General features: G+C 37.5%; 1 protein-coding gene across 1 annotated transcript; it reads left to right on the top strand.

The window, feature by feature from the left end:
• The first annotated feature begins 23,424 nt into the window (after positions 1-23,424).
• Positions 23,425-104,728, top strand: SH3BGRL (SH3 domain binding glutamate rich protein like). Its single transcript, XM_052663638.1, has 4 exons — positions 23,425-23,543; positions 94,553-94,738; positions 97,747-97,827; positions 104,591-104,728. The coding sequence occupies exons 1-4, from the start codon at positions 23,499-23,501 to the stop codon at positions 104,621-104,623; spliced, it is 345 nt and encodes a 114-aa protein (XP_052519598.1). The 5' UTR covers positions 23,425-23,498; the 3' UTR covers positions 104,624-104,728.
• Positions 104,729-144,179: the final 39,451 nt, after the last annotated feature.

The following is a 144,179-nucleotide window of genomic DNA, read 5'->3' as shown; positions in this document are numbered from 1 at the left end:
TAGTTTATGTTTCTTTTTGTTATTGATTTCTAGTTTAATATATTCTGTATAACTTGAATCCTTGGAAATTGATTGAGACTTAGTTCAGTTCAGTTCAGTCACTCAGTCGTGTCTGACTCTTTGCTACCCCATGAATTACAGCACGCCAAGCCTCCCTGTTCATCACCAACTCCTGGAGTTCACCCAAACTCATGTGCATTGAGTCAGTGATGCCATCCAGCCATCTCATCCTCTGTCGTCTCCTTCTCCTCTTGCCCCCAATCCCTCCCAGCATCAGAGTCTTTTCCAATGAGTCAACTCTTCACATGAGGTGGCCAAAGTATTGGAGTTTCAGCCTCAGCATCAGTCCTTCCAATGGACACCCAGGACTGGTCTCCTTGCAGTCCTGGATCTCCTTGCAGTCCAAGGGACTTGCAAGAGTCTTCTCCAACATCACAGTTCAAAAGCATCAATTCTTCGGCGCTCAGCTTTGTTCACAGTCCAACTCTCACATCCATATATGACCACTGGAAAAACCCTAGCCGTGACTAGACAGACATTTGTTGGCAAAGTAGTATCTCTACTTTTTAATGTGCTATCTGCATCAGTCATAACTTTCCTTCCATGGAGTAAGCGTCTTTTAGTTTCATGGCTTCAATCGCCATCTTCAGTGATTTTAGAGCCCCCCAAATAGTCTGACACTGTTTATACTGTTTTCTCGTCTATTTCCTATGAAGTGATGGGACCAAGTGCCATGATCTTAGTTTTCTGAATATTGAGCTTTAAGCCAACTTGTTCACTCTCCTCTTTCACTTTCATCAAGAGGCTTTTTAGTTTCTCTTCACTTTCTGCCATAAGGGTGGTGTCATCCACATATCTGAGGTTATTGATGGTAAAATATATGTAAATTTTTGTAACACCACATGTGCACTTGAAAAGAACATATATTTTGCAGCAGTTGGGTACAATGTTTTATTTATGGCTATTAGGTCAAGTTTCTAGATTATATTTTTCAAATCATTTATATCTTTATACTGATTTGTTCTACTTTATCAGTTATCACAATGTCTATGAAAATATTTCACTATAATTGAGGATTTGTCCATTTCTTCTTATAATTTTTGTTTTGCATATTTTTAGTGCTATTGACTAGGTACATACAAATTTAGAATAGTTCTATCTTCATTGGTGAATTAAGGCTTATCATGAAATATTGTTTTAACTCTAGCAAATTTTTCCTTAAATCCTACTTTGCCTGATGTTAATATAGCTATGCCAACTTTCTTGTGGCAGCTTTTGCATCATATATTTTTCCATCTTTATTTTCAATCTTCCAGTATTTTTTGACTTAATTTCTGTATCTTTTAACTTTATTCCTATAGGAAGAATACAGTTGAGTTTTATGCTTATCTAGTCAGATAGTTTTTATCATTTAATTAGATCAGTTACTTTACCTGTAATGTATTTAATATTTGTTATATATATATATATATATATATATATATATATGTGTGTGTGTGTGTGTGTGTGTGTGTGTGTGTGTGTGTGCGTGCGCTTGCGTGCGCATGCATGCTTAATCATTCAGTCATGTTCAATGCTTTGCAACTCCATGGACTATAGCCCTCCAATTTTCTCTGTCCATGGGGATTCTCCAGGCAAGAATACTGAAATGGGTTGCCATGCCCTCCTCCAGGGGATCTTCCTAACTCAGGGATCAAACCCAGATCTCCCACATTTCAGACAGATTCTTTACCATTGGAGCCACCAGGGAAGCCCATGAATACTGGAGTGAATAGCCTGTCTCTTCTCCGGGGGATCTTCCTGACCCAGGAATCGAACCAGAGTGTCCTGCATTGCAGGCAGATTCTTTACCAGCTGAGTTACCAGGGAAGCCCACATATGTATGTGTATATACACATATTTTTTACATATAGAGCTTAAATCACTGCTAGCTGTGCCACCTGTTTTTGTTCTGTTTTTCTCTCCAGTCTTTCCTACTTTTAAATTGATTTTACTTATTCTATTTTAATCCTCTATTAGCTTGTTAAGCTTGTGTGCTGTGCTAATTTGCTTCATGTGTGTCCAACTCTGAAAGTCAGGTGTGTGACCTTATGGACTGTAGACTGTCAGGATCCTCTGACCATGGGATTCTCCAGGCAAGAATACTGGAGGGGGTTGCCATGTCCTTCTCCAGGGGATCTTTATTACCCAGGAATAGAACCCACATCTCTTATGTTTCTTGAATCAGAAGGCAAGTTCTTTACCACTAGTGCCACCAGTGAAGCCCTTGTTAAACTTATTATAATGTATTCTGTTACTTTTATTGCCTATCCTAGAGATTACTACAGTGTCCTTGGCTTATCTATGTATGTATATATCTATATAAAACACCTTTCTGGATAATATAACTACCTTTGAATCTTTGAACTACATTTATCCAGTTTATATTCAAATTTTCTCACATTTTTAAGTTCTTCAATTATTTTAAACTCTACAAATAATTTATACTCCATAGTCATTATTCATTTCAGACCTACTCAGATATTTACCAGTCTCCATAGCTAGTCATTCCATGCTGCATCTCTCAGCTTCCAAGCACAATGTTTTTATTTTTCCTGAAATACATCCATTAGTATTTCATTTAGTATGGGACTCTTGGTGAAAAATTCTGTTTTGTTTATCTGAATATATATTTCAAAATATTTATGTTGACTGTGGCTTCTATGTTTATAGTGCATTCTTTCAGCACATTGGAGATATATTTCCACTACCTTTGGTCTCTCCCGCCCCCCCCCCCACCCCCACGATGAGCAATTAGCAATAGATACTATAGTGTTTCTTCAATGATAATATGTCTCTTTATTCTTTGGTTACTTTAACGATTTTCTCTTTGTCTTTGGTTTTCAGTTGAATCTTTTCCCTTTTAAACAGGATTGTTTTTGAATGCTAGACATTATAGATGAAAAAAGTGTAGTAATAATGAGGCTCTCAATGATATTGTCTTATCCCAAAGAGGAGTTACTTCTGCTTTTGGAGAAATTTCAGATTACCTTAACATAATAGAGGTCCCTTTAGGGTCCAGTCAAGCTTTGTTTCCCCTATTTCTATTGTATAACTCTTTGAAGAAGTAATGACTTCTGAATTAAGGTCATGAAAGGTAGTATAGATTCTACCTTATTTTCTGGAGCTCTGAGTTGCACTGTAAGAAGATTCACTACCTGAAGCTGTCATGTCATGAAGAAACATTATCAAATGTTGAAACCATATGGAAATACTGTAGTCAACATTTGCAGCTGAGCTTAAGGTTTGAATCATCTCAACATAGGAAGTGGATACATTAATAGAGAAATCTCTAGATGATTTCAGCCTCCAACCAATAAGTGACTCTCACCCTTCAAGATTTCCCAGCTGAGGCCTGAGGTACAGTAGAAAAAAGGCAAATAGTAAATTTTATGCCTTGGCTGAATTCCTGAGCCGTGGAAACTTTGAGCAAAATAAAACTGTTGTTTCATATTTTGGAGTTGTTTATTACACAATAGTAATAAAGTAATAGTAATAAGTAATAGTAAAAGAATGAGTATTTTGCAGGTTTCAGTGCAATGAGAAAATGAAAATAAGTTTTTTAAAGTAGAAGATTGGAATCTTTAATCCAGTTTTCTGCCGATGAAGGACTGATGCTGAACCTGACGCTCCAATACTTTGGCCACTGATGTGAAGAGCCAGCTCATTGGAAAAGACCCTGATGCTGGAAAAGATTGAAGGCAGGAGGAGAAGGGGATAACAGAAGATGAGATGGACATGAGTTTGAGCAAGCTCTGGGAATTATGAAAGATAGGGAAGCCTGGCATGCTGCAGTCTATGGCGTTACTGAGTCGGACACGACTGAGTGACTAAGTAACAATAACATATAAGATTGGAAAGAAAAAAGAGATGTCATTTTTCCTGGGTGATATAACTGTGTAAATAGAAAATACAGATAATTATTAATGTTAACATTTGAGTTTAACAAAGTTTCTATATACAAAGCCAGTATACAAAAATCTGTTGTGTTTTTATATTGCAGTTACAAGCATTCTAACTTTTTAAAAGGAAATAGAAAGGGCCACAAATAGGACACAATGAAGAAGAACAAAGTAGCAGAACTTGCAGTACAAGTTTTCAAGATATTAAAATTGATAGTAATTTAGATGGCGTGGTATTGGCACAAGATAGACAAATAGACAAGTGGAACAGAGTAGAGATACCAGAAAGAGACCCATGCGTGTAGGATCATTTCATCTTTGACAAAAGTGGCATTATGAAGTAGTGGAAAAAATGTTTTTCTTAATTTCTAGTGCCAGAATCATTTGATATCTATTTGGAAAAAAATTAAATTAGATCTATATCTCAAACCTTACCTGCAAATTAATTCCAGGTGGATTGTAAATCTAAAAGTAAAAAAGAAAAGAAAAAAAAAAAGCCAAGTAAAGCCTTTACAAATGAATAGGAGAACATCTTCATGCCCTCAGGGTTTGGAAAGACTTTTAAAATTAATGGCATAAAGCCAGCTAACTAGAAAGGAAAATATTGATATATTTAAATAACTCAAATTTAAGAGACATTGTTTGTAAAATGACACTGTTAAATCAGGCTGGAAAACATTATTCCTAACATAGATAAGGGACACAAGGCTGTTTGTTGGGATAGAGACAAAGGAAACACAAATTTTAAAAAAGGGCAAAAGTTTTGAACAGATACTATACAAAATAAAGTATCACAATGGTGCCAAATATATGAAAAGGGATGTAACTTCTTAGTAATTAGGAAAATGCACAATTAAATAAACATTCCCCACTAATAGGGCTAAAAGAGAAATAGAAGGTTCAGAATGAGAACCCCATACTACTCTACATGATGCTAGTCATATCATACTTGGAGCATGCTATTCAATTCTGGGGACCATGCTATGCAGAAAAAAGTTGACAAACCAAAGCATATTTAGAGGAGAGACCTCTAGAAATCTATCACAGCATATGAAGAATGATTAGAAAAAGTGGAAATATTAACTTGGAGGGGAGAAGTCCTCCTGTTACAAAGGAGTTCACAAGAATAGAGATAAGTTTATATCTGGAAGTTATTTGTATCAAAGAGACATAAAAGGAAACGATTCTCATCTCAACCTCATAAATTTTTTTCTAGAGTTTGAGCTGACCCAAAAACCAGGAATGCCTCAGGAATTGCGAGTTCACTGCAACAAGAGGTATTCACAAGCAATGCCTGGGCAACCATTTGATGGGGTTATTAATATTAGGGTGTGGAGGGAGCTAGGGGTTAAGACTGAATTCGGAAGACCTTTTCAGATTTGTAATTCCAAAACTCTTGGTTTGTTTGTGTGTGTGCGAGAGAGAGAGAGAAAGAGAGAGAGAGGGAGAGAGACAGAGAATAGGGCCTAAGCGCAGATCTCACTTTGGAAGAAATAATATCTGGGAAATCACCTTGCACCATAACCTCATTGTTGTTCTTTGTTCAGTTGTGTCTGACTCTTTGTGACCCCATGGAATGCAGTAAGCCAGGCTTCCCTGTCCTTTACAATGTCTTGGAGTTTGCTCAAACTCATGTCCATTGAGTCAATGATGCCATCCAACCATCTCACCCTCTGTCATCCCCTTTTCCTTCTGCCCTCAATCTTTCCCAACATCACGGTCTTTTCCAATCAGTTGACTGTTCACATCAGGTGGAGCTTCAGCTTCAGCATTAGTCCTTCCAATGAATATTCAAGGTTGATTTCCTTTAGGACTGGCTAATTTGATCCCCTTGCATTACATTTCTTCTAATGATAAACGAGTTTTCTTCAAGGTTGACTCCCTACTCTTCTGGAATCAGAGATAATAGTGAAGAATAAGAGGCCAGTGGCACTTACTGCAGGTATCAAAAAATTTTTAGAAAGTTCTTTTTCATGAAGTCCCATTGTAACCTGAGACATTTTCTTGTAAATGCTCAGGGACAATTATTCTAGCCGTCTGCTGGAATTCTGTACAGTGCTGATAAAATTTTGTTTTGCTTTTCCAAGCACGAACATTTTTTTCCCATGGATATGTGGCACCCTCTAGCGGCTACAATAGACATAATGTCTGGTGAAATAAGAACTCTAGACCCAACCGAGACAACTTCTGGCTCCAATTCTAAAGCTGTGTCCTCTAGTTTCATTCTTTTACAAGTGGTTGATCAGTTTTCCTGTTTTTTTTTTTTTTTCCTCCATTGTATATTCTTGCCTCTTTTGTCAAAGATATGGCATCCATAGGTGCACGGATTTATCTCTGGGCTTTCTATTTTGTTCCATTGATCTATATTTCTGTCTTTGTGCTAGTACCATACTGTCTTGATGACTGTGGCTTTGTAGTAGAGCCCAAAGTCAGGCAGGTTGATTCCTCCAGTTTCATTCTTCTTTCTCAAGATTGCTTTGGCTATTCGAGGTTTTTTGTATTTCCATACAAATTGTGAAATTATTTCTTCTAGCTCTGTGAAAAATACCATTCATAGCTTGATAAGGATTGTATTGAATCTATAGATTGCTTGGGTAGTATACTCATTTCCACTCTATTGATTCTTCTGATTCATGAACACGGTATATTTCTCCATCTATTAGTGTCCTCTTTGATTTATTTCACCAGTGTTTTACAGTTTTCTATATATAGGTCTTATGATTCTTTAGGTAGATATATTCCTAAGTATTTTATTCTTTTCATTGCAATGGTGAATGGAACTGTCTCCTTAATTTCTCTTTCTATTTTCTCATTATTACTGTATAGGAATGCAAGGGATTTCTGTGTGTTGATTTTATATCCTACAACTTTACTATATTCATTGATTACCTCTAATAATTTTCTGGTGGAGTCTTAAGGGCTTTCTATGTAGAGGATCATGTCATCTGCAAACAATGAGAGTTTTACTTCCTCTTTTCGAATTTGGATTCTTTTTTTTCTTTTTCTGCTCTGATTGCTGTGGCCAAAACTTCCAAAACAATGTTGAATAGCAGTGGTGAAAGTGGGCACCCTGGTCTTGTTCCTGATTTTAGGAGAAATGCTTTCAATTTTTCACCATTGAGAATAATGTTTGCTGTGGGTTTGTCATATATAGCTTTTATTATGTTGAGGTATGTTCCTTCTATGGCTGCTTTCTGGAAGATTTATCATAAACGGATGTTGAATTTTGTCAAAGGCTTTCTCTGCATCTATTGAGATAATCATATGGCTTTTATTTTTCAATTTGTTAATGTGGTGGATTACATTGATTGATTTGCAGATATTGAAGAATCCTTGCATCCCTGGAACACTTTCTAACACCATACACAAAAATAAACTCAAAATGGATTAAAGATCTAAATGTAAGACCAGAAAATATAAAACTCCTAGAGGAGAACATAGACAAAATATGATCCGACATAAATCACAGCAGGATCCTCTATGACCCACCTCCCAGAATATTGGAAATAAAAGCAAAAATAAACAAATGGGACCTAAAAATTAAAAGCTTCTACACAACAAAAGAAACTATAAGCAAGGTGAAAAGACAGCCTTCAGAAAGGGAGAAAATAATAGCAAATGAAGCAACTGACAAAGAATTAATCTCAAAAATATTTAAGCAACTCCTGCAACTCAATTCCAGAAAAATAAACGACACCATCAAAAAACGAGCCAAAGACCTAAACAGACATTTCTCCAATGAAGACATACAGATGGCTAACAAACACATGAAAAGATGCTCAACATCACTCATTATCAGAGAAATGCAAATCAAAACCACAATGAGGTACTGTTTCATGCCAGCCAGAATGGCTGCTATCCAAAAGTCTACAAGCAATAAATGCCGGAAAAGATGTGGAGAAAAGGGAACCCTCTTACACTGTTGGTGGGAATGAAAACTAGTATAGCCACTATGGAGAACAGTGTGGCTGCTGCTAAGTCACTTCAGTAGTGTCTGACTCTGTGCGGCCCCATAGACATCAGCCCACCAGGCTCCTCCATCCCTGGGATTCTCCAGGCAAGAACACTGGAGTGGGTTGCCATTTCCTTCTCCAATGCATGAAAGTGAACAGCAAAAGTGAAGTCGCTCAGTCTTGTTCGACTCTGAGTGGCCCCATGGACTGCAGCCTACCAGGCTCTTCCATCCATGGGATTTTCCAGGCAAGAGTACTGGAGTGGGGTGCCATTGCCTTCTCCAAGAACAGTGTGGAGCTTCCTTAAAAGGCGGGAAATAGAATTACCATACGACCCAACAATCCCACTGCTGGGCATATACACAGAGGAAACCAGAAATGAAAGAGACACGTGTACCCCAATGTTCATCGCAGCACTGTTTATAATAGCCAGGACATGGAAGCAACCTACATGTCCATCAGCAGACAAATAAATAAGAAAGCTGTGGTACATATACACAATGGTGTATTACTCAGCCATTAAAAAGAATACATTTGAATCTGTTCTAATGAGGTGGATGAAACTGGAGGCTATTATACAAAGTGAAGTAAGCCAGAAAGAAAAACAGCAATACAGTATACTAACACATATATATGGAATTTAGAAAGATGGTGCCAATAGCCCTGTATTCGAGGCAGCAAAAGAGACACAGATGTATAGAATAGTCTTTGGACTCTGGGAGAGGGCGAGGGTGGGATGATTTGGGAGAATGTCATTGAAACAAGTATAATATCATATGTGAAATGAATTGCCAGTCCAGGTTCAATGCATGATACTGGATGCTCGGGTCTGGTGCACTGGGATGACGCAGCGGGATGGTGTGGGGAGGGAGGTGGGATGGAGTTCAGGATGGAGAACACGTGTCCACCCATGGCAGATTCATGTTGATGTGTGGCAAAACCAATACAATACTGTAAAGTAATTAGCTTCCAATTAAAATAAATTTATATTAAAAATAAAAAAAATAAAATTGTCTCCTCATGTACCACAGTATTCATTGCAGCACTATTTACAACAGCTAGAATATGGAAGCAACTTAAACATCCATCAGCAAATGAATGGACAAGGAAGCTGTGGTACATATACACAATGGACCATTACTTAACTATAAAAAGGAATGTATTTGAGTCAGTTCTAATGAGGTACATGAAACTGGAGCCCATTATACAGAGTGAAGTAAGTCAGAAAGAGAAAGAGAACTACTATACATTCAGTTCAGTTCAGTTGCTCAGTTGTGTCCTTCTCTTTGTGACCCCATGAATCACAGCACGCCAGGCCTCCCTGTCCATCACCGACTCCTGGAGTTCACTCAGAGTCACGTCCATCAAGTTGGTGATACCATCCAGCCATCTCATTCTCTGTCTTCCCTTTCACCTCCTGCCCCCAATCCCTCCCAGAATCAGAGTCTTTTCCAGTGAGTCAACTCTTCGCATCAGGTGGCCAAAGTACTGGAGTTTCAGCTTCAGCATCATTCCTTCCAAAGAAATCCAGGGCTGATCTCCTTTAGAATGGACTGGTTGGATCTCCTTGCAGTCCAAGGGACTCCCAAGAGTCTTCTCCAACATCACAGTTCAAAAGCATCAATTCTTTGGTGCTCAGCTTTCTTCACAGTCCAACTCTCACATCCATACATGACCACAGGAAAAACCATAGCCTTGACTAGACAGACCTTTGTTGGCAAAATAATGTCTCTGCCTTTCAATATGCTATCTAGGTTGGTCATAACTTTTCTTCCAAGGAGTAAGCGTCTTTTAATTTCATGGCTGCAGTCACCATCTGCAGTGATTTTGGAGCCCCCCAAGATAAAGTTTGACAGTTTCCACTGTTTCCCCATCTATTTCCTATGAAGTGATAGGACCAGATGCCATGATCTTCGTTTTCTGAATGTTGAACTTTAAGCCAACATTTTCACTCTCTTCTTTCACTTTCATCAAGAGGCTCTTTAGTTCCTCTTCACTTTCTGCCATAATGGTGGTGTCATCTGCATATCTGAGGTTATTGATATTTCTCCCAGCAATCTTGATTCCAGCTTGTGCTTCTTCCAGTCCAGCGTTTTTCATGATGTACTTTGCCTATATGTCAAATAAGTATAGTGAAAATATACAGCCATGGCGTACTCCTTTTCCTATTTGGAACCAGTCTGTTGTTCCATGTCCATTTCTAACTGTTGCTTCCTGACCTTCACACAGATTTCTCAAGAGGCAGGTCAGGTGGTCTGGTATTCCCATCTCTTTCAGAATGTTCCACAGTTTATTGTGTTCCACACAGTCAAAGGCTTTGGCATAGTCAATAAAGCAGAAATAGATGCTTTTCTGGAACTCTCTTGCTTTTTCGATGATCTTGCAGATGTTGTCAATTTGATCTCTGGTTCCTCTGCCTTTTCTAAAACCAGATTGAACATCTGGAAGTTCACGGTTCATATACTGCTGAAGTCTGGCTTGGAGAATTTTGAGCATTACTTTACTAGCATGTGAGATGAGTGCAACTGTGCAGTAGTTTGAGCATTCTTTGGCATTGCCTTTCTTTGGGATTGTAATGGAAACGGACCTTTTCCAGTCCTGTGGCCACTGCTGAGGTTTCCAAATTTGCTGGCATATTGAGTGCAGCACTTTCACAGAATCATCTTTCAGGATTTGAAATAGCTCAACTAGAATGCCATCACCTCCAGTAGTTTTGTTCGTAGTGATGCTTTCTAAGGCCCACTTCACATTCCAGGCTGTCTGGCTCTAGGTGAGTGATCATACCATCATGATTATCTAGGTCATGAAGATCTTTTTTGTACAGTTCTTCTGTGTACTCTTGCCACCCCTTCTTAATATTTTCTGATTCTGTTAGATCCATACCATCTTTGTCCTTTATCGAACCCATCTTTCCATGAAATGTTCCCATGGTATCTCTAATTTTCTTGAGGAGATCTCTAGTCTTTCCCATTATGTTGTTTTCCTCTATTTCTTTGCATTGATCGGTGAAGAAGGCTTTTTTATCTCTTCTTGCTATTCTTTGGAACTCTGCATTTAGATGCTTATATCTTTCCTTTTGTCCTTTGCTTTTCACTTTTCTTCTTTTCACAGCTATTTGTAAGGCCTCCCCAGACAACCATACTCTATATTAACGCATATAATATAGTGCAGGGTATTCTCTAGTTGCAATGAGCAAGGACTACTCTCCAGTTGTGTGCAGGCTTCTTATCGTGGTGACTTCTCTTGTTGAGGAGCATGGTCTCTAGAGCACAGGCTCAGTAGTTGTGGTGCACAGACTTAGTTGCTCCGTAGAATGTGAGATCTTCCTAGATCAGCATCAAACCTGTGTCTCCTGCACTGGCAGGAGGTTTCTTTACCACTGAGCCACCAAGGAAACCCCCAGAGAGGCCCTTTTTCTGCCAAACTCTGCCAAAATTGCAAAATACACATCATCATTTTTTTGAGCACTACCTCTTACGGTGATTTGTTGAGCAGTAAAAGGTAACTGCAACACAAATCAATGTTGTATTTCTGAAATCTGCATGGGGTGGCAAAAAGAGGAAATCTGTCAGGTCAGTACTTTGAAACTGGAAGATTGTTTTGTCATTGAAGCAGACTTCATCCCAAATTGTTCTTGATCCATGGGAAAAGAAGGAATTTTACTCAGATACTCTCATCTGGGAAGATTTCCTACTTCATTGCATTCTGTTACCTAGTCTCTCCTCTCAGCATTCCATCCTACAAGTGACCCTGTTTCCTTTACCTTAGGGATTAAAAAAAAAATGGTACTGATAATCTTACATGCGGGGCAGCAAAGGAGGAACAGATATAAAGAACAGATTTTTGGACTCAGTGGGAAAGGCGAGGATGGGATGATTTGAGGGAATAGCATTGAAACATGTACGTTACCATACATAAAATAGATGACCAGGGAAAGTTAAATACCTGAAGCAGGGTACCCATAGCCAGTGATCTCAGACAGCCCAGAGGGATAGGGTGGGGAGGGAGGTGAGGGGGGGTTTCAGGATGGGGAGACACATGTATACCTGTGGCTGATTCATGTCAACGTATGGCAGAAAACTATCACAATATTGTAAAGTAATTATCCTCCAATTTAAATAAATAAATTAAAAAAAAAAAGCAAAGTTGTGTCCTGCTGATGCACATCACCATGTAGTGACTGAGACAGACTTAGAAATCCTAAACACAACAATCTGCTATTAACCTATCTTATTTCCACTGAAGATATTGCCCTTGCTGCTAACACTTGGAAAGAACAACAGTCCTTCAAAGTGCAGGTGTTTTTTTTTCTTTCTTTTGTTTGCTTGTTTGTTTTTGGATTTAGATATTTTTGTATTAATGTGTTGTCTCTTAATAGAAGAAAATGTTATAGTCCTAGTATCTCATCTGCCAGAGCAGGCAGAAAGATGGTGACCAGGGCATCACTAAATAACATTGTTGGTGAGTCCACCTAACAATCAGTGCTCTTTGAATACCATCAAGAGCCCAGGCACTCTTATTTTGGAAACGTTGCTCCACAGTGTATCAAGTTATAAAAGTTCATATGTACGTACCTCCTACCTAAAGATAAATAATAAGCAAATAAGATTTTTGACTTTGTTTTAAATTTAAAATTATTCACACCAAGCAATTGGTTAAATTACACTCAAAAGTTATTTCTCTGAAACCATTATACATACTTGGGAATTCTGCTGATGTAGGAACAAAATCTAAACTCCAAATTATTTTCAAATGAAATGAAAATTTTATGAATACTAAATTTAATATTTAAATAAGTCAACATGGTAATATTTTGCAGCTATTTCATGAAACATTTCCTAACTCTGATTTTCTAATCTTCTTTCTGTGTTATAGGTTAAATAATAATTTTATCTCCTCAAATGTTTAAAAATAGGGAAAATTTCTGCTCTGGCAGTGGTGAAATGGGTGATCTGAACAACTATTAATGAAGGCAATTTAAAATGCTATAAGATACTTCAGTGAACTATTACTCAGACATAAAAAAGAACATAGTGCCATTTGCAGCAACATGGATGAACCTATAGATTGTCACATTGAGTGAAATCATATATTTGTCTACAGAAATAGACACTCATATGTGGACTCTAAAAAAAGAGGGTACAAATGAACTTTTTACAAAACAGAAGTAGAGTCACAAATGTAGAAACAAAAATATTACCAGGGAATAAGGTGGGGGAGGAATAAATTGGGAGATTGGGACTGACATATACACTCTACTAAATATATAAAATAGATAACTAAGTAGAACCTGCCATATAGCACAGGGAACTCTACCCAATACTCTGTAACAGCCTATATAGGAAAATAATATGATAAAAAGTGGGTATATGTATATGTATAACCAATTCACTTTGCTGTAAACTTAAAACTAAGATAACATTGTAAACAAATAAATGAATAAATAAAGCACAACATAACACTGTAAATCAACTATACCCCAAAACAAGTTTGTTAAAAATAAATTAATGAAATTAAATGTTAGAAGACACAACAAAAACTTAAAATCATCAAAGACCTAGACAAGAAAATGATGAACTATCAGAGTAAGAAAAGGGGAGAATTAAATTTAAAGAGCTCAGTGATGCATTAGCACTGCTTTTGCCCAGGGAGGCCATTTCCTGAATAAGATAATGAAACTTCGAGATAGATAGACTTTCTCATTTGGCATGGAGAATGAAGGTAAGTCATCTGGAGACTCCTGACCCTAAGTAGGGTGTGAGAGCATAAGTAGTCTCTACTTGAGAAAAGGAAAAGAAAACTGTCCTGAAGAAGTAAGTGTCAGTTAAAGCATAGAAGAGGGCGACAGAGGATAAAATGGTTGGACAGCACCACTGGCTCAATGGATATGAGTCTGAGCAAACTTGGGGAGACAGTGAAAGACAAGGAAGTCTGGTGTGCTGCAGTCCATGGGGTCGCAAAGTGTCAGAAACAACTTAGTGACTGAACAACAAAAAGCAAAGGAAGAACTTTCAGAGAAAAGGTTGAAGATGTGGGAGTTTTCTCATCATAAAGCAGAACCTCCAGTGAATACACCAGAAAGGTTTTGGAAGAGGAAAGCATGGAGACTGAAACCTGAAGTAGAATTTCCGAATGAGAGACATATTTTAGTTCTTATCCTATGTCATATGCATGACCCATATCTACCAGAATTTATTCAATCCCTGTTTGGAACCCTTGCATGTGACAGATATCCTTAATTCCATAGCTTTCGTATTCTGTCTGTTCACAAATGCCCATGTCATACACCCAATTCTACCACTCACTATGTACACTATGTACAGCTCACTGAAACTGCCCTATGCCCTCTAACTCAGCAGTTGGCCCAAAAATTCAGGACAGGGAATCAAAATGTTTATTTTTGAGTAGTGTTACACTCATTCTGATGCCACTACCAGTGTATCAAAGGAGCTATGGGACAGGGAAGTATTTATAGGAATTTACCTGCCCTCTCCAGGGCTTCCCTTGTGGCTAAGCTGGTAAAGAATCCGCCTGCAATACGGGAGACCTGGGTTCGATCCCTGGGTTGGGAAGATCCTCTGGAGAAGGGAAAAGGCTACCTACTCCAGTATTCTGGCCTGGATAATTCTATGGACTATATGGGGTCGCAAAGAGTTAGATACAACTGAGCAACTTTCACTTTCACCTGCCCCCTCAGAAAATTTCCAAACATTAAGGATTTATATCAAGAAAATCAGAGAGAAAAGAAGAAAGTAAAACCTGCTAAGAACTATTCTTAGACTCCATTCTTTACAACGATGGTATAAGGCCTCTGCTTACAACCTCTTCCACCCCAACCAAATTCTTGTGATTAGGAAAATATAAGCTAGTTCTTCAATAAAATCAACATTCTGTACCACTTTAGATCAGAGCAACATTGAGCCCAAATTATAATAGACTGGAGTAACTATTCAGTTTGCCAGCAATTCCATCTCTAGGAACTCATTTGAAAAAGGAGTACTAGAGATGTGGTGACAGATCTGTTGATAAATGTATACTGCAGCCTTAATTACTTAGAATAATTGAAAACAAGCAATATGTTCAGTAACACAAAAATGTTTAAAGATATTTTGTTATATCTATTAAATGGAATCATGTAAACCATTAAAAATCATGTAGAATAATATTTTCTGACATGTGCTAAGTTTAAAATATATGTTCTCAGTGATATAAAGCTATTTATGAAATAGCATGTATCTTGTAATAAATTTGAAAAATATATTCTCTCTATCTTCCTCCTCATTATTTTCCTCAACCCCTTACACCCACCCTCATCTGTCTATCTCTGACTAGGTCTAGAAGGGCTTACACCACCATTTTGAAAATAGTTATCTCCAGAAACTGGGGTTGTGTGTCTTTTTTTTTTTTTTTCAAAATTTGTTAAGTTTTCTGCACATAGTGTACATTCATTTTATAACTTTTAAAAGTTATTATTTCATTAAAACTTTCCTATGGCAATTGATCACAAACACTGTGTGAAAACTCGAGTTCATTATTGCTTTAATCAGATCTTAAGTTTTCCAGTTCAAGCTACTGCACAGTTGCACTCATTTCACATGCTAGCAAGGTAATGCTCAAAATCCTTCAAGCTACATTTCAACAGTATGTGAACTGAGAACTTCCTGATGTACAAGCTGGATTTAGAAGGCAGAGGAATTCTTAAAGAGATGGGAATACCAGACCACTTTTCCTGCCTCCTTCAAAACCTGCATGCAGGACAAGAAGTAACAGTGAGAACCGAACATTTAACGTCAGACTAGTTCCAAATTGGTAAAGACTACATCAAGGCTGTATATAATCACTTTGCTTATTTAACTTATATGCAGAGTACATCATGTGAAATGCCAGACTGGAAAAACACAAGCTAGAATCAAGATTGCCGGGAGAAATATCAATAACCTCAGATATGCATATGAAATCACCCTCATGGCAGGAAGGGTAGAGGAATTAAAGAGCCTCATGATTAAGGTGAAAGAGAAGATTGAAAAAGCTGGCTTAAAACTCAACATTCAAAAATAAAAGATCATGGCATCTGGTCCCATCACTTCATAGCAAATAAATGGAGAAACAATGAAAACAGTGACAGACTTTATTTTCTTGAGCTCCAAAATCACTCTGAATGGTGACTGCAGCCATGAAATTAAAAGATGTTTAGTCCTTGGAAGAAAAACCTGGACAGCATATTAAAAAGCAGAGACATTAGTTTGACGGCAAAGGTCTGTATAGTCAAAGCTGTGGTTTTCCCAGGAGTCATGTATGGATGTGAGTGTTGAACCATAAAGAAAGCTGAGAACCAAAGAACTGATGCTTTTGAATTGTGCTGTTGGAAAAGACTCTTTTGTGTCCCTTGGACTGCAAGGAGATCAAACTAGTCAATCCTAAAGAAAATTTGAATATTTATTGAAAAAATTGCTGAAGTTGAAGTTCCAATACTTTGACCACCTGATGTGAAGAGCTGACTCATTAGAAAGACCCTCATGCTGGGAAAGATTGTAGGCAGGAGGAGAAGGAGATAACAGAGGGTGAGATGGTTGCATAGCATCAGTGGGCATGAGTTTGAGCAAACTTCGGGAGATGGTGAATGACAGGGAGGCCTGATGTGATGCAGTACATGGGATCACAGGGGTCAGAAAGGACTGAGTGACTGAACAGACAAATGAACCTTTCCAGTCAAATTACATGAACAGATGGTTTGGGACTGCTCTACAAAGGATTTAAGAAATCTGTGTGCAGGTTACAAAGCAACAGTTAGAACTGGACATGGAACAACAGACTGGTTCCAAATCAGGAAAAGAATACGTCAAGGCTGTATATTGTCACCCTGCTTATTTAAATTATTTGCAGAGTACATCATGAGAAACGTTGGGCTGGATGAAGCATAAGGCAGAATCAGGATTGCTGGGGGAAGTATCAATAACCTCAGATATGTAGATGACATCACCCTTATTGCAGAAAGCAAAGAAGAGATAAAGAGCCTCTTGATGAAAGTGAAAGAGGAGAGTGAAAAAGCTGGCTTAAAACACAACAGTCAGGAAACTAAGATCATGGTCTCTGGTCCCATCACTACATGGCAAATAGATGGGGAAACAATGGAAACAGCGACACACGTTATTATTTTTTTGGGGGGGGAGGGTGCTCCAAAATCACTGCAGATGGTGACTGCAGCCATGAAATTAAAAGACACTTGCTCCTTGGAAGAAAAGTTATGATTAGCCTAGACAGTTTATTAAAAAGCAGAGACATTACTTTGCCAACAAATGTCTGTCTAGTCAAAGCTATGGTTTTTCCAGTAGTCATGTATGGATGGGAGAGTTGGACTATAGAAAGCTGAGTGCCGAAGAATTCATGTTTTTGAACTGTGGTGTTGGAGAAGACTCTTGAGAGTCCCTCAGACAGCAGGAAGATCCAACCAGTCAATCTTAAAGGACATCAGTCCTGAATATTCATTGGATGGACTGATGCTGAAGCTGAAACTCCAATACTTTGGCCACCTGATGCGAAGAACTGGCTCATTTGAAAAGAACCTGATGCTGGGAAAGATTGAAGGAGGGAGGAGAAAGGGAGATAGATGATGAGATTGTTGTATGGCATCACCAACTCAAAGGATATGAGTTTGAGTAAACTCTGGGAGTTGGTGATGGACAGGGAGTCCTTGTATGCTGCAGTCTATGGGGATGCAAAGAGTGAGACATGACTGAATGACTGAACTGGCTGACCTGAAAATGTAGCAAAAATGATCATTCTAGAATATGCAGTCAAGAGATGGTTGAATATAGGAATGATCACTTCAGTTTAGTCACTCAGTCTTGTCTGACACTTTGTAGCCCCATGAACCACAGCATGCCAGGCCTCCCTGCCCATCACCAACTCCTAGAGTTTACCATACTCATGTCCATTGAGTCGGTGATGCCATCTGACCATCTCATCCTTTGTCGTCCCTTTCTCCTCCAGCCCTCAATCTTTCCAAGCATCAGGGTCTTTTCAAATGAGTAGGCCCTTTGCATCAGGTGGCCAAAGTATTGGTGTTTCAGCTTCAACATCAGTCTTTCTAATGAATACCCAGGACTGATTACCTTTAGGATGGACTGGTTGGATCTCCTTGTAGTCCAACAGACTCTCAAGAGTCTTCTCCAACACCACAGTTCAAAAGCATTAATTCTTCAGTGCTCAGCATTCTTTATAGTCCAACTCTCACATCCATACATGACTACTGGAAAAATCATAGCCTTGATTAGACGGACCTTTATTAGCATAGTAATGTCTATGATTTTTAATATGCTATCTAGGTTGGTCATATCTTTCCTTCCAAGGAGTAAGCGTCTTTTAATATCATAGCTGCAGTCACCATCGGCAGTGATTTTGCAGCCCCAAAAAACAAACTTAGCCACTGTTTCCACTGTTTCCCCATCTATTTCCCATGAAGTGACGGGATGGGTTGCCATGATCTTCGTTTTCTGAATGTTGAGCTTTAAGCCAGCTTTTTCACTCTCCTCTTTCACTTTCATCAAGAGGTCTTTAGTTCTTCTTCACTTTCTGCCATAAGGGTGGTGTCATCTGCATATCTAAGGTTATTGATATTTCACATGGCAATCTTGATTCCAGCTTATGCTTCTTCCAGCTCAGTGTTTCTCATGATGTACTCTGCATATAAGTCAAATAAGCAGGGTGACAATATACAGCATTGATGTACTCCTTTTCCTATTTGGAACCAGACTGTTGTTCCATGTCTAGTTATAACTGTTTTTTTCTGACCTGGACACCAGATTTCTCAGGAGGCAGGTCAGGTGGTCTGGTATTCCCATCTCTTTCAGAATTTTCCACAGTTTATTATGATCCACACAGTCAAAGGCTTTGGCATAGTCAATAAAGCAGAAATAGATGTTTTTCTGGAACTCTCTTGCTTTTTTGATGATCCAGCAGATGTTTGCAATTTGATCTCTGGGTCCTCTGCCTTTTCTAAAACCAGCTTGAACGTTTGGAAGTTCACAGCTCATGTATTGCTGAAGCCTGGCTTGGAGAATTTTGAGCATTACTTTACTAGCATGTGAGATGAGTGCAATTGTGCGGTAGTTTGATCATTCTTTGGCATTGCCTTTCTTTGGGATTGCAATGAAAACTGACCTTTTCCAGTCCTGTGGCCACTGATGAGTTTTCCAAATTTGCTGGCATATTGAGTGCAGTACTTTCACAGCATCATCTTTTAGATTTGAAATAGCTCAACTGGAATTCCATCACCACCTCGAGCTTTGTTCATAGTGATGGTTCTTAAGGCCCACTTGACTTCACATTCCAGGATGTCTGGCTCCAGGTGAGTGATCACACCGTCGTGATTATCTGGGTCATGAAGATCTTTTTTGTACAGTTCTTCTGTGTATTCTTGCCACCTCTTCTTAATATCTTCTGCTTCTGTTAGATCCATAACATTTCTGTTCTTTATTGAGCCCATCTTTGCATGAAATGTTCCCTTGGTATCTCTAATTTTCTTGAAGAGATCTCTAGTCTTTCCCATTCTATTGTTTTCCTCTATTTCTTTGCATTGATTGCTGAGACAAGCTTTCTTATCTCTCCTTGGTATTCTTGGAACTCTGCATTAAAATGGATATATCTTTCCTTTTCTCCTTTGGTTCTTGCTTCTCTTCTTGTCACTGCTATTTGTAAGGCCTCCTCAGACAGCCATTTTTCTTTGCTGCATTCCTTTTTCTTGGAGATGGTCTTGATCCCTGTCTCTTGTACAATATCATGAACCTACATCCCTAGTTCTTCAGGCACTGTCTATCAGATCTAGTCCCTTAAATCTATTCCTCACTTCCACTATATAATCATAAGGCATTTGGTTTAGGTCATACCTGAATTGTCTTGTGGTTTTCCCCACTTTCTTCAGTTTAAGTCTCAATTTGACAATACAGAGTTCATCATCTGAGCCACAGTTCACTCCCTTGTTTTTACTGACTGTATAGAGCTTCTCCATCTTTTGCTGCAGAGAATATACTCAATCTGATTTCGGTGTTGACCATCTGGTTAGGTCCATGTATAGATCCTTCTCTTGTGTTGCTGGAAGAGGGTGTTTTCTATGACCAATGCATTCTGTTTTCAAAATTCTATTAGCTTTTGCCCTGCTTCAGTCTGTACTCCAAGGCCAAATTTGCCTGTTAGTGCAGGTGTTTCTTGACCTCCTACTTTTGCATTCCAGTCGCCTATACTGAAAAGGACATCTTTTTTTGAGTGTTAGTTATTAAAAGGTCTTGTGGGTATTCATAGAACTGTTCAACTTCAGCTTCTTCAGCGTTACTATTTGGGGCATAGACTTGGATTACCGTGATATTGAATGGTTTGCCTTGGAAATGAACAAAGATCATCATTCTGTCATTTTTGAGATTGCATCCAAGTACTGCATTTTGGACTCTTTTGTTGACTGAGATCTTCTAAGGAATTCCTGCCTGCAGTAGTAGATATAATTGTCATCTGAGTTAAATTCACCCATTCCAGTCCATTTTAGTTCACTGATTTCTAGAATGTTGACGTTCACTCTTGCCATCTCCTGTTTGAACACTTCCAATTTGCCTTGATTCATGGACCTAAAGTTCCAGGTTCTTATGCAGTATTGCTCTTTACTGGTGATCCTGCTTCTATCACCAGTCCCATCCACAACTGGGTGTTGCTTTTGCTTTGGCTCCAACCCTTCATTCTTTCTAGAGTTATTTCTCCACTGATCTCTAGTAGCATATTGGGCACCTACCGACCTGTGGAGTTCACCTTTTGGTGTCCTATCTTTTTGCCTTTTCATACTGTTCATGGGGTTCTCAAGGCAAGAATAGTGAAATGGTTTGCCATTCCCTTCTCAAGTGGACCACATTCTATCAGACCTCTTCACCATAACCTGTACGTCTTGGGTGGCCCCACATGGCATGGCTTAGTTTCATTGTATCTTAGAAAGGATCAAGTATAATATAATCTATAATATTATTCTAGGATAAAATCACTGGTTACCCGGCTCCCCCACATATCCCAAGTACTGTTAATAAGGACCTGCAGATTTTGTTTATATACCAATTTATTTGGAAAGTTTTCACTTAGGTTAGTATATCTGTATTTAAAAGAAATTAAATACTAGCAACTGTCTTCCCATTTCTCAAAGTTCCTGATAAGACTAACTGGTCTTTGCTAATATTGTCTACCATTCAGTTCTCCGGAGTTACCAATTTTGTTATATGGGTATGTAGAATCATTAGAAGAGTTTTTTTTTTTCTTTCTACTTTTTCATTGGTTCAAAACAGATTATAGGTTCAAATAGAGTATATGTTGACCACTAAGAGTTGAGGGGTTGATTATGTTATTATATTGCAAATTACGTCCATCATGCCAAATCAAAACTTGAAGGAAGATGTTCCTGTCCTGTGGGTGGGAAGCACAGTCACAGTCACCCTGATGTTAACCATGATGAGGGTGGCTAGGTCACCATTACTTACTTCAGCCTGTTCATGTGTATAGAGATTTTTATTTGTATTTATTAAAGATCAGAGTGGGCCAGATGGAGAGCACAGAAAAGACAGACTATGTGGGGGAAAGGTGAAGAAAGGGACAAGAGCTAAGGGATGGAAATAGGAATATTGCTACTGCTACTGCTAAGTCACTTCAGTTGTGTCTGACTCTGTATGACCCCATAGATGGCAGCCCACCAGGCTCCCCCATCCCCTGGGATTCTCCAGGCAAGAACACTGGAGTGGGTTGCCATTTCCTTCTTCAATGCATGAAAGTGAAAAGTGAAAGTGAAGTCGCTCAGTTGTGTCCAACTCTTAGCGACCCCATGGATTGCAGCCTACCAGATTCCCTCCATCCATGGGATTTTCCAGGCAAGAGTACTGGAGTGGGGTGCCATTGCCTTCTCCAGGAAATAGGAATAAGTATGTTTCTTGTAGTGGGGATTAAACAATGCTTATTCAAGGAAGTTAGTTTGGGAAGCAATGGATGAGACTATGGATTTTGTAGGGCCAGATAATGGTGGGAGCTCCTTAGAAACAAACACACTTCATGTTTGTTTTCATAGTCAGTGAAAACCTGTCTTAAGTATTTCAGGCCACACTGTTATTAGTGACACATGAAAATTATGTTTTAGGAAGAAAAATAGCTAACAGTTATTGATTACTTTCCCTGTTCCACACAATGTATTAAAAATGATATTTAAGAAGGCAAGCATTGGAGTTGGTTAACTTGAAGTCTGATCTTAACTCTGGAATTTATTAAGTAAATGACTTTAGGAAAATTACTCATTTTCCTGATTTTCCTTGAGTCTTTATCTGAAAAACTGACGTGATTATATCTACCTCTCAAGGTTGTTGTACGGATCACATAGATTAGAGAAGGGAGACTCTATTAGGATGCTATTACAGTTATTCAACCTAGGCAAATATGATAAAGCATTAGAATGGAGAGGGAGGACAAAGTAAAAGTAAACAAGTAGGACAGGTGACTGACTCTCTCCACTCTCATTCATGTTGCAAGTTCCTTATTTCTGTTCATTTGACATAATCCGGGAAGTATAATTATTGCGGTGGGAGATCCTTAGAAACACACTTTACATTTGTTTTGATAGTCAATGCCCACTCTGGGCATTATCAATTGTTTGCTCATTTCCCTAGAGTGACAAATAACCGTTTGCTCTCTCTGGTCACCATTTCCACATCTCCTGAAAGGTATGATCCAAATTCCCTTTCCATAACCAGTTACAAAGCAAACAAAACAAAAATCATCCACTTTCTTACACTGCATTTTCAATTTTTTATTTGCAATTTCTTCCTCCATTCTTGAGTTTGCCAGTCAATCAGGCTTCCTGAGAATTCTCACGGAAGCAGGATTCCCTAATTTAACAAAAAGCGAAACTCAAAAAGAAAACCAATCCTGCTCTTTCTGAACTTATGGAAACCTGATACTTTTCCTAAGCCACAGCACTCAGTCCTTCAGGGTCCAATTCCTGCCGTCAGCTAACACCAAAACAATCACTACAAAATAGCAGTCTTAAAATGCACAAGGCTTTGAGAACTTGGGCTTTCTTACTAATGTCTGGTTTCAACGTAGAACTTCCTCTTCCAAAGGAGAACTTCCTCTTTCAAAGAAAATATCTTATTTGTATACATTTCCGAGCCGGAAGGCGCAGGACTTTGACTCTCCGTGAGGAAAGGTCCTTCGCTGCAATCAAATTTAACTCAACGCTCCTTTCTTTTTCTTTCTCCTTTCCTGATTTTCCGGGAGTGAACAGTCAAAAATAAATGTTTCAACAGATCTCGCGGTGCTATTCGAGATTCCACGCCCCCCGCCCCCCCCCCCCAAAAAAAAAAGAAAAAAAGAAATGATGCAAACGAGCCTGTGCCTTCTGGATTTTGGGGCTGGGATTGCAGCGGTCGGAGCACAGTGAAAGCAGCCAAGGGCGGGGCTCTGGCAAGTTCCCCTTCCACCTTCCCCCACCCTTCTTTTCCAACCTCTGTACGGCTCTTAGCTTGATTCCAGCCTTTGCTGCAGCTGCTCTCCAGCCGTTTGCAGGATTCAAAGAACTACAGAAGCTGTTCCCAAGATGGTGATCCGTGTGTACATTGCATCTTCCTCTGGCTCCATGGCGGTAAGGAAGGTGGGAAGCCCACCTTTGTTATTTTTCTACGCACCAGTCTCCTGCTGCCCCAGAACACTTGAATTGCATAAGTTAGTCTGGCAGCTTCTCCTTCGGTAGACACAGGCACTTCCACCCAATCCCCCCGCCGTCCCGCCCCCCCGCCCCCCCGCGTCTTTCCTTTGCTTCTCTTTGTTGCATCGATTTCATTTTTCCATGGAGTTTAGCTTTCTTTGCCTTACGATGTTAGGGTCACATTTCTTCTTTGAAGGAAAAAGAAAGCTTCAGAGTTTTGAGAGATGGTGGTATAGGGTTTTTAGGGTTAGGTGAAGAAAATAAGTCACACACTGGTAAGAATGGAACATTTCACATATGTGTTCTAAGTATGGAGGCAAGGGACAGGGGTGCACATCTGTAAGGGATGTAAAACATGGTCTTACTGATGATGATGGAGTGGAGGCCTACTAAAGCACTGTGATTATATTTCACAGAGACCCCTATAATCAAAGAGTTATATTTTGCCAATGTGTAAGAGAGAGTTATTTAACTTTGGCCTAAAGAGTCTGATAGAACTAGGAAGAATGGGAGACATCAGGAACAATGATAAATATTTTTTTTTAAAAACAATGTGATAAGGGATCTGTTTTTTTTTTTCTTCCATATCTTACCTTATTTTTTTTCTTTTCTTTAAAAAAATATTACTTCGAGCAGTTTCTAACTGCTTCAAATATATTGAGAACTGGAAAGGGAACTAAAAAGTGGCTTCTTGTGTAGTTGCAGACCCCAGTGACTGTTTCTTCAATTGGTAGGACATCCCCCTCTCATTCATGTGCTCTTAATTTAGAATAACAATTTTCAAAAGTTGTGGGGAGCAATAGGCTAAACTAGGGGAAAGCTGAGTGTATATGCATGGTAAATAAAAGTGTCTCTTTCACAATTCGCAAAAAGCAGATATTTTTTTGCTTTTTGGGCTCAGGATGTGGGTTCGGGATGTAGAATGTATGAACCCCCTCTCTCTTCTGAGCTTTAGAGCAGCAGCAACAACAACAACAAAAAAAAAATCCATGTTTTTTGTTGTTATGTATTTTTTTTTGTTTACCCCCAAGAGGATTTGGAATAGCACTGAAAGTTGTGCGAAATCACAAGAACTTTGAACCTTCAACTTGTCCGGCAATTATATGTGGCTGTATTTAGACAGTTTTGAAATAGAATACTTAAGCTTATATTTTGGAGTAAGTTTAGGTTGAGAACAGAAAACTTCTTATATTGTCTTTGAACTTATTTTATGAGCTTCTTGCCTTATTATTTTCCATATATATTAATTATGATATTTGAAATAATGTTTGAGCTGCTCAGAGTCTCAAGTCCAATACAATAATTGCAAAATTTAGAAGATCAGCTTAATACCATTTGTTAAATCCCAAATTAGGTTGAGCAGATCAGGAAGTTAGTTTTGATGATTTCACTGGATAACATGCAGTTTCAATACTGCTTATTTATTCTTTGCTTTCTTGCCCTTCTGCCCCTTCTTAAAAAGCAGATTCAACAAGAAACTCTTTTCAGAATTTCTGTTCAAGCAGAAACAACTATACCTCTTTCTTTGTTAAGACTTTAGTTTCTTAGGGCCTTAAAAATTACTACTATCTCCTACTATGTCCTTTACCAGATTCCATTGTTGAAGACTATACAAATAAGAAATATTTATGCTTTTTGTGTTTTGTTTCAGTTATTTTTCTTATAGGTGATTATAGATTTGTCTGTTGTTGCAGTAATTATAGTTCTTGTAAACCTGTTATCAAAATTCTACTGCATATTGCCAAAACAAATTTTTGTTTTATTATAATCTTACAGTACTTTTAAATAATATTAAAACAGTGTAAAATTAGTAAGCTTCAGAAGAGTTATAACATACATGGGGACTCTTCAGTTTGAAATACTAAGGTCTTTCCTTAAAAAAAAAAAAAAAAAAAAAAAAAAGAATGCTGTCATGTTGTATTTTAACATATGATTTAGAAATTTTGAGGCAAACATCCTAACAGGAAACCAGCAATAATTGCACAAAGTGAGATGCTTCTGTAAGTGACTAAGTATAGTTCTCTGAAGAGCGTTTAAAGGAAAGCTTTTGGTTTTGGATTGTGAAATCTTTGTTTTCTTACTCCTGTTAGTGATTTCAATAAAATTACCAACATTAGATGTTTTATCAGGCAAGGGAGGATCTATGATAATTACAACTTAGTATGACCTTAACTCAAGAGTACCTATCCTTCACAGTACAATTAAAAAAAAGTTTTCAAACTTGTATTCAACTCTGCCCTGATTACAAAGGTGTAGCACTTGCTTCTCTAAAGTTTAGAAATGAAAGTGAGTATGTTGGTTTTTATACCATTATAAAATGGTATAAAATTTCTTGATAATAGCCATAATAGTGATAGTAAGTAGGAACACTTAAGTGTGCCAGATACTATCTCATTTTTTCTTTGCAATTTCTAGTCTTATTAATTACATCCTACGATTTTCTTTATTTTTAGGGTAAGGAAATACAGGTTCAGAGAGGTTAAATAACTTTCTCAAGGTCATAGAATTAGTAAGCCACAGAGCTTGAATCCAGTATGAGCTGTTTGAATCCAAATGATATATGTTTAAAGAAATACATCCTCCCAGTAATGCATGACAGCTAGGAGACATGCAGATATAAATGTGAACAGAAGGGAGTAAGTCCTGTAAGTGGAATTGCTTGGGTATATGCAATCAGGGAGATAGAAAAATGAGGATCTAGTATAAAGGAGGGATAGTATGTCTAAAGGCGAATGTCAATAAGTGTGCTAAATTCACTTAAGGCCAGGGATATAGAGAAGATGCACATTTGGAATTGGTTTCATATAGGAAAAGGATGAAATTCCGGTCTTAATACTGTTTTTTAATTTTTTTAGGTAAAAATCATTTAGTAAGAATACAACTCCCAAGTTGCCTGTCTATAGGAAGTGATTTCTGCTTGTTTAGAACTGCTCATGCATGTTTTGACTTACTGTAACACAATAGTATATGCCATGCCATTTTTTTCCCTTGAAATTGTAATGTCCTATAAATTTGCATTTAATGGAAGAGGAATAGTAAGCATAGAGCCTGTAATAAACTTAATGAATTTCAATGACAACAAAAATCAACCTTGGCCTTTGATCAGGATCTCTAGAGTGATAATAGCATGGAGAATTATAACTGACTTAGAGTTTCCTTCCCATACTTTTCCTCAAGTCCATAATTATCTCCATTTCAGGGTCTCTATGCATTTTAGATGTACTTAGTATAGAAATTTTAAGATTGAGTAGATAGATTGTGATAAATTTCTGAGGTTATTGTTTATGGACTAACTTCTGTAAAATGATCTCTTTTGTTTTACTGTTAAAACAAACTAGTTGTAGCTTAGATTGTCCATATAGTAAATGAAATCTACATAATTTTCCTCTGTGGCATTATTCTGTGTATGAGTTATAAAAGCTAGTGATTGCCAAAGCATTAGTCACTAGTCACTATTTTCTTCATTTGGATAATATGGACATAAAACAACAAGCCACAGTTCTTCATCTGTATGATTCTCAAGTATTCTCAATAATAATTGCATTATGTGAAAGAGTATCTGCTGCTCTTTTTTTTATGGAAAGGCATTTTAAATATAGCAGAGTGTGTATTTCAATCCTAAACTTCCAGTTTACCCCCCACGACACAAACTTCCTCACTGTAACCATAAGTTCATTCTCTAAGTCTGTTTCTATTTTGTGAATAAGTTCATTTGTATCAATTGTTTTAAGATTCCATGTATAAGTGATGATATTTATCTTTCTCTGTCTGACTTACTTCACTTAGTATAATCTCCAAGTCCATCCATATTGCTGCAAGTGGCATTATTTCATTCTCTTTAATGGCTGAGTGATATTTAATCATATATATGTACCACATCTTCTTTATCCATTCATCTTTTGATGAATATTTAGGTTGCCTCCATTTCTTGGCTATTGTAAACAGTGTTGCAAAGAACACTGGGGTGCATGTATCCTTTTGAGCTATGGTTTTCTCTGGATATATGCCCAAGAGTAGGATTGCTGTATCATATAGTAGCTCTATTTTTAGTTTTTTAAGGAACTGCTGTGCTGTTCTCCATACTGACTGTATCAATTTACATTCCCACCACCAGTGTAGGAGGCTTCCCTTCTCTCCACAGCCTCTCCAGCATTTATTATTTGTAGACTTTTAAATGATGGCCATTCTGATGGGTGTGAGGTGATACCTCATTGTAGTTTTGATTTGCATTTCACTGTAGATGGTGATTGCAGCCATGAAATTAAAAGATGCTTACTCCTTGGAAGGAAAGTTATGACCAACCTAGACAGCATATTGAAAAGCAGAGACATTACTTTGCCAACAAAGGTCCATCTAGTCAAGGCTATGGTTTTTCCAGTAGTCATGTATGGATGTGAGAGTTGTACTGTGAAGAAACCTGAGTGCTGAAGAATTGATGCTTTTGAACTGTGGTATTGGAGAAGACTCTTGCAAGTCCCTTGGACTGAAAGGAGATCCAACCAGTCCATCCTAAAGGAGACCAGTCCTGGATGTTCATTGGAAGGACTGATGCTAAGGCTGAAACTCCAATACTTTGGCCAACTCATGCGAAGAATTGACTCATTGGAAAAGACCCTGATGCTGGGAGGGATTGGAGGCAGGAGGAGAAGGGGATAACAGAGGATGAGATGGCTGGATGGCATCACTGACTCGATGGACATGAGTTTCAGTGAACTCCGGGAGATGGTGATGGACAGGGAGGCCTGGTGTGCTGCAGTTCGTGGGGTCGCAAAGAGTCAGACACGACTGAGTGACTGAACTGAACTGAATAGTTAGTGATGTTGAGTATCTTTTCATGTGACTCTTGGCCATCTGTGTCTTCTTTGGAGAAATGTCTCTTTAGGTCTTCTGCCAATTTTTGATTGGGTTGTTTGTTTTTTTGATACTGAGAGCTGCATGAACTGTTTGTAAATTTTGGAGACTAATCCTTGTCAGTTGCATTGTTTGCAAATATTTTCTACCATTCTGAAGGTTGTCTTTTCATTTTGTTTATGGTTTACTTTGCTGTGAAAATCTTAATTAGGTCCCATCTGTTTATTTTTGTTTTTATTTCCATTACTCTGGAAGAGAGATCAAAAAATGATCTTGCTGTGATTTGTCAAAGAGTGTTCTGCCTATGTTTTCCTCTAAGAATTTTATAGTATCTGGTCTTATATTCAGGTCTTTAATTCATTTTGAGTTTATTTTTGTTTATGGTATTAAAGAATGTTCTAATTTCATTTTTTTGTCATGTAGCTTTCAGTTTTCATAGCACTATTTATTGAAGAAACCATCTTCTCTCCATTTTATAGTCTTGTCTTCTTTGTCATAGAAACATTGGGCATAGGTTCATGAGTTTATTTCTGGGCTTTCTGTTTTGTTCCATTGATGTACATTTCTGCTTTATGACAGTACCATAATGTTCTGATGACTTTAGCTTTCTAGTATATCCTAAAGTTAGGAAACCTGATTCTCCAGCTCTGTTGTCTTTTTCAAGATTTTTTTTTTTTGATCTTCTGTCTCTTCATACAAGTTTTAAGATTTTCTGTTCTAGTTCTGTGAAAGATGTCATTCATATTTTGATAGGGATTGCATTGAATCTGTAGATCACCTTGGGTAGTATAGTCATTTTGGAAATATGATCCTTCCAGTAAAAAAACATGATATATCTTTCCATCTTTCTGTATTGTCTTTAATTTCTTTCATCTTATAGTTTTCAGTGATCAGGTCTTTCATCTCTTTAGGTGGGTATCAATTCAGTTCAGTCACTCTGTTGTATTAGTATATTCCTGATATATTATTCTTTTGATGCAATGTTAAATAGGATTGTTTGTTTAATTTCTCTTTCTGATCTTTCGTTGTTAGTGTGTAGAAATGCAACAGATTTCTGTGTATTAATTTTGTATACTGCAACTTTACTGGATTCATTTATGAGCTCTAGTAGTTTTCTGGTAGCATCTTTAGAATTTTCTACATATAGTATCATGTCATATTCAAGCAGTGACAGCTTTATTTATGCTTTTCCAATTTGGATTCCCTTTATTTCTTTTTCTCCTCTGATAACCATGGGTAGGACTTCCAAAACTCTGTTGAATAAAAATGACAAGAGTGGGCATCCTTGTCTTGTTTTTGATCTTAGAGGAAATGCTTTCAGCTTTTCACTATTGAGTCTTATGGTAGTTGTGGATTTGTCATTTATTGCCACTGCTCTTTGTATTTATAAATAGAATATTAATTTGAAATATGCTGTGGTCTTTGTCATAGCTGCCAACGTTTGTTTGAATGCTGTGTAAAGATATTCATAAGCTATTTAGAAGAGCAAAATTAGAAATTTCATGAGATGGCCATTTGGACATGCTTTTTGGATGCCCTGAACCGTGGGAAATGGTAGCTCTCATGAAGCAAATGGAGGAACAATCTAAAGACCGGTGCCTGTAGATTGATGTCCTATATTTAGTGGCTGCTTTCCTTAACGTCACAGCAGCAATGGCAAAACTTTTGGAATAAGTTTGCCCAATTTAAAGAGGCTCAGGAGACACACTTACCAATGATCATGACTCTTGGGTTCTTGAAATTCGATTGGTTGTAGGAAAGAATGCATTGCAGAAGTTTAGTAAAAGTTTCATAATATGGTAGGAGAAAAGCATAAAATAAATTTATTTTTAGCTCAAAGACTATTCTGTCAGGGAAAGGGCTTTGATTAATAAACCTTAAGGTCAACCATCCCCCCAGTGGCTCAGTGGTAAAGAATCCACCTGCAATGCAAGAGATGCAGGCAACATGGGTTTGATCGCTGGGTCAAGAGAGATCCCCTGGAGGAGGGCATAGTAGCCCACTCCATTATTCTTGCCTGAAAAATTCCATGGACAGAGGAGCTTGGCAGGCTACAGTCCATGAGGTCTTTAAGAGTCAGACAGGACCAAAGTGAACACAGCATGGCACCCCTTGGGTTGTGCTGGAAGAGAAAAATAAATTGAAGCCCTAGACATAGTCAAGTCAAATGTTCTAATTTTCTGTAGTTAATCTTTAAATTATTTCCCAAAATATATATTGTGCTGTGAAGCATATATTTTACAGGAATATTTTCTACTTTAGGTGAATTATCAAGGGTAAATGTGTTTCATTTCCTACTGATAAAATTAAACAGATTGGGAATCTGTTGATGACTATATGATCATTTGTTTGTTTTCAATTCTGTTGTACTTTGCAGCCTACCAGGAAGCCTTCTAAACCCAGTATTTAATTATTTCTTCCCATGCAGACCAAGATTAAACAAACATACATTTAGAAAGAAGACACAGCTAATTTATGATGACTATTTTTATTAATATGAGAGCAAAGCTGACTTTTCACACTTGGCCAATAGAGAATAATTCTAAGCAAAGGGATTGTTTTCTGGCTCAGTCCCTCACATTTTAGCTTTATTGGTTTGTTGGAAGTGTTTCCGATTGCCAGAACATCAGGCAAAAGTTAAATATAAATTTAAAAATATCACCACAAATTTATAAACTGTATGTTTAAAAGTATTCAGTAGTGCTGCTAGATTTTTGTTTCATTACTTTTCATTAACCTGGCTAATCAGGATTTGATTCTAGTAATGATAAAGCCTAACATTTATTTATGCATTGTGTATATCAAGCACAGTGCCCAGTGTTTCACATACTTCATTTCAAATAAGTTTAATTGTTGTGATAACTTTGTGAGGTAAGTACTAGTATTAGATTTATTTCATATGACTGAAGGGGATATTGCTAAGACCCAGAAACTAGGTACATTGCTCAAAATCAAAGAGTTACAAATGGTAGAACTAGGATTAGAACTCAGGTTGTTCTGACTAAACACTTCTAAGCATTGTGTTATTTGTACTCTGTCTTACTGGATAGATACTGAACAGAAATTATGTCAATAGTACATTAAAATCTTGTCATGTGATTGGGAACATATAACTGCCATTTAATAAATATAAGATGCCTGAAAAGAAGGAAAAAGACTGGATGATGCCTAACTAGGCAAATATATCATCTATAATCTGCATATGAGAGTTAGGTGCGAGTGGGAAAGATACGTTAGTAGCAACGTTTTCATATATAATTTAGTTTTTTTTCTTGAATAAAATTGCTTAACCAAGGACATATTTTTTAAATAGCATTTGTGACATGTATTGAATTTTTATGATTTTCTTTTTAACATAATTATAATGTGGCCTGTAATGATTCTATAAATGTAAATTAAGAAAGCAGTACTTCTGTGATTTGTAAACTCTGGTTCTGAACTCTAGTCTTCGAGTTCTGTCCCTTTGGCTTAGTCCTTTCTGGAAATGAGACCCTGCCACAGAGTTGGAGTACAGCCAAACATTTTTGCTGAGGGGATTTCCAGCAGTGACTCAAGACAAAAAGAACATCACCTTTTTAAAACTGGAGAATAGTCTTCTTAGTTGAGCTACAACATGAGAAAATTTTGTTTGTTTTACTAGCACTCAGCCAATTGTTTCACCATAAGTGCAGCATATTTCTCAACACTGAAATTATAACAGTATATATATATATATATATATTGAATGGTGGCTTTATTATTTAACAAATCATTCTATCCAGTGTGATTTAGAAGGAAGATGAGCATAGACAAGTACTGAATATGTTAAAAATATGATAAAGCATCTCATTTTTAATTTTAATTCATCATGTAAATAATTTATCAGCTTTAGTTGATAATAGTAAGAACTATCACTCATTGGACACTTAAAATATGCCAGGCATAGTGGCAAGAACTTTCGATGCATTGTGTCATTTAATTCTTATGGCAATTCAGTGGAGTCAGTGCTCCCATTGTGCTCATTTTTTTCCTTCCCTTTTCCCCTTTTTTAATTGAGATATAGTAGATTTTCAATATTTTATATATATATATATATATATATATATCAGATATACAACTAGTGATTCACATTTTTTAAAGGTTGTGCTCCATTTATATTTAATACAAAATATGGTATATATTCCTTGTGCTGTACAATGTATACTTGTAGCTTATATATTTTTTATGTAGTAGTAGTTGGTACCTGTTATTCCTCTATTATTATGACTCTTTTAAGAAGAGGAAACAGACTGAGAGAGCTAGCAATGTTAGAGAGCTAACAAACACCCTTCAGATCTGTCTGATTCCAGAGCTCATAATCTTAATGGTTATGTTATTCTGCCTAATGATTGTTATTTATTAATTATCCAGTATGAATGTAGCTCTGAAATTAGTTTAAAAGTCATTGTAAAATTGCTTTTCTTCTGAACTTGGAAAATCAAGAAAAGTACTTCTTAATTAATTGGTCTATAGCAGTACCAAGAATAATTCTAGCTGCCTGTTCATGTAAACATCTTAGAATTCTTTAGAGTAGAAATTTAAAGTCATAAAAGCTTATGTGTGTATGATTAGTTAGAATGCAGAACAAACTTGGAAAATCACAAAAAGTACTTCTTAATTAATTGGTCTATAACAGTACCAAGAATAATTCAGTTGCCTGTTCATGTAAAGAACTTAGAATTCTTTAGAGTAGAAATTTAAAGTCACAAAAGCTTATGTGTGTATGATTAGTTAGAATGCAGAACATGTGCTTTTATCCCAATATAGGAAAATTACCTTGTGTAAGACAGTTTAACTAAAAGTAGATTAAAACATATTGTTTTGGGGAAAGAATTTTAAACTTTTAGCTAGGAAATGTAGTTTTAGGGTGAAGTATGCCTGATGCCTGGGTAATCTGATTAGGTCACTAAACCTTCCTTTGCTTCTCATCACCCTCACAAGTGGAATATAAATAACATAAAATTATTAGTATTATGGAAGAAAACTTCTGCAAGTAATTGTCATTGGAAATCTGTTACTAAATAATGTGTAATCTGATCTCACACTTTCAGAATCTTAAGCATAATTGGTCTTGCTCATCAACTAAATATTTTGAACTCAAAAAGATGTGGTTGTGGTGAAACTTTTTCAATGAGTTTCTACTTAAAATTTTTAGAAATAAAGGTCTTTAATTTAAATATTCTGAGCAATATTGAGAGGACACTCAAGTTGGTGGTGGTGATATAGCAAATTGGCCAGGCAACGAGACAAATATCTGGTGAGATTTAAAGGGAATATGTAGAAAGTGTGGCAAGATCCATAATAAGGCTGATTGTGTACCAGACCCTGGAATTTGTGTGCTTTAAAAAAAAAAAAAAGTTGTTGAAAGGAAAATCTAAAAATATTTTAGGAAAATGTGACTAAACATTTTTTGTCCAGTTGCATTAAGACTTATTATTAAATTCTGAAGTTGAAATTGAAGAATAAATTTGTTTGGTATATGTTTGTATCCCTTTTATTTTATGATTATGATCAGTCTCTGTGTGGAGTCTTAAGAGAGGAGTATGTATATATCTCCCTTGATATTTAGTCTGACTCTACCAAAAAGATGACCTTAGAACTAAAACTATACATTCCAGAGAATCCTTACACTATCAAAATATCAGGGTCTGTATAGGGGAAGTCCCATCAGTCACATAGCACGTATATACTTTTAAAATTCAGTGACTCTAGATTTCATGAAAGGGTGATGCTTTGAAATACAAAATATCTAGCACAGTATTATTTAAATAATTTATGTCTGGATACCTAAGTAGATTAACTATAAATCAATATATAATTACTTTTTGAAAATGATTTGCTACAGAGATATATTTTATTTTTTCACTGTATAATGTAGTGGGATAGAGGAATATTGGAGTTGTACTTTCAGTTGTACTTCAATATATAAGTCTAGGCATACAGTGCATAAACATCTTATTTCTTGGAATATATAGAGAACATCTAAAAAGGGCTACTGCTACAACAATTAGATGCCACATTGTGCAACAGCTCATGTTAAGAGATTCTGGGGGAAGAAAAGTGGAAAACCTGAACTTTTGGGTTGTCCACATATTTTTCCAATAAAGTTATAAGGAAAAGTACACAATCTCCTAATGAGTGAGATAATGTGTTAGTCGCCAACTCATTTCTGACTTTTTGTGACCCCATGGACTGTAGCCCAACAGGCTCCTCTGTCCATGGAATTCTGCAGGTAAGAATAATGGAGTGGGTAGACATTCCATTTTCCAGGAGATCTTCCAAATCCAGGGATTGAACCCGGGTTTCCTGCATTGCAGGTAGATTCTTTACTGTCTGTGACAGCAGGGAAGCCCAATGAGTGAGATAATTATGACGTAATTCCATACCCACATTTGCAAAAAGGACCACCTTTTAATGTCCTTATAAGACTTCATGAAAATATTTGAAGTTGGAATGGTAGACATTAATTTATATGTCTGTTTTGTTTTAATAAAAATATATAGCAAGGAGAAGGCAATGGCACCACACTCCAGTACTCTTGCCTGGAAAATCCATGGATGGAGGAGCCTGGTAGGCTGCAGTCCATGGGGTCACTAAGAGTCGGACATGACTGAGCGACTTCACTTTCACTTTTCACTTTCATGCATTGGAGAAGGAAATGGCAACCCACTCCAGTGTTCTTGCCTGGAGAATCCCAGGGACAGGGAAACATGGTGGGCTGCTGTCTGTGTGGTCGCACAGAGTTCGATACGACTGAAGTGACTTAGCAGCAGCAGCATAGCAATTTTCATTTCATATGATTAGCCATGAGCTCTTATTATATGTAAAAGCATATAATAAAAAAGACAAATGCTTGTTGTTGTATATAACAGCATTAAACTTTTTAAAAACATCTTCTCAAACTACATAGAGATTGTATCTACCATAGTAATTGTTTTAAAGTCACATGAACCAAAATAAGTGAGGCAGTCTGGAGATGTGTTTTTGAGACTATGTATTATGGTGGCTACGCGGGTGTAGGAGGGTTGGGAGGAGCCATCCCACGTTGGTCAGGAAGGGTGGCGGTGAGGAGATACCCCTCATCCAAGGTAAAGAGCAGCAGCTGCACCTTGCTGGAACAGCCGTGAAGAGATACCCCATGCCCAAGATAAGAGAAACCCAAGTAAGATGGTAGGTGTTGCAAGAGGGCATCAGAGGGCAGACACACTGAAACCATACTCACAGAAAACGAGTCAATCTAATCACACTAGGACCACAGCCTTGTCTAACTCAATGAAACTAAGCCATGCCTGAGGGGCAATCCAAGATGGGAGGGTCATGGTGGAGAGGTCTGACAGAATGTGGTCCACTGGGGAAGGGAATGGCAAACCACTTCAGTATTCTTGCCTTGAGAACCCCATGAACAGTATGAAAAGGCAAAATGATAGGGTACTGAAAGAGGAACTCCCCAGGTCATTAGGTGCCCAACATGCTACTGGAGATCAGTGGAGAAATAACTTCACAAAGAAGGAAGGGATAGAGCCAAAGCAAAAACAATACCCAGCTGTGGATGTGACTGGTGATAGAAGGAAGGTCCGATGCAGTAAAGAGCAATATTGCATAGGAACCTGGAATGTCAGGTCCATGAATCAAGGGAATTTGGAAGTGGTCAAACGAGCTGGCAAGCGTGAACGTCAACATTCTAGGAATCAGTGAACTAAAATGGACTGGAATAGGTGAATTTAACTCAGATGACCATTATATCTACTACTGCGGGCAGGAATCCCTCAGAAGAAATGGAGTAGCCATCATGGTCAAAAAAAGAGTCCAAAATGCAGTACTTGGGTGCAATCTCAAAAATGACAGAATGATCTCTTTTCGTCTCCAAGGCAAACCATTCAATATCACGGTAATCCAAGTCTATGCCCTAACCAGTAATGCTGAAGAAGCTGAAGTTGAACGTTTCTATGAAGAACTACAAGACCTTTTAGAATTAACACCCAAAAAAGATGTCCTTTTCATTATAGGGGCCTGGAATGCAAAAGTAGGAAGTCAAGAAACACCTGGAATAACAGGCAAATTTGGCCTTGGAATGCGGAATGAAGCAGGGCAAAGGCTAATAGAGCTTTGCCAAGAGAATGCACTGGTCATAGCAAACACCCTCTTCCAACAACACAAGAGAAGACTCTACACATGGCCATCACCAGATGATCAACACCGAAATCAGACTGATTATATTCTTTGCAGCCAAAGATTGAGAAGCTCTATACAGTCAACAAAAACAAAACCGGGAGCTGACTGTGGTTCAGATCATGAACTCCTTATTACCAAATTCAGACTTAAATTGAAGAAAGAAGGGAAAACCGCTAGGCCATTCAGGTATGACCTAAATCAAATCCATTATGATTATACAATGGAAGTGAGAAATAGATTTAAGGGCCTAGATCTGATAGATAGAGTGCCTGATGAACTATGGAAAGAAGTTCATGGCATTGTACAGGAGACAGGGATCAAGACCATCCCCATGGAAAAGATATGCAAAAGAGCAAAATAGCTGTGTGGGGAGGCCTTACAAATAGCTGTGAAAAGAAGAGAAGCAAAAAGCAAAGGAGAAAAGGAAAGATATAAGCATCTGAATGCAGCATTCCAAAGAATAGCAAGAAGAGATAAAGAAAGCCTTCTTCAGCAATCAATGCAAAGAAATAGAGGAAAAGAACAGAATGGGAAAGACTATAGAGATCTCTTGAGAAAATTAGAGATACCAATGGAATATTTCATGCAAAGATGGGTTCGATGAAGGACAGAAATTGTACGGACCGAATAGAAGCAGAAGATATTAAGAAAAGGTGGCAAGAATACACAGAAGAACTGTACAAAAAAGATCTTCATGACCTGGATAATCATGATGGTGTGATCACTCATCTAGAGCCAGACAGCCTGGAATGTGAAGTCGAGTGAGCCTTAGAATGCATCACTATGAACAAAGCTAGTGGAGGTGATGGAATTCCAGTTGAGCTGTTTCAAATCCTGAAAGATGATGCTGTGAAAGTGCTGCACTCAATATGCCAGCAAATTTGGAAAACTCAGCAGTGGCCACAGGACTGGAAAAGGTCAGTGTTCATTCCAGTTCCAAAGAAAGGCAATGCCAAAGAATGCTCAAACTACCACACAATTGCACTCATCTCACATGCTAGTAAAGGAATGCTCAAAATTCTCCAAGTCAGGCTTCAGCAATACGTGAACCGTGAACTTCTTGATGTTCAAGCTGGTTTTAGAAAAGGCAGAGGAACCAGAAATCAAATTGCCAACATCTGCTGGATCATGGAAAAAGCCAGAGAGTTCCAGAAAAACATCTATTTCTGCTTTCTTGACTATGCCAAAGCCTTTGACTGTGTGGATCACCAGAAACTGTGGAAAATTCTGAAAGAGATGGGAATACCAGACCACCTCACCTGCCTCTTGAGAAATCTGTATGCAGGTCAGGAAGCATCAGTTAGAACTGGACATGGAACAACAGACTGGTTCCAAATAGGAAAAGGAGTACGTCAAGGCTGTATATTGTCACCCTGCTTATTTAACTTCTATGCAGAGTACATCAGGAAAAATGCTGGACTGGAAGAAACACAAGCTGGAATCAAGATTGCTGGGAGAAATATCAATAACCTCAGATATGTAGATGACACCACCCTTAGGGCAGAAAGCGAGGAGGAACTAAAAAGCCTCTTGATGAAAATGAAAGAGGAGAGTGCAAAAGTTGGCTTAAAGCTCAACATTCAGAAAACGAAGATCATGGCATCTGGTTGCATCACTTCATGGGAAATAGGTGGGGAAACAATGGAAACAGTGTCAGACTTTATTTTTGGGGGCTCCAAAATCACTGCAGATGGTGACTGCAGCCATGAAATTAAAGGACACTTACTCCTTGGAAGAAAAGCTGTGACCAATCTAGACAGTATATTGAAAAGCAGAGACATTACTTTGGCGACTAAGGTCCATCTAGTCAAGGTTATGGTTTTTCCAGTAGTCATGTATGGATGTGAGAGTTGGACTGTGAAGAAGGCTGAGCACCGAAGAATTGATACTTTTGAAGTGTAGTGTTGGAGAAGATTCTTGAGAGTCCCTTGGACTGCAAGGAGATCCAACTAGTCCATTCTGGAGATCAGCCCTGGGATTTCTTTGGAAGGAATGATGCTAAAGCTGAAGCTCCAGTACTTTGGACACCTCATGCGAAGAGTTGGCTCATTGGAAAAGACTCTGATGCTGGGAGGGATTGGGGGCAGGAGGAGAAGGGGACAACAGAGGATGAGATGGCTGGATGGCATCACTGACTCGATGGACATGATTTTAGTGAACTCCGGGAGTTGGTGATAGACATGGAGGCCTGGCGTGCTGCAATTCATGGGGTAGCAAAGAGTCGGACACGACTGAGTGACTGAACTGAACTGAACTGAATATAGCTTGCAAATAAGGAGTTGTATGTGATGTGAGGGCTCAAAGGCAGAAGTCCTTGCCTGAAATTTGGCATGCTATCTCACAGTAATCAACATTCTACTTCCCAACGAATGTACCAAAGTACTTTGTCTACCCGTTTTAGTCACCCTGTCAATGATCTCCTTGAATAACTTCTGAAAACAACAATAGTTTATTAGTTCAGTTCAAGCTTTACTCAGTTTTCCTGTCATCACATTTGAGAAGGGTGTGAAGTAGATCTTAGGTATAGTTTGCACTTCTTATATTTGAACATTTTTTCACAGGCATGGTTTTCGTGATTATTATACAGTTCTGTTTAAAGCCAGATGTAGCAGTGTTGAAAAGTTAAAGATTTGTGGTAGAACTGCTTATCTGTTACCTTGGAATACTGAAACAAATCATGCTAAGCCTCCTTTTCATTATCTGAAAAATACCTTTTAGTCTTCTTAATAATCCCTTCACTTTGGGATCCTGGCCTTGATCTTTTGTGTAAACAATTATTTCTTACAAAAATCTGAGGTGTATTTATATTTATTTATAAATCCTCAATCATCTTATATTTATTTGCTCTCCCTTCCTGTTCTCCTTGGCCCTTTCTTTTTCCTTTCTAAAGGATTATAGGACTTCCAGTAGTAAGGTTTATTTTTTATTTTTTTAAATTTTTTTTTAATTTTTTTTTAATTTTAAAATCTTTAATTCTTACATGTGTTCCCAAACATGAACCCCCCTCCCACCTCCCTCCCCATAACATCTCTGTGGGTCATCCCCATGCACCAGCCCCAAGCATGCTGTATCCTGCGTCAGACATAGACTAGCAATTCAATTCTTACATGATAGTATACATGATAGAATGCCATTCTCCCATATCATCCCACCCTCTCCCTCTCCCTCTGAGTCCAAAAGTCCGTTATAGAGAGCTGCGTCTTTTTTCCTGTCTTGCATACAGGGTCGTCATTGCCATCTTTCTAAATTCCATATATATGTGTTAGTATACTGTATTGGTGTTTTTCTTTCTGGCTTACTTCACTCTGTATAATTGGCTCCAGTTTCGTCCATCTCATCAGAACTGATTCAAATGAATTCTTTTTAACGGCTGAGTAATACTCCATTGTGTATATGTACCACAGCTTTCTTATCCATTCATCTGCTGATGGACATCTAGGTTGTTTCCATGTCCTGGCTATTATAATCAGTGCTGCGATGAACATTGGGGTACATGTGTCTCTTTCAATTCTGGTTTCCTCGGTGTGTATGCCCAGCAGTGGGATTGCTGGGTCATAAGGGAGTTCTATTTGCAATTTTTTAAGGAATCTCCACACTGTTCTCCATAGTGGCTGTACTAGTTTGCATTCCCACCAACAGTGTAGGAGGGTTCCCTTTTCTCCACACCCTCTCCAGCATTTATTGCTTGCAGATTTTTGGATCGCAGCCATTCTGACTGGTGTGAAGTGGTACCTCATTGTGGTTTTGATTTGCATTTCTCTGATAATGAGTGATGTTGAGCATCTTTTCATGTGTTTGTTAGCCATCCGTATGTCTTCTTTGGAGAAATGTCTATTTAGTTCTTTGGCCCATTTTTTGATTGGGTCGTTTATTTTTCTGGAATTGAGCTGCATAAGTTGCTTGTATATTTTTGAGATTAGTTGTTTGTCAGTTGCTTCATTTGCTCTTATTTTCTCCCATTCAGAAGGCTGTCTTTTCACCTTGCTGATATTTTCCTTTGTTGTGCAGAAGCTTTTAATTTTAATTAGATCCCATTTGTTTATTTTTGCTTTTATTTCCAGAATTCTGGGAGGTGGATCATAGAGGATCCTGCTGTGATTTATGTCTGAGAGTGTTTTGCCTATGTTCTCCTCTAGGAGTTTTATAGTTTCTGGTCTTACATTTAGATCTTTAATCCATTTTGAGTTTATTTTTGTGTGCGGTGTTAGAAAGTGATCTAGTTTCATTCTTTTACAAGTGGTTGACCAGTTTTCCCAGCACCACTTGTTAAAGAGATTGTCTTTACTCCATTGTATATTCTTGCCTCCTTTGTCAAAGATAAGGTGTCCATATGTGTGTGGATTTATCTCTGGGCTTTCTATTTTGTTCCATTGATCTATATGTCTGTCTTTGTGCCAGTACCATAATGTTTTGATGACTGTGGCTTTGTAGTAGAGCCTGAAGTCAGGCAAGTTGATTCCTCCAGTTCCATTCTTCTTTCTCAAGATTGCTTTGGCTATTCGAGGTTTTTTGTATTTCCATACAAATCTTGAAATTATTTGTTCTAGTTCTGTGAAAAATATGGCTGGTAGCTTGATAGGGATTGCATTGAATTTGTAAATTGCTTTGGGTAGTATACTCATTTTCACTATATTGATTCTTCCGATCCATGAACATGGTATATTTCTCCATCTATTAGTGTCCTCTTTGATTTCTTTCATCAGTGTTTTATAGTTTTCTGTATATAGGTCTTTAGTTTCTTTGGGTAGATATATTCCTAAGTATTTTATTCTTTTCGTTGCAATGGTGAATGGAATTGTTTCCTTAATTGCTTTTTCTACTTTCTCATTATTGGTGTATAGGAATGCAAGGGATTTCTGTGTGTTGATTTTATATCCTGCAACTTTACTATATTCATTGATGAGCTCTAGTAATTTTCTGGTGGAGTCTTTAGGGTTTTCTATGTAGAGGATCATGTCATCTGCAAACAGTGAGAGTTTTACTTCTTCTTTTCCAATTTGGATTCCTTTTATTTCTTTTTCTGCTCTGATTGCTGTGGCCAAAACTTCCAGAACTATGTTGAATAGTAGCGGTGAAAGTGGACACCCTTGTCTTGTTCCTGACTTTAGGGGAAATGCTTTCAATTTTTCACCATTGAGGATAATGTTTGCTGTGGGTTTGTCATATATAGCTTTTATTATGTTGAGGTATGTTCCTTCTATTCCTGCTTTCTGGAGAGTTTTTATCATAAATGGATGTTGAATTTTGTCAAAGGCCTTCTCTGCATCTATTGAGATAATCATATGGTTTTTATTTTTCAATTTGTTAATGTGGTGAATTACATTGATTGATTTGCGGATATTGAAGAATCCTTGCATCCCTGGGATAAAGCCCACTTGGTCATGGTGTATGATCTTTTTAATGTGTTGTTGGATTCTGATTGCTAGAATTTTGTTGAGGATTTTTGCATCTATATTCATCAGTGATATTGGCCTGTAGTTTTCTTTTTTTTGTGACATCTTTGTCAGGTTTTGGTATTAGAGTGATGGTGGCCTCATAGAATGAGTTTGGAAGTTTACCTTCCTCTGCAATTTTCTGGAAGAGTTTGAGTAGGATAGGTGTTAGCTCTTCTCGAAATTTTTGGTAGAATTCAGCTGTGAATCCGTCTGGACCTGGGCTTTTGTTTGCTGGAATATTTCTGATTACAGTTTCAATTTCCGTGCTTGTGATGGGTCTGTTAAGATTTTCTATTTCTTCCTGGTTCAGTTTTGGAAAATTGTACTTTTCTAAGAATTTGTCCATTACTTCCACGTTGTCCATTTTATTGGCATACAACTGCTGATAGTAGTCTCTTAGGATCCTTTGTATTTCTGTGTTGTCTGTTGTGATCTCTCCATTTTCATTTCTAATTTTATTGATTTGATTTTTCTCTCTTTGCTTCTTGATGAGTCTGGCTAATGGTTTGTCAATTTTATTTATCCTTTCAAAGAACCAGCTTTTGGCTTTGTTGATTTTTGCTATGGTCTCTTTTGTTTCTTTTGCATTTATTTCTGCCCTAATTTTTAAGATTTCTTTCCTTCTACTAACTCTGGGGTTCTCCAATTCTTCCTTTTCTAGTTGCTTTAGTTGTAGAGTTAGGTTATTTATTTGACTTTTTTCTTGTTTCTTGAGGTATGCCTGTATTGCTATGAACTTTCCTCTTAGCACTGCTTTTATAGTGTCCCACAGGTTTTGGGTTGTTGTGTTTTCATTTTCATTAGTTTCTATGCATATTTTGATTTCTTTTTTGATTTCTTCTGTGATTTGTTGGTTATTAAGAAGTGTGTTGTTCAACCTCCATATGTTGGAATTTTTAGTAGTTTTTCTCCTGTAATTGAGATCTAATCTTAATGCATTATGGTCAGAAAAGATGCTTGGAATGATTTCGATTTTTTTGAATTTATCAAGTTTAGATTTATGGCCCAGGATGTGATCTATCCTGGAGAAGGTTCCATGAGCACTTGAGAAAAAGGTGAAATTCATTGTTTTGTGGTGAAATGTCCTATAGATATCAATTAGGTCTAATTGATCTAATGTATCATTTAAAGTTTGCGTTTCTTTGTTAATTTTCTGTTTAGTTGATCTGTCCATAGGTGTGAGTGGGGTATTAAAGTCTCCCACAATTATTGTGTTATTGTTGATTTCCCCTTTCATACTTGTTAGCATTTGTCTTACATATTGCAGTGCTCCTATGTTGGGTGCATATATATTTATAATTGTTATATCTTCTTCTTGGATTGATCCTTTGATCATTATGTAGTGGCCTTCTTTGTCTCTTTTCACAGCCTTTGTTTTAAAGTCTATTTTATCGGATATGAGTATTGCCACTCCTGCTTTCTTTTGGTCTCTATTTGCGTGGTATATCTTTTTCCAGCCCTTCACTTTCACTCTGTATGTGTCCCTTGTTTTGAAGTGGGTCTCTTGTAAGCAGCATATAGAGGGGTCTTGTTTTTGTATCCATTCGGCCAGTCTTTGCCTTTTGGTTAGGGCGTTCAACCCATTTACGTTTAAGGTAATTATTGATAAGTATGATCCCGTTATCATTTACTTTATTGTTTTGGGTTCGGGTTTATACACCCTTTTCGTGTTTCCTGTCTAGAGAATATCCTTTAGAATTTGTTGGAGAGCTGGTTTGGTGGTGCTGAATTCTCTCAGCTTTTGCTTCTCTGTAAAGCTTTTGATTTCTCCTTCGTATTTGAATGAGATCCTTGCTGGGTACAGTAATCTGGGATGTAGGTTATTGTCTTTCATCACTTTAAGTATGTCTTGCCATTCCCTCCTGGCCTGAAGAGTTTCTATTGAAAGATCAGCTGTTATCCTTATGGGAATCCCCTTGTGTGTTATTTGTTGTTTTTCCCTTGCTGCTTTTAATATTTGTTCTTTGTGTTTGATCTTTGTTAATTTGATTAATATGTGTCTTGGGGTGTTTCGCCTTGGGTTTATCCTATTTGGAACTCTCTGTGTTTCTTGGACTTGGGTGATTATTTCCTTCCCCATTTTAGGGAAGTTTTCAACTATTATCTCCTCAAGGATTTTCTCATGATCTTTCTTTCTGTCTTCTTCTTCTGGGACTCCTATAATTCGAATGTTGGAGCGTTTCATATTGTCCTGGAGGTCTCTGAGATTGTCCTCGTTTCTTTTAATTCGTTTTTCTTGTTTCCTCTCTGATTCATTTATTTCTACCATTCTATCTTCTATTTCACTAATCCTATCTTCTGCCTCCGTTATTCTACTATTTGTTGCCTCCAGAGTGTTTCTGATCTCATTTATTGCGTTATTCATTATATTTTGACTCTTTTTTATTTCTTCTAGGTCCTTGTTAAACCTTTCTTGCATCTTCTCAATCCTTGTCTCTAGACTATTTATCTGTGATTCTATTTTGATTTCAAGATTTTGGATCATTTTCACTATCAATATTCGGAATTCCTTCTCAGGTAGATTCCCTACTTCTTCCTCTTTTGTTTGGTTTGGTGGGCAACTCTCCTGTTCCTTTACCTGCTGAGTATTCCTCTGTCTCTTCATCTTGGTTATATTGCTGGGTTTGGGGTGGCCTTTTTATATTCTGGTAGTTTGTGGAGTTTTCTTTATTATGGAGCTTCCTCACTGTGGGTGGGGTTCTATCAGTGGCTTGTCAAGGTTTCCTGGTTAGGGAGGCTTGTGTTGGAGTTCTGGTGGGTGGAGCTGGGTTTCTTCTCTCTGGAGTGCAGTGGAGTGACCAGTAATGGGTTATGAGACATCAAGAGTTTTGGAATAATTTTGAGCTGCCTGTATATTGAAGCTCAGGGGAGTGTTCCTGTGTTGCTGGAGAATTTGAGTGGTATGTCTTGTTTTGGAACTTGTTGGCCCTTGGGTGGAGCTTGGTTTCAGTGTAGGTATGAAGGCATTTGATGAGCTCCTATTGCTTAATGTTCCCTGAATTCAAGAGTTCTCTAATGTTTTCAGGCTTTGGATTTAAGCCTCCTGCTTCTGGTTTTCAGTTTTATTTTTACAGTAGCCTCTAGACTTCTCCATCTATACAGCACCGATGACAAAACATCTAGGTTAAAGATGAAAAGTTTCTCCACATTGAGGGACACTCAGAGAGGTTCACTGAGTTACAAGGAGAAGAGAAGATGGAGGGGGTAGTTAGAGGTAACTGGAATTAGATGTGGTGAGATCAAAAGAGGAGAGAGCAAGCTAGCCAGTAGTCACTTCCTTATGTGTGTTCTATAGTCTGGACCGCTCAGAGGTATTTACGGAGTTATACAGGGAAGAGGAGAGGGAGGAAGTAGACAGAGGTGACCAGGAGGATAAGAGAGAGGAATGAGAAGGAGAGAGACAAATCCTGCCAGTAACCAGTTCCTTAGGTGTTCTCCACCGTCTGGAACACACAGAGATTCACAGAGTTGGATAGAGAAGAGATGGGGGAGAAAAGAGACAGAGGCCACCTGGTGGAGAAAAAGGAGAGTCCAAAGGAGGAGAGAGTGGTCAAGCCAGTAATCTCGCTCTCAGGTAAACTTGGGTAGTGAAGTTTGGGTTTTTAAATGTACAAAATTGACAACAGAAACCTAAGAGCAAAGATTAAAAATCTAGAGTAGAGGTTGGATTTTAAAAAAATACAATATTAAAGAAGAGAAGCAGAAGGAAAAAGGAAGAAAGAAAAAAAACACACAAGAATTATTTAAAAAACAAACAAACAAAAAAACAAAACAAACCAAAAAAAACAAAAAACCACCAACAACCATCCAAAGGCTATATATGGTGTTTGCCTTAAAAAAAAAAAAAAAAAGTCTTTTTTTTTTTTAAATAGTAATAGTAGGTTATAGAAATAAAAATTAGAGGATAAATAGAAGACTTAACAATTAAAAAAATAGTTAGAAAAAAAAAGAAGAAAAAAAGGAAAAAAAAAAGGAATGATTTTAAAATTATTAAAAATATATTCGGCCGTTCTCTGATGTTTTGGGCCGTGTGGGATCACTTCCAGGGTGGTTCCCTCTGTTTAACTTCTTCTGTTTGCTGGTTTTTAGGCTCACTAGTTCAGTCGCGCTGTGGGGAGGGGGGATGCTGCAAACAAATAGCACTGTCGTGTGCACAGTGTCTCAGCCCCGCCTGACTTGTCCCTTCTTGCGGCGTACAAACCGCTCCGGCTCTACGATGCTCAGCCGGGAACCGTCTGGGGCCGGCCCTAGGCTGCGTGCACTTCCCCGGTCCAAGCCGCTCAGGCCGCCCTCAGAGGCACAGATTTGGCTGGGACTGCGTTTTGTGCCCTTCCCAGGTCCGAGTAGCTCAGGAGTTTGGCGAGCGCGATCGCCGCGGCGTGTCACCTTTTTTGCCCCTGCTGCTCAGCTTTCTGGGTGGACCGCTGGTGTCCCCCGTGAGGCAGATTGTGAGTGTCCAGCACCCCCAGAAGTCTTAGCAAAGAGGCCTGCTTGCAGTTAGGTAAGTAAAGTCTCTCCGGGTCTGCAATTGCCCCTTTCCAGTCCTTACGGCTCTGGCTGCCTGTCCCCGGCGGGGGATGGTCTGCAGCCGGCTTTTTCCGCTCCGTCCTTTGTTCTGTGCTCGGTCCTGGCGGTGTCTTATGTTCGAGCTTTTCGGGCGGTAGCTATCCCACAGTCTGGTTTGCTAGCGCAAGTTAGATCGTTCTGGTTGCGTGTGGGGCGTTCCTGCCCGATTCTTACAAAGCACTGCAGCCCGCGCCTCCCGCGCGTCCCTGCCCTGCCCCCACTTCCCAATGGCGGATGCAGGCGACTGTGCCGCTTTTCTGCTGGGGGAGTTACTGTTGGGCTTGTAATCTCTTGGTCTTAATTATTTCTTTATTTTTCCTTCCTGTTATGTTGCCCTCTGTGTTTCCAAGATTCGCCACCGACTCAGCAGGGAGAGTGTTTCCTGGTGTTTGGAAACCTCTCTTCTTAAAATTCCCTTCCCGGGACGGGCTTCCCTTCCCGGGACGGGCTTCCCTTCCCGGGACGGAGCTCCCTCCCCACCTCCTTTGTCTCCTTTTTCGTCTTTTATATTTTTTCCTACCTGTTTTTGAAGACAATGGTCTGCTTTTCTGGATGCCTGATGACCTCTGCCAGCCTACAGAAGTTGTTTTGTGGAGTTTGCTCGGAGTTGAAATGTTCTTTTGAGGAATTTGTGAGGGAGAAAGTGGTCTTCCCGTCCTATTCCTCCGCCATCTTTCTCCAGTATCCCAGTAGTAAGGTTTAATGTTTGGTTCAGGATTCTATGCATCAATGTCCTGTATTTAGGTAGGATTTAGTTCATGCCAATTGCTATGTTAAATTTGATAAGGATCATCTCTTGAGCCAGACTGCCTAGGGAGGGGGCTATTCAGTGTTTGCCATTGGTCAATCTTATAGCAAAAAGACTCAATGCTGAAATAATCAATATTTCTCTTTTGCTTCCACCAACTCATTAGATAAAGATAATTTTAGCTCCTCCTTCCCCCTTACAACATATTTTTAACTCTTCCCACCACAAACGTTTGAACCCCATCAAAAATGGTTGCACTAATTACCAAAATTAATAAGCATCAAAATCCAGTTGGGCCTTGTTCTTGTGGATAAATTTTCTCCTAGTACCAAATTGGTCTTAAAATAGCATTATGGGGAATTCCCTGGTTGCCCAGTGGTTAGGACTTCACGCTTCAACCACAGGCTGCATGGGTTTGGTCCCTGGTCGGGGAACAAGGATCCTGCATGCCATATGTCATATAAAAAATAGTATTATGGCTTTCAAATTTTTGTAACAATGCTTTAGTGTACTAGAACAGCTATATCTCGATAGAAAGGGCATGATAAAAGTTAATTTGTTTTTTTGGACTGTTGTCACTTGTTATAAAGAAACCTAGAGTAGAACACTGAAAATTCCTTCTTCCTTGTGGAAATAAATGGCTTTCAGTCTTTCCCATTTTTCTCAGCATCAAACACACTAAAAATAAAATATTAAAAGCATCTGCATAGAAGGGATCATAAGAAGTCATCCAGTCCATACACATAAGGACTGCCTGTGAATTGTCCCAGAAGCATCATATCAATTTTCTCTTAGTGAAGTCTCCAAACAAGGAATATATAACCTCCCTTGATAATATGCTATTTCTTATTGTCCTAGATTTTGGGACTAAGATTGTGGAAATCTGGGTAACTGATGGTTATTTTTTACCTCTTTTTGTGCAGTGAAGAGAAAGATTAGTTTATTGAAGTAGTGGAAGCAAAAAAAGAATAGCTCTGTACAATACATAGAGATCCACTTGTTATCAATTCAACACATATTTCTACCTGCTGATGAAACTTTCAGCTCTGTGAGGGAAAAGGTGTTTGTTCTGAAAGAATTTACAGCCTGCCTTGTTTTGGAAGACTTAAAATAGGTCTAGTGGCTTTTCTTCCCCCTCTTCTCTTCTGCCTCTCTTTTTTAAGAAGCCCTCTGGGCATTGTTCATGCCTATAGATTAGTACACTCTTAAGATCATGCCATAAAATAATATTCCCATATATTGGTTATTTTGTGAGACTTGCGATTTATTGAATTTATGCTAATCTCAAAACAGCATCAGAGTAAAAAATTTCATGAAAAAATAAACATATTAAAGTGAATAATTCCTAAAGTCCAAGTATTGGGCATTGTTCATTTATAAAAGTTTATGGTGTTACTAATGAAAAAAATATGGCATGGCTAATGTAAGACAGTTGCTCATAGTAGACTCTTATGATCCTTGGTATTTCTGTGGTATCAATTTTGTTTATTTTTCCAAAGAACTAGCTTTTAATTTCATTGATCTTTGCAACTGTTTTCTTTGTCTCTATTTCATTTATTTCTGCTCTGATCTTTATGATTTTTTTTCCTTCTACTAACTTTAGGTTTCATTTGTTCTTCTTTCTCTAGTTGTTTTAGATGTAAGTTAGGTTATTTGAGGTTTCTCTTGTTTCTTCTTTTTTTAAAAAAAAATTAATTTAGTTTTTATAATTGCTTTACAATATTGTTTTGGTTTCTGCCATACCTCAAGATGAATCAGCCATAGGTATATATATGGCCACTCCCTCTTGGACCTCCCATTCACCTCTCTCCCCATCCCACTCCTCTGGTTTGTTACAGAGCCCTGGTTTGAGTTCCCTGAGTCATACAGCAAATTCCCATTGGCTATCTATTTTACATATGGTAGTGTATATATTCCCATGTTACTGTCTGAATTTGTCCCACCTTCTCCTTCCTCCCCCACCCCCATGACTATAAGTCTGTTCTCTATGTCTGTGTCTTCAGTGCTGCCCTACAAATAGGTTCATCAGTACCATCTATCTAGAGTCCACATATACATATAAATTTATGATACTTGTTTTCCTCTTTCTGACTTACTTCACTCTGTATAATAGGCTCTAGGTTCATCCACTTTGTTAGAACTGACTCAAATATGTTCCCTTTTATGGCTGAGGGGCATATATTCCATTGTATATATATACTGCAGCATCTTTACCCATTCATCTGTTGATGGACATCTAAGTTACTTCATGTCTAACTATTGTAAATAGTGCTTCATGTCCTAACTATTGTAAATGGTGCTGCAGTGAACATTGGGATACATGTGCCTTTTTCAATTTTGGTTTCCTCAGGGTATATGCCTAGTAGGGGAATTGCTGGGTCATTTGGTAGTTTTAGTTTTTTGTTTTTTTTTTTTTCCTATCAAATCTCCATTCTATTTTCTATGGTAGCTATATCAGTTCACATTCCCACCAACAATGCACGAAGTTCCCTTTTCTCCACACCCTCTAGCATTTATTTTTTGTTGATTTTTTCATGATGGCATTCTGACCATTGTGTGCTGATATCTTATTGTAGTTTTCATTTGCATTTATCTAATAATGAGTGACCTTGAGCATCTTTTCATGTGTTTATTAACCATCTCTACGTCTTAGGTCTTTTGCCCACTTTTTGATTGAGTTCTTTGTTTTTCTGGTATTGAGTTGTAAGAGTGGCTTTTATATTTTGGAAATAAATCCTTTGTCAGTTGTTTCATTTGCTCTTATTTTCTCACATTCTGAGAGTTGTCTTTTCTTTTCACCTTGTTTATACTTTTCTTTACTGTACAAGAGCTTTTGAATTTAATTAGGTATCACTTGTTTATTTTTATCTTTATTTCCATTATTCTCAGAGGTGAGTCATAAAGAATCTTGCTGTGATTTATGTCACACAGTGTTCCGCCTTTGTTTTCCTCTACTAGTTTTATAGTTTTTGGTCTTACATTTAGGTCTCTAATCCATTTTGAGTTTGTCTTTGTGTATACTGTTAGGAAGTGTTCTAATTTCACTCTTTTGCACATAGCTGTCCAGTTTTCCCACTGCCACTTACTGAAGAGACTGTCTTTTCCCTATTGTATATTCTTGCCTCTTTTGTCATATAGGTGCCCATAGGCGTGTGGATAGAAATCTCTGGGCTTTCTATCTTGTTCCGTTGGTCTATATTTCTGTTTTTGTCCCAGTATCGTACTGTCTTGATAATTGTAGCTTTGTAGTATAGTCTGAAATCAGGAAGGTGGATTCTTCCAGCTCCATTCTTCCTTCTCAAGATTGTTTGGGTATTTGGGGTCTTTTGTGTTTCCATTCGAATTGATAAATTTTTTGTTCTAGTTCTGTGAAAAATGCCATTGGTTATTTGAAAGGCATTGCCTTGAATCTGTAGTTTATATTTGGTAGTAGTCATTTTCACAATATTAATTCTTCCAACCCAGAAACATTGATTATCTCTCCATCTGTTTATGTTGTCTTTGACTGCTTTCATGAGTGTCTTATAGTTTTCTGTATACAACTCTTTTGTCTCCTTAGGTAGGTTTATTCCTAGGTATTTTATTCTTTTTGTTTCAGTAGTATTGATTCCTTAATTTCTCTTTATGATTTCTTTTGTTAGTATGTAAGAAAGGAAGTGATTTCTGTGTATTTATTTTGTATCCTGTGACTTTACTAAATTCACTGATTAGCTCTGAATTCTCTGATAGTATCATTAAGGTTTTTTTATGAATTGTTTCATGTCATCTGCAAACAACTGAGAGCTTTATTTCTTCTTTTCCAATCTAAAATCCTTTCATTACTTTTTCTTCTTTGATTGCCATAGCTAGCCCCTCCAAAACTATGGTGAATAATAGTAGGAAGAGTGGGTGCCTTTATCTTCTTCCTGATTTTAGAGGGAATGCTTTCACTTTTTCACCATTGGGAAAAATGTTTGCTCTGGGTTTGTTATATAGGGCCTTTATTATGTTGAGGTAGGTTCTTTCTGTGGCAAATTTTTGAGGAGTTTTCATCACAAATGGGTGCTTAATTTTGTCAAAAGCTTTTTCTGCATCTGTTGAGATGATCGTATGGTTTTTATCTTTTAATTTGTTAATATGGTGTATCACATTGATTCAGTTTAGTCACTCAGTCGTGTCCAACTCTTTGAGACTCCATGGACTGCAGCACACCAGGCTTCCCTGTCCATTACCAACTCCCGGAGTCTACTCAAACTCACGTCCGTCACATCGGTAATGCCATCTAACCATCACATCCTCTGTCATCCCCTTCTCCTTCTGCCTTCAATCTTTCCCAGTATCAGGTCTTTTCCAATGAGTCGGTTCTTCGCACCAGGTGGCCAAAGTGTTGGAGTTTCAGCTTCACCATCAGTCCTTCCAATGAATATTCAGGACTGATGTCCCTTAGGATTGACTGGCTGAATTTTCTTGCAGTCCAAGGGACTCTGAAGAGTCTCCTCCAACACCACAGTTCAAAAGCATCAATTCTTTGGCACTCAGCTTTCTTTATAGTCCAACTCTCACATCCATATATGACTATTGGAAAAACCATAGCTTTGACTAGATGGACCTTTGTTGGTAAAGTAATGTCTGCTTTTAAATATGCTGTCTAGGTTGGTCATAGCTTTTCTTCCAAGGAAACATTGATTGATTTGTGTATATTGCAGAGTCCTTTTATCCCAGGGATAAACTTGACTTGATCATGATATATGGTCTTTTTAATGTGCTGTTGGATTTTGTTGGCTAGAATTTTGTTGAGGATTATTGTATATGTGTTCATCAGAGATATTGGCTTGTAATTTTCCTTTTTGTGTGATGTCTTTGGTTTTGGTATCAGGGTGACAGTGGCCTTGTAGAATGAGTTTGAAAATATTTCTTCATCTGCAATTTTTTGAAAGAGTTTCAGAAGAATAGGCTTTAGCTCTTCTCTAAAATTCAGCTGTGAAGCCATCTGGCCGTGGGCTTTTGTATTTTGGGAGATTTTTCATCACAATTTTTATTCCATTGCTTATATTTGGCTTGTTCACGATTTCTATTTCTTCCTGGTTCAGTCATGGAAGGTTGAATTTTTCTAGGAATCTGTCCATTTTTTCCAGGTTGTCTATTTTGCATTTAGTTGCTCATGATAGTCTTTTATGATTCTTTGTATTTCCACATTGTCTGTTGTACCTCTCCATTTTCATTTCTTTAAAAAATTTTTTTTTTGTTCATTTGATTCTTCTCCCATTTTTTCTTGATGAATCTGGCTAATGGTTTGTCAATTTTATCTTCTCAAAGAATCAGCTTTTAGTTTTATTAATCTTTACTATTGTTTCCTTCATTTCTTTTTCATTTATTACTGATCTGATCTTCATAATTTCTTTCTTCCTACAAACTTCGGACTTTTTTTTGTTTGTTTGTTTTTTCCAGTTGTTTTAAATGTAAAGGTAGGTTGTCTATTCGATGTTATTCTTGTTTCTTGAGGTAGGATTATCTTGCTATAAATGTCCCTCTTAGAACTGCTTCTGTTGCATCCTAAAGGTTTTGGGTCATCGTGTTTTTGTTGTCATTTGTTTCTAGGAATGTTTTCCAATTCCTTTTTTATTTCTTCAGTGTCGTGTTTATTATTTAGAAACATATTGTTTAATCTCCATGTGACTATTTTTAAGAGTTTTTTTTTTTTTTTTCCCCTGTACTTGATACCTAGTCTCAGCATCATGGTCAGAAAAGATGCTTGATATGATTTCAATTTTCTTAAATTTACTGAGGCTTAATTTGTGGCCCCAAATCTGGTCTGTCTTGGAGAATGCTCCATGTACACTTGTAAAGAAGGCATATTCATCTGCATTTGGATGGAATGTCATGAAGATATCAATTAGATCCATCTGCTCTAATGTGTTAATCTGCATTTGGATGGAATGTCATGAAGATATCAATTAGATCCATCTGCTCTAATGTGTCACTTAAGGCTTATGCTTCCTTATTAATTTTGTTTTCATGATCTGTCCATTGGTGTAAGTGAGGTGTTAAAATCCCCTAATATTATTGTGTTGCTCTCAATTTTCCCTTTTATGTCTGTTAATTTTTGCTTTATGTATTGAGGTGCTTGTATATAGGATACATGAATAATTAAATAAAAAAATAAACAATTGTTATGTCTTCTTCTTGGATCTCTTGATCATTGTGTACCATCTTTGTTTCTTACAATATTCTTTATTTTAAGATCTACTTTATCTGATATGAGAATTTTCACTCTGGCTTCTTTTTGATTTCCATTTGGATGGAATTTATTTTTTCATCCTTTTACTTTCACATATGTGTCTCTAGGTCTGAGGTGGGTTTCTTGTAGACAGCATATATATGAGTCTTGTTTTTGTATCCATTCAACCAGTCTGTGTTTTTTGGTAAGACTGTGTAATCCATTTACATTTAAAGTAATTATATATATATATATATATATATATATATATATATATATACACACACACACACATATATTCGTATTGGCATCTTCTTAATTATTTTGTTTTTGTAGGTCTTTTCCTTCTCTTGTCCCTTTCACATTTGTTGCAAAGCTCATTTGTTGTTGCTAAATACTCTTAATTTTTGCTTGTCTATAAAGCTTTTGATTTCTCCATTGATTTTGAATAAGATAACTGGTGAGTAACCTTGGTTGTAGATTTTCCCCTTTCAGTACATTAAATATATCCTGCCATTCCCTACTGGCCTGCAGAGTTTCTGCTGAAAGATCAGCTGTTAAGCATATGGGGTTTCCCTTGTATGTTATTTGTTGCTTTTCCCTTGCTGCATTTGATATTCTCACTTTGTATTTCATCTTTTTAGTTTTATTAGCGTGTGTCTCAGCATGTTTCTCTTTAGGTTTATCCTGTATGGGATACTCTGTGCTTCTTGGACTTGATTGACTCTTTCCTTTCCCATGTTGGGGAAATTTTCAAAGATAATCTCTTCAAAAATTTTCTTTCTTTTTCTTTTCTTCTTCTGGGATCTCTATATTTCAAATATTGGTGTGTTTAGTATTGTTCCATAGATCTCTGAGACTATCTTTAAGTCTTTTCATTAGTTTTCCTTTATTTGCTCTTCAGCAATTATTTCCACCATTCTATCTTCTAGTTCACTTATCTGTTCTTCTGTATCAGTTATTCTGCTGTTGATTCCTTCTAGAGTATTTTTAATTTTTAGTAATGGTGTTGTTTGTCTCTTTTCTTTCTTTTTTTTTTCTAGATTCTTGTTAAACATCTTAAATGATTCTTATATTTCCTCCATTCTATTTTCAAAGTTTTGGATCATTTTTTACTATCATTATTCTGAATTATTTTTCACATAGTTTGCCTATTTCCTCTTCATAAGATCTTGTGAATTTCTACCTTGTTTAATTTTTCTTTTGTGTAATATTTGTTTAATATTTCTCTGTCTTTTCATTTTTTTCCAACTAACTGTGTTTGAGGCCTTTTTCTAGCCTTTATGGTCATATGGCTTCCTCTTTTCAGTTTCTGCTCTCAGTGGGTAAAGTTGGTCCAGTGGTTTGTGTAGGCTTCTTGTTGGGAGTGATTTGTGCCTGCATTCTGGTGGGAGGAGGTTTTTTTTTTCTTTTTCTTTTTTCTCTCTGTTGGGCAGGGTTCTATCAGGTGGTTGATTTGGGGGTGTTTGTTAGTATACTGTCTGCTGATGATTATGTTTATGTTTTTGTTTTGCTTGTTGTTTGGGTGAGGTGTCCTGCACTGGATGCTGCTGGAAATTGGTGATGCCAGGTCTTGTATATAGGTGGAGACCTTTGTGGGAGTACTCACTAATTAATACTCCCTGGGGTTAGAAGTTCTCTGGCAGTCTAGGGCCCTGAACTCAATGCTCCCACTTCAAAGGCTCAGGTCATATCTCTTTCAGGGGACTGAGATTCCACAAATTGTTACAGAATTAAAGTGGATTAAACAGACACACAACACACATAAACAAAATGAGAAGAAGCAAAAGATGAACCGAAGCAAATGGTAAATTTAAAATTAAATACTAACAAAAACAGTGGAATACACTAACACACATGTTGTGTTGCACTTAGTTTCTCAGTTGTGTCTGATACTTTGTGACCCCCATGGCGTGTAGCCTGCCAGGCTCCTTTGTCCATGGGGATTCTTCAGGCCAGAATACTGGAGTGGGTAGCCTTTCTCTTCTCTAGGGGATCTTCCCAAACCAGGGAGCAAACTGAGGCCTCCCACATTGTAGGTGGATTCTTTACCTTTTGAGCCACCAAGGAAGCCAAAGAATACAGGAGTGGGTAGCCTATCCCTTCTCCAGGGATCTTTACTGACCCTGGAATTGAACCGGGGTCTCGTGCATTACAGGCAGATTCTGTGCCAGCTGACACACACATACACACAAACAAATAAAAGCACAGCATTCCAAAGAAAAGAAAGTACAAGAATGTGACTTGAGAAGCAAAGGAAACCAAAAATTATATCAACCAATTAAAAATAGAACTAACTAAAATGCAAACCAGGAAACAAAAATGGAGTGCCAACTGGGGAATTAAGCAAAGAAAACAAACTAACACGTTGAAAAAGAGAAATAGAAGAAAAGAAAAGTAAAAGAATCTAGAAAAGCAAAGTTAAATAGAAGTGTATAAAAAAGATTTATATATATTAAACAATAACTATAGCAGGAAAAGAATAACAAGAAAAACAATAAAAAAACAAAACAAAGGAAAACCCCCACAGAACTGCAAAAGGCCAACATAGAGGCAGCAGTATATAAAGGAAGTAAAAAGATTCGTTAAAAAAATAAAATTCCAAAAGATTAAATAATTAATAGTAATAATGAAATTAACAACCTCAACAACAGAGGAAAAAATAATAATAACACAGAGCCAACTACAGAACAAGTCAAAAAATAATGATAATATATGTTTTTCTCAGATTTCAGCTGTCAACATCGTTTCCCTCATTGTGAGTCACAGTCCATCTTTGCCTCCCTAGGATGCCCTCCAATACTGGGCTGGTCTCCTGACCTGCTATGCGGATAGCTTAGACTCTAATCTGGCCCTTCTCCTGCATATTGTTGCCTCCAATGTCCACAGCTGCCAGAGCTAGTGTGTTTTCTTTTGTGGGAGCTCTCATTGTCCTTTTATATATTCCATAGACACAGAGTCTGCCTAGTTTCTCGTGTGGATTTAACCTGTAGCTGGTACCACTTGTGGGAAGGTTTTCGATCCTCTTCCTCAGCTACACTGCCCCTGGGGTTCAAATGTGGTTTTATTTCCACCTCTCCATGTGGATCGTCCACAGGAGTTTGCTCTTGAGGCTGCCCTGGAGGACTTGGTCTGCCCTGATGAGGACTGCATGTGGAGATGGTGCAGCTGCTTAGATCACAGGGACTCTGGTAATACCAGATATACAGGCGATATGGTGCTCTTAGAGTTTTTTCCCTAGCCTCTGGCAAGTCTCGCCCAGTGAAGATTAAGCATGGAAGTGGTGTATTTGCTTCTTCTATTGCAGGGACCCTGGGTGGCACCAAGTGTGTAGGGATGCTGGCCGTCTCAGCCACAAAAGCTGTGGTGCTATTACAGTCTTTTTCTAGCCTCTGGCAGTTGGTATTCAAAAGGCCTTTGTGGCTGGTCCTTTTCTGTTACCTGGCATGTCAGGCACTTAAAGGGCCCACCTGGCTCAGGTCCTTTTCTGTTCCTTGGAGCATCAGGCAATTAATGCCCCCTTCCCCGGCTTGGGAACTTCTCTATTGCTTGGCATGTTAGACACTTGAAGGGCCACCCTCTTTGGGGTCTTTCTCTATTGGTCAGTGCTGGCATGTGGGGTGATAGAGGTTACAGTGATGGCTCCATCCCCTGTGCATGATTCAGCATTATTGCCTTATGTCTATGGCTGCTCTGATTTCTTCCAACTCATTCCCCACCATGATCTCCTCCCTCACGTTCCCTAGGGCCTTCTTCCCAATGTCAACAGCAGACCTCACCCTGGGATTGCTCTCCAATTCCTATGCCCAAGCTCCCAGCCTCCACACATTCCAGGGTATTTAGAGCTGTGGCAAGGATTGTCTGTGTGGTTCTCATTCCATTCAGACTGTCACAGATCAGCTGATGCACTCTTCAGCAGCTTCAAATGCTTCTCCAGGTTCCCAGACAATTGGCCAAATGTAGGGATCTGACCCCTGATTCAATTTCCCCACCCCCTGGGTGCAGGTTTAGTCCTGATTAGCTCACTCTCCTCTTTTTCATCTGCTTCCTTTGTCCTACTGAATTTTTCGTGGATCTATATACTCCTTTCAAGTGGTCAGGGACTGCTGCCCACTCGCAGCTGGTATTCTATGAGATCTTCTGTGTCTGAAGATGTATTCCTAATGCATATGTGGAGAGAGATCCACATACACCTACTCTTCCACCATCTTGTCCTCTCTCCTTTTCTTGTTTTGTGAGGTAAGATTGTAGTGTTATAAACTTCCCTCTTAGAAGTGGTTTTTGTAGATTACCATGTCCATGGATTGGAAGAACCAATATTGTCAAAATGACTATACTACCCAAGGCAACCTACAGAGACAATGAAATCCATATCAAATTACCAATGGCATTTTTCATAGAGCTAGAACAAAACACCTAAAAATTTGTGTGGAGACACAAATGACCTGGTATAGCCAAAGCAATCTTGAGAAAGAAAACAGAGCTGGAGGAATCAGGTCCCTGACTTCACACTGTACTACAGATCTACAGTCATCAAAACAATGTAGTACTGGAAAAAAATAGAAATATAGATCAATGGAACAAGACAGAAAACTCAGAAATAAGCCCATGTACCTATGATCAAATCATCTATGACAAAGAAGGTATGACTATACAATGTTGAAAGATTGTTTTAACAAATGGTGCTTGGAAAACTGGACAAAAAAAATTAGATTATTGTTTAATTCCATACACACAAAAAAGCTTGAAATAGATTAAAGACCTCAATATGAGCCCAGACACTGTAAAACTCCTAGAGGAAAACAAGCAGAATACTCTGTGACATGAATCACAGCAATATATTTTTCAATCCATTTCGCAGAGAATGGGAATAAAAACCAAACAAATGGGACCTACTTAATCTCAAAAGCTTTCGCACAGCAAAAGAAACAATAAACAAAACAAAAAGACAACCCATAGATTGGGAGAGAATATTTGCAAATGATGTAAGTGACCAATAAAGGATTGGTCTCCAAAATTTACAGACATCTTATAATGCTTAACAGCATCAAAACAAACAACCCACTTAAAAAATGGGCAGAAGACCTAAATAGACATTTCTCTAAAGAAGACCTCCAGATGGCCAGTAGGCACATGAAAAGATGTTCAACATTGCTAATCATTAGAGAAATGCAAATCAGAACTACAATGGGCTGTCACTTCACAGCAGGCAGAATGGCTATCATCAGAAAATCTACAATAAATGCTGGAAAGGGTGTGGAGAGAAGGCGACCCTTTTATTTGTTGGTGGGAATGTGAATTGGTATAGCCACTCCAAAGAACAGATTGGAAATTCCGTAAAAACCTAAAAATAGAGCTACCATATGACCCTGAAACCCCACTCCTGAGTATATATCTGGAAAATAACATGATACAAACAGATAAATGCACCCCCAGTGTTCATTGCAACACTGTTTACAGTCACCATGACATAGTAGCAACCTAAATGTCCATTGACAGAGGAATGGATAAAGAAGATGTGGTGCATCCAGTTCAGTTCAGTCTCTCAGTCGTGTCCGACACTCTGCAACCCCATGAATCGCAGCATGCCAGGCCTCCCTGTCTGTTACCAACTCCCAGAGTTCACTCAAACTCATGTCCATCGAGTCAGTGATGTCATCCAGAAATCTCATCCTCTGTTGTCCCCTTCTCCTCCTGCCCCCAATCCCTCCAGCATCAGAGTATTTTCTAATGAGTCAACTCTTCGCATGAGGTGTCCTTTGTTGTGCAGAAGCTCTTAATTAGCTTACATGCAGAGTACATCACATGAAATGCCAGCCTGGATGAAGCCCAAGTTGGAATCAAGATTGCCGGGAGAAATATCAATAACTTCAGATATGCAGATGACAACAAACCTATGGCAGAAAGCGAAGAACTAAAGAGCTTCTTGATGAAAGTGAAAGAGGAGAGTGAAAAAGTTGGCTTAAAACTTAACATTCAGAAAACTAAGATCATGGCAACTGATCCCATCACTTCATGGCAAATAGATGGGGAAACAATGGGAACAGTGACAGATGTTTTTTTTTTTTTTTTTTTTTTTTGGGGGGGGGCTCCAAAATTACTGCAAATGGTGACTGCAGCCATGAAATTAGAGGACGCTTGCTCATTGGAAGAAAAGCTAAGACAAACCTAGACAGCATATTAAAAAACAGAGACATTACTTTGCCAAAAATGTCCATTTAGTCAAATCTGTAGTTTTTCCAGTAGTCATGTATGGATGTGAGAGTTAAACTGTAAAGAAAGCTGAGCACTGAAAAATTGTTGCCTTTGAACTGTGGTGTTGGAGAAGACTCTTGAGAGTCCCTTGGGCAGCAAGAAGATCCAACCAGTTCATACTAAAGGAAATCAGTCCTGAATATTTATTGGAAGGACTGATGCTGAAGCTGAAACTCCAATATTTTGTCCACCTGATGCAAAGAACTGACTTGTTAGAAAAGACCCTGATGTTGTGAAAGATTGAAGTTAGAAGGAGAAGGGGGCCACAGAGGATGCAATAGTGGATCATTGACTCAATGGACAGGAATTTGAGCAAGCTCCAGGAGTGGGTGAGGGTCAGGGAAGCCTGGCATGCTGAAGTCCATGGGGTCTCAAAGAGTCAGACAGGATTGAGCAACTTAATTGAACTGATTACAACAATAAGTTTAGTGAATATCCATAATCTCATATGGAATCAAAATTAATGAAATAGAAAAAAAAATGATTTCTCTGAGAAGAGAACTCTTAGCGTTTAATGTCTTAACAACTTTCATATATAATATATAGCTGTGTTATTCATACTTTTAGTTGTATTCCATTATGTTCCTAGTACTCATTTATCTTACAACTGAGTTTCTGCTTTTTGACTGCTGCTGCTGCTAAGTCACTTCAGTCGTGTCTGATTCTGTGCCACCCCATAGACGGCAGCCCACCAGGCTCCCCTGTCCCTGGGATTCTCAAGGCAAGAACACTGGAGTGGGTTGCCATTTCCTTCTCCAATGCATGAAAGTGAAAAGTTAAAGTCGCCCAGTTGTGTCCGACCCTCAGTGACCCCCCATGGACTGCAGCCTTTAGGCTCCTCCATCCATGGGATATTTCCAGGCAAGAGTACTGGAGGGGGGTGCCATTGCCTTCTCCGACTTTTTGACTACCTTTATCCATTTCTTCCTCCTTCCAACCTCTGCCTCTGGTAAACACAGATCTGATCTCATTTTCAGTGTTAGTTTGTTTAGTTTTGAAGTATAATTGACCTATGACACTATGCTAGTTCCTGGTATGCAGCACAGTAATTCAGTATTTCTATATGTTTCAAAATGATCACCATGATGATAAGTCTAGATACCCTCTATCAAAATACAAAGATATTACATAGTCATGTCCAATTTTTTTGCAACCCCATGGACTGTAGCCTACCAGGCTCTTCCGTCCATGGGATTCTCCAGGCAAGAGTACTGGAGTGGGTTGCCACTTCCTTCTCCAGGGGATCTTCCCAACCCAGGGATCGAAACAGGGTCTCCTGCATTCCACGCAGACACTTTAACCTCTGAGCCACCAGGGAAGCCCAGATATTAATTACATAATAATTGACTATATTCCCCACACTGTACTTTTCATACCCTTAATTCATTTATTTTGTAATTGAATTTTCCTACCTCTTAATCTCCCACACCTATTTCTCTCCTCCCTAGCTTTCCCTCCTCTCTGCCTCTTTGTTTTCTTTTTCTGTGACTTTATTTCTCTTTCATTATGTTTGTTCATTTGTTTTTTCGATTGATATTTAGATGAAATCATATATTATTTGAGTTTTTCTGTCTGACATTTCATTTAGCACAATACCTGCTAGGTTCATTCATGTTGTTACATATGGCAAGATTGCATTTTTTCTTATGTCTGAGTACTAGTCCAGTGTGTATATATGTCACATCATTTTTATCCATTCATCTATTGATGGACATTTAGGTTGTTTCCATCTCCTGACAATTATAAATAATGCTTCAGTGAGTATGGGGGGGTGTATATCTTTTCAAATTAGTGTCTTCATTTTCTTTGGCTAAGTATCCAAGATTGCAATTTCTGGATTATATGTGTTGTGCTGTGCTGTGCTTAGTCTCTTAGTTGTGTCCAACTCTTTGTGCTTCCATGGAGTCATGCCAGGCTCCTCTGTCCATGTAATTCTCCAGGCAAGAATACCAGAGTGGATTGCCATGCCTTCCTCCAGAGGATCTTCCCAACTCAGGGATCGAACCCAGGTCTCTTGCATTGCAGGTGAATTCTTTACTGTCTGAGTTACCAGGGAAGTCATGGTAGTTCTATTTTTAATATTTTAAGAAAACTCACAATTATTTTGAGTAGTGACAGCACCAATTTATATTCCCAAAGTTATTTGCATGAGATTTTCCTTTCTGCACATCCTTGCCAATACTTGTTATTTGTGGTCTTTTGGATAAAAACCATTCTAACAGGTGTGAGGTGATATTGGTTTTGATTTCCCTGATGGTTAGTGATGTTGAGCGTCTTTTCATGTGCCTGTCTATGTGTATGTTTCTTCTTGGGAAAAATTGTCTACTCCGGTCATCTGCTGATTTGTAATCAGCTTTTCTTTTTTTTTTTGATGTTGAGGTGTTTCAGTTTATTGTGTATTTTATATATTAACACTTTACTGGCTATACTGTTTGTAATCTCTCATTAAGTAGGCAGATTTTCATTTTGTTTAGTTTCCTTCACTGTGCAAGAAGCTTTTTAGTTTAACTTAGTTCCATTTGTTTATTTTTGCTTTTCTTTCCCTTGCCTGAAGAGACATATCTAAAAAATTCTGCTAAGACTGATGTCAAAGAGCATATTGCCTATACTTTTCTCATAGAAATTTTATGGTTTCAAGTCTTACATTTAAGCCTTTAATCCATTTTGAGTTTATTTTTGTATATGATGTGAGAAAATAGTTTGATTTCCTTCTTTTGCATGTAGCTATACAGTTTTACCAGCACCATTTATTGAAGAGGCTTTCTTTTCCCCCATTGTATATTATTGCCTTTTTATCATAGGTTAATAGACCATTTAATGTGCTCCTTTCTGGTCTCTCAGTTTGGTTCCAAAAATCAATTTGTCTGCTTTTGTACTGGTACCATACTGTTTTGAATACTGTAGCTTTATAGTGTAGTTTGAAATCAGAGGTTTTGGTACCTCCAGCTTTGTTTTTCTTTCTCAATATTGTTTTGGCTATTTGGGTTCTTTTGTTTCCATAGAAATTATAGAATTATTTGTTTCAGTTCTGTGAAAAATAACATTAGTATTTTGGTAGGGACTGTACTGAGTATGTAGATCACCTTAGATAGTATCTTCATTTTAACAATACTAATTTTTCCAATTTGTGGACACAGTGTATCTTTCCATCTGTTTTGTCATCTTCAATTTCTTTTATCAGTGTCATAGTTTTCTGAGCACAGGTCTTTTATCTTACTTAGGTTTATTAGATATTTTATTTTATTTTTTGATGTGATGGTAAATGGGATTGCTTTCCTAATTTTTCAGACATTTGGTTTTTAATGTATAAAAATATAATAGATTTCTATATATTAATTTTATGTTCTGCAACTTTAACATCTTCATTGATGAGTTCTAGTAGTTCTATGGTGACATCTGTAGAATTTTCTATATGTAGTATCATGCCATCTGTAAACAGTGACAATTTTGCTACTTTCTTACCAATGTGGATTCTCATTTCTTTTAATTAATTCACTTTAATTAAAGGATAATTATTTTACAATATTGTGGTGGTTTCTGCCATACATTGAAATGAATCAGCCGTGGATGCATATGTGTCCCCCCATCCTGAAACCCCTCCCACCTCCCTCCTTATCCCATCACTCAGGGTTGTCTCAGAGCAGGGCTTTGAGTACCCTGCTTCATGGATTGAACTTCCACTGGTCATCTATTTTACATATGATAATATACATGATTCAGTGCTATTCTCTCAAATCATCCCACCCTCATCTTCTCCCACATAGTCCAAAAGTCTGGTTCTTTTCATCTGTATCTCTTTTGCTGCCTTGCATATAGGATCATCGTAACTGTCTTTCTAAATTCTATATATGTGTTAATATTCTGTATTGGTGTTTCTCTTTCTGACTTACTTCACTCTGTATAATAGGCTCCAATTTGATACACCACATCAGAACTGACTCAAATGCATTCTTTTTTTATAGCTGAGTAATACTACATTGTGTACACGTACCATACTTCCTTATCCATTTGTCTGTCGATGGACATCTAGGTTGCTTCCATGTCCGGGCTATTGTAAACAGTGCTGCAATGAACCTTGGGGTACATGTGTCTCTTTCAGTTCTGCTTTCCTTGGTCTGTATGTCCAGCAGTGGGATTGCTAGGTTGTATAGCAGTTCTGTTTCCAGTTTTTTAAGGAATGTTTTCCATAGATAATGTACAAGTTTGCATTCCCACTAACAGTGTAAGAGGGTTCCCTTTTCTCTACACCGTCTCCAGCATTTATTGTATGTTGAATTTTTGATGGCGGCCATTCTGACTGATGTGAGATGATATCCCATTGCGGTTTTGATTTGCATTTCTCTAATAATGAGTGATGATGAGCATCTTTTCATGTGTTTGCTAGCCATCTGTATGTCTTCTTTGGAGAAATGTCTGTTTAGTTCTTTGGCCCATTTTTGATTGGGTTGTTTGTTTTTTCTGGTATTGAGCTGCATGAGCTTCTTGTATATATTGGAGATTCTTTCGTGTTTCATTTGCTATTATTTCTCCCATTTCTCCTGTTTCTGCTATTATTTTCACCTTGCTTATAGTTTCCTTCATTGTGCAAAAGCTTTTAAGTTTAATTAATTCCCATTTGTTTATGTTATTTCCATTGCTCTGAAAGGTGGGTATTAGAGGATCTTGCTGTGACTTATGTCAGAGAGTGTTCTGCCTATGTTTCCCTCTAAGAGGTTAATAGTTTCTGGTTTTACATTTAAATCTTTAATCCATTTGAATTTGTTTTTGTGTATGGTGTTAGAAAGTGCTCCAGTTTCATTCTTCTATAGATGGTTGACCCGTTTTCCCAGCACCACTTGTTAAAGAGATTGTCTTTTCTCCATTATATATTTTTGCCTCCTTTGTCAAAAATAAGGTATTCATAGGTGTGTGGGTTTATCTCTGGGCTTTCCATTTTGCTTCATTGATCTATAATTCTGTCTTTCTTCCAGTACCATACTGTCTTGATGACTGTAGACTTGTCATATAGTCTGAAGTCAGGCAGGTGGATTCCTCCAGTTCCATTATTCTTTCTCAAGACTGATTTGGCTATTTGAGTTTTCTTTTTTTTTTCCAAACAAATTGTGAAATTTGTTGTTCTAGTTCTCTGGAAAATTGTTAGCTTGATAGGAATTTCATCGAATCTATCTTTTGCTTTGGGTAGTATACTCATTTTCACTGTATTGATTCTTCTTCTAATCCATGAACATGATGTATTTTTCTCCATCTATTTGGGTCATCTTTGATTCTTACATCAGTGTTGTATAGTTTTCTATATACCAGTCTTTTTTTTTTTTTCTTTAGGTAAATTTGTTCCTAAATATTTTATTTTTTTGTGGCAATGAAGAATAACATTGTTTGCTTTATTTCTCTTTCTGTTTTTTTTTTTTTTCTTAATTAGTGTATAGGCGAATTGGAAGTGGTCAAAAACGAGAAGGCAAGGGTGAACATTGATATTCTAGGAATAAGCGAACTAAAATGGACTGGAAAGGGTGAATTTAACTCAGATGGCCATTATATCTACTACCGTGGCCAGGAATCCCTCAGAAGAAATGGAGTAGCCATCATGGTCAACAAAAGAGTCTGAAATGTAGTACTTGGATGCAATCTCAAAAACGACAGAATGATCTCTGTTCGTCTCCAAGGCAAAAGATTCAATATCACAGTTATCCACATCTGTGCCCCAACCATTAACACTGAAGAAACTGAAGTTGAACGGTTTTATGAAGACCTACAAGACCTTTTAGAACTAACACCTAAAAAAGATGTCCTTTTCATTATAGGGGCCTGGAATGCAAAAGTAGGAAGTCAAGAAACACCTGGAGTAACAGGCAAATTTCACCTTGGAATGCAGAATGAAGCAGGGCAAAGACTAATAGAGTTTTGCCAAGAAAATGCACTGGTCATAGCAAACACCCTCTTCCAACAACACAAGAGAAGACTCTACACATGGACATCACCAGATGGTCAACACCGAAATCAGATTGATTATATTCTTTGCAGCCAAAGATGGAGAAGCTCTATACAGTCAACAAAAACAAGACCAGTAGCTGACTGTGGCTCAGATCATGAACTCCTTATTACCAAATTCAGACATAAACTGAAGAAAGTAGGGAAAACCGCTAGACCATTCAGGTATGACCTAAATCAAATCCCTTATGATTATGCAGTGGAAGTGAGAAATATATTTCAGGGCCTAGATCTGATAGATTGAGTGCCTGATGAACAATGGAATGAGGTTCGTGACATTGTACAGGAGACAGGGATCAAGACCATCCCCATGGAAAAAGAAATGCAAAAAAAGCAAAATGGCTGTGTTGGGGAGGCCTTACAAATAGCTGTGAAAAGAAGAGAGGCGAAAAGCAAAGGAGAAAAGGAGAGATATAAGCATCTGAATGCAGAACTCCAAAAAATAGCAAGAAGAGATTAAAAAAAAAAGCCTTCTTCAGCGATCAACGCAAAGAAATAGAGGAAAACAACAGAATGGGAAAGACTAGAGATCTCTTCAAGAAAATTAGAGATACCAAGGGAACATTCCATGCAAAGATGGGCTTGATAAAGGACAGAAATGGTATGGACCTAACAGAAGCAGAAGATATTAAGAAGAGGTGGCAAGAATACACGGAAGAACTGTACAAAAAAGATCTTCACGACCCAGATAATCATGATGATGTAATCACTAATCTAGAGCAAGATATCTTGGAATGTGAAGTCAAGTGGGACTTAAAAAGCATCACTATGAACAAAGCTAGTGGAGGTGAAGGAATTCCAGTTGAGCTCTTTCAACTCCTGAAAGATTATGCTGTGAAAGTGCTGCACTCAATATGCCAGCAAATTTGGAAAACTCAGCAGTGGCCACAGGACTAGAAAAGGTCAGTTTTCATTCCAATCCCAAAGAAAGGCAATGCCAAAGGATGCTCAAAGTACCGCACAATTGCACTCATCTCACATGCTAGTAAAGGAATGCTCAAAATTCTCCAAGCCAGACTTCAGCAATACATGAACCGTGAACTCCCTGATGTTCAAGCTGGTTTTAGAAAAGGCAGAGGAACCAGAGATCAAATTGCCAACATCCACTGGATCATGAAAAAAGCCAGAGAGTTCCAGATAAACATCTGTTTCTGATTTCTTGACTGTGCCAAAGCCTTTGACTGTGTGGATCACAATAAACTGGAAAATTCTGAAAGATATGGGAATACCAGACCACCTAACCTGCCTCTTGAGAAATCTGTATGCAGGTCAGGAAGCAACAGTTAGCACTGGACATGGAACAACAGACTGGTTCCAAATAGGAAAAGGAGTATGTCAAGGCTGTATATTGTCACCCTGCTTATTTAACTTATATGCAGAGTACATCATGAAAAATGCTGGACTGGAAGAAACACAAGCTGGAATCAAGATTTCTGGGAGAAATACCAATAACCTCAGATATGCAGATGACATCACCCTTCTGGCAGAAAGTGAAGAGGAGCTAAAAAGCCTCTTGATGAAAGTGAAAGAGGAGAGTGAAAAAATTGGCTTAAAGCTCAACATTCAGAAAACGAAGATCATGGCATCTGGTCCCATCACTTCATGGGAAATAGATGGGGAAACAGTGGAAACAGTGTCAGACTTTATTTTTTTGGGCTCCAAGATCACTGCAGATGGTGATTGCAGCCATGAAATTAAAAGACTCTTACTCCTTGGAAGAAAAGTTATGACCAACCTAGATAGTATATTCAAAAGCAGAGACATTACTTTGCAGACTAAGGTTCATCTAGTCAAGGCTATGGTTTTTCCTGTGGTCATGTATGGATGTGAGAGTTGGACTGTGAAGAAGGCTGAGGGCCGAAGAATTGATGCTTTTGAACTGTGGCGTTGGAGAAGACTCTTGAGAGTCCCTTGGACTGCAAGGAGATCCAACCAGTCCATTCTGAAGGAGATCAACCCTGGGATTTCTTTGGAAAGAATGATGCTAAAGCTGAAGCTTCAGTATTTTGGCCACCTCATGCAAAGGGTTGACTCATTTTAAAAGACTCTGATGCTGGGAGGGATTGGGGGCAGGAGGAGAAGGGGATGACGGAGGATGAGATGGCTGGATGGCATCATGGACTCAATGGACGTGAGTCTGATTGAACTCCAGTAGATGGTGATGGACAGGGAGGCCTGGCATGCTGCGATTCATGGGGTCGCAAAGAGTCGGACACGACTGAGCGACTGAACTGAACTGAACTCGTAGAAATGTGAGGGATTTCTGTGTATTAATTTTATATCCTGCAAATTTACTATTTTCTTTGATTACCTCTCGTAATTTTCTGGTGGTTTCTTTAGGGTATTTTATGTAGAGGATCATGTCATCTGCAAAGAGTGAGTTTTTCTTTTCCACTCTGGATTCTTTTTTTTTCTTCTGTGATTGTTGTGACTAGGACTTCCAATACTATGTTGATTAGCAGTGCTCAGAGTGGGCACCGTTGTCTTTTTCCTGATTTCATAAGATATGCTTTCAATTTTTTTACCATTCAGGATAATGTTGGCTGTTTCCTTTGTTGTATATAGCTTTTATTACGTTGAGGTTGTTCCTTCTATGCCTGCTTTCTGGAGAGTTTTTATCATAAATGGATGTTGAAGTTTGTCAAGAGTCTTTCTCTACCTCTATTGTGATAATCATATGGTTTTTATCTTTCAATTTGTTAATATGATGTATCACATTGATTGGTTTGTGAATATTGGAAAATACTTGCATCCCTGGGATAAAGTCCACCTGGTCATGACATATGATCTTTTTAATATGTTGTTGGATTCTGTTTGCTAGAATTTTGTTGAGAATTTTTGCATCTGTGTTCATAATTGCTATTGGCCTGTAGTTTTGCTTTTTGTGGCATCTTTGTCTTCTGTGGTTTCCAGGGTGATGGTGGCCTCAAAGAGTGAGTTTGGGAGTTTACCTTCCTCTGCAATTTACTGGAAGAGTTTGAGTAGGATAGGTGTTAGATCTTCTCTAAAGTTTTTGGTAGAATTCACCTGTGAAGCCATCTGGTCCTGTTTTTTTTTTGTTTTTGTTTTTGTTTTTTCTTGGAAGGTTTTTGAGTGCAGTTTGGATTTCCATTATTGTGACTTGTCTGTTTGGATTTTCTATTTCTTCTTGGTTCAGATTTGGAGGTTTATGCTTTTCTAAGAATTTGTCTATTTCTTCCAAGTTGTTCTTTTTTTTTTTTTTTTTTTTTTGCCACATAGTTGCTGATAGTAGTCTCTTATGATCCTTTGTATTTCTGTGTTGTTTGTTGTAATTTCTCCATTTTCATTTCTGATTTTAATGATTCAATTCTTCTCTCTTTTTTTCTTGATGAATCTTGATAATGGTTTCTCTCTTTTATTTATCTTCTCAAAGAATCAGCTTTTAGTTTTGTTGATCTTTGTTGTAGTGTCCTTCGTTTTTCATTTATTTCAGCTCTGATTTTTATGACTTCTTTCCTTCTACTATCTTTGGGATTCTTTATTTTTTTCTTTTTCTAGCTACTTTAAGTGTCAAGTTAGGTTGTTTATTTGATGTTTCTCTTGTATTATACAAGATTTGTATTATGTTGAACCTCCCTCTTAGCACTGCTTTAACTGAGTCCCATAGGTTTTGGGTTCTCATGTTTTCATTTTAATTTGTTTCTATGCATATTTTCATTTCCTTTTTGATTTCTTCTCTGATCTATTGGTTATTCAGAAGCATTTTGTTTAGCCTCCATACATTGATAGTTTTCTTCCTGTAGTTAACATCTAGTCTTACCACTTTGTGATAAAAAGTAATTGCTTGCAATGACTTCAGTTTTTTAAATTTACCAAGGCTAGATTTATGGCTCAAGATGTAATCTGTCATAGAGAATGCTCCATGTGCACTTGAGAAAAAGATCAAATTCATTGTTTTGGTGTGATGTGTCCTGTAGATATCAATTTGGTCTACCTGGCCCATTGTATCACTTAAAGCTTGTGTTTCCTTGCTAATTTTCTGTTTGGTTGATGTTCCATAGGTGTGAGTGGTCTATTAAAATCCCCAACTACTGTGTTACTGTTGATTTCCTCTTTCATACTTCTTAGCATTTGCCTTACATTTTGAGGTGCTCCTATATTGGGTCCATATATTTTTATAATTGTTATATCTTCTTGGATTGATTATTTATTAAGTACTGTCCTTTGTCTCTTATCATGGTCTTTATTTCAAGGTTTATTTTATCAGATATGATTATTGCTACTCCTGCTTTCTTTTGGTCTCCATTTGCATGAAATATGTTTATACATCCCTCACTCTCAGTCTCTATGTGGCCCTAGGTTTGAGGTGAGACTCTTGTAGACAGCATATATAGGGGTCTTGTTTTTATATCCATTTGGCCAGTTTTGTCTTTGGTTGGGATATTTAACCCATTTGCATTTAAGGTAATTATTGATAAGTATGATCCCACTACCATTTACTTTGTTGTTTTGTGTTTGTTTTTGTAAACCTTTTCTGTTTTTCCTGTCTAGTGAAGATCCTTCAGCAGTTGTTGAAGAGCTGGTATGGTGATGCTGTATTCTCTCAGATTTTGTTGTCTGTGAAGTTTTTGATTTCTCCTTCATATGCAAATGGGATCCTTGCTGGGTAGAAAAGTCATTGTTCTAAGTTTATCTCATTCATTACTTTAAGTATGTCCTGACAGTCCCTTCTGGCCTGAAGGGTTTTTATTGTCAGATCAACTGGTTTCCTTATGGGGATCCCGTTATTGGCTGCTTTCCCTTGCTGCTTTTAATATTTGCTCATTGTGTTTAATTTTCATTAGTTTGATTAATATGTGTCTTGGGGTGTTTTGCCTTAGGTTTATCCTGTTTGGGACTCTCTGTGTTTCTTAGACTTGGGTGTCTATTTCTTTCTCCAATTTAGGGAATTTTCAACTATTATCTCCTCAAGAGTTTTCTCATGCCCTTTCTTTTTGTGTTCTACTTCTGGGACACCTATGATTTGAACTGGGCCTCCCTCATAGCTCTAGTCGGTAAAGATTCTGCCTGCAATGTGGGAGACCTGAGTTTGTTTCCTGGGTTGGGAAGATCCCCTGGAGAAGGAAATGGCCACTCACTCCAGTATTCTTGCCTGGAAAATCCCATGGACAGAGGAGTCTGGTGGACTACAGTTCATGTGGTCACAAGAGTTGGACATGACTTAGTGACTAAACCACCACCACCATGATTTGAATATTGGGGCACTTAACATTGTCCCACAGGTCTCTGAGGTTGTCCTCACTTCTTTTAATTCTTTTTTATTTTTATCCTCTGTGCTTCATTTATTTCCACCATTCTATCTTCCACCTCACTTATCCTCTCTTCTGCCTCAGTTATTCTACAGTTGTTTCCCTACAGAGTGCTTTTAATCTCAGTTATTGCATTGTTCATTATTGACTGACTCTTCTTTATTACTTCTAAATCTTTTTTGAACATTTTTTGTATCTTCTCAATCCTTATCTCTAGTCTATTTATCTGTAACTCCATTTTGTTTTCAAGATTTTGGATCTCATGGAACAACAGACTGGTTCCAAATAGGAAAAGGAGTACGTCAAGGCTGTATATTGTCACCCTGCTTATTTAACTTCTATGCAGAGTACATCATGAGAAACGCTGGGTTGGAAGAAGCACAAGCTGGAATCAAGATTGCCGGGAGAAATATCAATAACCTCAGATATGCAGATGACACCACCCTTATGGCAGAAAGTGAAGAGGAGCTAAAAAGCCTCTTGATGAAAGTGAAAGAGGAGAGTGGAAAAGTTGGCTTAAAGCTCAACATTCAGAAAACGAAGATCATGGCATCAGGTCCCATCACTTCATGGGAAATAGATGGGGAAACAGTGGAAACAGTGTCAGACTTAATTTTTTGGGGCTCCAAGATCACTGCAGATGGTGATTGCAGCCATGAAATTAAAAGACACTTACTCCTTGGAAGAAAAGTTATGACCAACCTAGATAGTATATTCAAAAGCAGAGACATTACTTTGCCGACTAAAGTCCATCTAGTCAAGGCTATGGTTTTTCCTGTGGTCATGTATGGATGTGAGAGTTGGACTGTGAAGAAGGCTGAGGGCCGAAGAATTGATGCTTTTGAACTGTGGCATTGGAGAAGACTCTTGAGAGTCCCTTGGATTGCAAGGAGATCCAACCAGTCCATTCTGAAGGAGATCAGCGCTGGGATTTCTTTGGAAGGAATGATGCTAAAGATGAAGCTCCAGTACTTTGGCCACCTCATGTGAAGAGTTGACTCATTTTAAAAGACTCTGATGCTGGGAGGGATTGAGGACAGAAGGGGACGACAGAGGATGAGATGGCTGGATGGCATCACGGACTCGATGGACGTGAGTCTGAGTGCACTCCGGGAGATGGTGATGGACAGGGAGGCCTGGCATGCTGCGATTCATGGGGTCGCAAAGAGTCGGACACGACTGAGCGACTGAACTGAACTGAACTGAACTTACTATCATTATTCTGAATTCTTTCTCAGGTAGACTTCTTTTCTCCTGCTCTTTTGTTTGGTTTTGTGGGATTTTATCATGTTTGTTCATTTACTGAATATCTCTCTGCCTTTTCATCCTGTATTACTGCATTCAGGGTGCCCTTCCTGCAGGCTCTAAGATCTTGATTCCTCTGAATTGTGGAGTCTACTTCCTGTGGGTAGCGTTGGACCAGTGATTTGTAAAGGTTTCCTCATTGGGGGATCTTGTGTCTATATTCTGGTGGGGTGGAGTGGATCTCTTCTTTCTGGAGTGCAATGAAATGTTCAGTAGTGAGTATGGTGTGTCTGTGTGTTTGGTATGGCTTTGGGCAGCCTGTCTTTTATTGTTCAGGGTTGTGTTCCTGTTTTGCTAGAGAATTACCATGCCGTGTCTTGACTAGGACTTGTTGGCTCATGCTTGGAGCTTGGTTTCAGTGTTGTTGTAAAGATTTTTGGGTAAGCTCTTGTCTGTTTGTGTTCCCTGGCATCAGAAGTTCTCCAAAATTTTTAAGTTCTGAAGTAGAGCCTCATGCCTTTGGGTTTTGGCCCTCCTCTTGCAGTAACCTCAAGACTTCTCCATCCATAAGGCACAGAAGATAAACCCCCTAAGTCAATGGTGAACCAACTCTCCACTGCCAGGAACACGCAGAGAGATTTACAGTTATATAGAGAAGAGAAGAGGATGGAGGGAGATAGAGATGACCAGGAGGAGAAAATAGAGATTGAAAAGGGGAGAGAGCAATGAGCCCAGTAATCAAATCACTAGGTGAAAATGGATATTGAAGATTAGATTATTAAAGGCACAAAATTGATAACAAATATCAAAATTAAAGAGTTAAAACCTAGAATAGATGTTAGACTCTCAAAAATATAATATAAAAAATTCAAAAGAAAATCGATCATTAATATTAAAAAATATACATATTGAATTTGTCTAGAAAATAGGACTGTTTTTTTAGAAAGGTAATAGCAGGCTATAAGAATGAAAGTTAAAGGAGTAATAAAGAACTAAAATTTTTAATAACTTAAAAAGTGATAATAGTCCAAATATACCTAGGAATTTCTCTAGATCAGTTGTGGGCAGTTTGGTGTCAATTCAGTTTCAGATATTCCCTTCTTCCTACCTGTACTTGTTCTCAAGGTCTTGAAATACCCCCTTAAATGCAGTCTCAGCATTAACTGTAGGGTTTCAATATGTTGCACTTGTCACCTCCAGTGTGGTGTACCCTTCTTTGTTTATTTTGGTTTCCTCTCTTTGTAAGTCTCTTCTGTGTCCTCCCCACCCCCCCCCCCCCCCGACCCTGGAGCAATGGGGCCACCGTGGCCACTTACTTAGGCTCAGTTGTTCAGTTGTGCTGTGGAGAGGGAGGGACGCTGCAAACAAATGCCGCTGGCGTGTGTGGGGAGTGCTTGCAGTGGTGGACTACACTTGGTTTGCCATAGCCCAAGGCAGCGTGTATTTCCTGGGTCCACACTGCTCAGGCTCCAGGTTGCTCTGCAAGGGCACTGTCCCAAATGGGCCCTGTGTTTTGTGCACTTCCCAGGTCCAAGCCACTCAGGCGACCGGGTGCTTGGTGAGCTCACTGTCCCAGGTGGGCCATGCATCTTACCCACCTCCCTGAACTCAACAGCTCAGTTTCCTGGGTACACCAGGAGCACACAGTCCCTCGTGTGCTGTGTATCTCCTCTGGGGAGCTGATCTCAGGTCGTGACACTCCTTCTGGATGTCAACAGTCTTGGATTGCAGGAAGACATGGTTAGCAACTGGCAGCTTGCTCACAGTTTGGTGGGAGATTCAGTCTCTGGGGCTGAGATTGCAGCAGCCCCTTGCCTTTCATCTCTGTTTGTGGCACACCTGCCTCTCTGCCTCCAGGGAAGGAGGGCCCTAAATGGCAAACAGCTTGCTCTCCTTTGGAATTCACTAGGGCACAATCCTTTGTTCTCTGAGTGTGCTGAGGTCATCATGCAGCTTTGGAAACTTTCCCGGGAAAGGTCCTTTCTTGTTTTGGAATCTCTGTAGATCTCACAGTTTGGGTTGCTATGTCACATTAGGTCCTTCAGATTGTCCTCAGAGCATTCAAACCCAGTCCTTCCCCTAAGGACTGATGATGCAACCCATGCCTCCCTGCCAAGCCCCCACTTGCTGGTGGTGGATGTGAGCCTTTGGGCCACTTCTCTGCTGGCATTCTGTCCCCCCCTCCAGTCATGTTGCCTTCTGAGATTCCAGAACTCCCCACAGACACACGTGGAGAGTTTCCTACTGTGTGAAAACTTCTCCTTCACGACCCCCTCCACAGGATGGGTCTCTTGTCCCTAAATTGTTTGTCTCTCTTTTCATATTTTGTATTTTGCCATACCTCCCTTTCAAAGAGATTGGGCTGCCTTTCTGGGTGCCTGGTGTCCTTCTCCAGCATTCAGAAGTTGTTTTGTGGAAGTTGCTCAGCATTCAAATGATCTTTTGATGAATTTTTTGGGAAAAAGTGGTCTTCCTGTCCTGTTGTGCCACCATCTTGGGACCCCCTCCCACCTCCAGTGTGGATTCTTTTTATTTCTTCTTCTTTCTTTTCTTCTTGCTGTTGTCACTAGGATTGCTAATTGTACGTTGAATAATAGTGTTGAGAATGGGCATGTATGTCTTGTTCCTGATCTAGGAGGAAGTGCTTTCAACTTTTCTCCATTCAATATAATGTTATATGTAGGCATGTTATATATCGCCTTTATTATATTGAAGTAGGTGTCCTCTGGGGTCTTCACAGGTGGCACAGTGGTAAAGAATCCACCTCTCATTGCAGGAAATATAACAGATGTGTGTTCAATCCCTGGGTCGAGAAGATCCCTTGAAGTAGGAAATTATCTTGATGAAACCCACTCAAGTATTCTTGCCTGGAAGATTCCATGGTCAAAGGAGCCTGGCAGGCTATAGTCCATGGGGCCACAAAGGGTTTGACATGACTGAGCACACAGGCCGTGCCATGTTCCCTCAAAGCTAACTTGCTGGAGAGTTTTTATTATAAATGGATGTTGAATTTTATCAAAAGGTTTTTGTATCTATTGAGACGATCATATTGGTTTTATTCTTCAATTTGTTAACATGGTGTATCACATTAATTGATTTCATGTGTTGAAGAATACTTGCATCACTGGGATAAATCCTACTTGATCATGGTATATGATCCTTTTAATGTGTTGTTGGGTTCTGTTTACTAATATGATGAGGATTTCTGTGTCTGTATTCACCAGTGATTTGGGCCTATATATATATATATATATATTTTTTTTTTTTTCTGTGTGATACATTTGTTTGGTTTTGGTAACCGTGTGAGACTGGCCTCATAGAATGAGTTTGGAAGTTCCTCCCTATGCAGGTTTTTGTAACAATTTTAAAAGGACAGGTTTTAGCTCTTGTACATAGGTTTGGTAGAATTCACATATAAAGTCATCTAGTCCTGGATTTTTTATTGTTGTTGTTGATAGTATTTTAAATTATTTATTAAATTTCATTACTGTTTTTCTCTGTGTTCATACTTCCTGATCCAGTCTTGGGAGATTCTACATTTTTAGAACATGTTCCTTTATTCTAAGCTGTCCATTTTGTTAGCTTAAAATTGTTCATAGGAATCTCTTATGATCTTTACATTTCTGTGCTATTGTTTGTAACTTTTCCTCAGTTATTTCTGACTTTGATTTGGGCCTTCTCCTTTTTTTTTTTGATTTCTTGTTTTTTAGTTGCTTAGCCATGTCCCACTATTTTGCAACCCTATGGACTTCAGCATGCCAGGTTTCTCTGTCCTTTACCATTTCTAAGAGCTTGCTCAAACTCCTGTCCATTGAGTCGGGGATGCCATCCAACCATCCTGTCCTCTGTCATCCCTTTCCCCTCCTACCCTCAATCTTTCCCAGCATCAGGGTCCTTTCCAAATATTTGGCTCTTCACATCAGGTGGCCAAAGTATTGGAGCTTCGGTTTCAGCATCAGTCCCTCCAATGAATATTCAGGATTGATTTTCTTTAAGATTGGCTAGTTTGATACCCTTTCTGTCCAAGGGTCTCTCAAGAGTCTTCTCCAACACCACAGTTCAAAAGGATCAATTCTTCCGTGCTCAGCCTTTATAGTCCAAATCTCACATCCATACATAACTACTGGAAAAACGATACCTTTGACAATATTGACCTTTGTCAACAAAGTAATGTCTTTGCTTTTTAATGCACAGTCTAGGTTAGTCATAGCTTTTCTTCCAAGGAGCAAGCGTCTTTTAATTTCATGGCTGCACTCATCATCTGCAGTGATTTTGATGCCCAAGCAAATAAAGTATGTCACTGTCCATTGTTTCCTCATGTATTTGCCATGAAATGATGGAACCAGATGCCATTTTTCTTAGTTTTTGAATATTGAGGTTTTTTTTTTTTTAATTTACTTTTTTACTGAAGGAGAGTTGCTTTACAGAATTTTGTTGTTTTCTGTCAAACCTCAACATGAATCAGCCATAGGTGTGCATATGCTGCTGCTGCTGCTAAGTCACTTCCATCGTGTCTGACTCTGTGCGACCCCATAGATCGCAGCCCACCAGGCTCCCCTGTCTCTGGGATTCTCCAGGTAAGAATACTGCAGTGGGTTGCCATTTCCTTCTCCAGTGCATGAAAGTGAAAAGTGAAAGTGAAGTCGCTCAGTTGTGTCCGACTCCTAGCGACCCCATGGACTGCAGCCCACCAGGCTCCTCCATCCATGGGATTTTCCAGGCAAGAGTACTGGAGTGGGGTGCCATTGCCTTCTCTGATAGGTGTACATATATCCCCTCCCTTTTGAACCTCCCCCTATCTTCCTCCCTATCCTATTCCTCTAGATTGATACAGAGCTCCTGTTTGAGTTTTCTGAGCCATACAGCAAATTCCTGTTGGCTATCTATTTTAATATGGTAATGTAAATTTCTGGGTTACTTTCCATACATCTCAACCTCTCTTCCCCTCTCCCCATGTACATAAGTCTATTCTCTACAGCTGTTTCTCCATTGCTGTTCTGTAAGTAAATTCTTCAGAACCATTTTTCTAGTTTCTGTATATATGTGTTAAAATACAATATTTCTCTTTCTGACTTGCTTCACTCCATATAATAGGTTCTCACTTCATCCACCTTATTAGAACTGACTCAAATATGTCCCTTTTATGGCTGAGTAATATTCCATTACGTATATGTACCACAACTTCTTTATCCGTTCATCTGTCAATGGACATCTAGGTTGCTTCCATGTTCTAGCTATTGTAAATAGTACCACAATGAACAATAGGGTACACGTGTGTTTCAATTTTGGTTTCTTCAGAGTATATGCCTAGGGGTGGGATTGCTGGTTTTATTTATTTATGGTGGTTTTATTCCTAGTTTTTAAGGAATCTCCATACTGTCTTCCATAGTGGTTGTATCAATTTACATTCCACCAACAGTGCAAGAACGTTCCCTTTTCTCCACACCCTCTGTAGCATTTCTTGTTTGTAGACATTTTGATCTTGGCCATTCTGACCAGACTGAGGTGATATTTATAGTTTGATAAGCATTTCTCTAATAATGAGCAATGTTGACCATCTTTTCATGTGTTTGTTAGCCATCTGTATGTCTTCTTTGGAGAAATGTCTATTTAGGTCTTTTCCCCACTTTTTGATTAGCTTGTTTGTTTTTCTGACATAGAGTTGTATGAGCTGCTTGTATATTTTGGAAATTAATCTTTTGTCTGTTGTTTCATTTGTGATTACTTTCTCCCATTCTGAGAGTTGTCTTTTCACCTTGCTTATTATAGTTTCTTTTGCTGTGCAAAAGCTTTTAAGTTTCATCAAGTTTCACTTGTTTACTTTTGTTTTTGTTTCCATTACTCTAGGAGGTGGGTCATAGAGGCTTTTGCTTTGATTTATATCATTAAGTGTTCTGCCTATATTTTCCTCTAAGAGTTCTATAGTTTCTGGTCTTACATTTGGATTTTTAATCCATTTTGAGTTTATCTTTTTGTATGTTGTTAGGAAGTGTTCTAATTTCATTCCTTTACATGTAGCTGTCCAGTTTCCCCAGCACCATTTATTATACAGGCCGTCTTTGCCCCATTGTATTTTCTTGCCTTCTCTGTCAAAAATAAGGTACCCATAGGTGCATGGGTTTATTTCTGGGCTTTCTATCTTGTTCCATTGGTCTATATTTATGTTTTTGTACCAGTACCATACTGTCTTGATGACTGTAGCTTTGTAGTATAATCTGAAGTCAAGAAGGTTGATTCCTCCAGCTCCATTCTTCTTTCTCAAGACTGCTTTGGCTATTCAGGGTCCTTTGTGTTTCCATATGAATTTTGAATTTTTTTTTTTTTTTGCCCTAGTTCTGTGAAAAATGTCTTTGGTAATTTTATAGGGATCACATTGAATGTGTAGATTACATTTGATAGTATAGTCATTTTGACGATATTGATTCTTCCTACCAAGGAACATGGAATATCTCTCCATCTGTTTATGTCATCTTTGATTTCTTTCATTAGTGTCTTATAATTTTTCTGTGTACAATTATTTTGTCTCCTTAGGTAAGTTTATTCCTAGATATTTAATTATTTTTGTAATGATGAATGGGATTGATTCTTTAATTTCTCTTTCTGATTTTTCATTGTTAGTATATAGAAATGCAAGTGACTTCTGTGTATTGGTTCTGTATCCTGCAACTTTGCTAAATTCACTGATTAGCCCTAGTAATTTTCTGATACTATCTTTAGGGTTTTCTATGTACAGTATCATGTCATCTGCAAACAGTGAGAGCTTTACTTCTTTTCCATTTTGGATTCTTTTTATTTCTTTTTCTTCTCCAATTGCTATAGCTAGGATTTCTAGAACTATGTTGAATAATAGTGGTGAAAGTGGGAGCCTTTTTCTTTTTCCTCTTCTTAGGGGGAATGCTTTCAGTTTTTCAATGTTGAGAATAATGTTTTCTGTAAGCTTATCATATATGGCCATTAATATGTTGACACAGGTTCCTTCTATGCCCATTTTTACAAGAATTTTAATCATAAATGGGTGCTCAATTTTGTCAAAGCCGTTTTCTGCATCTAGTGAGATTATCGTATGATTTTTATCTTTCAGTTTGTTTAAATGGTGTATCACATTGATTCATTTGTGTGTATTGAATCCTTGCATCCCTGGAATAAACCCAATTTGATCATGGTGTATGAGCTTTATGATATGTTGCTGAATTATGTTTGCTAAAGTTTTGTTGAGGATTTTGGCAGCTATGTTCATCAGTGAAATTGGCCTGTAGTTTTCTTTTTTTGTGTGTTGTCTTTGTCTGGTTTTGTTATCAGGGTGATGGTGGCCTCATAGAATTAGTTTGGAAGTGTTCCTTCGTCTGCAATTTTTTGAAAGAGTTTTAGAAGGATAGGCATTAGCTCTTCTCTAAATGTTTGATAGAATTCTCCTGTGAAGCCATCTGGTCCTGGACTTCTTTTGTGTGTGAAAGTTTTGATCACAGTTTCAATTTCAGTGCTTGTAATTTGATTTACATAATTTCCGTTTCTTCCTTGTTCAGTGATGTAAAGTTGAGCTTTTCTTAAGAATTTGTCCATTTCTCCCAGGTTATCCATTTTATTGCCATATAGTGGTTCATAATAGTCTCATAATCTTTTGTATTTCTGCATTGTCTGTTGTAACCTCTCCTTTTTCATTTCTAATTTTGTTGATTTGATCCTTCTCTTTTTCTTGATGAGTCTGGCTAAAGGTTTGTCAGTTTTCTCTTCTCAAAGATCCAGCTTTTAGTTTTATTATTCTTTACTATTGTTTCTTTCATTGATTTTTCACTTACTTCTGCTTGGATCCTTATGATTTCTTTCCTTCTACTAATTCTGGGGGTTTTTGGTTCTTCTTTTTCCAGTTAGGTGTAAAGATAGGTTATCTATTCGATGTTTTTCTTGTTTCTTGAGGTAGGAATGTATTGCTATAAACTTTCCTCTTAGAACTGCGTTTGCAGCATCCCATAGGTTTTGAGCTGTCATGTTTTCATTGTCATTTGTTCCTGGAAATTTTTTAATTTCCCTTTTGATTTCTTCACTAACCTGTTGGTTATTTAGAAATGTGTTGTTTAACCTCCATATGTCTGAGTTACTTACAGTTTTTTTTTTTCCTTGTAATTGATATCTAGTCTCATAGCATTGTGGTTAGAGAAGATGCTTGATTTGATTTCAACTTGCTGAAATTTACTGAGCTTTGATTTGTTATCCACGATGTGGTCTATCCTGGGGAATGTTCCATGTGCATTTGAGAAGAAGTTGTATTCTGCATTTGTATGGAATGTCCTGAAGACATCAATGAGCTCTATCTCAGCTTATGCGTCATTTAAGACTTGTGGTTCCTTATTAATTTTCTGTTTTGATGATCTGTCCATTGGTGTGAATGCAGTTTTAAAGTCTCCTACTATTATTGTGTTACTGTTAATTTCTCCTTTCATATCTGTTAGTGATTGTCTTATGTATTGATGTGCTCCTGTGTTTGATGCATAGATATTTACAATTACTATGTCTTCCTCTTGGATCAATCCTTTGATCATTATGTAGTATCCTTCCTTATCTTTTGTAAACTTCTTTATTTTAAGGTCTCTTTTGTCTGATATGAGGATTGCTACTCCAGCTTTCTTTTGCTTCCCCTTGACATGGAATATATTTTTTCCATCCTCTCACTTTCAGTCTATATGTGTCTTTAGATCTGAAGTGGGTTTATCGTAGGCAGCAAATACATGGGTCTTGTTTTTGTATCCATTCAGTCAGTTTGGGTCTTTTGATTGGAGCATGTAATTCATTTACATTTAAAGTAATTATTGATATATATGTTTCTATTGCCACTTTCTTAATTGTTTGAGATTGATTTTTTTCTTCTCTTGTGTTTCTTGACTATATAATCCCTTCAACATTTCTTTTAAAATGTTTGTTGTAACCCCATTTGTTGGTCATCTTGAATTCACTTAACTTTTGCTTGTCTGAAAAGCTTTTTATTTCTCCATCAATTTTGAATGAGATTAAAGGGGCATCCTGGGTGCAGTCCTACTCTGTAGTTCAGTGCCTCAGGCATTTGATGGGCCAGCCTCTCCATTGTTCAGCTGTCAGTGCTGGAGTGTGGGGAGAGAGAGGCTATGGTGATGGCTCCACCACCCCCCCCAAGTGACTCAGCAGTATCGCCTTGCATCCATGGCTGCCTGGCTCTCCTCCACAGGCATTTTCCACCACAGTCCCCTCGATCTGTCTCTGCACAGTCAACAGCAACCCTCACCCTGGGATTGCTCCACAATCCCTAACCTCCAGCTCCTAGTTGCTGCGCCTTCCAGAGGACTCGTGTCCCTGTATATGGTATGTATGACTGCGGCAAGGAGTGTCTGATTTTCATTCCATTTAGGCTGCCACAGATCAGCTGTTTCACTCTCAGCCTTAAATAGTTCTCTTCTGACACAGACAATTGCCCCGATGTGGGGATCGGATCCCTGCTTCAGTTCCCCCACCTGCTGAGGGTATGTCCAGTCCTACTAACACTCTTGCTTTCCCTCCTAGTTCCTTCATTTTACCCAGTTTTGCATAGCTGTATATTTTCTGCTTCTCAGGTACTCCTTTCCATTCTCAGCTGGTGTTCTGCATGCACTTCTATGTCTGAAGGTGTATTTCTGATGTATCCGTGGAGATATACATCCACATCTACCTACTCTTCCACCATCTTGTTCTCTGAATATTGAGTTTTAAAGTTGCTCAGTCGTGTCCGACTCTTTGTGACCCCATGGACTGTAGCCTACCAGTCTCCTCCCTCCATGGGATTCTCCAGGCAAGAGTACTAGAGTGGGTTGCCATTTCCTTCTCCAGGGGATCTTCCTGACCCAGGGATCAAACCCAGGTCTCACACTTTCCAGGCAGATGCTTTAACCTCTGAGCCACCAGAGAAGCCCATAGATTATTTTCTGCTTCTCAGGTACTCCTGTCCGTTCTCAGCTGGTGTTCTGCATGCACTTCTATGTTTGAAGGTGTATTCCTGATGTATCCATGGAGAGATACATCCACATCCACCTACTCCTCCACCTCTTGTTCTCTGAATATTGAGTTTTAAACTAGCTTTTCCACTCTATTCTTTCATCTTCATCAATATTTAGTTCCTCTTCACTTTCTGCCATAAAGGAGATGTCATCTGCATATCTGGGGTTATTGATATTTTCCCCAGCTATCTTGATTCATGTTTGAGCTTCACATGATGGACTCTGCATATGAGTTAAATAAGCAGTGTGACAGTTTACAGCCTTGACGTACTCCATTCCCAATTTTGAATCAGTTCACTTTTCCATGTCTGGTTCCAGCTGTTGCTTCTTGACCTGCATACAAGTTTCTAGGAGGCAGGAAAGGTGGTCTTCCCTTCCTTTTGGTGGGTTTCCCTTTCTGGTATTCCCATCTTTTGAAGAATTTCCCACCATTTGTTTTGATCCACAGTACAGGGCTTTAGCTTAATAAATGTAGAAGAAATGGCTGTTTTTATGGAATTCTCTTGGTTTTCCTCTGATCTAATGGATGTTGGCAATTTGATCTCTGCTTCCTCTGCCTTTTCTAAATTAAGCCTGAACATCTGGAAGTTCAAGATGTTCAACCAACATCTTGGTTCACTTACTATTGAAGCCTAGCTTGGGGAATTTTGAGCATTACTTTGCTAGCATGTGAAATGAGTGCAATTGTGTGGTAGTTTGAACATTTTTTGGCATTGCATTCCTTTGGGAATCGAATGAAAACTGACCTTTTTCAGTCTTGTGACCACTGCTGAGTTTCCCAAATTTGCTGGCATATTGAGTGCAACACTTTAATAGTATCATCTTTCAGGATTTGAAATAGCTCAGTGGGAATTCCATCCTCTCCAGTAGCTTTGTTCATAGTAATTCTTCCTAAGGCTCCCTTGACTTAGCACTGAAAAATGTCTGGCTCTAGGTGAGTGATTACCGCATCGTGGTCATCTGGGTCATTAAAATCTTCTTTGTGTAGTTCTTCTGTGTATTCTTGCCGCTTCTTAATCACTTCTGCTTCTGTTATGTCCATGCTATTTCTGTTCTCTATTGTGCCCATTGTTGCATGAAATGTTCCCTTGGTATCTCTAATTTTCTTGATGTGATCTCTAGTCTTTCCCGTTGTGTCGTTTTCCTCTATTTCTTTGCATTGATCACTGAAGAAGCCTTTTTTAATCTCTCCTTGCTATTCTTTGGAACTCTGCAGTTATATGGGTATACCTGTCCTTTTCTCCTTTGGTTCTCTTTTCTCAGCTATTTGTAAGGCCTCCTCATATGACTGTTTTACTTTCTTGCATTTCTTTTTCTTGGGGATAGTTTTGATCTCACCTTCTGTACAATGTTACAAACATCCTTCTGTAGTTGTCCAGGCACTCTGTCTATCAGATGTAATCCCTTGAATCTATTTTTCACTTCCACTGTATAATCCTAAGGGATTTGTTTTAGTTGGTAACTCAATGGCCTAGTGGTTCTGAATTTTGCAATAAGGATTTCATTATGTGAGTCACAGTCAGCTCCTGGTCTTGTTTTTGCCGATTGTACAGGACTGCTCCAGCTGCAAATAATATAATCAATCTGATTTCTGTATTGACCATCTGTTGATGTCCATGTGTAGAGTTGTCTCTTGTGTTGTTGTAAGAGGGTGTTTGCTATGACCAGTGCATTCTTTTGGCAAAGCTCTGTTAGCTTTTGCCCTACTTCCTTTTGTACTTCAAGGGAAAACTTGCCTGAGTCTGGCTTAAAATTTGTTATTTTGTTTGTTTTCAGAGAATCAGCTGTTAGTTTCTTTGTTGCTTTTTCTCCCCCACGCCACTCCCAGCATTTGATTGATTTCTGCTCTGCTGTTCATTATTTCTCTTTTTATACTATCTTTTGCCTTTGTTCTTTTTCTAGTTCCTTTAGGTGTAGGTTTAGACTGTTATCTGAATTTTTTATTTTTCTAGATTGCTGTAGACATCTCTTTGAACCATTTTCACCACATCCCATAGGTTTAAGACCATTGTGGTTTCGTTTTCATTTGCCTCTAGATATTTTTTCACTGTCATTTTGATTTATTCTGTGACACATTGTTTAGTAGCCTCCATGTGTTTGTCTTTTTTTTGCACATTTTTCCCTTAATTTTTGTTTCTTATCACATAGTACTGTGATTAGAAAAAATGATCGGTATGATTTCAGTCTTCTTAAATTTACCAAGCTTTTCTGTGGCCTTGCATGTGATCTATCCTGGAGACTGTTATATGTTCACTTTAAAAGAATGTGTTTTCTGTTGATTTTGGATGGACTGTTTTTTATATGTCTATTAAGCCCATCTACTCTATTGTGTCCATTAAGGCCAGTGTTTTCTTACTGATTTTCAGTCTGGATTATCTGTTCACTGATATAAATGAGGTGTTAAAGTCTCATACTATTATTGTGTTACTGTCAATTTCTCCCATTATTTGCTGTTAATATTTGCCTTAGACATTGAGGTGCTCCTTTGTTGTGTGCATATGTATTTACAATCATTGTATCTTCTTCTTATATTAATCCATTTATGATTAGGCAGTGTTTTTCATTCTCTCTTACAATCTGTGCTTTAAAGTCTGTTTTTTTCCTCTGTAAAAGGGAACCCATGTACACTGTTGGTGAAAATGTAAGTTGGTAAAGTCACTATGGAAAACAGTATGGAGGTTTCTTTAAAAACTAAAAATAAAACTACTACATGATTCAGCAATTCCAGTCCTGGGTATATATCCAAAACAGTCAAAACACTAATTCAAAAAATATCACACCCCAATGTTCATAGCAGCAGTATTTACATGATATGGAAGCAATCTCAGTGTTCATCAACAGATTAATGGATAAAGAATATGTGTTATATATGTACACTAGAATCCTATTCAAGCATCAAAAAAAGAATAACATTTTGCCATTTTCAGCAACATGAATGGACTTGACTGGCTTGATCCTGCTGTCCAAGTCACTCTCAAAAGTCTTCTCTAGCACCTCAGTTTGAAAGCATCAGTTCTTTGGTGCTTAACCTTCCATTATGGTCCAACTCTCACATTCATACATGACTACTGGAAAAAAAAAAAAAACATATCTTTGACTAGACAGACCTTTGTTGGCAAAATAATGTCTCTGCTTTTTAATACACTGTCTAGGTTTGTCATAGCTTTCCTTCCTAGGAAGAAGTATCTTTTAATTTCATGACTGCAGTCACTGTCTACAATGATTTTGTAGCCAAAGAAAATAAAATCTGTCACTGTTTTCACTTTTTTGCCATCTATTTGCCATGAAGTGATTGGACTGGATGCCATGATCTTAGTTTTTTGAATGTTGAGTTTTAAGTCAGCTTTTTCACTCTCATCTTTCACCCTCATCAGGAGGCTCTTTAGTTGCTCTTCGTTTTCTGCCATTAATGTGGTATCCTCTGCATATCTGAGGTCGATATTTCTCCCATCAGTCTTGATTCCAACTTGTGATTCATCCAGCCCAGCATTTTGCCTGATGTACTCTGTGTATAAGTTACATAAGCAGAGTGACAATATACAGCCTTGACATATTCCTTTTCTAATTTTGAACTAATATGCTGTTCCATGTCTGGTTCTAACTGTTGCTTCTTGAAATATATACAGGATCTCAGGAAACAGGTAATGTGGTCTGATATCTCTTTAAGAATTTTCCACAGCTTGTTGTGATTCACACAGTCAAGGGTTTAAGTGTAGTCACTGAAGCAGAGATAGATTTTTTTTTTTTCTGAAATTCCGTTGCCTTCTCCATGATCCAACAAATGTTGACAATTTGATCTCTGGTTCCTCTGCCTTTTCTAAATCCAACTTGTACATCTGGAAGTTCTCGGTTCATGCACTTCTGAAGCTTAGCTGGAAGGATTTTGAGCATTACCTTGCTAGCATGCTTAATGAACACAGCTGAAGTATAGTTTGTATGTTATTTGGCATTGCTTTTCTTTGGGATTGGAATGAAAACTGACCTTTTCCAGGTCTTTGGCACAATAAACTCAGGCAAGAATATAGGGTGGTTGAGTAATGCATATTTTTATAGTGGTAGATAAAACATTATGCAGAAACTTTAAAGTTAAGCAGTAGGGGGTAAGGTTGAAGTTGGCCACAGGGAACCAGTGTAGCAGCAATAGGATTACAGTATATATTTTGATTCTGTGGCTTTCAGCCTTTGGTCAAATTAATCTATTATTTATTAACCTGCTAATAATTCTCTAGACAGAGGAGCCCAGTGAGTTGTATGTAGTCCATGGGGTCACAAAGAATTGAACATGACTTAGCAACCAAACAACAACAGACTTTTCTCTTGGCATGTACATTTGATAAGACTATGTGGGTTTGAAGTTCACCTGAAAGAGGTGAAAGTATAGTCACCTGCATTTTCTTAATTAAAAGAGGTTTTCCTGACTAAATTAAGTTTCAGTTCTGAATAATCTCATCTTTATAAGCCCTCTCTTATTTGGAACTTTCCTCTGTAGATACTCTTTTCTTTAGTCTCCCTGTCTTTTACTGACTCAGTTAAAGCTTCTTTTTTACTTTCAAGAGAGTAGTTTATTGTATTCTGATCGTTTTACTGTGTGAATGATTGTTGGACTTTTTAAAAGTGATGGGTACATTGCTTATTTAAAAAATAATAAAGAACGGGAAGCATCTGATGCCCTTGCACTTTCTTATCTATTTCTTTGTAAATTTTATGTACAGAAATATGCCCCACATAACAACTTTGCCCACTCAGAACTATTATGTGATAAAATGCTTGGCAAAGGGGAGACATGGGCTACATTGTTCTCAGTGCAGTTCAGTTCAGTCGCTCAGTCGTCTCTGACTCTTTACGACCCCATGAATAGCAGCACGCCAGGCCTCCCTGTTCATCACCATCTCCCGGAGTTCACTCAGACTCATGTCCATCGAGTCCGTGATGCCATCCAGCCATCTCATCCTGGGTCGTCCCCTTCTCCTCCTGCCCCCAATCTCTCCCAGCATCAGAGTCTTTTCCAATGAGTCAACTCTTCGCATGAGGTGGCCAAAGTACTGGAGTTTCAGCTTTAGCATCATTCCTTCCAATAAAACCCCAGGGTTGATCTCCTTCAGAATGGACTGGTTGGATCTCCTTGCAGTCCAAAGGACTCTCAAGAGTCTTCTCCAACACCACAGTTCAAAAGCATCAATTCTTCGGCACTCAGCTTTCTTCACAGTCCAACTCTCACATCCATACATGACCACAGGAAAAACCATAGCCTTGACTAGACGGACCTTTGTTGGCAAAGTAATGTCTCTGCTTTTCAATGTGCTATCTAGGTTGGTCATAACTTTTCTTCCAAGGAGTAAGTGTCTTTTACTTTCATGGCTGCAATCACCATCTGCAGTGATCTTGGAGCCCCAAAAAATAAAGTCTGACACTGTTTCCACTGTTTCCCCATCTATTTCCCATGAAGTGATGGGACCAGATGCCATGATCTTCGTTTTCTGAATGTTGAGCTTTAAGCCAATTTTTTCACTCTCCTCTTTCACTTTCATCAAGAGGCTTTTTAGCTCCTCTTCACTTTCTGCCATAGGGTGGTGTCATCTACACATCTGAGGTTATTGATATTTCTCCCAGCAATCTTGATTCCAGCTTGTGTTTTTTCCAGTCCAGCGTTTCTCATGATGTACTCTGCATATAAGTTAAATAAACGGTGACAATATACAGCCTTGACGTCCTCCTTTTCCTATTTGGAACCAGTCTGTTGTTCCATGTCCAGTTCTAACTGTTGCTTCTTGACCTGGATACAGATTTCTCAAGAGGCAGGTTAGGTGGTCTGGTATTCCTCTCTCTTTCAGAATTTTCCACAGTTTATTGTGATCCACACAGTCAAAGGCTTTGGCATAGTCAATAAAGCAGAAATAGATGTTTTTCTGGAACTCTCTTGTTTTTTTCCATGATCCAGCGTATGCTGGCAATTTAATCTCTGGTTCCCCTGTCTTTTCTGAAACCAGCTTGAACATCAGGTAGTTCACAGTTCACATATTGCTGAAGCCTGGCTTGGAGAATTTTGAGCATTACTTTACTAGCATGTGAGATGAGTGCAATTGTGGTAATTTGAGCATTCTTTGGCATTGCCTTTCTTTGAAATTGGAATGAAAACTGACCTTTTCCAGTCCTGTGGCCACTGCTGAGTTTTGCAAACTTGCTGGCATATTGAGTGCAGTCAACAAGAAATCAGAGGCCTCATTACATTCCATTCAGTTCTCCTCTGTGCATGCTGCCTATGTACAAGCAAGTCAGCCCACAAGTTGGTGGACTTGGGAATTCAGTGGGATCAATTTAACTGGTCAAGGGAAAAGAGACCATAATACCTGGAAAATCAAATGCACTAAATGAGACTATTTGGAAGATAACATACCTCAGGTTTTTTGTCTTTCTATTCTGTATCACATAGCTTAGAAGGAACTCTCTCATATATGTCAGTCTTATTTCTCCAGCAAGACTGTGAATTCTAATATGTACTGTGTGTAGTGAAAAAGAACAGGGCTTTGCAGCCAGATAGCTTTAGATTTGTAATTTGGTACATGCAATTAATAGATCATTCTTCTCAGGCACGTCTGTTAACCTTTCTAAATTTCAGTTTCCATTGTTGTAAAATAAAGATAATCATACTAACCTTTCAGAATTGTGAGGATTTTAAGAGCTATGTATACATAGACTCACAAAGAATTTGATACTCAGGAAACACTCAACAGGCCTTAGTCTTCCTTTCTCCTTAGAGGTCTTTATCTGGTACAAAGCTTAGCTCAATAATAACATACAGTAAGGCTTGGAAATTTTGTTTTCAGATTATCTTGGGAGGGCATTCCCAATGCATTTTTGTGTAACCTTCTGTTAGAATTTAAGTAGGGACGACTCTGGGCAAAATTCTAAGGCACACAAAGAAACTTCATTGTTTCCTTACCTGCTTCTTTCCAGGCAGTCCATCCTTCTGCTCCAAACATGCACACTTCCTGCCCATTCTAAATCAGTAATGATAAAGTTTCAGGCATCAGAAGATTGAATTGAATTGAATCAAATTGAATTAAATTGGTGCTCCTTATTTTACAGCTTCCTGGATCTACACATGGAGCAGTGTCTGAAGGAACTGGAGAGACACCACAGTTCCTTCTGACTCTGGAAAAAAAAAAAAACAAACCTTCAGATAAGAAAGAGCTGGATAGATAAGATTATTCAGAACTGATCAAAAAAAGTCTTCTTAACCCAGAAAATTAGGCGTGACTCTACTGTCTTTACTGTGACTACCTTAAGACATAGTAATAGCTATTTTTGAGAAAGTACCTTTAAACATCTACCTTTTCCTCTTTTCACACAAGGCTCTAATTCTGAAGTTACTTGGGCCTTAACATCTCTTTAGACATAGTGTGGTAGAAGTGCAACTAAAAGAGAAAATAGTTACAGCATTTTGGGATGGCAAGCAGCAGTAAAATAGCAAACCTTGCATTGTGCTCTTATGCTGCCACATCGTGAAATATCTGTCAGGAGAACTCCAGAGAGCTAGGGGTAGAGGTGGGAGATCAACAAGAAAATTCTTAATAGTCTTAACCTAGATTTTCTGCAGACTTGTTGGTAAAGAGATATGAATTACAAGTTTTTCATGGCTGATTGTGACCAAAGCATTTTTTAAAATATTGCAGAATAGGCAAGCTGAAAGCAAATGTCTCTTGCTGTGGTCGTACCATTAGATTAAGCAGTAAGAACCCAGTGCCTTAAGGGCTTATTACAGTATTCTCTTAAAAATGCATGCAGATCTCTTTGGTTACCAAATGACTACACAGTGGCCATGCTGCTGTGTGTGGTCTATAGCCAAACAGACTGGGGATTCAGATTTGGTTTTCCTTTGGGTATATTTGGTAAGTAGATTAGTAAAAGACCTAAAAAAACCAGCTTTAAATTCTATTTGTTCATGCTTCACTCTTAAATGCTTATTAGGCACTGGCTAAGCGAAGATAAGCTTATTATTTCTCTACAAATTAGAGCAGCTTCTCTTATAGCAGATTCAAAACAAATAGAACCAATTGGAGGGAGTCTATATATCTGAATTTATTTTTGCATAAGTTGACTGGGTCACACATTGTAACTTGTATAAAAAGACAAAATGCATACCTACATAGGTATTTATTCATTAAGAATTTAATCATAGAAATTGTGAGCATACATTTAGAAAGTGTACAGGTTTATTTTATATACCTTCATTGTTCTAGTGCAATATGCCATAATAGTTGTGAGCTCATTTTTCACAGCTGGTTGTTTATATTAAGCTTTGCTAAACACATCATGCTTTCAGTAAGCATGAGACTGAATTCAGTATAGATGGATATGTATGTAGTATTTGTGAAGTCATTATTAAGCTTAGTCTAAGTGACATCACTCATAGCAATAAACATTTGCTTTCTCTTCTTCCACTCATTTGCTTTGTCATTCACTTGACTCCTCTCAGCCTTGTATGGTTGTTTTAGTTTCATATTTAAATAACATTGTTGTAATTAAAATTTTTAATATATTTATGTCTAATCCTTCCCACTAGATTGTAATTTTAGGAGGGGATCTGCTGTTTTTCTTAGACATTTGAGAGAACCTCATAAAATTCTTGCACACTTAAAAGGCACCCAATAAATATTGTTGAATAGCTGTGAAATAGTGTCAGACAATCATTTTAAATTTTAGTGAATCGCGGTTGGAACTTCTGTCGATCTTCACTGTAAAGTGTCAGCTGGGAAAATATGTCAGGTTATTTATAAAACAAGACAAAACCTCATCTTGATTAAATGTTTTATTGTAGGTCAGCACTATCATGAAAAAGACTCTTGTTTTCCCATTAGAAGCATGATTATTGAAGCTTTGTTCTTCCTTTGGAATTTGAACATTCACTCTGACACCTTATAAAGCAGAAACCTTATCAGTTTCCCTCTTAAAAAAAAAACAAAAACAAAACTTGACCTTTGGCTGACAGACAGGAAACTTACTGAGGCTAGCTGGAGACACATTTGTTCGTGTAGACAGCAGTTTTTCAGCAGCCCTGCTCTGTGTCTTTGGTGGGATGGATACCCTGAATCTCAAACCCTGACAGATAGGCATTCTTTGGGTGATAGTGGTAAGTGTGGTTTGCTCTTTGAAAAAAATAGATCTAAATTCCTGAACAGTGCCACTGTCTACTTGCAAATACTTTTTTGTGTTGAAAAGGATATCAATAACCTTTTAACTCCAAAGTATTTTTTCCTGTAGGAAATTTAAATTTTATTCCTTAGGGAAACTTTGTGATATGCATTCCAAATTGTTCTGAACAATTGTTCCTAATTGTTCTGAACAATTGTTCCTAATTGTTTTAGCAATGTATGGTTTTCAGTCACATCTATCCAAAACCACTTTGTAGGGATATATTTTAGTGAGCATGTACCTAGAGGCACTAACTCTTTAGATATAAGTCATCCCTTGTAGGAAATAAAATTGATATTTGAAAATGAACTTACAGATATATCAAGTTAAGAAACAACTTTTTACATTTCCTGAAGATTCAAACCTGGATAAATGTTCATATTGCTAGGGCAGAATCTACTTTAAAAAGTATTATAGCCCATTCTGTTCAGCCCTTTGAAGATGTAGAATACTCTAAGAGGCATGTGTACTTACTTGTCAGGCAGTTCCAGAAGATGGAAGAAATACTTGTGATCCAGAGCTAATGGTTAGAGGGTAAAGACATAACTGAAGCTATACTATAATGACCACTGATACCAGGCCTGGCTACCACCTTAACTTATAGAGAGTTAAGAGAGAGACATAGAAAACAGTGTTCCCAACATATTAAACATTCAATAATGTGAGAAAGGCCTGAAAGAGTCATTTATCTTAAGGGTTCTCTGCTTTCTGTCTCCCATAAGCATGACAGATGACAGTCATTGAGGGCCATGTATAATTCTTAGCATGTTAGATATAACAGTAACTCTTAATTCCCTAAAAATATCTGTTGGAATGGCAAATGCCTCAAAGTACCATATTGATGGGATATCTGTATATCTACGTAAATTTGTAAATATGCAAATCATGAACAAATTACTTGACACACTCCATGCAAACTGAACACTCCCTTTAGCATCATGGAGATAAAAACCCACTAATTTAATTGAGCCTTCTATCACTCTTGTTACTGACTTTTACATGGATTATCCTCAAAATTCAATGAAAATAGTGACAGACTTTATTTTCCTGGGCTCCAAAATCACTGCAGACAGTGACTACAGCCATGAAATTAAAATATGTTTGCTCCTTGAAAGAAAAGCTATGACAAACCTAGACAGTGTATTAAAAAGCAGACATCACTTTGCCAACAAAGGTCCATCTAGTCAAAGCTATGGTTTTCCCATTAGTTATGTATGGATGTGAGAAATGGACCATAAATAAGGCTGAGTGCAGAAGAATTGATGCTTTTGAACTGTGGTGTTGGAGAAGACTCTTGAGATTACTTTGGACTGCAAGGAAATCAAACCAGTCGATCCTAAAGGAAATCAGTTCTGAATATTCATTGGAAGGACTGATGCTGAAGCTGTAGCTCCAATACTTTGGCCACCTGTTGTGAAGAGCTGACTCATTTGAAAAGACCTTGATGCTGGGAAAGATTGAAGGCAGGAGGAGAAGGGGACAACAGAGAACAAGATGATTGGATGGTATAACCAACTCTATGGACATGAGTTTGAGCAGGCTTCGGGAGATGGTGAGGGATGGGGAAGCCTGGTGTGCTGAAGCCCATGGGGTCACAAAAAGTCAGAGTCAAACACGACTGAGTGACTGAACAAGAACAATCTTCAAAATTCAAAAGGTGGTGTGCTTAGTTGCTGAGTCATGTCTGACTCTTTTCAATCTCATAGATTGTAGCCCACCAGGCTCCTCTGTCCATGGAATTCTCCAGGCAAGATTACTGGAGTGGGTAGCCATTCCCTTCTCCAGGGTATCTTCCTGACCCAGGGTGTAGTATTGTTACATTTATAAATAAAAGTTTGATTTTGTAAGTTAATAAGGAAATATGATTCCTATTAGAAAAATTGGCTACAAATTTTGCTGGATTGTAAGTGATCTTTAAAGGAGGACATTCTGTGCTCTGATCTAAATATCCTGTAGAGATTTCAGTTCCTATTGGGAGAAGTTGAGAATTTTTTTTCCTGGAGTTGTGTGATGAGAGATAAAATTACCTGTAGTCACAAACAAGTTAGAAGAACAGAAATATGACCTCAGTTTACACATGTATATATGTGTGTGGGGGGATATAAATCTAAAGAAGATTTGACTATATGAAAGTTTCTTTTTATTTTGCATTTTGATTTCCATTAAACAGACTTTTTCTTTTGATTTTGTATTTTTGATGCTTCTGCTCTGTGAGTCTTTTTAGTGTAGTTCCATGAAGAAATATTTATTGATTGTGCTCTGCAGCTCAGAAATGTTTACTAAGTTTTAAATTTGGAAATTACTATAGATGTATGTTCAAGGTTCTAAAAGAAAAGCATATCAGGGAAGAAACCTAAAAATATTAATTTTATTATTCTAAAGCCTTCTAGGAATGATTAGGAAACATAATAAGTGTATGATCTCTAAGATGCCTTAGTATTACATGTTAAGGGCTAATGAATGGTACAGGTATATTTCAAACTTATTATAAAACCAGGCTTAGATCTTCTTACATCTTCTTCAATTTCTATTCTAAATGATGAAAATTGAGGCATAGAGGCTTGAAACATTCTCAAGGTAAGATTCATTTCTGTTAGCTATGTGATGCTTATTAAGACAGGAATTAGACTCAGGTCATTTGGGATGACTTTCAGCAAGGGATAAAATTAAGAGAGGTTTGTAGATACTTTTTAGTTAATTCCCCTTTATATTATTGACATGCATCAGCTAGCTTTAATTCTACATGATTAGATATGGTAATTTCAGAGGAAAAGGAAAAATCAGGTTGATAAAAGGATCTGTGAATTGAAAGCTCTCAATCCTCTTATGAGACATCATTGAGAACACATTAATAAAGAGGGAAAACCACATATGTTCTGGAAAGCCACAAATCTTAATCCATGTATGAATTCATTTTTACTAGTTCATTAACACACTTTTATTGAATTTGAAAAATAAAAACAATAAAAGCTGTTTGTTCAACAATATAATTTCTTGTCCTTTGGGTCTTAGATTAAGAAAAAACAGCAAGATGTGCTTGGTTTCTTAGAAGCTAACAAAATAGGATTTGAAGAAAAAGATATTGCAGCCAATGAAGAAAATCGGAAGTGGATGAGAGAAAATGTACCTGAAAACAATCGACCAGCCACAGGATACCCCCTGCCACCTCAGATTTTCAATGAAAGTCAGTACCGTGGGGTAAGGAACCAATTAAAATTCTGGTTTTTTTCAAATGGATTGCCTCAAACCCATTCTCTTTCTTTCACTCCCACTCCAGATCTCAATACAGTCATTTCTCCTGCTTATCTTTTGCATTCATCCTAGACATCTGGGGTGTTTTTCCTTCTCAGTTCAGTTCAGTTCACTTCAGTCACTCAGTCATGTCCGACTCTTTGCAACCCCAAGAACTGCAGCATACCAGGCCTCCCTGTCCATCGCCAACTCCCGGAGTTTACTCAAACTCACGTCCCTTGAGTTGCTAATGCCATCTCATCCTCTGTCGGCCCCCTCTCTTCCTGCCTTCAATCTTTCCCTACATCAGGTCTTTTCAAATGAGTCAGCTCTTCACATCAGGTGGCCAAAGTATTGGAGTGTCAGCTTCAGCATCCGTCCTTCCAATGAATATTCAGGACTGATTTCCTTTAGGATGGACTGGTTGGACCTCCTTGCTATCCAAGGGACTCTCAAGAGTCTTCTCCAGTACCACAGTTCAAAACATCAATTCTTTGGTGCTCATCTTTCATTATAGTACACCTTTCACATCCATACATGACTACTGGAAAAACTATAGCTTTGACTAGATGGACCTTTGTTGGCAAAGTAATGTCTCTGCTTTTTAATATTCTGTCTAGGTTGGTTGTAACTTTTCTTCCAAGGAGCAAGTGTCTTTTAATTTCATGGCTGCAGTCACCATCTTCAGTGATTTTTGGAGCCACCCCCCCCAAATAAAGTCTGTCACTGATTCCACTTTTTCCGCATTTATTTGCTGTGAAGTGATGGGACTGGATTCCATGATCTTAGTTTTGTGCATTTTGAGTTTTAAACCAACTTTTTCACTCTCCTCTTTCACTTTCATCAAGAGGCTTTTTAGTTCTTCTTCACTTTCTGAAGGGTAGTGTCATCTGCGTATCGGAGGTTATTGATATTTCTCCCAGCAGTCTTGATTGCAGCTTGTGCTTCACCCAGCCTAGCGTTTCTTATGATGTACTCTGCATATAAGTTAAATAAGCAGGGTGACAATATACAGCCTTGACGTACTCCTTTCCCTATTTTGCCTTCTGCTGCTGCTTCTGCTAAGTCACTTCAGTTGTGTCTGACTCTGTGAAACTCCATAGATGGCAGCCCACCAGGCTCCCCTGTCCCTGGGATTCTCCAGACTAGAACACTGGAGTGGGTTTCCATTTCCTTCTCCAATGCATGAAAGTGAAAAGTGAAAGTGAAGTCGCTCAGTCGTATCTGACTCTTTGCGACCCCATGCACTGCAGCCCACCAGGCTCTTCCATCCATGGGATTTTCCAGGTAAGAGTACTGGAGTGGGGTACCATTTGCCTTCTACTTGAAGATAAATAGATGAGTCGTTCACCAAAAAGTTATCACTGAATATGTAAGTACAGACCAGAGCATGTTATTGTTTTAGTATGTTCATGAAGAAGATGCTGTAAAGAGGTGAGCTGTTTGACTTATTTAGTTTGAAATTAGTTTAAAAAGAGGAATCTTTTTTTAATATAAATTTATTTAAATTTATTTAATTGGAGGTTAATTACTTTACAATATTGTATCAGTTTTGCCATACATCAACATGAATCCGTCCTCATCCTGGACCCCCCTCCTTCCTCCCTCCCCATACCATCCCTCTGGGTCGTCTCAGTGCACCAGCCGCAAGCATCCAGTATCATGCATCGAACCTGGACTGGTGGTTCGTTTCATATATGATATTATACATGTTTCAATGCCATTTAGTAAAGCTTTTATTTTGGTATCATTAATGAATTTTCTTTAAACTTTTAACTTATATATGGATTAGGGAAAGAAAAGTAATTTTTACTTTGTGATTGATGTTTTCAAGTATGCCATTTTGGTTGTTGATGGCAAGTCAACAAGGAAAGTTATGACCAACCGAGATAGCATATTAGAAGGCAGAGACATTACTTTGCCAAGAAAGGTCCATCTAGTCAAGGCTATAGTTTTTCCTCTAGTCATGTATGGATGTGAGAGTTGGACTATAAAGAAAGCTGAGCACTGAAGAATTGATGCTTTTGAACTGTGGTGTTGGAGAAGACTCTTGAGAGTCCCTTGGACTGCAAGGACATGCAACCAGTCCATCCTAAAGGAAATCCGTCCTGGGTGTTCATTGGTAGGACTGATATTGAAGCTGAAACTCCAATACTTTGGCCACCTGATGTGAAGAGCTGACTCATTTGAAAAGACCCTGATGCTGGGAAAGATTGAGGGCAGGAGAAGAAGGGGATGACAGAGGATGAGTTGGTTTGGTGTCATCACCAACTCAATTGACATGGGTTTGGGTGGACTCCAGGAGTTGATGATGGACAGGGAGGCCTGACATGCTACGGTTCATGGGGTCACAAAGAGTTGGATATGACTGAGTGACTGAACTGAACTGAACTGCCCTTTCAGTCCTATTTCATGAAAATCTCATACCCTTCCTCCAAACACAACACAGATTTATTATTCTTATGGCCATGAGCATGGCTAGCTAATGTCTGGTCTTTCATTGGTTCTGAAGACATCTCTACCTTTTAAAATTATTTTTATTTTTTATTATTTTATTTATTTTATAATTATTTATTTTTATTTTTATCTGCATAAATAATGCAGGAGAAATAGTGGTGAACTGGAGCAACAGTTTCCTACCAAAAATAAGCAACCTCTTACTGGCATATAGTTGGCTATTTTGGGCTGTGAAGAAAGCTACTTCCCCTGAGGCAGATTTAAGTTCTATGCAGTATGAAGTAAAAGACCAATTTCTTGTCTCACAGAACAGCGTATCTTTTAACCCACATTAACTGGGGTCCAATAAGCCTTGCCTCTTTACTGCTCTTTACATAATTCTAGCATTATGGAAGTTAACTAACCTGTCTGCCCCCAAAGATGTTATGCAGTCAGATCATTTTGAATTAATTTCCCCTTTTCCTTCCAACCAACAAAGGTTTCATATTGCTAATTCTTTGTGCCTTCTTTTTATCAAGGATTATGATGCCTTCTTTGAAGCCAGAGAAAATAATGCAGTGTATGCCTTTTTAGGTTTGACAGCCCCACCTGGTTCAAAGGTATGATTCAGTTTTCCTTTTCTTTGTAGGCCACTTTATTGCTGTTTTTTTTTTTTTTAAATCAGTAAAATTTCCTTTATTAAGTACTCAGATTAAGCCAGAGGCGGTACAGCATAGCTGAAAGGAAATGCCCCTTCTGTATGCACTTAATCCCTGGTATGGTAAACAGATGTGCGTAATCAAATACATTATGCATGTGGATAAGAGGTAGGCAGAGTGACTTCCCTGTCAAACTGCCCAAGACAGCAAATTTCTCACTGACCCATTCACAAATAAGTGGTTGGCAATTTTAAAGACTCCATTATTCCAGTTGTCATGTATGGGTCTACACAGACAGAAATCATTTTAGTTCATAGTAATCTTCTTGGCAGTATCTATTGTTTTTGTGTGAAAGCAAATGCTGTAGTCCCCTATTCAAATTTTAACTAAGAACATCTGAGTCTCAAAACTGGTCACTAAATTGCTGGCTGAATTTGGAAATTTCCCCCTGCCAATGACAAAATTTTGTGAGTGGCAGAGTTCCCAGGGGAGACCATATAAAGAAAAAAGTGGATAATTAAATTGCCAATTTAAAGAAAAGTCTCAAAGCATTGGACTTTAAATATACCTTTGCCTTTTACCATATTTCTTCTCCACAAAGGCTAGTTTAATAAAAATGTGTGTCCCCTGCTGGCATTTTACATTTTACTCTTAGAAGTTAATTTTATGTTAAACAAATTCTTCAAACTCCAGCTCCTTCTCCAATTTTGAGTCTGTATTATTGTCTATGTTTTTATTAGAGACCATTTACAGGCATTTTTGAGTTATGAAATTCTGTTTCCTTGCCAAATTTTGTTTTACCATGGATAAAATGCATTATTTTAGGCTTTATATAATTCAAATTGTAGGAAATTTTAGGTAAGGCATTTTTCTTTAAACAAGTTAAGCAAGCTTAGTCTTTCTTTAAGCAAACTAAGCCACTTCAGTCATGTCCAACTTTTTTGTGACCCTATGGACTGTAGATTGCAGGGAGAAATATCAATAACCTCAGATATGAAAATGACACAACCCATATGGCAGAAAGTGAAGAGGAACTAAAAAGCTTCTTGATGAAAGTGAAAGTGGAGAGTGAAAAAGTTGGCTTAAAGCTCAACATTCAGAAAACGAAGATCATGACATCTGGTCCCATCACTTCATGGGAAATAGATGGGGAAACAGTGAAAACAGTGACCGACTTTATTTTGGGGGGCTTCAAAATCACTGCAGATGGTGACTGCAGCCATGAAATTAAAAGACGCTTACTCCTTGGAAGAAAAGTTATGACCAACCTAGATAGCATATTGAAAAGCAGAGGCATTACTTTGCCAACAAAGGTCTGTCTACTCAAGGCTATGGTTTTTCCAGTGGTCATGTATGGATGTGAGAGTTGGACTGTGAAGAAGGCTGAGCGCCAAAGAATTGATGCTTTTGAACTGTGGTGTTGGAGAAGACTCTTAAGAGTCCTTTGGACTGCAAGGAGATCCAACCAGTCCATTCTGAAGGAGATTAGCCCTGGGATTTCTTTGGAGGATATGATGCTGAAGCTGAAACTCCAGTACTTTGGCCATCTCATGTGAAGAGTTGACTCATTGGAAAAGACTCTGATGCTGGGAGGGATTGGGGGCAGGAGGAGAAGGGGACAACAGAGGATGAGATGGCTGGATGTATCACTGACTGGATGGATGTGAGTGTGAGTGAACTCTGGGAGTTGGTGATGTACAGGGAGGCCTGATGTGCTGTGATTCATGGGGTCTCAAAGAGTCGGACATGACTGAGCGACTGAACTGAACTGAGCTGATGGACTGTAGCCTGCTATACTCCTCTGTTCATGAGATTCTCCAGGCAAGAATACTGGAGTAGATTGCCATGCTGTCCTCCAAGTGATCTTCCCAACCCAGGGATTGAACCTGCATCTCTTACATCTCTTGCCTTGGCAGGAGTGTTCTTTATCACTAGCACCACCTTGGGAAACCCTTAAACAAGTTAGGAAAACCCAAATTGTCACTGATTTCAGTGCATATATTAGAGAAAGTATGAAAGGAAAGATAGTCTATTTTCTATGACTGATGACTTTCAGTGAAAATTGGAAGTCATTCATTCATTTATTCATTCAGTAAATATTTACTGAGTGTCAAATATTCACTTGATATTGATGGTAGGGCCAATACAGAGAATACGGCATACTATCTGTCTTCAAAGTGTTTATAACCTAGAGAGAGACATGTATGAATATGTCTACAAATAATTATGATATACTGTGGTAAATTCTATATGTTTGGTATGAATTAAGTTTAGTAGGCATCCAGAAGAAGTAATCATAAATTACTATTAAGGAGTTTGGGGAAGGATTCACAGAGGAATTGACATTTGCGCTATTAAGGATTCCAAAATACTGAAGTAACACTAAGCGTCTTCCACAGAGGTTGCAGCAGGAACCACTGCATTTGGATATAGCTGGACCTGATGGTGTATTTGGGGAGCAGCAGTGCAGTGTAGCATGAACCTAGTATAGGACATATTAAATAAAAGAAGATGCATTAAGAGATGAGACTGGCTAGGAAGGTTGGGACCAGATTATGAATGCTGTGCTAAATACTTTCAACTTCATCTTCTAGGCACGTAAAAGCCATGGTGTGGCATGAGGGAAGGCAATGAGGTGATTATATCTGTATTTTAAGATATGATTTGACCTTTGTGTTAAGAAAATAAATTTGGCAGCTCTGTGGATTGTGAAACATTGAATAAATGAGATACTAGAGTTGGGCTGACCCATTAGAGGGTATGTTAAGAATCCAGAAGAGAAGACCTAAAGTGGGACAGCAGCTATAGAAAAGAAAAGATGGATTTAAGAGACACAGAAAATCACTTGTGATAGAATTTGGCAGTTTACTAGATTCTTGTGTTTGGAAAGAATTGGGAAGGATTGAAGCAATCTCTAAGGCTTCTAACCTGGGTGATTGGGAAATAAAGCAAAAGTCATGGGGGAAACAGAAAAGTGAGTGATCCAAGGGAGGGGCTAGTCTTGGAAAGGAGAGAGTATGCAGTTTTCTTCTGAGACTGGAAAGAATGAAGAGAGAAAGATGAAAATAGAAGTTTTAATGTGCATGGGAGTTTAGGGAAGTTCATATTTGAAAATGTTTTATCTTTAGTATGAAGTAGGAAGAAAAATCATCTGCTAGGAGGGATGGGAAATTCAATGAGAATTGAAAGTATTCACTTGCTGAAAATAATAATAATAAAAAGCTAAAGAATAGGCTAAAACCATGGATGGAATGATGGCTTAGCAAGATGAAAGGGCCAGATGAAGTTAGAGTTGATGAGCCCATTATGAAGCCATTCAACTTATTTATAGTGTTTTTTTCATCCTTGTTTAACCCTATAAGTAGGAATAGAGTAAATGAACAGTGGATATTATCAAGGATTAAACTAGAGGGAGCTGATAGATTGGGATAACAAAAAGCTGTCCAGAATTGACAGTGGAGTTGGGGGTAGATTGGTAATAGGGAGATTTTGAATGTTAGTATTTAATAAGTTTTTCTCAAGATTAAAAGTGATAAATTTTATATCAGAAGAGTTTTCCTCTTTAATTTAACAAGACAATAATTCTTCCAGAAAGAACTGGCTGAAAAGAAAGTATACAAAATAAGAGATACAGCTAAGTAACCCGCATTGGAAAAGTGCAGTCATAATAAAATAAATGTGATAAAAGTAGATACAGTACTCATCTGTGAAGTTAACAAATATAAAAGAGTGACAATGCTCAATGCAGAGAAGGGTTCATTGAAACATATTCTCTCATATATTACTGATGATGGTATAAATTGGTACTACTGTTTGAAAACCAAAATGGCAAATATATATTAGGGACCTAAAAAATGTTTACAATTCTTCATCCAGTAATTTTACTAAAGTAATTTTATTAAAGCCTATTGAAATAATTTTATACATGGAAATGGCTTTATAAATAACAAAATAAAAATGTTATTTATATCTTAAGAAATTTGTAAACAAGTTAAATGTCTAAAAACAGGATCAACAAAAATGGTTTATATAATGAACTCATGTTCTCATTAAAAAAATGATAGTTTGTGAAGATACATTATAATGAGCTACAGAATTGCTTTTATTGTGTAATTAACATTCTAATTACATTTGAATATATTTATAGGGCAAAAGAGACTAGAATCATAACTAATAATATGCCTATTTGTCCCTTTCTTTTCCAAATAATTAAAATATATTATCTTTATACTTAAAAATTATTGAAAGCCAGTGCACTGGAAAACTTGTTATTTAAAAGTACCCAATAGCAAATAGTTCCATAAAGCAAGGAATCCTATTTAAGAAAATAATTTTTTTATTCTTTTGAATATTGGATGCATTTAAACATAGTATATAAATATATTTACTATTTACTTTTTTTGCTATTTACTATTTTATTAATACAAAAGCTAATTTCTTAGCACTTAGCATTTCTTACATTTCAGTAGAGTTAATAGTTTTGATATGGAATAAAGTAACTGGTATATTTTTACTAAAATATAAAAATCCAGTGATGTGGAAAAGCCATGTTCACTAACATGTTGAAGGACCAAAACATGCTGGTTAAAGAAGTATTCTCATTGACTTTGAACCACCTGGGTCTAGGGAGAGGCCATGAAAATCTGCCTCTACTGTGAGATTTAAAACATTCCCATTTCTACTAAATCCATTCCATTTTACTACATCTCCAAGGGAAACCGTATGTTAATAACATTTAGCTGTGGTGTTGGTCTTAGTTACTTTCCACTTAATCCAGAAAGTGGAAAGAAGAAAGGTAGGAAAAAAATACGGATACCTGCAATGAACCAAGCACTGAGCTACACAATTCACATTCATCTCATTTTATCTTTATTCCACCCTTAAAAGCTAGGTATCCTCAATACCATTTTACAGAGGAGGAAACTAATACTCAGATAATTTAAGTAATTTGACCAAGACTACATAATAATTGAGTAGCAGATATGGAATTTGAACCCAGGATTATATGATTCAAAACCAATGCATTTATAGAATGATGTTTATGGTGGGAGTAGAGGTAAAGAACACATCATATTCCTATTTCTAAAGCTCTCTGGTTGATTAAGCAACTCATGATTCTATTAATACTAGCCACTTACTTTTACATAATAATAAAGCTTTTAGCACAATTTACATATTTTATGAATAAACTATATTTTAAAAAGTAAACAATTTAAATATATAGTATATTTTATATTTAAATATAAGTGTAGTGTATTTAACATACTATACTTACAGGTATATATTTAAGTATATGTAATATAGTATGTATATTTAAGTATATATAATATACTTATGAGCAAATATAAGTATAGTATATTTAAATATAGTATATTAAATAGCATATGTTCTTAAAGACAAATTACAAAGAATATTTAATTGCCTTTTGTCTTGGATTTTTGTGCTAGTAATTTATTCTATTATAAAGGATAACTGAAAGCTACACAGTTTGTGACAGATTACAGTAAAGATTGATAAGTGGGACTTTAGGGAACTAGGCTATCTCCAAAATACTAGTTACTCAGGTATTAAGTGATCATAAGAAGAAGGACATTACATTAGCCACATATTCATATTTTTATACCACCTCTTCCCCACCTATATATGCTAGGGCATTGAAGGGTTTTGGTATAAAATTCATTGTGCTGTGTGAGGAAATATTTAGAAGCTTGTTAAATAGAATGAAATAAAATACATAATGTGGGTCTAAGACATACTCATTTTGACAGCGAAACACTACCTTAGAAATTTCAAAAGAGCTTAGGGACTATATATATATATATATATATACTATGTATATATTTACTATATATATATTTACTAAGGGTTTTAGAAGGTGAGTCAATAGTGTATTACATCTGTTTTGTTAAGGATATATTAAGAATGAATTACACTGTCTTCTGGTTTCCTTCTATCATTTTTACTTCTTTTTTTGGGGGGGCAGGTAAAAATGTAGCACCTTCTATTTTTCCTTTCTTCTGGTGTTAGCATCAGAGGCTTATTTTGGAATATTCAGTTGCTTTCACTCCTCTTGATATTCTATTAGAGACAGGTGTTTAGGTGCTGATTTTCTAGTATATATGATTTCTACAACTCAAATCTGAGGTTTCTTTCACCAAATTCACTCATGCCGCCCATATTTATTTCCATGTATTTTTCCTTGAATTGTATTTTGTGTCGAGTACTATCTTAAGTGCCAGAGCACACCTATAGTTCAGAGTTCCTATGGTAGAAGTACTCACTGTCCACAGGAACGGCTATGAAATTTAAAAACCGCATTTTGGCAAATAACACATTTTCTAAGTAACTTAAGCCTTAATTAAACAAAACTCAGCAGACTGGAAACTGTAGATGACGATGTCTTTGAACACTCAATTTTTGTGAAAAATCACTCAAAAAGGAAATTAGCTACTTTTAAATAAAATGGTAACTATAATTGACACAAGTGTAAATCACCCGCTTTTATGGAATTGTAGACAGTTCTCTGTTACATCTGTTTTTAGGCAGAAGTTTCTATATTATAGTTTTTCTATTAAGAATTTTTAAGCTGTCTTTTTCTGGGGGCTATTTTTTTTTATTTTGAATATTCTTACTAATTTGAGATAATATAGTTTACTCAAAATATACATGGGTATCTGTTTTATGATATTTAAATCTGTTTTTTTTTTTTTTTCTTCCATTTCAGGAAGCAGAAGCTCAGGCAAAGCAGCAAGCGTGAATCTTAAATATTCTGCCTTAAGCATCCTAAAAAAGGAGTCTCCATTGCTTTTTATAAAATATCAAAATTATCATGGCTTCAAAAGAAGTAGGCTTAATGTTATTAGTTGGTACTTTCACATGCAAACAGTTAAAATGAATACATAATTAAAATGTTAACATTGTGATGAGGAAAATAGGAAATGAACATGAAATTTTAAGTAGGTGTCATGGAATATTATTGTTGTCTGCAAAGGCATTTTATGTACTTCAGTGATTTTAAAAAGCAAGCACCTGTTCCCTTTTTTGGTATTATTATTACAGTTTAATTATGTCTGTATCTCTACATTGAATAATTTTAAAAGGCGAGTGAGAATTTGTTTCTTGTTCCCAAATTGCCTCATTAATTTTAGTGAACAAAAGTCTGTACCTTTTTAATGTGAAATTATTGTGACTAAAAAATAGTTGCAGATAATGTTTATGATATGTCATACATTGTAATTTCCTGTGGCATTTATAACATTCCCATTCCTTTGTAGTTAAAAGTTTAAAAGAGTTCTATGTACTGAATCACAGGTTTTCTAGGCTTCTAAATGTAGCCTTTCGTTGCATATTGCAGTGACCAGAACAGATTATCTCCCACAAAAAAAAAAAAAAAAAAAGATGTATTCAGTTGAAAAGTTTCTTGCTTAACCACAAAGTTTCTTGCTTTACTTTCATGCAATCATGTTGCTAAGCTGCTTGCCCTGGAGAAATATGCATATGTATGTTATGGAAGTGGGATGGCAAATAAGTTTAAAATGACATCCTTTTGCAAAGAACTCAGACTTTTAATTAACTTTTAAAATAGATTGGAACTAAGTTTCCCCTTTTAAAACAACTTATGATCATGAATGCCACTATCTCTGACATATTTGACATTTTTGTTTCAGCTTATTTTATGAGGGCATTAATCTAAGCAGAGAGAATCTTTTCTATGCCTCTATTCCAGTGAATACCATAAGTATCAGACAAAAGGATCAATTTTTTAAATATTAATTTTGAAAACTTCTTAGAAGACAAGAAACATTATGGCCTACATCAGCCAGAAGACATGTATATTGTGCTTTAGTTCCACACTACTATTGTAATTTGGTTCCACATTACTGAAAGCAAACACATTTTACTTTAAATTACTTTATCATATCATTTGATGTATGCAAGTCTGTGCTCTTTGCCAAAATCAGCATATAATGAAGACATGGCTTTGTTTGCTGAAATTCACCCTTGATGCAGTGTTTTAAAATAAACTCAGTACTTTCAAAAACATAAATTTTTGTGTTCATAGAGTTTCTAAATAGTGTAATAATAATTTTAGATGGGTAATACACTTCTTAGATAGCGGGAAAGGAGAAAAGAGAAAATAACAGAAAGAAAACACTTTGAATACACTTTGTAAATTTCTTTAGGGCTCTGAATTTTGCAGTATACACTGGAATCAAACAAAGAATTATTTTGTGTACAAAAATATGCTGTGGAGAGCTCTAGAGTAAACAAGGTATTTTGTAATATATTCCGGAAAATGCTAAAACATGTTTTTATCAATATATTCTCCTGAGCTTTATTAAATACAGATGATGATACTTACAGTATTTTATGTGGGCATTTTTGCTTTTCTTTTAGTTTCAAATAATCAATACTGTCAAAAACAGACATTCTTTAAAAATAGATGACATTTTTTAGATGTTTATATCTACTAGACTATACCTTAAAATTAACATATATGTATATGTAAAGTAAAATGCTGAATTGAGTCTTTGCAAATTGAAATCTTTCTTTTTGTCAGCTGAGTACTATATGTCCTAGAGATATAAAAAAAGCAAGTGAAATTCTGAATATTAGGAAGTGCCTTCAAGGCCATGCTGATTTTGGTCACTGCCCCCTGTACAATGTTATGAACCTTCGTCCATAGTTCCTTAGACACTCTGCCTACCAGATCTAATCCCTTGAATCTATTTGTCACCTCCACTGTATAATCATAAGGGATTTGATTTGGGACATTCCTGAATGGCCTAGTGGTTTTTTCTTACTTTGTTCAATTTAAGTTAGAATTTTGAAATAAGGAGCTCATAATCTGAACCACAGTCAACTCCAGGTCTTGTTTCTGAAAACTGTATAGAGCTTCTCCATCTTTGGCTGCAAAGAATATAATTAATCTGATTTCAGTATTCACCATCTGGTGATGTCCATGTGCAGAGCCATATCTTGTGTTGTTGGAAGAGGGTGTTTCCCATACCCAATGTGTTCTCTTGGAAAAACTCTGTTAGCCTTTGCCTTGCCTCATTTTGTACTCCAAGGCTAAACTTGCTTTTTTCTCCAGGTATCTCTTGACTTCCTACTTTTGCATTCCAATCCCCTATGATGAAAAGGACATCATTGGGTGTGTGTGTGTGTGTGTGTGTGTGTGTGTGTGTGTGTGTGTTAATTCTAGAAGATCTTGTAGATCTTCAGAGAACCAACCAACTTCACCTTTTTCAGCATTAGCAGCTGGGGCATAGTCTTCGATTATTGTCATGTTGAATGGTTTGCTTCAAAATGAACTGAGATTATTTTGTTTTTGAGATTGCACTCAAATACTGCATTTCAGACTGTTTTATTGACTATGAGGGCTATTCCATTTCTTCTAAGGTGTTCTCACCCACAGTAGTAAATATAGTCATCTGAATTAAGAATAGCAAGGAAAGATAAGAAAGCCTTTCTCAGCCATCAATGCAAAGAAATAGAGGAAAACAGTAGAATGGGAAAGATTAAGATCACTTCAAGAAAACTGGAGATCCCAAGGGAACATTTCATGCAAAGATGGGCTCAATAAAGGACAGAAATGGTATGGACCTTACAGAAGCAGAAGATATTAAGAAGAGGTGGCAAGAATACACAGAAGAACTGTACAAAAAAGATCTTCACAACCCAGTTAATTACTATGCTGTGATCACTCATATAGAGCCAGACATCCTGGAATGTGAAGTCAAGTGGGCCTTAGGAAGCATCACTACAAACAAAGCTAGTGAAGGTGATGGAATTCCAGTTGAGCTATTTCAAATCTTAAAAGATGATGCTGTAAAAATGCTGCACTCAATATGTCAGCAAATTTGGAAAACTCAGCAGTGGCCATAGGAATGGAAAAGGTCAATTTTCATTCCAATCCCAAAGAAAGGAACTGCCAAAGAATGTTCAGACTACTGCACAATTGTACTCATCTAACGTGCTAGTAAAGTGATGCTCACAATTCTCCAAGCCAGGCTTCAGCAATACATGAACCATGAACTTCCAGATGTTCAAGCTGGTTTTGGAAAAGACAGAGGAACCAGAGACCAAATTGCCAACATCCACTGGATCATGGAAAAAGCAAGAGAGTTCCAGAAAAACATCTACTTCTGCTTTATTGACTATGCCAAAGCCTTTAACTGTGTGGATCACAATAAATGTGGAAAATTCTGAAAGATATGGGAATACCAGACCACCTGATCTGCCTCTTGACAAAACTGTATGCAGATCAGGAAACAACAGTTAGAACTGGACATGGAACAACAGACTGGTTCCAAATAGGAAAAGGCTATATATTGTCACCCTGCTTATTTAACTTATATGCAGAGTACATTATGAGAAACGCTGGGCTGGAGGAAGCACAAGCTGGAATCAAGATTGCCAGGAGAAATATCAATAACCTCAGATATGCAGATGACAGCATGCTTATGGCAGAAAGTGAAGAGGAACTAAAGAGCCTCTTGATAAAGTGAAAGAGGAGAGTGAAAAAGTTGGTTTAAAGCTGAACATTCAGAAAACTAAGATCATGGCATCTGGTCCCATCACTTCATGACAAATAGATGGGGAAAAAATGGAAGCAGTAGCTGAATTTGTGTTTTTGGGCTCCAAAATCACTGCAAATCTTGATTGCAGCCATGAAACTAAAAGACGCTTACTCCTTGGAAGGAAAGTTATGACTAACCACGACAGCATATTAAAAAGCAGAGACATTACTTTGCCAACAAGGTCCGTCTAGTCAAGGCTATGGTTTTTCCAGTAGTCATGTATTGATGTGAGAATTGGACTGTGAAGAAAGCTGAGCGCCAAAGAATTAATGCTTTTGAACTGTGGTGTTGGAGAAGACTTTTGAGAGTCCCTTGGACTGCAAGAAGGTCCAACCAGTCCATCCTAAAGGAGATCAGTCCTGGGTGTTCATTGGTAGGAATGATGTTGAAGCTGAAACTCCAATACTTTCACCACCTGATGTGAAGTGTTGACTCATTGAAAAAGACCTCGATGCTATGATAGGTTGAGGGCAGGAGGAGAAGAGAACAACAGAGGATGAGATGTTTGGATGGCATCACCGACTCAATGGACATAAGTTTGTTTAGGCTCCGGGAGTTGGTGTTGGACAAGGAGGCCTGATGTGCTGCGGTTCATGGGGGTCACAAAGAGTCAGACACAACTGAGCGACTAAGCTGAACTGAACTGAATTAAATTTGCTCATTCCCATCCATTTTATTTCTCTGATTCCTAAGATGTTGATGTCACTCTAGCCATCTCCTGCTTGACCATGTCCAATTTACTTGATTCATGGACCTAACATCTCAGTTTCCTATGCAGTAGGAAAAGCCATCAGACTTTTTTCCACCACCAGATATATCCTCAACTGAGCATTGTTTCCCCCTTTGCCTGGCTTCTTCATTCTTTCTCGAGCTCTTAGTAATTGCCCTCTGCTCTTCTCCAGTAGCATATTGGACACCTCCCAATCTGGTGGGCTCATCTGGAGTCATGTCTTTTTGCCTTTTCATGCTGTTCATGGGGTTCTCAGGTCAAGAATATTGGAGTAGTTTGCCCTTTCCTCCTCCAGTGGACCACTTTTTGTCTGAACTCTTCAGTATGATCCATATGTCTTTGGATGGCCCTGCATGCTTGGCTCATACCTTCACTGAGTTATGAAATGATTAAGTCAGTCACAACAAACAGGTTAAGTCAGTCAAAACAAACAGGTTTGTTCATGTAGATGGAGCTTGGAAGAAAATATGAATAATTCCATTTCTTTTCACTTTCTCTCATAATAGAGGAAATATATGCAAACCACATATGGTTTTAGCTATTTCTAAGCATTAGTAAAATATTAAATGAAGGCATTGGAGAAGACTGTATATTAAATTTATAATAACTAGCTTGAAGTAAAGGTGGAGAAAAACAACAAATTAAGTATCTGTTGTAGTGACTGACCTTTCAGCAAGTGGTACATAGCCTTTCCAACTCCATTCTACATTTTTTTGTTTCCTACAATGGATTTGATATGCTCTGAGAAAATGAAAAAAGGAAAACAGCATTAAAGAAACTTTAAAAATCTTACTTTCTCTATTTTATAATATCTAAGTTTTAAAATGCTGCTATTAGTGGTAGTTAGAATTAATCATTCAACCCATATTTTTAATCACAAAATATATTTTGTTGTTTAGTCGCTAAGTTGTGTTCAACTCTTGCAATTAATATACAGTAGGCACTTTTGTTTGTTTGTTTGTTTGTTTTGGGAGGGAGCCTTCCCTGATAGTTCAGTTGGTAAAGAATCCACCTACAATGCAGGAGACATTTTATTCCTGGGTCAGAAAAATCTGCTGGAGAAGGGGTAGGCTACCCACTCCAGTATTCTGGCCTGGAGAATTCCGTGGACTGTATAGTCCATGGGGTTACAAGGAGTCTTTCATTTTCAGGCACTTTTTTAGGGGTAAAATTATTAACATGGATATGGCATTATCTCTACTTTTAAGAAACTATTTACTGTGGAATGATGTACAAATTACTAGGCATTTCTTTTTTTTTTTTCCTAGTCATTTCTAAAGATGGAAAGATAAAGAAGATATAGAAAGATAAGGAAGTGGTGCTGAGAGAATTTAAGAGAGATATCTTATTATGTGTTGGTGAATATAAGAGGTGATCAGGCATACTTTCCTATTTGTTGTTTAGTCACTAAGTCATGTCCAACCCTTTTGTGACCCCCTGGACTATAGTCTGCCAGATTCCTCTGTCCATGGGATTTCCCAGACAAGAATACTAGAGTGGGTTGCCCTTTCCTTCTAGAAGGAATCTTCCCAACCCAGGGATCAGACCCATGCTTCCTGCATTGCCAGACGGATTCTCTGTCACTGAGCCACCAGAGAAGCCCATACTTTCCGATAGGAAGTGATATATAAACTATGACTTAAAGGCTAAGAAGGAGTTAGCCAGGTGAAGAAGCAAGGGGAGTGCAGCAGCATGTTTTCTGGCTTAGAGACTCTTGCCATCATGGAACATTAAAGAAACTGCAAATACTTCAGCATGCCAAGAGTAGAGATTGTCTGTGGTCAGCACACATTTTACTTACGTCAGAGTTCTTGTGATCAGATAAGAAGCTAGTTCAGTTCAGTCACTCAGTCGTGTCCAACTGTTTGTGACCCTATGGACTGCAGAACACCAGGCTTCCCTGTCCATCACCAACTCCTGGAGCTTACTCAAACTCATGTCCATCGAGTAGGTGATGCCATCCAGCCATCTCATCCTCTGTCGTCCCCTTCTCCTCCTGCCTTCAATCTTTCCCAGCTTCAGAGTCTTTGCCAATGAGTCAGTTCTTCACATCAGATGGCCAAAGTATTGGTTTCAAGCTTCAGCACCAGTCCTTCCAATGAACATTCAGGACTGATTTCCTTTAGGATGGACTGGCTGGATCTCTTTACAGTCCAAGGGACTCTCAAGAGTCTTCTCCAGTACCACAGTTCAAAAGCATGAATTCTTCAGTGCTCAGCTTTCTTTATGGTCCAACTTTCACATCCATACATGACTACTGGAAAAAACATTTCTTTGACTAGATGGACCTTTGTTGGCAAAGTAATATCTCTGCTTTTTCATATGCTGTGAAGGTTGACCATAGCTTTTCTTCCAAGGAGCAAGTGTCTTTTAATATCACGGCTGCAGTCACCATCTGCAGTGATTTTGAGCCCCCCCCCCCCCCAAATAGTCTGTCACTGTTCCCATTGTTTCCCCATCTATTTGCCATGATGTGATGGGATTGGATGCCATGATCTTAGTTTTGTGACTGTTGAGTTTTAAGTCAACTTTTCCACTCTCCTCTTTCATTTTCGTCAAGAGACTCTTTAGTTCTTCGCTTTGTGCCATGAGGGTGGTATCATCTGTGTATCTGAGGTTATTGATATTTCTCCCAGTAATCTTGATTCCAGCTTGTGCTTCATCCAGCCCAGCATCCATCTAGTCAAGGCTATGGTTTTTCCAGTAGTCATGTATGGATGTGAGAGTTGGACTGTGAAGAAGGCTGAGTGCCGAAGAATTGATGCTTTTAAACTGTGGTGTTGGAGAAGACTCTTGAGAGTTCCTTGGACTGCAAGGAGATCCAACCAGTCCATTCTGAAGGAGATCAGCCCTGGGATTACTTTGGAAGGAATGATGCTAAAGCTGAAACTCCAGTCCTTTGGCCACCTCATGCGAAGAGTTGACTCATTGGAAAAGACTCTGATGCTGGGAGGGATTGGGGGCAGAAGAAGAAGGGGATGACCGAGGATGAGATGGCTGGATGGCATCACTGACTTGATGGACGCTAGTCTGAGTGAACTCCGGGAGTTGGTGATGGACAGGGAGGCCTGGCGTGCTGCAATTTTTGGGATCGCAAAGAGTCAGACACGACTGAGCGACTGAACCGAACTGAACTCTGCATATAAGCTAAATAAGTAGGGTGACAATATACAGCCTTGACATACTCTTTTCCTGATCTGGACCCAGTTTCTTGTTCCATGTCCAGTTCTAACTATTGCTTCTTGTCCTGCAAACAGATTTCTAAGGAGGCAGATAAGGTGGTCTGGTATTCCCGTCTCTTTAAGAATTTTCACAGTCTATTGTGATCCACACAGTCAAAGGCTTTGGCATAGTCAATAAAGCAAAGGTAGATTTTTTTTTTTGTTTTTCTGGAACTCTCTTGCTTTTTTGATGATTCAATGGATGTTGGCAATTTGATCTCTAGTTCCTCCATCTTTTCTAAATCCAGCTAGGATTTAGAAAGAAGCTAGGGAAGAAGCAGCTGGGGAAGTAGGCAAGTCTTTAGTTTTATTTTTCTTTGAAACTTCCCCTATTGTCATTATTTGGCAGTTTGCTTTTGTAATAAGTGGTCAATGTAGCCGTTCTCACTTAAAAAATTAACAAATTAGTTTACTTTTTAAAATATAAATTTATTTTAATTGGAGGCTAATTAGTTTACAATATTGTATTGGTTTACTTTTTAGAGCAGTTTTATTTAGGAAGTTTCAAGAAAAACTGAACAAAAGGCACAGAGAGCTCATATACTTTTCCTCATCCCCCAATTTCCAGTATTATTAACATCATGCATTAATGGAATATATTTTGTTATAGTTGATGAACCGATATCGATAAATTATTATTTACTAAAGTTCATAGTTTACATTAGGCTTCATTCTTTGTGTTTTACAATTCTATGGATTTTGAAAAATTCATAATATATCCATTATAGCATTATAATGTTATAATAACACATTCTAAACACATTACTTTATAACATTGCATTATAGTAACATAACAGTTTCACTGCCTTAAATGTCCTGTGCTCCACGTATTCATCCCTCCTTCTTTGTCTCATTCATGTAATTTGATTGTCAATCTGCTCAGAAATTTATTCCATTTTAAATTTATTTTTTTTAAATTATTGGACTATAATTGATTTACAATGTCACATTAGTCTCATGTGTACAGCAGAGTTATATATGTAGAAATGTTTTTTGCATTTTGCAATTTATTCATGTGCTTTGCATTTTACTTGATGTGCTACTTACTTGTTTTTTTTAGACGTTACACTCCTTAAGATCAGAAAAGATTTTAAGAGATCACCTAGCCCAGGGATGTTCAATTGCCCAAAAGTTTTCCTGATCCATTTGCTTGTCCATGGAAGATACTGTTAAAGGATTACAGAGATCTTTCTTATTGAGCCTCAGAATTCTTCTAAACACATTACTTTAGAAAGGCAACAACAGTCACCAGATTTTGCACAAGATTTAAAACCTGTTTGATACTTTAATCTAAGTCAACCTCATTTTACCAAAAAGGAAACTGAAATCCAGAAAAATCAGTTGATTTACCCTAGGATGCAAAGCTGGTAACTTGCAAATCACAAATAAGTTGAGTCAACCCAGTGATGTTTCTACTATGCATTTCTTAGAGTCATCTTAAAAAAAAAAATGAGACATGACAAAAAATATCATTATAAAGTGCATACTTCAAGATTTTTTCAAAAACATGCATTTCAGTTTCCAGTGCTGATCAGTTCTGCTGGTTACAAAGCAATCACTACTTAAAGCTTTTTAAAACTGATCTGTACATCTTTTCCTTCAAGGAAAACATGATGTAGATAACCCATATGGAAGACATGTAAATGGAGTTTTTCTGATTAAAATAAGTGTGTGTTTTTATTATGTGTATTTGGGCGAACACGAGTCTGGCTGGCTCTGTTTTCCACCCCTGCACTCTGCCAAACATCAGATAATTCTTGGGAATTCCTCAGTCTCTACCAAGAATAGTTTGAAAGCCATTGCACTAGAGGAACAAGTATTTCTGCCTAAGGAATTATTAATTTTATGTATTCATAGTTCCACATCACAGATATATCTTTTCTTAACACAAAGGCTCATAGACTGATACATCAAATATCTCCCAAATTATGCACATGAACTAAATGTATAGAACAGGTTATTAATTACTAACCTTTATAATATACTTGAATTAATAAATAGACTTCATATTAGATGATTAAATCAGATCAGTGCTTCTATAGAAGACTATCTCTATATAAGGTAAAATTATTAAAATATATCTTGGTTACTTATACTACGTTGCACACAGTACTTCAATTTTTTAAAAACTAACTTGAAATACATTCTAATCTCAGTATTACAAGTCTGTCATAGAAGGAAGAGACCCAGAACAATCCAGTCTCTCTCACACATGGAGCCTGAACAAATGTATTTTTTTAAAAAAAGAATATAAAAAAGCCCTAATTTAGGTTTGAGTCATCTATTTCAATCCATTATAATAATGTCTTTCCAGTTTTATTGGTTATGATCTCCAGTGACAGATGCATCATTAATTATGATAGTAAATAGATGAATATATATCTGTATGTGTATGCATCTGTCTACACCTATCTGTCTATATACACATTTATATACATATAATCAATTTTTCCATAAATGTTTATAACTGGAAGATAAATTTTACAAATTCCTATGTATGTATAGGAAATATTTTATACATGAATTATAAATCTACACAATTTATTATAAAGAGTTGATCCACACAATAATGATGACTGGAAAGTCTGGAATTTGTAGAGCAGATTGGTGTCTAGAAACTCAGACAGCAGTTAACACTGCAGTTTTTGTTTGTTTGTTTGTTTGTTTGACTGAATGAAATCCCTTTGTCTATTAGGCAATTTCTCCTCATTCCCACTCCCTCAAGCACTAGGCAACCAACAATCTGCATTCTGTCTTCATGGATTTATCTATTGATATTTCATATAAATGGAATCATCCTATTCATGACCTTTTGTGTCTGGCTTTTTTTCACTTAGCATAATGTTTTGGAGATTTATTCATTATGTAGCAGATATCAGTACTTTAATCATTTATGCTGAATATGATTACGTATTATATACCAATTCAACTACTCATCTGTTAATGGACATTTGGGCTGTGGTCATTTTAAGCTATTATGATTAGTGCTGCAGTGAACACGTGCTTACATGTATATATATCTAGGAGTATATGTGTGGGGTCATATGGTAATTTTGTGTTTAACTTTTTGTGAAACTATTCAACTGTTTTCCAACATGGCTACACAGTTTTGCATTTCTACCAGTGTGGCACCTGGTTCCAATTTTTCTACATCCTCTTCAACACTTGTTAATATCTGTTTGACTTTTTGTTTGTTTGTTTGTTTTGAAAATAGCCATCCTAAGATGTGTGGGATGGTATCTCATTATGGTTTTGATTTCCATTTCCTAAATGACTAATGATATTGAACATCTTTGTGTGTCTGTTGGCCATTTGTATGTTTTCTTTGGCTAAATGTCTAGTCAAGTCTTTGTCCTTTTTAAATGGATTGTTTGTCTCTTTGTTTTTTTTTTTTTTGTTTGTTTGTTTGTTTTTCTTTTTTAAAATAAATTTATTTTAATTGGAGGTTAATTAATTTACAATATTGTATTGGTTTAGCCATACATCAACATGAATCCACTACAGGTGTACACGTGCTCCCCATCCTGAACTCTCCTCCCTCCTCCCTCCCCATATCATTCCTCTGGGTCTTCTCAGTGCACCAGCCCCAAGCATCCAGTATCATGCATCAAACCTGGACTGGTGATTCGTTTCATATATGATATTATACATGTTTCAATGCCATTCTCCCAAATCATCCCACCCTCACTTTCTCCCACAGAGTACAAAAGACTGTTCTATAGATCTGTGTCTCTTTTGCTGTCTCGCATACAGGGTTATCATTACCATCTTTCTAAATTCCACACATATGCGTTAGTATACTGTATTGGTGTTTTTCTTTCTGGCTTACTTCACTCTGTATAATCGGCTCCAGTTTCATCCACCTCATTAGAACTGATTCAAATGTATTCTTTTTAATGACTGAGTAATACTCCATTGTGTATATGTACCACAGTTTTCTTATCATTCATCTGCTGATGGACATCTAGGTTGCTTCCATGTCCTGGCTATTATAAACAGTGCTGTGATGAACATTGGGGTACATGTGTCTCTTTCAATTCTTGTTTCCTCAGTGTGTATGCCCAGCAGTGGTATTGCTGGGTCATAAGGCAGTTCTATTTCATTTTTTAAGGAGTCTCCAGACTGTTCTCCATAATGGCTGTATTAGTTTCCATTCCTACCAACAGTGTAAGAGGGTTCCCTTTTCTCCACACCCTCTCCAGCATTTATTGCTTGTAGACTTTTGGATAGCAGCCGTTCTGATTGGCATGAAATGGTACCTCATTATGGTTTTGATTTGCATTTCTCTGATAATGAGTGATGTTGAGCATCTTTTCATGTGTTTGTTAGCCATCTGTATGTCTTCTTTGGAGAAATGTCTATTTAGTTCTTTGGCCTGTTTTTTGATTGGGTCGTTTATTTTTCTGGACTTGAGCTGCAGGAGTTGCTTGTATATTTTTGAGATTAGTTGTTTGTCAGTTGCTTCATTTGCTATTATTTTCTCCCATTCTGAAGGCTGTCTTTTCATCTTGCTTATAGTTTCCTTTGTTGTGCAGAAGATTTTAAGTTTAATTAGGTGCCATTTGTTTATTTTTGCTTTTATTTCCAATATTCTGGGAGGTGGGTCATAGAGGATCCTGCTGTGATGTATTTCAGAGAGTGTTTTGCCTGTGTTCTCCTTTAGGAGTTTTATTGTTTCTGGTCTTACGTTTAGATCTTTAATCCATTTTGTGTTTATTTTTGTGTATGCTGTTAGAAAGTGTTTTAGTTTCATTCTTTTACAAATTGTTGCCCAGTTTTCGAAGCACCAATTGTTAAAGAGATTGTCTTTTCTCCATTGTATATTCTTGCCTCCTTTGTCAAAAATGAAGTGTCCATAGGTGCGTGGATTTATCACTGGGCTCTCTATATTGTTCCATTGATCTATATTTCTGTCTTTGTGCCAGTACCATGCTGTCTTGATGATTGTGGCTTTGTAGTAGAGCCTGAAGTGAGGCAGGTTGATTCCTCTGGGGCCATTCTTCTTTCTCAAGATTGCTTTGGCTATTCGAGGCTTTTTTTTTTTTTTTTTTTTGTATTTCCATACAAATTGTGAAATTATTTGTTCTAGCTCTGTGAAAAGTACCGTTGGTAGCTTGATAGGGATTGCACTGAATCTGTAGATTGCTTTGGGTAGTGTACTCATTTTCACTATATTGATTCTTCCAATCCATGAACATGGTATATTTCTCCATCTATTACTGTCCTCTTTGATTTCTTTCATCAGTGTTCCATAGTTTTCTATATATAGGTCTTTAGTTTATTTAGGTAGATATATTCCTAAGTATTTTATTCTTTTCGTTGCAATGGTGAATGGAATTGTTTCCTTAATTTCTTTTTCTACTTTCTCATTATTAGTGTATAGGAATGCAAGGGATTTCTGTGTGTTGATTTTATATCCTGCCACTTTACTATATTCATTGATTAGCTCTAGTGATTTTCTGGTGGAGTCTTTAGGGTTTTTCTATGTAGAGGATCATGTCATCTGCAAACAGTGAGAGTTTTGCTTCTTCTTTTCCATTTGGATTCCTTTTATTTCTTTTTCTGCTCTGATTGCTGTGGCCAAAACTTCCAAAACTATGTTGAATAGCAATGGTGAAAGTGGGCACACTTGTCTTGTTCCTGTCTTTAGAGGAAATGCTTTCAGGTTTTCACCATTGAGGATAATGTTTGCTGTGGGTTTGTCATATATAGCTTTTATTATTTTGAGGTATGTTCCTTCTATTTCTGCTTTCTAGAGAGTTTTTATCATAAATGGATGTTTTATTCTGTCACAGGCTTTCTCTGAATCTATTGAGATAATCATACTGCTTTTATTTTTTAATTTGTTAATGTGGTGTATTACATTGATTGATTTGAGAATATTGAAGAATCCTTGCATCACTGGGATGAAGCCCAGTTGGTCATGGTGTACAGTCTTTTTAATGTGTTGTTGGATTCTGATTGCTAGAATTTTGTTAAGGATTTTTGCATCTGTGTTGCTCAGTGATATTGTCCTGTAGTTTTCTTTTTTTGTGGCACCTTTGTCAGGTTTTGGTATTAGGGTGATGCAGCCTCATAGAATGAGTTTGGAAGTTGACCTTCCTCTGCAATTTTCTGAAAGAGTTTGAGTAGGATAGGTGTTAGCTCTTCTCTAAATTTTTGGTAGAATTCAACTGTGAAGCCGTCTGGACCTGGGCTTTTGTTTGCTGGAAGATTTCTGATTACAGTTTCAATTTCTGTGCTTGTGATGGGTCTGTTCAGATTTTGTATTTCTTCTTGGTTCAGTTTTGGAAAGTTGTACTTTTCTAAGAATTTGTCCATTTCTTCCACATTGTCCATTTTATTGGCATATACTTGTTGATAGTAGTCTCTTATGATCCTTTGTATTTCTGTGTTGTCTGTTGTGATCTCTCCATTTTCATTTCTAATTTTATTGATTTGATTTTTCTTCCTTTGTTTCTTGATGAGTCTGGCTGATGGTTTGTCAATTTTATTTATCCTTTCAAAGAACCAGCTTTTGGCTTTGTTCATTTTTGCTATGGTCCCTTTTATTTCTTTTGCATTTATTTCTGTCCTAATTTTTAAGATTTCTTTCCTTCTACTAACTCTAGGGTTCTTCATTTCTTCCTTTTCTAATTGCTTTAGGTGTAGAGTTAGGTTATTTATTTGACTCTTTTCTTGTTTCTTGAGGTATGCCTGTATTGCTATGAACTTTCCCCTTAGCACTGCTTTTACAGTGTGCCACAGGTTTTGGGTTGTTATGTTTTCATTTTCATTCGTTTCTATGCATATTTTGATTTCTTTTTTGATTGCTTCTTTGATTTGTCAGTTATTCAGAAGCGTGTTTTTCAGCGTCCATATGTTGGAATTTTCAATAGTTTTTCTCCTATAATTGAGATCTAATCTTACTGCATTGTGGTCAGAAAAGATGCTTGGAATGATTTCAATTTTTTTGAATTTACCAAGGCTAGATTTATGGCCCAGGATGTGATCTATCCTGAAAAACGTTCCGTGTGCACTTGATAAAAATGTGAAATTCATTGTTTTGGGGTGAAATGTCCTATAGATATCAATTAGGTCTAACTGGTCTTGTATCATTTAAAGTTTGTGTTTCCTTGTTAATTTTTGTTTATTTGATCTGTCCATAGGTGTGAGTGGGGTATTAAAGTCTCCCACTCTTATTGTGTTATTGTTAATTTCCCCTTTCATACTTCTTAACATTTGTTTTACATATTGCGGTGCTCCTATATTGAGTACATATATATTTATAATTGTTATATCTTGTTGGATGGATCTTTTGATCATTATGTAGTGTCCTTCTTTGTCTCTTTTCACATTCTTTGTTTTAAAGTCTATTTTATCTGAGTATTGCTACTCCTGCTTGCCTCTTTGTTTTTGAATTGTGAGTTGTTTATATATTCTGGATACTCCACCCTTGTCAGATACATGATTTACAGATATTTTCTCCCATTCTGTATGCTGTTTCTTCACTTTCTTTCTAGTTGCCTTTGAGGCACAATATTTTCAATTTTGATGAAATCCAGTTATCTCTTTTTAGCTTTGGTTGCTTGTGCTTTTAGTGCAAGAAACCACTACCTAATCCAAAAGATACAAAAATTTATCTCTATGCTTATTTCTGAGAGGTTCATGGTGTCTACTCTTACATTTATATATTTAATTCATTTTCAGTTAATTTCTGTGTACGGTTTTAAGTAGGGGTCCATATTAACCATTTTCCATGTAGACAGCCAGGTGTATCTTCACAGTTTCTTGGAGAAACTATTATTTCCCCATTAAATAGTTATGGTACCATCATCAAAAATTAATTGATCATATATATATATATGTTTATTTCTCAGCGTTCAATTTAATTACATTGGTCTATATGTCTACGCTTCGGCTAGTATCACACTGTTTTGATTAATGTATCTTTGTAGTAAGTTTTGAAATTCAGAACCTTGAGTTTCCAGTATTGTTCTTTTTTAAGATTGTTTTGCCTATTTGGGACTCCTTGCGGTTCCAGTATGAATTTGAGGATCGATTTGCCCGTTTCTCCAAGAAAAGGCTGTTGGAATAGTGATACAAATTACTTCGAATCTGTAGATTTATCTGAGTATAGTATTGTCCTTTTAACATTATCAAGTCTTCCATCACAGGATGTCTTTCCATTTATTTAGATCTTTAACTTCCTTCATGAATAATTGGCAGTTTTCAGTGTGTAAGTATTTCACCTCCTTGGTAACATTTATGCTTAGTTATTTATTTTTTTGGATGCTAGGTAAAGAATCCACCTGCAATGTACGAGACCCTGGTTCAATTCTAGGGTCAGGATTCTTGGGTCAGGAAGGTCCCCTCGTGAAGGGATAGGCTACCCACTCCAGTATTCTTGGGCTTCCTTGATGGTTCAGCTGGTAAAGAATCCTCCTCCAATGTGGAGACATGGGTTTGATCCCTGGGTTGTCTTTCCTGGTAGCTCAGCTGGTAACGAAACTGCCTGCAATGCAGGAGACCCCGGTTCAATTAGAATGGAATTGTTTTCTTGATTTTTATTTTCAGATTTTTCATCACTCTTGTACAGAGACAAACCACTTTTTTGTGTTAATCTTCTACCCTGAAACTTTGCTGAATTAATTTAAGCTCTAGTTGCATCTTTGTGGATTCTGTGAAATTTTCTATATATGAAATCACATTATCTGTGAATAGTGATATCTTAGCTTTATCCTTCCACATTGGATGTCTTTTATTTCTTTAACTTATCTAATTTTTATGCCTGGAACTTCCAGTAAGAGTGTTGAATGGCAGTGGAGAAAGCAGCCATCTTTGTCTTGTTGCTGATCTTAGGGGAAAGGTTTCAGTCCTCTACCAATTTATACTGATGCTAGCTGTGTTGTTGTTTATGTAAATTCCCTTTATCATGTTGGATAAGTTTCCTTCTAATCCTAGTTTTCTGAATATTTTTAAATCATGAAATGATATTTGATTTTGTCAAATGCTTTTTTTAAAAAAAATTAATTGAGATGATTATGTGTTTTCACTTTTGTTAATGTAGTATATTGAAATGCTTGATTTTCTTATGTTGAATTATTCATATTTGTAGGATAAGTCTTGCTAGTTTGTGGTATATAATCATTTTAGTATGCTGTTGCATTCAGTTTACAAGTAATTTGGTGAATATTTTTACACGGATATTAATAAAATATATTAATCAGTAATTGTCCTTTCTTGCAATATCATAATCTGGCTTTGGTATGAGGGTATGCTGGCTTCATAGAATGAGTTAGAAAACATTTCATCATTCTCTGTTTTTCAGAGGAGTTTGAGAAAGATTGGTGTTAACTTTTTTTTTCAAATGTTTGTCAAGATTTACTATTAAAATTGTCTGATCTTGGACTTTCTTTGTTTGGAGGATTTTGATGACAGATTTAATCTTTTAGTGCTTTCCAGATTTTCAATTTTTTCTTGAGTCAGTTTTAGTTGTTTGTATGTTTCTCAGATTTTCTTTTTCATTTCATTTAGATTAACTAATTTGTTGGTCTAAAATCATTGATGGTATTCTCATTTTTTCTACTTCTTGGAGATTAACAGTAATGTCTGCAATCCTTATTTTAATATTTTGAGCCTTCTCCTTTTTTTTCTTTTTTGTCAGCATAGCTACAGTTTTATAAATTTTGTTGTTTTTTTCAGAGAACCAAACTTTGCTTCCATTGGTGCCCTCTGTTGCTTTTACATTTTTCCTATCTGGTCTGATGAAGAGAATGGTCCATGCACTCTCAAGAAGAAGGTGTATTCTACTGCTGTTGGGTGGAGTCCTATATGTTTAGGTTATATTGTTTTTCAAATTCCCTATTTTGTTATTGATTTTCTGAATACAAGTTATATCTGTTTTGAAAGTAGAGCATTGATATCTCCAGCTCTTATCTTAAAACTATCTCCCTACAGTGTCAACACTTGTTTTATATATTTTAAGGCTCCGTTGTTTCTTGTGTATGTATATGGTAAAACCTTTTTGATACATTCACCCTTTTGCCTGTGTTTAATGTCTTTCTTTGCTTATTATAATAATATTTGACCTAAAGTTTATTTTATTTGATGTTATTATAGATAGTCCTTTATTTGATGTTGTTATAGATAATATTTGCATGGGATTCTCTTTACAATGTTTGTTTGTTTGTTTATTTGTTTGTTTGTTTTTTGCAGCATGTGTCAGAACCTCCTTCCTTCCTCTTTATTTATTTATTTATTTATTTTAATTTTAAAGTCTTTAATTCTTACATGTGTTCCCAAACATGAACCCCCCTCCCACCTCCCTCCCCATAACATCTCTGTGGGTCATCCCCATGCACCAGCCCCAAGCATGCTGTATCCTGCGTCAGACATAGACTGGCGATTCAATTCTTACATGATAGTATACATGATAGAATGCCATTCTCCCAAATCATCCCACCCTCTCCCTCTCCCTCTGAGTCCAAAAGTCCGTTATACACAGCTGTGTAAGGTTGAATAATATTCCATTGTATACATTCACAGTTTTTAATTTCTTTTAATATAAATGTATTTATTTTAATTGGAGGCTAATTACTTTACAATATTGAAGTGTTTTTGCAATACATTGACATGAATCAGCCATGGGTGTACATGTGTTCCCCATCCTGAAACCCCTCCCACCTTCCTCCCCATCCCATCATGCTGGGTCATCCCAGTGCACCAACCCTGAACACCCTGTCTCATGCATTGAACCTGGGGTGGAGATCTGTTTCACATACAATAATATACATGTTTCAATGACATTTTCCCAAACGATCCCACCCTCGTCCTCTCCCACAGAATCCAAAAGGCTGTTCTATACATCTGTGTCTCTTTTGCTGTCTCACATACAGGGTTATCAGTACCATATTTCTTAATTCCATGTATATGCATTAGTATACTGTATTGATGTTTTTCTTTCTGACTTACTTTACTCTGGATAATAGGCTCCAGTTTCATCCACCTCATTAGAACTGATTCAAATCTATTCTTTTTAATGGCTGAGTAATACTCCATTGTGTATTTGTACCACAGCTTTCTTATCCATTCATCTGTTGATGGACATCTAGGTTGCTTCCATGTCCTGGCTATTATAAACAGTGCTGCCATAAACATTGGGGTACAGGTGTCTCTTTCATTTCTGGTTTCCTCGGTTTTTATTCCCAGTAGGGGATTGCTGGGTCATATGGCAGTTCTATTTCCAGTTTTTTAAGGAATCTCTACACTGTTCTCCATAGTGGCTGTACTAGTTTGCATTCCTACCAACAGTGTGAGAGGGTTCCCTTTTCTCCACACCCTCTCCAGTATTTATTTATTTTTTAATATAAACTTATTTATTTTCATGGGAGGTTAATTATTTTACAATATTGTATAGGTTTTGTCATACATCAAGATGAATCCACCAGACTTTTGGATAGCAACCATTCTGACTGGCATGAAATGGTACTCCATTGTGGTATTGATTTGCATTTCTCTGATAATGAATATGTTGAGCATCTTTTCATGTGTTTCTTAGCGATCTATATGTCTTCTTTGGAGAAATGTTTTCTTTGGCCCATTTTTTGGTTGGATCATTTACTTTTCTGAAATTGGGTTGCAGGAGTTGCTTGTATTTTTGAAATTAATTCTTTGTCAGGTGCTTGGTTTGCTATTATTTTCTCCCATTATGAAGGCTGTCTTTTCACCTTGCTTATAGTTTCCTTTGTTGTTCAAAGGCTTTTAAAATTAATTAGGTCCCATTTGTTTATTTTTGCTTTAATTTCCAATATTCTGGGAGGTGGGTCATAGAGGATCCTGCTGTGGTTTATGTTGGAGACTGTTTTGTCTATGTTTTCCTCTAGGAGTTTTATAGTTTCTGGTCTTATGTTTAGATCTTTAATCCATTTTGATTTATATGTATGTGTGTGTGTATGTGTGTGTGTGTGTGTGTGTGTGGTGTTAGAATGTGTTTTAGTTTCATTCTTTTACAAGTTGTTGACCAGTTTTCCCAGCACCACTTGTTAAAGAGATTGTCTTTTCTCCATTGTATATTCTTGCCTCCTTTGTCAAAAATGAAGTTTCCATAGGTGTGTGGATTTATCACTGGGCTCTCTATATTGTTCCATTGATCTATATTTCTGTCTTTGTGCCAGTACCATGCTGTCTTGATGATTGTGGCTTTGTAGTAGAGCCTGAAGTGAGGCAGGTTGATTCCTCTGGGGCCATTCTTCTTTCTCAAGATTGCTTTGGCTATTCGAGGCTTTTTTTTTTTTTTTTGTATTTCCATACAAATTGTGAAATTATTTGTCCTAGTTCTGTGAAAAATTCCGTTGGTAGCTTGATAGGGATTGCACTGAATCTATAGATTGCTTTGGGTAGTGTACTCATTTTCACTATATTGATTCTTCCAATCCATGAACATGGTATATTTCTCCATCTATATGTGCCCTCTTTGATTTCTTTCACGAGTGTTTCATAGTTTTCTATATGTAGGTCTTTTGTTTCTTTAGGTAGATATATCCCTAAGTATTTTATCCTTTTATTTGCAATGGTGAATGGAATTGTTTCTAGTTTCTCTTTCTGTTTTCTCATTTTTAGTGTATAGGAATGCAAAGAATTTCTCTGTGCTAATTTTATATCCTGAAATTTTACTATATTCATTGATTAGCTCTAGTAATTTTCTGGTGGAATCTTTAGGGTTTTCTGTGTAGAGGATCACATAATCTGCAACAGTGAGAGTTTTGCTTCTTATTTTCCAATTTAGATTCCTTTTATTTCTTTTTCTGCTCTGATTGCTGCGGCCAAAACTTCCAAAACAATGTTGAGTAATATTGGTGAGAGTGGGCACCCTTGTCTTGTTCCTAACTTTAGGGGAAATGCTTTCAGTTTTTCACCATCAAGGATAATATTTGCCTTGGGTTTGTCATCTATAACTTTTATTATGTTGAGTTATGTTTCTTCTATGGCTGCTTTCTGGAGGTTTTTTTTTTTTTTTTTTTTTTTTTTTGTCATAAATGGATGTTGAATTTTGTCAAAGTCTTTCTCAGCATCTATTGAGATAATCATATGGTTTTTATCTTTTAATTTGTTAATGTGGTGTATTATGTTAATTGATTTACAGATATTAAAGAATCCTTGCATCCCTGGGATAAAGCCCACTTGGTCATGATGTATGATCTTTTTAATATGTTGTTGGATTTTGTTTGCTAGAGTTTTGTTAATGATATTTGCATCTATGTTTATCAGTGATATTGGCCTTTAGTTGTCCTTTTTTGTGGCATATTTGTCTGGTTTTGGGTGATGGTAGCCTCATAGAACGAGTTTGGAAGTTTACCTTCCTCTGCCATTTTCTGGAAAAGTTTAAGTAGGATAGGTGTTAGCTCTTCTCTAAATTTTTGGCAGAGTTCAGCTGTGAAGCCACCTGGTCCTGGGTTTTTGTTTGCTGGAAGATTTCTCATCAAAAGCATGTAAATTGAAACTGTAATCAGAAATATTCCAGCAAACATAAGTTGGAATTTTTAATAGTTTTTTCCTGTAATTGACATCTAATCTTACAGCCTTGTGATCAGAAAATATGTTTGGCATGATTTCAACTTTTTTGAGTTTACCAAGTCTAGATTTATGGCCCAGGATGTGATCTATCTTGGAGAAGGTTCCGTGTGCACTTGAGAAAAAGTGAAATTCACTGTTTGGGGGTGAAATGTCCTATAGATATCAATTAGGTCTAACTGGTCCATTGTATCAATTAAAGTTTGCATTTCCGTGTTAATTTCCTATTTAGTTGATCTATCCATAGCTGTGAGTGGGGTATTTAATCTCCCACTATTATTATGTTACTGTTAATGTCCCCTTTCATACTTGTCAGTATTTACCTTACATATTGTGGTGCTGCTATGATGAGTGCATATATATTTATAGTTGTTATATCTTCTTGTTGGATTGATCCTTTGATCATTATGTAGTGTCGTGTCTCTTTTCACAGCCTTTATTTTAAAGTCTATTTTACCTGATTTGAATATTGTTACTCCTGCTTTCTTTTGGTCTCCATTTGCTTGAAATATCTTTTTTCCAGCCCTTCACTTTCAGTCTGTATGTGTCCCTTGTTTTGAGGTGGGTCTTTTGTAGACAGCATATATAGGGGTCTTGTTTTTCTATCCATCCAGCCAGTCTTTGTCTTTTGGTTGGGGCATTCAACCCATTTACATTTAAAGTAATTATTGATAAATATGGCCCTGTTGCCATTTACTTTGCTAATTTGGTTTTGAGTTTATACACCCTTTCTATATTTCCTGTCTAGAGAAGATCCTTTCAGTTCAGTTCAGTTCAGTTCCGTCGCTCAGTCGTGTCCGAATCTTTGCGACCCCATGAATCGCAGCATGCCAGGCACCCCTGTCCATCACCATCTCCCAGAGTTCACTCAGACTCACGTCCATAGTCTGTGATGCCATCCAGCTATCTCATCCTCGGACGTCCCCATATCCTCCTGCCCCCAATCTCTCCCGGCATCAGAGTCTTTTCCAATGAGTCAACTCTTCGCATGAGGTGGCCAAAGTACTGGAGCTTCAGCTTTAGCATCATTCCTTCCAAAGAAATCCCAGGACTGATCTCCTTCAGAATGGGCTGATTGGATCTCCTTGCAGTCCAAGGGACCCTCAAGAGTCTTCTCCAACACCACAGTTCAAAAGCATCAATTCTTCGGTGCTCAGCCTTCTTCACAGTCCAACTCTCACATCCATACATGACCACAGGAAAAACCATAACCTTGACTAGACAGACCTTAGTCGGCAAAGTAATGTCTCTGCTTTTGAATATAATATCTAGGTTGGTTATAACTTTTCTTCCAAGGAGTAAGCGTCTTTTAATTTCATGGCTGCAGTCACCATCTGCAGTGATTTTGGAGCCCAAAAAAATAATCTGACACTCTCTACTGTTTCCCCATCTATTTCCCATGAAGTGATGGGACCAGATGCCATGATCTTCGTTTTCTGAATGTTGAGCTTTAAGTCATTTTTTTCACTCTCCTCTTTCACTTTCATCAAGAGGCTTTTTAGTTCCTCGTCACTTTCTGCCATAAGGGTGGGGTCATCTGCATATCTGAGGTGATTGATATTTCTCCCAGCAATCTTGATTCCAGCTTGTGTTTCTTCCAGCCCAGCGTTTCTCATGATGTACTCTGCATAGAAGTTAAATAAGCAGGGTGACAATATACAGCCTTGACGGACTCCTTTTCCTATTTGGAACCAGTCTGTTGTTCCATGTCCAGTTCTAACTGTTGCTTCCTGACCTGCATACAGATTTCTCAAGAGGCAGGTTAGGTGGTCTGGTGTTCCCATCTCTTTCAGAATTTTCCACAGTTTATGGTGATCAACACACACAAAGGCTTTGGCATAGTCAATAAAGCAGAAATAGAGTTTTTCTGGAACTCTCTTGCTTTTTCCATCATCCAGTGGATGTTGACAATTTGATCTCTGGTTCCTCTGCCTTTTCTAAAACCAGCTTGAACATCAGGGAGTTCACGGTTCACGTATTGCTGAAGCCTGGCTTGGAGAATTTTAAGCATGACTTTACTAGCATGTGAGATGAGTGCAATTGTGCGATAGTTTGAGCATTCTTTTGCATTGCCTTTCTTTGAGATTGTAATGAAAACTGACCTTTTCCCGTCCTGTGGCCACTGCTGAGTTTTCCAAACTTGCTGGCATATTGAGTGCAGCAGTTTCAGAGGAGCTACCCTGCGTCCAGCGTCAGTGACGGCCAGGAGGACACATCCCGCGTCTGAGATCAGGGGTGGCCAGGAGAAGCCACCTCGCACTGGAGGCCAGGGGCGGCAGCTGGGAGGAACCACCCATGCCAGAGGCCAGGGCCGGGCAGCCAGGAGGAACAACCTGAGGAGTGGTGGCTGCACAGGAGGGCCTAGAGGAGCTATCCCACGTTGAAGATCCTTTAACATTTGTTAAAGAGCTGGCTTGGTGGTGCAGAATTCTCTCAGCTTTTCCTTGTCTGTAAAGCTTTGCTTTCTCCTTCATATTTGAATGAAATCCTTGCTGAGTACAGTAATCTTGGTTGTAGGTTTTTCTCTTTCATCACGTTAAGTATGTCCTGCCAGTCCCTTCTGGCCTGAAGAGTTTTATTGAAAGATCAGCTGTTATCCTTATGGTAATTCCCTTGTGTGTTATTTGTTGTTTTTCCCTTGCTGCTTTTAATATTTGTTCTTTGTGTTTGATCTTTGTTAATTTCATTAATATGTGTCTTGGACTGTTTTGCCTTAGGTTTATCCTGTTTGGGACTCTCTGGGTTTCTTGGACTTGAGTGACTATTTCCTTCCCCATTTTAGGGAAATTTTCAACTATTATCTCCTCAAGTATTTCTTCATGGCCTTTCTTTTTGTCTTCCTCTTCTGGGACTCCTATGATTTGAATGTTGGGGTGTTTAACATTGTCCCAGAGGTCTCTGAGGATGTCCTTATTTTTTTGTATTTTTTTTCTCTCTTCTTCACTTATTTCTATCATTCTGTCTTCTACCTCACTTATCCTATCTTCTGCCTCCATTATTCTACTGTTGGTTCCCTCCAGGGTGTTTTTGATCTCATTTATTGCATTATTCATTATTGATTGAGTCTTTATTTCTTCTAGGTCCTTGTTAAACTTTTCTTGCATTCTTCTCAATCCTTGTCTCTGGGATATTTATCTGTAACTCCATTTCGTTTTCAAAATTTTGGATCACTTTTACCATCATTATTCTGAATTCGTTTTCAGGTAGACTCCCTATCTCCTCCTCTTTTGTTTGGTTTGCTGGGCATTTATCCTTTACCTGCTGAATATTTCTCTTCCTTTTCATCTTGTTGATATTGCTTTGTTTAGGTTGGCCTTTCTGTATTCTGGCAGTTTGTGATTCCTCTTTATTGTGGAGGTTCCTCACTGTGGGTAGGGTTGGATGGATGGCTTGTTGGGTTTCCTGGTTAGGGAAGCTTGCTGCAGCATTCTGGTGGATGTAGCTGGATTTCTTCTCTCTGGAGTGCAATGAAGTGTCCAGTAGTGAGTTTTGAGATGTCTACGGGATTGGTGGGACTTTGGGCAGCCTGTATATTGAAGTTCCTGTGTTGCTGGAGAATTTGCATGGTATGTGTTGCTCTGGAACTTGTTGGCACTTGGGTGGAGCTTGGTTTCAGTGTAGGTATGGAGGCTTTTTGATGAGCTCTTATCGATTAATGTTCCCTGGAGAGAGGAGTTGTCTGCAGTTCTCAGGTTTTGGGCTTAAAATTCCTGCCTCTGGTGTTCAGTCTTATTCTTACAGTAGCCTCAAGACTTCTTTTTCTTACAGTAGCCTCAAGACTTCTCCATCTATACAGCACCAATGATAAAACATCTAGGTTAATGATGAAAAGATTCTCCACAGTGAGGGACACCCGGAGAGGTTCACAGAGTTACATGGTGAAGAGGGAGGAGGGAGATAGAGGTGACCAGGAGGAGAAGAGGTGGAATAAAAAGGGGGAGAGAACAAGCTAGCCAGTAATCAATTTCCTATGTGCTCTCCACAGTCTGAAACCCTCAGAGAGGTTCACACAATTACACTGAGAAAAGAAGAGGGAGGAAGGAGACAGAAGTGACCAGGAGGAGAAAAGGGGGAATCAAAAGGAGAGAGACAGATCCAGCCAGTAATCAGTTCCCTAAGTGTTCTCCATAGCCCAGAACCCACAAAGAGATTCACAGAGTTGGGTAGAGAAGAGAAGGGGAAGTTGGAGTTAGAAGTGACCTTGTGGAGAGAAAGGAGAGTCAAAAGGGGTAGAGAGCAATCAAGCCAGTAATCACACTCCCAAGTAAAAATGAGTACTGAAGATTTTGTTCTTAAATGTACAAAATTGATCACAAATACCAAAAAGCAATGATTAAAAATCTAGAGTATAGTTTAGGTTCTCAAAAATACAATATTAAACAAATAAAAAGAACAAAGTCACAAAAATTATAAAATACATATATGAAGTTTGCTTTAAAAAGTGTATTTTTTTTGCAAGGTAATAGTAGGTTATAAAAATGAAAATTAAAAGAGTAATAGAGGACTAAAAATAAAATTAAAACATTTTAAAATTGATAATAGTAAATATATATCTATTAATTTCTCTGGAGCTGTTGTGGGCTGTGTGGGGTCAGTTCAGTTTCAGATAGTTTCTTGATCTGGCTTATAATTCTCAAGATCTATAGGCCCCTTCCAATGTAGTCGGTGCTAACTACAGGGTTTTAGTCTGTTGCACCTGTCACTTCTAAAGAGGTTCCCTTTGTTTATTTTAGCTTCTTCTCTTTGCTGGTCTTTTCAGTGTCTAATTTCCCCCCTGACTCAAGGGGGTGTGAGTGGTCACTTATTTACACTCACTTGTTCAGTCGTGCTGTGGGGAGGGAGGAACACTGCAAGCATATATCACTGGCATGTGTGGGGAGTGCTCACAGTGTCTTGGCCACACTGTGTTTGCCCCTGCTCATGTCATGTGTGCTTTCCCAGTCTACACTTCTCAGACTCTAGGTTGCTCTGATGGGGAACTGTCTGAGGTGGGCCATGGGTTGTGTGCACTTCCTGTTATGCCCAGTGGCCGAGTCCCCAAAACTGAGAGAATAAGACATCCACAGCAATGCAAAAGCATAAAAGGTTTATTGCTAGCTCGAGCTAGGGCTCCTGTCTCATCCAGCACAGTGGAGTCTTGACTCTGAGCTCTGACTCACAGCTGCTTTTATACAGGCAGCTCTTAGTACAGCTGGTGGGTAATGATTGGCTGAGTGTGATTTCCAAATCCTGCATCCCTATCCAAATTGGCTCAGGTTTGGTGCCATTGGGGACTTTCCCAGGGTGTGGTTCCCCAGAATCATGACTCAGGTTTTAATCCGGTTTGGCGCCAGCAGGAACTCTCCTAGGGTGGGGCTTCCTAGAATTATAATTCATGCTTACAAGAACCTTAGGCTTAGGCCTAGTGTGGCCTGTTGAGCCTGTCATGGCTCAGGTTAGGTCCCAACACTTCCCAGGTTTAAACTGCTCAGTTTCAAGTTCTTGGGTATTCCACTAAGGCACAGACTTGGTTGGGCATGCGTTTTGTGCCCTTTCCAGGTCTGAGCATCTCAGGCAACCAGTTGTTTGGCGAGTGCAGTCTCCCCAGGTGCATCTTCTCACTTTCCCGGTCCCAGCCGCTCAGTTTCCTGGGTGGCAGCAGGCGCGCCTGTCTCAAGTGTGCCACGTGTCTCTTCTGGAGAGCTGATCTCTGTCTGTGATCCTCCCGGTGAATGTCAAACATCAAGAATCCCAAGAAGTCTTGGTTAGCGACTGGAAGCCTGCTTACAGTTTGGTAGAGGATGCCTCTCTGGGACCAAGATTGTCCCTTTCCAGCTCTGGTTGTCCCCTGCCTGCCTTCCTGTCTCTGGCGGGACATGGGCTGATCCACAGTCGGTAAGCTCTCTTCTGGTATTCGCTCAGTCCTTTGTTCTGTGAGCATGCCTGGCAATGCCTTAGGTTACGGCTTTTTGCGGGATAGTTCTCTCTCTCTCTCTCTCTCTCTCTCTCTCTTTTCTCTCTCTCTCTCTTTCTCTGTCTATCCCACAGTTTGGGTTACTATCTCAAATTAGTTCTCTCTGATTGCCCTCAGAGCATTCAGGCCCAGTCCTTACCCTAAGCAATGCAGCCTGCGCCTCCCTGTTCAGCCCCTGCTTACTGGTGGTGGATGTGAGAGCTAGGAGTTGCTGTTAGGCACATAATCTGCAGGTTTTATTTATTTATTTATAATTCCTCCCCATTATGTTGTCCTCTGAGATTCCAAAACTCCCCACAGACCGACTGGTGAGAGTGTTTCCTGGTGTTTGGAAACTTCTCCTCTTTTAAGACTCCCTTCCCAGGCCAGATCTCCATCCCTATCTCTTTTGTCTTTCCTTTATCTTTTATATTTTGTCCTACCTCCTTTTGAAGACAATGGGCTGCCTTTCTGGGTGCCTGATGTCCTCTGCCAGCATTCAGAAGTTGTTTTGTGGAATTTGCTCAGCGTTCAAGTATTCTTTCAATGAATTTGTAGGGGACAAAGTGGTCTCCCTCTCCTATTCCTCCACCATCTTAGGACCTCTCCCCCCACCCCCATCATTTCAGCTTTAACCTGTTTGTGTTTTGGGATCTAAAGAGAGTTTCTAGTAGACAGCATATAGTTAGACCATGTCATTAAATCCATCTTTCAATATATGCCTTTTAGTTGAAGTTACATTTGAAGCAATTACTAATAAGTAGGGGTGCCTGTTATTTGGTATTTGTTTTGATATGACACCATTTCTGTCCTTCATCTCTCCCATTACTGCTTTCATTAGTTTTTAGTTTTTTCTGTAGCTTATTTCTGTAGGGAGTTTTGACTCCCTTCTTATTTCTCTTTGTGTATATTTTAAATATGTTTTCTTTGTGGTTATCACAGAAATTGCAATTAATATTTTAAATTTATAATGTTGTATTTCTAATTGATGCAACCTTGTCTAAAACAATGTATAAAAATTTTATTCATGCATATTTTTCCAAAAACTTTTGTTTTTATCACAAATCCATCTTTATACATTATGTAGCCAATAATGCAAGTTTATTATTTTTATGCATTATCTTTTATTCATATAGAAAGTAAAAAACGGGTTACAAACAAAAATAAAATAAAACTGGCATTTATATTTATTTGTGTGGTTACCAATGCTGTGATTCTATACATGTTTTTATGTCTTTGAATTATTGTTTAGTGTCCTTTCATTTTATCCTAAATGAACCTTTTCAACATTTCCTGTGTGGTAGCTCTACTGGGTCTACTGGTAACAAATGCCCTCAGCATTTGTTTATCTGGCAAAGTGTTTATATTTTTACAATTTTCTCGTTTCTTTTAATTTCTTTTTTAATTGAGAGATAGTCAACGAACAAGAACTATGTAAGCTACAGGTGTAGAATATAGTAATTCACAGTTTTAAAGGTTATACTGCATTTATAGGTGTTAGGAAATATTGGTTATATTTCTTGTTATACAGTTTATCCTTGTACTTTATTTATTTTATACATTACAGTATGTACCTTTTAATTCCATACTCCAAAATTTCCCCTCATTTCCCCTCTCCCAACTGGTAACCACTAATTTGTTCTTTATCCATAAGTCTATTTCTGTTTTGTTATATTCATTGGTTTGTTTCAGTTTTTTTTAAATACTCCATATATAAGTGATGTCATAGAGTATCTGTCTGTCTTTGTCTGACATTTCATTTAGCATAATATGCTCTAAATCCACCCATGGTGTTTGTTGCAAATGGAAAAATTTCATTCTTTTTATGGCTGAGTAATGAAAAGTGAAAATGAAAGTTGCTCAGCTGTGTCCAACTCTTTGCCACCCCATGGACTATACAGTCCATGGAATTCTCCAGGCCAGAATACTTGAGTGGGTAGCCTTTCCCTTCTCCAGGGGATATTCCCAACACAGGGATCGAACCCAGGTTTCCCACATTGCATGAGGATTCTTTATCATCTGGGCCACCAGGGAAGCCCAAGAATACTGGAATGGGTAGCCTATCCCTTCTCCAGTGGACCTTCCTGACCCAGAAATATTGACCCTAGAATCGAACTGGGGTCTCCTGCATTCCTGCATTGCAGGTGGATCCTTAACCAGCTGAGCTACTGAGAAAGTCCATGGCTGAGTTATAGTTAATATATCTGTTGATGGACACAACTTGCTTCCCTATCTCAGCAATCATAAATAATGCTGTTATGAACATTGGAGTGCATGTATCTTTTCGAATGGGTGAGGTGTTTTTGTTTTTTTTTTCTTGTCTTTTGGATGTATACTCAGAAGTGATATTGCTGTGTCATGTGTTCAGTCACTAAGTCGTGTTTGACTCATCACAATCCCATGGACTGTAACACACCAGGCTCCTATATCCTCCACTATCTCCTGAAGTTTCCCAGAATTCATGTCCATTGAGTCCATGATGCTATCTAACCATCTCATCCTCTGCCACCCCTTTCTCCTTTTGCCTTCAATCTTTTCCAGCATCAGGGTCATTTCCAGTGAGTTGGCTCTTTACATCAGGTAGCCAATATATTGAGGCTTCAACTTCAGCAAATAGTCCTTCCAATGAATATTCAGGACTGATTTGCTTTAGGATTGACTGGTTTGATCTCATTGCAGTCCAAGGGACTCTCAAGAGTCTTCTCTGGTACCATGATTTAAAAGTGTCAGTTCTCCAGCACTCAGACTTCTTTGTGGTTCAGCTCTCACATCCATACATGAATATTGGAAAAACCATAGCTTTGACTACATGGACATTTGTTGGCAAAGTGATGTCTCTGCTTTTTAATATACTGTCTAGGTTTGTAATAGCTTTCCTTTCAAAGAGCAAGTGCCTTTTAATTGCATGGCTCTAGTCACCATTCATAGTGACTTTGGAGCCCAAGAAAATAAAATCTGTCCCTGTTTCCACTTTTTCCTCTTCTGTTTTCCATGAAGTGATGGGACCAGATGCCATGATCTTAATTTTTAATGTGGAGTTTCAAGCCAATTTTTTCAATCTCCACTTTCACCCTCATCAAGAGGCTTTTTAGTTCCTCTTCACTTTCTGCCATTAGAGTGGTATCATCTGTATATCTAAGGTTGTTGGTATTTCTTCCAGCAATTTTGATTCCAGCTTGTGATTCATCCAGCCCAGCATTTTGCATGACGTATTTTGCACATAGGGCTTCCTAGTTGGCACATTGGTAAAGAGTCCACCTGCCAAAGCAGGTGATGCAAGAGACATGGATACAATCCCTGGGTTGGAAAGATTCCTTGGAGTAGACAATGGCAGCCCAGTCTAGTATTCTTACCTGGGAAATCCCATGGAGAGAGGAACCTGGTAGGCTACAGTCCAGGGAGTCACAACAAGTAAGACATGCCTAAGCAACCGAGCACACACACACACACTCTGCTTATAGGCAGGGTGACAGTATATAGCCTTGTACTTTTTCCCAGTTTTGAACCACTCAGTTTTTCCATGTCCAATTCTAACCGTTGTTTCTTGACTCTTATATAGGTTTCTCAGGAGATAGGTAAGGTGTAGTTCATCGTGATCTACACAAAGGGTCATATGTTAGTTCTCTTTTTAGTTTCTGTAGGAATCTCCATGCTATTTTCCATAGCGGCAGCACCAGTTAACAATTAACAGTGTACGAGAGTTCCCTGTCCCCACATCCTCGCCAAAAATTTTGTGGTCTTTTTGATGACAGCCAGTCTGACAGTGTGAGGTAGTATCTCATTTTGTTTGGTTTTATTTCCATTTATCTTATAATTCACAATGTTGAGCCTCTTTTCATGTGCTGTTGTCCATCTGTATGGCATCTTTGGAAAATGTCTATTTAGATCTTCTGCCCGGTTTTTGATTGGGTTGTTTGTTAGTTATTTTTTTGAAGTTGACTTGTATGAACTGTTTATATATTTTGGACATTAAACCGTTATTGGTCATATCATTAATAAATATTTTCTCCTATTCAGTAAATTTTCTTTTGATTTTATCAATGGCTTCCTTTGCTGGGCAAAAGATTTTAAGTTTAATTAAGACCCCTTTGTTTATTTCTGGTTTCATTTCCTTAGCTTTAGATAGGTAGATTCAAAAAAAAAATTACTATGTTTTATGTCAAAGAGTGTTCTGCATATGTTTGCTTCTAGGAGTTTTATGGTTTCTGATATAATGTTTATATCTTTAATGCATTTGAGTTTATTTTTGTATATAGTGTGAGAAATGTTCTAATTTCATTCTTTTACATGTAGCTGCCCAGTTTTCACAATACCACTTATTGAAGAGTCTGTCTTTTCTTCATTGTATAATCTGCTTCCTTTGTTGTAGATCAATTAACTATAAGTGTATGGGTTTATTTTGGCCTGTCTGTTCTGTTCTGTTGATTCATGTGTCTGTTTTTGTGCCAGTACCACAATGTTTTGATTACTAAAGCTTTGTATTTTTGGTCTGAAGTCAGAGAGTATGATTCCTCCAGCTCTGTTTCTCTTTCTCAAAATTGTTTCAGCTATTTGGGCCTTTTCATTTCCATAGATATTTTAGTATTTTTTGTTCTAGTTCTGTGAAAATTGCCTGTCATGTTTTGATAGGGATTGCATTGAACCTGTAGATTGCCTTTAGTAGTATGATCATTTTAACAATATTAATTCTTCCAATCAATGAACAGTATAATTTTTCATGTTTGTCCTTGACATTGTTTGAATTTCTAAATACACTAGTATACATGGGTTCATTTGAATGCCCTAATTCTCCAAAGAAACTCATTCTTTAGGCATTCCTCTCAAGCTTTAGGCAATGTATTCTATGTATTAATTATAGTTTTGCCCAGTTGACTGTGGGTTAATTCACCTTGAAAAGTTTTGAAGCAGTGCTCACTGCTTTTCTATCCTGAGTGAGTTCTGAGTTTAAAACTATTAAAAAATATATACCATATACTGTAGTATTTTCTTGTGTTTTATTTCACTTTTCAGAAATGCTGGTATCATACAACTATGTTAATTTCATTGTGTAGCCACTTGCCTTTTCAAATTATCTGCATTGCAGAATTTATAAAAGTCCCTCTATGCGAGACAGCAAAAGAAACACAGATGTATACAACAGTCTTTTGGACTCTGAGGGAGATGGTGGGATGATTTGGGAGAATGGCATTGACACATGTATAATATCATATATGAAACGAATTGTCAGTCCAGGTTCGATGCATGATACTGGATGCTTGGGGCTGGTGCACTGGGACAACCCAGAGGGATGGTATGGGGAGGGAGGAGGGAGGGCGGTTCAGGATAGGGAACACGTGTATACCTGTGGCAGATTCATGTTGACGTATGGCAAAACCAATACAATATTGTAAAGTAACTTCCAATTAAAATAAATAAATTTATATAAAAAATAAAAAAATAAAAATAAATAACATTAAAAAAAGTTACTTGGGACTTGGGAGTGACACTTGCTTTATTCTACTAGCTTTCTCATTTATACTGTGAATTTAGGGGCATCCCTGTGTTCATCCTCTAATGGTATAGTGGGAAACCTTTTCCTCTTTTGAATTTACTCACGTCCCTAGAAATTTTTATTCTCTTTTGTCTTAATTTTGGGAAATTGCACATGGGGCATAATATGAGTTTCCTTTGACTTCCATAACAAATTACCACAAAATGAGTGGCTTAAAATAATAGATATTTAATTTCTCACAACCCTGAGGTCAGAAGTTTGAAATAAACATGTTAGTAGGTTTGCATTCCCTCTGGAGTCTCTTGGGGAGAAACCATTCTTTGTCTCTTTCAGCTTCAATTGTTTCCAGACATTCTTTGGCAAGAGGTCATATAACTCCAATCTCTATCTCAGAGGTCATGGTGCCTTCTCTTCTTTCTATAATATCACTCTAATAAGGATTATTGTCATTACATTTAGGACCCACATGGATAATTCAGAGTGATTTCCTCATCTTAAGATTCTGACATTTGCAAAAACTCCTTTTCCAAATAAGCTAGTATTAATAAATTCTAAGAATTAGGATGTGGACATCTCTTTTCAGAGGCTACCATTCAATCCATTACAGGGAATTTTGAAGGGGAGATGAGAAAAATGCCTTCTCAGTGGATGACTGTCAGGGTGTTGTATCTGCAAAGTCAGTAAATTTTTATACTCCCAGATTAATAGTCCTTTGGGCAGCTCAAGTTAATGTTATGCTGGATGTAAATCTTCCTGAGTTTTCTTATTCTCTGGGGAATAAGGGGTTAAATGGGGCAAAAATATTTGCATATGATAGGCATTTTCTCCATTTTAAAGGAAAAGCTGATTTTAAATTGTTGATATATCTATCTATCTCCCTTTATTATCTGATCACCAGGTTCATAAACATCTCCCATCATCCATTTCGTGAACTTGAAGGTTTCTATATCTGCTGGCTCACCCTTAACCACCTTTGATCTTATAGTGGAATGTGACAAATAGACAAAGGCCAGTTCTTATATAAAAACAGAACTCAAACCCCTAATGTGCAACAGCTAACTCAGGAAGCCAAATCGCAACCTTTGCAGTAAACTGAGCAGGAAGTCAAACAACCTCCTGTAGCAATAATTTCAAAACAGCCAGAACATGAACTACAACTGCCAGCTTCTCTAAATTTTGGTTCTGCTTACAAATTAGGACTAAATGACAGAAACAAAATATGCGTCCCTAACAGATTAAACCTAATATGCCCTGCTTCTAGTTAGTTTGCTTTCAGCTTCTCCTTGCCAACAGTTTCCATTCAGAGCATATCTGAAGCCTTCGTTTTTTCCATTATAAAGATTTCCTACTCCTTTGCTTGCCTTTGAGCTTTTGAAAAATGTAAGTGATGGTGACTACTTATTATAGCAATATCTGATTAAATAAGCTTTAATTGTTTTCACTTGGTTGGTCTTTGTTTATTCCCATAAGAGGCATGGGAGAGTTTGGTATGTTCTTTCATTCACTGCAGTGGAGGAGTAAGGCTTTACCAGGCTGCCCTCAGCCCCATTATCCTAGACCCTTGCTTAAGAATTTGAACTTCTCAGTTGTGATGCAATGAGAGGCTCTGGCTTGACTTTAGAAACAAGAGGTACCACTCTTTTCTGTTTTCTGGTTCCGCTAAACCTAGGTGGGATTTTTAAGTACTCTTTCCCACCTCTCTGGGCATTATGACCATAAGGAGGGCCAATATGTGAGACTTCTTTTATAGGGACACACACCACAGACTCACTTTTTGCTGCTTTCTCTCCTTTTAGATCCTCTTCCATTAAAATAGGGCCTTTTACCTCACCTTGTAATGGGTCAAAAATCTAGATTTATCACTTATTAACTCTGTAGCTTTTTGAAAGTTTCTACTTGGCAATTCATTTTCATCATTCATAAAATAGGTATGATTATAGCACCTATCTCACAGGGTTATAAACGCTCTATGTAGGTAAACTCATATACAGCACTGTAGAACAGTGTCTGGAACATAGTGAACACTGAAGAAGTACTTACAATTATGACTTTCAAAGAAAACAATAGTTCTAAACTGTTACTAGTGCTGTGATAAAAATAGGTATTAGGTATCATCTAGGTTTAAGGAAAAATGGTGTTTCATTCTGTTATGATGAAAGAGGTCACAAAAGGCATTTTAGAGGAATTTTCCTTAAAATTTCAGTAATTACTTGTCAAGCAGATGGTGAGACAATATGGGCTTGCAAGTGTGTAAAAAAAAAAAAAAGGCAAGATAATGCAAAACCGGTACATCTAAGAAACTACACATAAGTAAGGAGGGTTAATGGGGAAGATAGTTGGATGTAACTAAAAAATGTGAAAAGAATGATCTAGAGAAGTTTGTTTCACAAGATGAATACGGAGTTTAGATTTTAACCTATATATAAACACTTCTCAAAAATTAGTACATAATCTGAAGCTGCTCATGTAAAATTCAAATATCTTTGCTCAGTTTTAGAGGTCTGGGTAAAGGTCCAAGAATCCACATGTTTATTAAGTTATGCAGATGATTCTGAGGACCGTGGTTTTCTTATACCATGCTGTGAGAAACTTTTTGCTGCAGCTACATATACTTGATTAAACTTATGTTTTGAAAGATCTAATTCCATTGTTCCCAACTTGAAGTGCACATTAAAATCATTAAAAATGGGATCCAGATAGTTTTTAAAATTCCTCAGGTGAGTCCAAGGTTCAGTCAAGGTTGAAAAGTCTTGACTTAGCAGCAATGCAAAGGGCAGATATTAGAATAGTAAAACTGGAAGTAAGCAGTTAAAATATTTGCAAGAATGATGAGAACAGGAACAAGGGCAATAGCTGGAGAGCTGGAGGAGTAGCTGAGATATTAAGACTAGCACATCTAGAGTTGGTAATTTATTGCAGACAGAAGTGAGGGATTGGGCAATATTAACGGTGACTCTCAGGATTTAGAGTTAGGGTTTGAGTGAAGGGAAGTGCCATTCAACAAGATAGAAACCACAGGAGGAGAAACAGATTTGGAAGAAGACTACCATTTTATAGCAGAGGTGGATGGATGACCTAACATATTTGTTATTCCTTGGTATTGGTTCCCAGATCTTAGTATACAAGAAAAAAAAAAAACAACAGGTCACCTGGGGGTTTGTTAACAATACAAATTCTTATTTCCTCCCTATTTCCATCTGGGAGAATTTGGAATGGAGCCCAGTGATTTTTTTATTTTTTTACTTTTATTCTTTTGAAGAGCCCCAGTACAGTATGTAGGCCTTTGTTAAATGTATTGAGAAATGCTTACTAAAAGTAAATTAAAAATTGCACTAAAAGTCTATTTCGTGACTATGAATTGACAGCTACTAATGATTTAAAAGAAGAGTCTGGTGTTAATATTAAATAATATTCTTCTTTTTATACAGTTCTGCATTAATACAATGTTTACAATATAATAGAGAAATTTTAATGCATAATGGAAATAGAAAGTCTCATATGTTAGTGATTACAACTTAGTCTAGGTAGCGATTAACTTTAATGAAAGTTTAACTCTATTATAAATAAAAGCAACTGATGCATATGGGAGTATATGTAGGTTCACCTTGCTAAATATATTTTGTGTTATTGCTGACCATTAATTCTATCTTCAGAAACTTCAGAATCTCTTTGCTGTCCTTTGCCTTGTGAAGCATTTCAAAATCCTAAAAAAAATAAATAAAATTAACTTATAATATCAATTCTGATAATTTTCATTATGAAGTTGTTAAACTCAAGTATCTAGGTAAGTTTGCTAATTATCTTACCTGGGCCTCTACAAACTGCTGCCAGTTAAGTTAGAGAAAAAATTTCCTCAGAGGATCATTCATTTTATACTGTAACGTATGATGAAAAATACCAGATAAGTATCCCAAGACATGCTTCATGACAAAGTTTCCTTTTATGATGTTTTCATAATAAAATACAGATTTCCTTATCTTCAGAGGCATAATTAAATCACTCCAAAAATGGATATACCTGCACTTCTTACCCCATGAATATTTTATTTCTTCATATAAATGACCTTAAAATATGAAGTCAAAATAAAACAAACATGGGCATTTATTCTTACTCCACAATATTCTCAGGCGTTGAATATCTGAGGTGGTAGAGGGTGGAATTCTTCATCCTCATTTCTTGAAGTACTTTCAAACTGACAGAAATGTTATTAATACATACTTTATTTTGTAAGTATCTAAAATTCTGGTCACTTCTTCCTGTTTCTGCTTCACCTAGATTGACAAAGATATAGAAAGAAAGAGATCAACTGATCTCAATGTTTTATGTTTTATTTCCCCTGTCCATTATGCTATAGACGAGGAACAGCTTTTAATGGTATAATATTTTTGAGGCACTCCAACATAAAAACAGACTTAAAGAATACAATATGTAACCATTTAGCCTAAATTCACAGAGAAAGAGAAGTTAAACAAAGTGAAAAGTCAGAGAACTACTCTCAAGTGAAAGCAAGATAAAACACTGAAAAAATAAATAATGAAACCAAAAGAAAGAACTTACCAGATAGAACATTCAAAATATTGATAATAAACGTGTTAAATCAATTATGAAAAAAAATTGATCCAAACACTGAATATTTAAACAAGGAACTAAAAACTAAAAAATACCCAATCAAAAATAAATAATTTAATACCTGATATAAAAATTACCCTAGAATGAATGAATACTAGATAAAGAGATACAGAAAAATGAAAAAGTAATCTGGAAGATAGAATAATGGAAATCACACACTCAGAGCAGCAGAAAGAAAAACTATTTTTTTAAAATGAAAGCAATCAAAGAGACTTTTGATATAACATTAAGCACTTTAATATTCACAATATAGGGGTACCAGAAGTAGAAGAGAGAGAGAGGGGTATCAAATACTTATTTGGAGTAATATGGATGAAAACTTCCCAAATCTAAAGAAAGGAACAGATATTCAGGTACAGGAAACACAAAAGTTCCCAAATAAGATAAAGCCAAATAATCCCATACCAAGATATGTCACAGTTAAAATGACAAAGATAAAAAAAAAGATAATTCTAAAAGAAGCAAGAGAAAAACAATCAGTTACAAGGGAATCCCATAGCTATCAGCTAATTAATTTTACAGCATAAAATTTGCAAACCAGAGGGAGTGGCATGATATTCAATATATTCAAAGTGTTGGAAGGGAAAAACCTGCAACCTAGGATGTTCTACCCAGAAAGATTATCATTTAGAATAGAAAAAGAGGGCTTCCCTGGTGGCTCAGTGGTAAAGAATCTGCCTGCCAATGCAGGAGACACAGGTTCAATCTCTGATCAGGGAAGATCCCACATGCCTCGGAGCAACTAAGCCCATGTGTCACAACTATTGGGTCTGTGCTCTGGAGCCTGGGAGTCACAACTACTGAAGTCGTCACACCCTGGAGCCCATGTTCCACAACAGGAGAAGCCACTCCAATGAGAAACCTGAGCACTGCAAATGGAGAATAGGCCCTGCTCTCTGCAACTAGAGAAAATCAGAACAGCAATAAAGACCTAGCATAGCCAAAAATAGATTAATAAATAAAATTCTAAAAAGAAAAATACAAAAAGAGATAAATAACTTCCCAGACAATCAAAGACTAAAATAATTAATCAATACTAAACCTATCCTTAAAGAAATGTTGAAGGGTCTCTCTAAATGAAAAGAATTAAGAATTCATAGGAAAGAGGAAAATCCTACTAGGAAAGAAAAATACAGTAAAAAATGAAAAGCACCTAAACTAGCCAATATATAGATTAAAATACAAAGAAATTGTAAAAGCAACTACAACTACAATGAACTATTAAGGGATAAAAATGATGATGTAAAATAAGTCATCAAAAAGAAAAAAAAATATGAAGGAAGGGAGTAAACAATATTGATCCTTTAGAATGCATTTGTCATGAGAGGCTACTGTTAGAAACTATATGCCAATAAAATGGACAGTCTGGAAGAAATGGACAAATTCTTAGAAAGGTACAAACCCTCCAAGATTCAACCAGGAAGAAATAGAAAATATGAACAGACTAATCACAAGTACTGAAATCAAAACTTTGATAAAAAGTCTTCCAACAGATGGCTTCACAGGCAAATTCTACCAAACATTTAGAGAAGAACTTACACCTATCCTGTTTCGCCCTGATACCAAAACCAGACAAAGATATCACAAAAAAAGAAAATTACAAGCAAATATCACTGATGAACATAGATGTAAAAATTCTCAACAAAATCTAGCAAACAGAATCAACAACACATTAAAAGGATCAAACACCATGATCAAGTGGGGTTTATTCCAGGGATGTAAGGATTCTTCCATATATGCAAATCAATCAATGTGATACATTATATTAACTAATTTTTCAACATAGTTCAACACCCATATGCAATAAAAACTCTCAGAAAATCAGCTAGAAGGAGTCTACTTTCTATAGTAAAGGTACATAATAAAGGTACAACAAACTCACAGCAAACATTACTGTCAATGGTGAAAAATTGAAACCATTTCCTCTAAGATCAGGAAAAAGACTAGGGTGTCCACTGTCACCACTATTATTCAATATAGTTTTGGAAGCCCTAGTCACAGCAGTCAGAGAGGGAAAAGAAATAAAAATAATCCATATTGTAAAAGAAGTAAAACTCTCACTGTTTGTGGATGACATGATAATATACATAGAAAACCCTAAAGATAATATCAGAAAATTACTAGAGCTAATCAGTGAATTTAGTAAAATCAGAAATACAAAATTAATACACAGAAA

Source organism: Budorcas taxicolor, chromosome X (assembly GCF_023091745.1).
Source record: "Budorcas taxicolor isolate Tak-1 chromosome X, Takin1.1, whole genome shotgun sequence".
NCBI lineage: Eukaryota > Metazoa > Chordata > Mammalia > Artiodactyla > Bovidae > Budorcas > Budorcas taxicolor.
This window is presented reverse-complemented; position numbering and strand designations above follow the sequence as displayed.

Coding starts and splice junctions, on each gene's coding strand:
- SH3BGRL (XM_052663638.1), top strand. CDS start 23,499: ATGGTGATCCGTGTGTACATTGCATCTTCCTCTGGCTCCATGGCG. Junction 23,544..94,552: donor CTTCCTCTGGCTCCATGGCG/GTAAGGAAGGTG, acceptor TTTGGGTCTTAG/ATTAAGAAAAAACAGCAAGA. Junction 97,828..104,590: donor CAGCCCCACCTGGTTCAAAG/GTATGATTCAGT, acceptor CTTCCATTTCAG/GAAGCAGAAGCTCAGGCAAA.